Source organism: Heloderma suspectum, chromosome 9, assembly GCF_057233095.1.
Source record: "Heloderma suspectum isolate Gila_16-S chromosome 9, 16-S_ref, whole genome shotgun sequence".
Classification (NCBI taxonomy): Eukaryota; Metazoa; Chordata; class Lepidosauria; order Squamata; family Helodermatidae; genus Heloderma; species Heloderma suspectum.
The window spans coordinates 16,574,607-16,718,785 of NC_139466.1; the positions used below are offsets into that span (position 1 = coordinate 16,574,607).

Genomic DNA, 144,179 nt, shown 5'->3' on the forward strand with positions numbered 1-144,179 from the left:
AACTACAAAAATGATCTTCCTTCCGTTAGCTTTAAAGTATGTTTCTTTTTCAATTTCCACTTTGATGTCGTTTGCGCTCGGTAAAAATCGGTGGAACACAGCTTTACTTCACGGCAACGTTACCGCGTACTGAGCATTTCTAATACTGTAAACACTATAAGCACTATATAAATAATAAAAGAAAGCTGTAAGAGGCCAGCTGAATACCTTTTTTATTTATAACTTTTAAAAATTTTACATGATAACATAATGGATATTCTAAAACAAAGCATGCTTACCAAAAGATAGGAACTGCTAAAAATTATATATATATATATATATATATATATATATAGTAAAACTTGTGATAGTTCTGCTGTGTTGCGTAGTGAACTGCACTGCTCAGAGTGTGGGTTTTCAAACCTTGGCTTGTGCACAGTGGCTGGGAGATCAAAGTTTTGAGCAATGTCGTTCTCAGTGGACATCATACCTGCACCAGGCCCCGTAATCCTTTGGGTGGCCTTCCAAATCCGACTACTGGGGGATGGGGGCACCAAAGGTACTCCTTGCCTAGGACACTATTTATCCTAGGGCTGACCCTGGTCCACCCCCCGCCGTCACCATCCGCGCCACCCTCCACAAGTTAGACACAGACATCTGCGGCGGGGAGACTTCTCCACTTGAACAGGAGTCCCACACAATTTTAAATCCTGGTAAAATCAGGGTTCTAAATCATGCGGGGAACCATTGCGAATAGAAAAGGCTCCCCAAATCATGGAGGGTGATATCGACAGGTGTGTGTGTGTGTGTGTGTGTAGCTAGTCATCTTGTTCTTGCTTTTCCCTTTCATGCGTTGATTCTATACACAGCTGGAATGGCTGGATAAGGCTGTAGTTTAAATGAGTTGTTTTATGCTTTCAAACCCTAGGATTTCTGACTTTCAGTTTCAAAAATGCTGACTCCTCCTAGATGGGACAAGGGCAGAAGGCAGAGTCAGGGCAGAACCTGGTGGATTATGGTTGGCACCTGGCAGAATATGAACTTTACTAGCTTTGGGGCGTCAAAAAGGGCTCACCTGAACAGTTCTACTGGTCACACCAAAGAAATACTGGATGACTGACCATCCTATTGTGTGGTATTCACGCTAGGGATGTGCAAACTCACCCCTGTCCGGGTTCCCCGGATGCCTGCCCAGCCCCTGCTCACCTGTCCCCGGACCGTGCTTGAGTTCCTCCCATGCTCAGTGAGCAGCCCTCACTCACCCCAGCGGCTTTGTCGAGCTCCGCCATGGCCATTTAAAAATAAAATAAAATGGTGATTGCAAAATGCACATGTTTTTATATATGCGAAAATGCACATTTTTGCGAATGCCCATATTCTCAGGTGTGAGATGTGCATTTTTTGCAAAGGCGCACAGTGCACGCACGAAAATGTGCATACTCAAATATGTGCATTTGCAAAAATGTGCATTTTCGCATATGTGAATATGCGCATTTGCAAAAGTGCGCATCTTTGAATGTGCACAAATATGCACATTTTTGTGATTGCGATTTTATTTCTCAAAAAAATGGTGACCACAAAGGTCAATGAGGCTGCTGGAGTGAGAGCAGGCCATTCGCCAAGCAGGGGCAGGGGGCGAGCAGGGCCAGGGGGTGCAGGCAGGGGTGGGTCTGCTGGATTCCCAGATTGAATCAGGCACCCATGCCATCCCTAATTCAGGCAGAGTGAATTAACTGTGCACTGTCTCCTTAAATTCAGACCCCTCCCTCCCTCCCTCCCTCTCTCTTCCCCTAGACTAGGAAAAACCCTGCTGCAGGCCAGTGCTAGGGTCCCTGCGTGACGAGGTCACAAAAAAAGGCAAAGGTGGTTGTGGGCTGTACTAATAGAACCATAGTTCCAGGGCACAGTCTGAAGGCACATGAAGCAGCCACCTTGCTGAAGCTAAGCAGGTCTGGGTCTGGTCAGTGCTTGGAGGGGAGAACACCTGGGAACCACATGTAGCCACTTTGAGTTCCACAGTGGAAGAAAGGTGGGATATAAATGTAATAAATAAATTACAAATTAAAAAGTTTCCAAGTCACAGGGAGTAATTGTACCACTTTATTCTGCACTAGTCAAACCTCATCTGGAGTATGGTTTCCAGCCCTGGGAGTTGGATGTCTTGTTCTCTGCCGGCCCAGGGGCAGGACTAGATCTTAAGTTGCAGGAGGGTGGATTTTAGTTGAATATTAGGCAAAACATCTTGAGTAGTTTGCCAATGGAACCAATCGCCTAGAGGAATGGCAGGATGTTCCTAGCTGGATATCTTCAAGGAAGAAGGAAGCTCTAGATCTGGATTTCCTGCACTGAGTGGTGGGTTGGACTGGATGGCCTACAAGGACCTCTCCAATTCTTATGATTCTATGAAAAAGAACCATTTCACCGGTTTCTGAACCTAACCTAATTTTGTATCTTTTTCTTTTTTGTTCCTTTTCATTTATGGTTCTTACTTTCAGGGGATGGCAACTTGATACTATTGCCTATATCAGGGGTGGGCAACTTGAGGTCTCCAGATGTTCTTGGACTGCAGTGCCCATCCTCCTCCTTCACTATTGGCTATGCTGGCTAGGATTGATGGGAGTTGCAGTCCAGTGACATCTGGAGGGCCACAAGTTGCCCACTCCTGGTCTGTACTGAGCTCAGTTGCAAGGATGTTTAGTTTGGGGAGAGAGCTTCTGTCAGGCACATGGATCTATGGCTATTTTGGGCTCTATAGCTTGCAAGAGAGAGAGAGAGAGAGAGAGAGATGTAACAACCAGCTTCTCTGTGCTCCCTAGTGCTGAGCCTACACCCTTATAACCTTCTCCTCCTCTCCTGCTCTGACAGTGATATTTATATCTCCACCGCTCACATCCGTAGCTTAATATCCGGCCTTGTTGCTGATGTAGTCAAAGTGACATCTCCCTTATCCCCAGGTGAGCATCTCATTAATTAATCTTCACCATTCACCTTTCCCGTGGCGTTGCAGTCCATATAGAAATCCAGGCTGTTTCAGAGCACTGACAAATTCTAGTGCCAAGATCCCATCGCACATCCACTTGCTGTCACTTCTATAATGAGACATCAGAGCCTTTATAGAATGAGCAGGGCTAAACCTGCTGGCACTAACATGGAGAAAAGTGTGTGTGTGTGTGTGTGTGAGACACGGATGACACCAGGACTCTGACATTTCACATTACCTCCTAATGAGAAAATGCCTTGCAGTCTCTCATACACAGACTTACATACAAATAGCTAGTCCAGCTGCCTGCTCATCTCAGGCAGGGAGAAAACCAGGCAAGTACAAATGAAATCCATCTACTTTCAAAGGGTTTCCCCCACCCCCTTTCCCTCATCTTGAGCAGGGGTGGGCAGACCTCAGGCTTATCAGGTCTACCTTATTTATTTTTCTTATCTAGAATCCCAAGATCCACCAATCAGATCCAGGCGCAAAAGACAGATAACAGATTAGAATTCAAGAACCGGGTGTCTCTGAACATATGCAGTACCAGAACTGAATTGCGCTCACAGAACTTACACAGAAAGATTCACTCCTGTTTGCTCCAAGCGTTCTTCCTTTCAGTGGCCTAATTTAGGTGGAAAAAGTCATTTTGTTGTTGCTATTGTTAAACAAATTGGACTTGGATAGGACAACCCTTCAGACAGAGGATGCCTTAAATAGAGGAGGGCCATCTGGAAAGGAGGACACATGGCCACACTAGCCAGATTACTGGTCCCCCTTAAGTCTTCTGATTCTCAAGGAAGGGGTGAAGCTCAGGAGTGGCCACACTAGGGAGGAGTGATCTGGAGGAATAAAATGACTCAATTCTGCCCCAGAGGTTGGAACAAGCTGCTTGCTCAGAACACTCTAGCCTAAAGTCTTCCTTTCAGCTTTTCTTTTTTGGGGGTGCTCCACCTTTCACTCCCAGTGCTGGCAGATTCAGCATGGAACGCACAGCAAAGTGTCTCACCTGCCCCTGATTCCCTCTTCTTCCTCTCAAGTAAGGTATCCACTGGACAGCAATATTGTTGATACAAAACTCCCAGAGTCTTTCCCCTCACTCTTAAAGGAGAACCATGTAGATAATGTCAACCTCAAGCAGATTCAAAAAAGACAAAGAGATCATAGCCGAGTATGAAAGGGTAAAGCAGGCTACTCCACTACTGTGAAGGCTTGAAACAGCACTACTCTGAATGGGGGAAAGGCTACCTTTGTGAATGGGTAAAGCAGGCTACTCCACTATTGTGAATGAAAAAATAGCGGTACTGCGAAGTAGTGCTAAGGAAGCCTGTGTCCAGAAGTGCCCTACTGAGGGAAAAAAGGGGCAGCCCCAGCCCTTGACCAGGTCACAGCCAGGTCACAGCAGCAAGGCACATGAAGGATTTAATGAAGGGGACAGGGTACACTGTAGCAGAACTACGCAGGAACCACGTTTAAGGAAAACAATGCACTAAAATGGCTTTTCAAAGATGTGCCTTTTCCAGAGGGAAGCTGCGGGGTGGCTGCAGATTGGAGACAGCATCGTCTGTCACAAACAACCCCAATGTGCTCTCGCTGTTCACTAAATTCGCCATATAGATTGGCTTTAGGTCCTGCAACTCCAACTTCCCTTGCTCCATTGTATCCTGTGGACTTCTGCTTGAGGCGAGGTCAAAGCAGCATAGGATTCCTCCCTGCCATGCTGTGTTAAGTCCTCTCAGTTTCAAAACCTGTTGGCCATGTGGTACAGAGATGGGGTAAGCATACTATTCAAGAAACATAAGCCCCCAAATCCCTTGTGAACTAACTCCACAACTTCACAATTATTTGGAGATTACACACACACACACACACACTGGTCTTTTTTGTTGGTCTAATAAAACCACTGGTCTCAAAGGCAAGTAAAAATAAAATTCATAGATAGAATATACAATAAAGTGATTAAATTAGCATAAATAAAATAAATTAGCCTAGGTAGACTAATGAATGGAATCTGCATCAACATACGCCCAACACTGAAAAACCAGCAACGTTTCTAATTATTCAGGTATCTGAATTGCCACTCACTTTTTTTCTAATGTATGATCAAGAATTACTGATTCAACATTATATTGTCCCAATGGTGGTGGGAGTGGGGGTGTGGTGTGGTGGGAGTGGAGGTGTGGTGGGAGTGGAGGTGTGGTGTGGTGGGGATGGAAGCAGATGCACCTAAAACTTTGATTTGCTGTCATTTTGAATTACTGTATAACCTCTGCAAAAAGACATTCCTCATAAAGTAATTAAGAACAATAGATGCCGGGAATGATTTATGGTTTGGGAATAACTGCTGAAACTCGATGGATTTTTTTTTTTTATGGGGAGCGGAACAAACCAGACATAATACACGTGGGCTACATCAGTTCCTGACTGAGGGAAGAATCAATGATTTTAGCGTTTTTATAGTTAAGAAGCCAGTTATGTCACTGATGTCTATAAATCAATGTCATTGTCGCTGTGATGGTCCCATGAAACTAAAGTCACAGGATCAGCAAAATAAATACTGCCGAGTGAAGATAACTCAGATGGGTTGCTGCAGAGAGGCTGCTGAATACAGTTGAAAAAGAGTTAGCCTGTCTGGTCCAGTGTTCCATGGAAAATAATCCTTTTTGATCTGGAAGAGTTTACACCAGAGCCAGGTGTGAAATAGTGTCTGGGTGGGAGGCAGAGCCTAATTGAAAATGAGGGCTTCTTCACACGGAGCTTTTATCCTGCTATTGAGATTGGTTACTCACAGAAGTTTGAGGGTCCTTTAGATGATGTCATCAACCTCCAGGGTATCTCCCTCACTAAATGACGTTTATTCCATTTTTTAAAAGATTGGCGATAATGAGCTATCAAATTACAGTGCTTGAGTTCCACTTGAGTTCCCTCCATGAAAAGAGGAAACCGGCAATAAGAGGAGCTAGACCACAGCGCCATCTAGCGGCTGTATAATGAAACATATGGAAGACTCAGATAAGGGGGGAAAGGAAGCGCATGTAAAGGGCATCCGTCGTGATCCTGCATTTAAAACAGAAGCAGAAAGCCCTGTTTTAAATGTGGGATTTTAGGCTGGTGTAGAGATGCTCTAAGAGAGTTTTACCCTTAAAGGTGGCATAACCGCCCCCCACACTTTAAATATGTAAATAAAATAAAATAAAATAATAAATAAAATGGTGCCAGTGGAGGCTGGTGGTTTGAAATTCAGTGGGGCTGTGATTCCATTCTGGGCTTCAGTCAGAACCAGCCAGAACTCTAAAGGAGCTATCCAAGGTGCCGAACCCACTTTGGGGATTTGGGGGAAGCACTTGGGATAGCTCCTTTAGAGTTCAGACTGGTTCCAGCTGAAACCCGGAGTGGATTCACCCACCCACTGACATGGGAGCCACCAGCCTCCAATCTCCTTGCATAACCTCTGCTTACCAAGCTACATAATGAAGAGTGATTTGGAACATACTTGACCTGTGATTCATTTAGATGACAAACATCTTTGTTTCGGATAGAACCATCCATTCACTCTGGAGACATTCTGAATCCTGTACGTTGGTGGAAAAAAAGGTAAAGCTCAAGGCCTCTTTCAATGGAATATGACACACTTTGACAAAACCTTCTCCTACCTATTTTATTATGTGTCAGATAGGGCTGACTCTGGAATCTAATCGTAAGGAGATTGAACCAGACAAGAAAACAACACACGAGCCTCTCCCCAGCATGCAAAATATGATGCTGAAGAAGAAAAACCTATCTGTATACCAGCATGTGTCAATATAAGCAGAATTAGCAGATGGGTAATAAGCAGCAGGGCACTGATATTTTAGATTTTTCCATTCAGTGAGAAAAGCTTCAGGTCCTTACACTGTGTAAGCCAGTTGTGAACTGTGGCTTTGAGAATTTGAGTCAGTGGGTGCAATCCTGAGGGAACTTTCTCCTTTCCTGTGTGCCATGAGTAGGGATGCTGGAGAAATTCGAGACCAACTAAAATGAGCTCAGATGTCTAAGAATCTAACCTGCGGAATCTGCTGCTGAGCGACCCCCTCAGGCTGTGCAGAGTTCGTGGACTTTCGAATGATTTTTTTACTTTCCTGAAATTTACGCTTGTATATTTGTAGGGAAATACGTCAGTTTCTGCTGAGGAGACACTGAATGGAATGGGGGGAAATACGCTAAATGTTATGTACTAACGTAAATTATGTAAATACTTACATAATTATTTGCGTATTTTTGCATGATGAAAGAAAATTGCATTGCATCCGTCTGTGGGTGGACGACGGAACAAAAGGCACCTGATAATCCATGAAACACAGATGGAGCAGATTTTACACAGTCTGTACATCCCTAGCTATGAGACCCTCATGTTCATTTCAGTGGATTTGGTGTGAAGTCCAGGTTTCCCAGGTGGATTGTCCCAGGTGAAGTTCAGTAGATAGATCCTTGAATCTAGGGCTTGCAAAGTACCGTTTTGTGCTCCCCTCTTCCTTGAGTAGGAGAATGTACCAGGACGGCTTTACGGGGTCATTTTCACTAGGAAGATAGAGCGGTGGAAATGGTGATGATGTTTTTTAGCCTGCAAACATACAGGCAGAGCCGCTGGGAAGGAGCACACACAGGCAAGCCAGCATTAGCTGTAAACCAGCATCAGCTGTTAGAAATAGCTGGGATTACAGGGTGAGATACAGACCGAGCCTCAAAACCCAAATGCAATTTCTAAAGGATGCTTCCCAAACTGGTTATATTGACACTTCCTCTTTCTCAGAAAATCAAACCTGGAGTTGAGCTTCACCTCAGACAGGTCGCTGTGACGTCCCTCACTAAGGCTGAAGGCTTCATCCCTAATCCAGGTCACACCAAAATCTGTGAAAGAGATACATGCCTTGCATAGGCTATATACTGAGTCAACATTTGTTAGAGGTTGGTAGTGCTTTGCATAAAGGCCTTCCTTTAGCTGAGGCATTTGCTTTGACAGTGGACTGACCACCTCTGAGATTGAAAAAAGACAACACCAGAGGCGGACCTTAAGCACGTGTTCTTATTCTGTCATGACTCAGAACTGCTACTTGATGAAGATCTACAGTGATGAATGCCAAGTACTATTGGTAACTCTGTTTAGGGGGTTGTCAGAGCTTTTCTATCCTGCTTAAAATTTACTAAATATTGTTACCAGATATGACAAGTTATGAAAAAGGTCACAACACCAAGGCCAGAATAGAAAGTGGAGGTGCTTTTCAATTTATAGGTATTTTGCTACTGTCAATCCACTGTGGAACTCTTTAATACTGCAAATTGCTATAGATGTAGACCTAGGCTGTGTTTCCACCAACCATTTACTCCGAGCTGGCTGCGTGTTGAGGTCATTAGGGATACATGGCGTCGTGGCCATCCAGCACCCACCCTGGAGCTTATCAGGGAAAAAGTGGATTTCCTGAGACTGTTTATAGTCCAATTCTTTTCCTCAAGTTGGCTTCTCCCCAGTATAGTTGCCATGTGCCCCAACCCCCACATTGACCTTGGGTATGCTAGCCCTGCCCAGGGGTGTGCCTTTTACTGTGACCCTAGTGAAAGGGTGTTTCCTTTCCCCATCCCCGTGATTCCCAGCACAAACCACTTAGTGTCTACTCAGAAGTAACATTGTTCTCAATGAGGCTTCCCTCCCAAATGCCCACATTGGAAGTAATTCATTTTCCCCACCCAGTTACGGCGATCAAGTGCAGCAACAGGAGAGAAAGATTGGGGCTCATTAGGAGGCTTCTCCCTCACTTGGCACGTAGGAAGTCGTTACTTCTAATTTTCACCTTCATTAGGGAGGAAGGGGGGGGAGAGCCTGTCTTATTGGTCGAGCAGCCCCTGCCACTGAGATGATGTTCACTCCAACCCCCCCGAAGTATGTTAGGAGAAGTGACTTAAAATGGGATGATGTACACCCCCGTGGAGCCCTGCCCGGACCAAAAGCAGTTCCTAGAAAAATGTCAGGAAGCAACTCTTTCCATTGTCATGGAAACAGGGACCTAGTTTCCATAAGCAGAAGGTTAGGAAGCAAACCTGCTTCTCAGCGTCATCCTGCAGGTGCATTCAGCAGCTGGCCATGCGAGTCGCTCAGCTGTAGCATGGCCAAGTAGACTGTGTCACAGATACCACCACCACTGTGGCCATTTCCATCTTGGCAGCAGTTTTGTCAGGAAACAAAGCATCGGGGCAGTGCACGCCTTGTTTTGGCCACTGCACTTGATTGGCCACTTCCTTCCTGGGCCAGGAGACAGAGGGTCGGATCAAGACTTTCTCATGTCTGTTGACATCAGTGGGACTTAAGGGAGTCATGAGTAAGTGCTACTGAGTTAAGTGAGTCTCCTCTAAGCATGCCTGAGTCTGGATTCGGCCCAGAGTGATCAGATAAGGAGAACAACAGGACTCCTGTACTTCTGACAGATGTGAGGAGGATGGAATTTTGGCAAGCACAACTGCTCTCATCCTTGCATTTGCTGAAATCCTTTCTTGAACACTCCTACCTAGAGCAGGGGTGGGCAACTTCTGAGGGTCAGGGGGCTGCATTGCCCATGGAACCCACTTGAGGCCACACCCTACCTACCCCTGTCAAATTTGCTGTGGCAGAGGCAAGAATTGCTTCCAGGAGTGTGATTCTGTTTGTGCACTCCCCATGCAACTTGTGTCCCTGCAAAACTGTGGCAATTTTTCCCACTGCTGCAGCAAATTCTGTAACCACAGTAGGGGAACACAGGGTGGGCTGCATAAAAAGTGGCCATGGGGAAGGCATGTATTGTCCAACCTCATCTTACAGGAAGCCCGGTTGCCCATTGGATCAGGTTATCCTACAGTGAAAGGTCATCCTACAGCATGCATACACTGCATGCATGCCCAGAAGGCATTGCTCTGCCATTCATCATTCAGACCTGTCTCCACTTTGGTCTTGGTGACTCCTAACCATGCCTCCTTCACCACAATGTAATACACTTACTTTCAACATATACAGCAGATAGAAGGGGGTTGTCTCCCAGGAGGATGGATTAGAGACGTGACTGAAAGGTTGCCCGCACTCATAAAGCCCACTGACAGGTATCCCTTTCTTCTCATCCATGTGGGAACAAATGATACCACCAAGCGGAGCTACAAAGAAATCACGTCAGACTTTGAAGCTTTGGGAAGGAAACTCAAGAACATTGGGGCCCAGATAGTTTTCTCATCCATCCTTCCAGTACTTAGAAGAGGGCTAGAAAGGGAAAGAAAAATACTCCGGGTGAATGACTGGCTACGAAGGTGGTGCCGACGCAAGAGATTTGGATTCTGGGACCACGGGCGATACTTCCTGGAAGATGGGCTGTTGGACAGGTTGCACCTCACAAAGGATGGGAAGAATGTGTTTGGCCACAGCATGAAGAACTTCATCAAGAGGGCTTTAAACTGAATCCCACGGGGAAGGGAGATGTAAAGTTGGGGGTAAAAATGGACGAAGGCTCATGTACCGCAACGGAGAGAACAGCTCTGATAGCACCCAATGATAGTCTTCAGAAACATGTAGGAAGAAAGCCAGACTATGAAGCACATGGTCTTCATTGTCTATATACTAATGCCCAGAGTATGGGAAACAAACAGAATGAATGTGAATTCTTAATACAAGAGGGAAATTATGACTTGATAGGTATAACTGAGACTTGGTGGGATGACTCTCATGACTGGAATACAGCAATTGAAGGATATAACTTGTTCAAGAAGAACAGGAGGAACAGAAAGGGAGGTGGGATTGCACTATATGTGAAAAATACATATCTCTGCACAGAAATACAGGAGGATGAGCTTGGTAGCCCCATCGAGAGCATCTGGATCAAAATAAATGGAGCAAAGAATAAAAGGAACCCGGTGGTCGGAGTCTACTACCAGCCACCCAATCAAGGAGAAGACGAGGATGAAACTTTTGAAAAGCAAATAGCCAATGTTTCAAGGAAGCATGATGTAGTAGTAATGGGGGACTTCAATTTCCCTGATATTTGTTGGGAGACAAATTCTGCAAAACATGGCCCCTCCAGGAAATTCCTGACTTGTGTGGTGGATAACTTCCTCCTACAGAAAGTAGAGGAAGGAACTAGAGGATCATCTATCCCTGACTTGATCCTAACCAACAGAGATGACTTAGTGGATAAAGCAGCAGTTACAGGAACTCTGGAGGAAAGCGAGCATGTTGTACTTGAGTTCTTGGTTCTAAGGGAAGCAAAAGCTGAGTGTAGTCAAATGCGTACCCTGGATTTTAGGAAAGCTGATTTTAATAAACTCAGAACAATAATCAGTAAGGTCCCATGGCAAGCAACTCTAACGAGAAAAGGAGTCCAAGATGGGTGGGAACGTTTAAAAAAGGAAATTCTCAAGGCACAATTACAAACCATTCCAACAAGAAGAAAAGGTGGAAGACAACAGAAGAAGCCCATGTGGCTTCACAAAAAGCTTAGAGATGACCTGAAAACAAAAAAGGACACATATAGGAAGTGGAAAGAAGGCCAAGCTACAAAGGAAGAGTACAGGCAGGTAGCAAAGAATTGCAGGGAAGGTGTCAGGAAGGCTGAAGCTGAGAACGAGCTGAGGTTAGCGAGGGATGCTAAAAGCAACAAAAAGGCTTTCTTCAGCTACGTGCATAGTAAAAGGCAGAGGAAAGAAATGGTGGTTCAGCTATTAAATAAGGATGGCAAAATGATAACAGATGACAAAGAAAATGCAGAGGTGCTCAATGCCTACTTTGGCTCAGTCTTCTCCAAAAGAGGGTCTATGACCCCCCTGGGAAAGGTGAAGTACAGGCTGAAGGGGCAGGATTGCAGCTTGAGATTGATATGCATATGGTCAAGGAACACCTAATTCCTTTGAATGAGTTCAAATCTCCAGGGCCAGATGAGCTGTATCCTAGAGTAATAAAGGAACTGGCAGAAGAACTCTCAGAACCGCTGTCTATTCCCTTTGAGAAATCATGGAGGACAGGTGAAGTGCCAGATGACTGGAGGAGGGCTAATGTTGTCCCTATCTTCAAAAAGGGTAAAAAGGAGGAACCTGGGAACTACAGACCAGTCAGTCTGACATCAATCCCTGGGAAAAATCTGGAGCAGATGATAAAGCAATCCATCTGGAAGCAGCTTGAAAACAATGCAGTGATTACTCGAAACCATCATGGATTTGTCAAGAACAAGTCCTGCCAGACGAATCTAATCTCATTTTTTCATCAAGTCACCTCCCTTGTGGACCGTGGGAATGTTGTAGACATAATACACCTCAACTTCAGCAAAGCTTTCGACAAAGTGCCCCATGATCTCCTGATGAGCAAACTAGCTCAAAGTGGGCGAGATGAAACAATGATCCGGTGGATCCACAGCTGGCTACAGAATCGGACTCAAAGAGTGCTTCTCAATGGGATCTTCTCAAACTGAGGAGAGCTAATGAGTGGGGTATCGCAGGGCTCAGTCCTCGGCCCAGTGCTCTTCAACATTTGTATTAATGACTTGGAGGAGGAGGTGCAGGGAATGCTGATCAAATCTGCAGATGACACAAAATTGGGAGGGATAGCTAATACTTTGGAAGACAGAAACAAAATTCAAGGTGATCTTGATAGACTGGAGCGCTGGGCAGAAAACAACAGAATGACATTTAATAGGGATAAATGCCAAGTTCTGCACCTAGGAAAAAGAAACCAAATGCAAGATGGGGGATACGTGGCTCAACAACACTACAAGCGAGAAGGATCTTGGAATTGTTGTCGATCACAAGCTTAATATGAGCCAACAAGGTGATGTGGCTGCAAAAAAGGCCAATGCACTTTTGGGCTGCATTAATAGAAGCATAGCTTCCAAATCCCAGGAAGTACTAGTTTCCCTCTACTCAGCACTGGTTAGGCCTCATCTGGAGTACTGTGTCCAGTTCTGGGCACCACACTTTAAGAAGGATGCAGACAAACTGGAGTGGGTTCAGAGGAGGGCAACAAATGTGATCAGGGGACTGGAAACAAAGCCCTGTGAAGAGAGACTGAAGGAACTGGGCATGTTTAGCCTTGAGAAGAGAAGAGAAGACTGAGAGGAGATAGGATAGCGCTCTTCAAGTACTTGAAAGGTTGTCCCAGAGAGGAAGGCCAGGATCTCTTCTCGATCATCCCAGAGTGCAGGACACGGAATAATGGGCTCAAGTTCCAGGGAGCCAGATTTCGGCTGAACATCAGGAAAAACATCCTCACTGTTAGAGCAATATGACAATGGAACCAATTCTCTAGGGAAGTGGTGGGCTCTCCCACACTGGAGGCGTTCAAGACAAGGATGGACAGCCACCTGTCAGGGATGCTTTGACTTGGATTCCTGCATTGAGCAGGGGGTTGGACTTGATGGCCTTGTAGGCCCCTTCCAACCCTACTATTCTATGATTCTGTGACTACAGGTTGCCTCCTTGCTCAAGGACATAAAAATGCTCTGAGGCTTCACAGACCAATACTAGCTGCGAGGGATGTTGTTTTCCTAGTTACATCACCATGAACAGCAAATTATCTTGCTATTTTCTAGGGATGGTGGAGAATTCTGCCACGGACTCCAATGAAGCCAGATTCTAAAGAATCCGCCCCTCCCCTGGAGTCCGTGGCAGAATGGAACACTTACCTCTGCCTCCCTGTGGAATCCTCTTCGGCTAGACTAGTGAATTTTGTTCTAAAGTACCTTGTTCAAGAGCTCCTATGTGGCTGCCATTACAGAATTCTCAAAAACCCAGCATTCCAGGAGCTCTGGTTCAGAATATCAAACAAAAGGAAAAGCAACAGGCCTTCTCTAACAACCTCTTCAAGGTATGGGTGTCCTAATTCAATGGCTGACAGCACAGCCAAACAACCAAGACGATTTTCACAGCTCCCATTGGCTTCCCAAAATATTGCTGCTAGGAAACAACTTTCTCTATATATATCAATGAAAAAAAGAAGTCATTGCTCAAACTAAAGACAACATGGATACAGGAAAATTGGCTGAAAATATAGAAGTGTGCTGTATACAGCAGTCAACTCAAATATTCGGTTATAAATCAAACTATGCGAACACAATATCCCTACCTAACAGGCAAATGGAGTATGTGGATGTGTAACTCATTTATGAAAAATGTAATTGCTTGCCTGAGAGAGAGGCTGGTAGAGAATGTGTGATGGGTAGTGTGTAATTTTCAGAAAACTCAAAATAAAAGTAGGAAATGCTTGGGAGGTAAATTCCCCATCACCGTCATTTATCAGGTGCCTGGTACTTTTTCTTTCTTTCTTTCTTTCTCTCCTTTCTTTCTTTCTTTCTTTCTTTCTTTCGGAGAAAGGAATTTAAGCAGCAGCAGCTACAGACTTTCCTTGTGAATATGGGGAAAATAATACAATTCTGTCTCATTACATTTGTTCAAATGCTTTGCATCTTTCTAGCAAATGAATATCATTTTACAAAGAAAGACCTCACTCCATTCTTGGAATATAACAACAGTCAGGGAACTTCCATTTAACCTAGAAAATGGAAATTTGGTAAACAGGTAGTCCAGGACACCCTAATTACCAGATAGGATGTACAGATTGGGTAAAATCCACTCCGTCTGTGTTTTGTGTACTGTCAGGTGCCTTTTGTTCCATGGTCCACTCACAGACAGATGTGATTTTTTTTTGTTATGTGGGAAAATATGCTAATAGTTCCATAAGCGAGTTCACAACAATTTACATAATTTACCTTAGTACATAATGTTTAGCGTATTGCCCCCATTCCATTCAACTTTTCCCTGCATATATTTACCAGTATCAGGAGAAACATGAATATTTTCCCACAAATAAATCTGTGTAAATTTCAGGAGAGTAAAAAAAGAAAGAAAAAGATTCCAAAGTCCACAGACTCTGTGCAGCCTGAGGAGATCAGTCTACAGCGGATTCTGCAGTTTGGATTCTTAGAATTCCAAGCTCATTTTAGTCCATCTTGAATTTCTCCAGAATCCCTATTGTGAGGAAATCTGCATGTTCTACATTTCTGAAATTACATCATCATCATCATCATCATCATCATCATTTTAATATGCTCCCAATTCTCCTCCCCACTGTTATTTTTGTTTAACTTAACATCCAGCCTGAAGAAGAGTCCTACAAAGCTTGCTGAATATTTTGTAACCTTTTGGTTGGAAACAGTACTGGTTCCCACTGTCCCTGGGATCAATATCCCTGACAAGTATGGTGATTTGTCCCTCCCACCAGTTTTCCCTCCCTCTTGGCTATACACAAGGAACTCTGGGACTGGTAGTTCTTGAGGAATCATGTCAAGAAAGCACAAATCTCTCTGTCTCTCAAACTGCACATCCTAGCTTAACTGCACAAGCACACTCTTTTTGTACTAAAAAAGGGCCTGGGCCAGCAACTCACTGTCCAGAATGTTGCTTCTTGTGCTCTAGCATTGCTTCTCATTGGTGCCAGCAAATCTCACAAGAATTGGGCTATATGTATATATATACGGGAAAAAACATTTTCATAAAATACATTTCATAAAATACATTTTCATAAAATACATTTCTTCAAGCATAATCTACAATTTAGCCTCAATTTTCCCCCTCATTGTAATGGGGCTAGATCACTGGACCCCAGTAAAATGTCCTATGCTTGGTCCAATAAAATGTCTTGCCTGCAGGGTAATGGGTGGGGACGAATACTGCTTCAAAGCCCTTCTTGTGGACTTACTGTGTGTGTGTGTGTGGGGGGGGGGACTTGATGCAGTTGGCCTATTTCAAAAGTCCTTGGCTAACAATCAGGTAAGACCTCTGGCAAGAGCAATATATTCTTGCTGAGTGGAGAGGGAGAAAGAGAGAGAGAGAGAAGGGTGTGTCAGAAATAGAAAAGGTGTGGTAAAAAAGAGAAAAGGGGGTGTCAGAAAGAGAGAAAAGGGATGGCAAAACAAGAGAAAAGGGGGTGTCAGAAACAGAGAGAGAGAAAAGGGCTGGCAAAATGAGAAAAAGAGGGTGTCAGAAACAGGGAGAGAGAGAGAGAGAGAGAGAGAGGGAGGTAAAAAGAGAAATGGGAGTGTCAGAATAGATTGGCATCATCCATTTTTCACTCTGGCCATGTCCACCACTGGTTCACTGCTGCCCACCGGCTGTCACATTACATAATGCTGGCATGTAGCCCCCAACAGATCACCACTGAGAAAATGCAGCCCTCCACAGAAACAACGTTCCACAACCCTGATTTACTGGAAACATCTGGCTGCCTACTGGTGGAAGAAGGATGTTGAAATAGATGGATCTTTGGTCTGATCCAGCAGAGTGCTTCTTATGTTTTTGTGTGTGCAGCTAAGTTGTTCCCAATATACCTAAAAATGTAACATGTTGAATGTGATGAAATGGTACTTACAAACACATTCATCGCACAATCACCTTTTTAAAATGGCCTATTTTTAGTAGCCCTGTTCAGGCATTCACCGGAATGCCTGAGGGCGAAAACTATATAGAGCAAGAGTGTCGAACTGAATTCAAGGACCAAATTAAATTTTGGAGAAGCCCTCCAGTGCAACATTCCAGTGGTGAGGTGGGGCAAAAGGGGGTGGGCTCTAAAGCCAAAAATCCCAGCCTATTGTAGCTTAAAGCTCTCACTGCCAGTAACTCAGCCTTAGGAGAGGTGCTTCAACCTTTGGGGAACCTTGGACTGCTGGATAGGGACTCCAGGCAGGCTGGACCTGACTGCCAGGCCTCAGGTTTGGCACCCTGGCCCTGCCCCAAGTTTTGTTTGTGCCCAGCAGCCCTGACATTTCTGCATTGAGCAGCGGGGTGTGAAGAGAGCCAGTGTGGTGTAGTGGCAAGAGTGTTGGACTGGGAGTCAGGAGATCCGGGTTCTAGTCCCCACTCGGCCATGGAATCTCACTGGGTGACTTTGGGCCAGTCACAGGCTCTCAGTCCAACCTACCTCACAGGATTGTTGTTGTGAGGATAGGGTGGAGAGGAGGGGGATTATGTGCACCGCCTTGGGTTCCTTGGAGGAAGTAAGGCAGGACATAAATGTAATAAATAAATAAAATAAAATAAAATAAACTTGCATTCACTCTGAGCATCCCTGATCATGCGGAGAGAGCTACTCTGCCCTTTCAGTGTGGTACAGTCAGGGACTGGAGTGGGGAGGGGCTGTTTTAAGCATGCATTATTCTTACTGATCTTATGTAAATCACAATGGCAGTGTCATCAGCTGAAGAGCATATTTAAATGCTATAAATAAATACAGATAAAGAAACTAATCAGTGTGGGGTTTTTTCCTTCCTTGCTGCGGGATGTGTGAAATGACCCTCAAATGACAATGAAGTTGCAAGCTTTGGAATCCAACTGGCCCCCACACATTGATGCACAACACTGGACAGTTTAGCATTTTAGCAGCTGGAATTTTTTGGACCTCCTCCCACCCTCTGGCACCAAAATCAAACCACAGCCAACGACCTGTTTCTGTGACTCTTTTCCCTCCTGTTCTTTAACAAGCAAGTAAAGTGGAAAGTCTTCAAAAAGAAATGTGACATTTGCTCTGTTTGCATGATGATAAAGTGTCTCAACTGAATGCTTTCTTTTTCTGCCTCTCTCCCCACTGTATGTGTCTGTCTGTCTATCATCTATCTGTCTGTCTATCATCTGTCTGTCTGTCTGTCTGTCTGTCTATCGTCTGTCTGTCTATCTACCTACCTACCTATCTACCTACCTATCTACCTACCTATCTCTCCATCTATCATCTATCTATCTCTCCATCTATCATCTATCTCTCCCTCTCCCTCCCTCTCTCTCTCTCCATCTCTCCATCCCTCTCTCTCTCTCTCTATCTATCTATCTATCTATCTATCTATCTATCTATCCATCCCTCCCTCCCTCCCTCCCTCCCTCCCTCCCTCCCTCCCTCCCTCCCTCCCTCCCTCCAGGCTATATATTCTTTCACATTAGAGAGTATAGGAACTTCATTTCTAAGAAAAGCTCTTTATCTATGCTATTCTGAAGTACTTGTCATATCGTGGACATAAGGCGTCATAGCTGAAAAAGGGAAGTGTGCTGGATGCTATGGGGCACCCAGCGGAAGCAGCAACTTGCCAGATATAGAGCCAGACTACCAGGCCAGCATCAGGGGTAGGCATGGTTGGATATCCCAGCAGCAGCCCACAGACAAGGGCCCCTCTGGACTTGCTCCTCCTCTTCACCATTGCAACCTGCTTGTTCGCCTGTTCCTCACTCTGGACAAGAAAATGGAGGCAGTGAGATGAAAGAAGCGTAGATGCCGCCACCTACCTGCTCCCTGGCTCTCTGCCTGTCAAGCAAACAAGCGGCAGCAGCAATGAGAAAGAGGAGGAGGAGGAGTAAGAGCGGCTGGTGACCATGGCGGTGAGAAGAGGAGAGCCAGTGTGGTGTAGTGGCAAGAGTGTTGGACTAGGAGCTGGGAGATCCGGGTTCTAGTCCCCACTCGGCCATGGAAGCTCACTGGGTGACTTTGGGCCAGTCACAGACTCTCAGCCCAACCCACCTCACAGGGTTGTTGTTGTGAGGATAAAATGGAGAGGAGGTGGATAATGTAAGCCGCCTTGGGTTCCTTGCAAGAGGGAAAAAAAGGCGGGGTATAAATGCAATAAAAAAAAAATAAAAAAAAGAGGGGGCCCATGGAGGGCTTCTTGCCCACGGGCCCTCGGAAAACAGGACTACACGCATGGCTGCAGGCCCAGAACTGGGAATTCAGGTTGCTACTGAGCCTGGAAAGTGGTGGGTGCGATTTCAGTGGAGAAGCAATGGGGTGCTTAGCCCTCTCCCTGCATGCTGCTTTTACCCAGCAACCTCCTCCACTGGCTGCTCCCCCCACCCCCAGTTGGGCGTTCTAGATGTTAATTTGCCACATTGCCGAGCAAACCAACTAGGGGAGCAGGCTGCAAGTGAAAAGGGTTTAGCCACTCAACTCGCTGCTGGGCTCCACTTTCCACCCCCGGCCCCTGCCAGGAGGGCCCACTGCCACAGCCTCCAGTGGTGCTCTGGAGAGCCTTGCCAGCTGCTCCCCACTGCGGCATTTGCCACAAGGCCTTGTACTCCAAAACATAAAACCACCAGTTTGAACCCAAATAAAGGTGGCATTGGAGGGGAGCACTTTGCTCTGCAGCATGGAAACCTCCCAGTTAAAAATAACAACGGAAAAATATCTTGAGAAATGAAATTAAAATCAGGAGGGGCAGGAAGTCCGGTGTGTGCCAAGAGGCACACTGAAGTCTGTGGGCACCATGGTGGAGACCCCAGGTGCACTCAGTCCTTTCTGCCACACTTCCAGCACAATCCTATGCATGTTTATTCAGGAATAATTCCCACTGAGTTCAAACAGACCTACTCCCAAGTAAGTGTGCATAGGATTGCTGCCTTGGAACGTCTATCTATTTTTGCCTGCATGAGTTGTTCCCTCTGACTTGCCACTCCTGCACACTCCTTGGCTATGCTGATATCCATTGCAGCAGTGCAGAACAGCTGGAAGCAGATGACCTGGACCCACCAGGACAGTGTGGGATCTGGAAACCAAGCCCTATGATGAGCAGTTGAGCTGGGTATATTTATCTTGGAGAAGCGATTTTGAAGAGGAGATGTGGTAGTGGTCCTCTAATATCTGAAGAGCTGTCCCACCAAAGATGGGGCCAAATGTTGCTCCAGAGGGTAGAACTAGAACTAATGGATGGACAATTTGATGGAAGCAGATTATTATTATTATTATTATTATTATTATTAACATTTCTATACTGCCCAAAGCTCTTGGGGCGGTTTACAAAGATTAAAAACATTTAAAAATACAGTATACAGAGATTAAAAGCCATTTACATAAAGAAACACACGGACAATATTCACAAGAGAAAATATATCTAAAACAACTTCAAACAAGCAGTTTCAAGCAAACAACCATAACCATAAGACAATCCAGGATTGATTAAAACTTATGATATGCCGCCAAATGCCTGGGAGAAGAGAAAGGTCTTAACCTGGTGCCAAAAATATAACAATGTTGGCGTCAGGCAGGTCTCATCGAGATCATTCCATAATTAGGGGGGCACCACTGAGAAGGCCCTCTCCCTTGTTGCTGCTTTCTAAGCTTCCCTCAGAGTACGCAGCCAGGGGAGGACCTTAGATGCTGAGCAGAGTGTATGGGTAGGTTTTTGTTGGGAGAGGCGCTCCATCAGGTATTGTGGTCCCAAGCTGTCTAATGTTTTGGCTAAACATTAGGAGAAACACAGTGGGGTGTGTTGGATAGCTCCTTTAGAGTTCCTTGGATAGCTCCTTTAGGGTTCCTTGGAAAGCATAGCTCCTTTAGGGTTCCTTGGAAAGCATAGCTCCTTTAGGGTTCCTTGAATAGCTCCTTTAGGGTTCCTTGGGTAGCTCCTTTAGGGTTCCTTGGATAACTCCTTTAGAGTTCCTTGGATAGCTCCATTAGGGTTCCTTGGAAAGCATAGCTCCTTTAGGGTTCCTTGAATAGCTCCTTTAGGGTTCCTTGGGTAGCTCCTTTAGGGTTCCTTGGATAACTCCTTTAGAGTTCCTTGGATAGCTCCATTAGGGTTCCTTGGAAAGTATAGGTCCTTTAGGGTTCCTTGGATAGCTCCTTTAGAGTTCCTTGGATAGCTCCTTTAGAGTTCCTTGGATAGCTCCTTTAGAGTTCCTTGGATAGCATAGTGTCAGGAGCGCCCTAGCTGCCTCTTGATGATAGCCCCCAGCGGCTTCACATAGATGTTAAATAGCATCGGGGAGAGGATGGAACCCTGTGGCACCCCACAAGTAAGTGGCCATGGGTCCGAAACCTCCTCTCCCAGTGCTACCCTCTGGTACCTGCCGGAGAGGAATGAGCAGAATGCCTCCTTTCCACACCCTCCATTTGTCATCACTCCCTGCATCTGCACTGAGTGTCCAGCAAGCCCCCCCTCCAGCGCTCTCTCACTGCCAGGGTCACTATCTATCCCAGGAATGCTGGCAGGAGGAATCTCTGCCAGCTGCTGTGCTTGTGAGAGATGAGCGAGCTCCTCTCCCACGGATTGCTGCTCTTCCTCAGAATCAGAACTGCTCTGGGGCTCTATGGGCTCAGTTTTCACCCTGACACATAGCTCCTTTGGAGTTCCTTGGATAGCTCCTTTAGAGTTCCTTGGATAGCTCCTTTAGGGTTCCTTGGATAGCTCCTTTAGGGTTCCTTGGATAGCTCCTTTGGAGTTCATTGGATAGCATAGCTCCTTTAGAGTTCCTTGGATAGCTCCTTTAGAGTTCCTTGGATAGCATAGCTCCTTTGGAGTTCCTTGAATAACTCCTTTAGAGTTCCTTGGATAGCATAGCTCCTTTGGAGTTCTTTGGATAGCTCCTTCAGGGTTCCTTGGATCGCTTCTTTGGGGTTCCTTGGATAGCTCCTTTGGAGTTCATTGGATAGCATAGCTCCTTTAGAGTTCCTTGGATAGCTCCTTTAGAGTTCCTTGGATAGCTCCTTTGGAGTTCCTTGAATAACTTCTTTAGAGTTCCTTGGATAGCATAGCTCCTTTGGAGTTCTTTGGATAGCTCCTTCAGGGTTCCTTGGATCGCTTCTTTGGGGTTCCTTGGATCGTTCCTTTGGGGTTCCTTGGATCGCTCCTTTGGGGTTCCTTGGATAGCTCTTTTAGAGTTCTGACTGGTTCTGGCTGAAACCCAAGGTGGATTCACGCCCCCTGCAACATCAGAGCCACTAGCCTCCACTGGAGAAACATTCTTCTGGTAAGATGTGCTTGACAGATGTGCCTTGGGAAGTGGTGGACTCTCCTCCCCTTCGCTGGAGGCATTAGTGGCCATCTGCCAGTATTTGCATCCTGCACTGCAGATCGTGCATGGCACTCTTTGCTGATGCTGGTAGCTGTTGCAGGAGAGCAGATCGCCCCGAAACTTGTCTCTTGGAGCTTTCCACAGATGGGGTTGCCACCCTTTTCACTGGCCCTGCTCCTGTGCTGTTAAGAGCAGCCTTGATGCCAAGGAGACAGTGAAAACATCCTCTTCATTTATTCTCATGTCAGTAAAAGCTTCAGCCTGCTTGATTTCTAGCTCTGTTTGAGCAAACCACTCATACATTCTATCAAACATGAGCAGGGCAGTGCCGACTAGCCCTGCCCTGACATTCTGCACTCCGACTAGCCATGTCCCCTAACCTCTGTGTGTACAGTGCAAATGTTTGCAGAGAGACAGAGAGCAAGAGAGCGCCTTTGCTCATTCGGTTGTATGTGCAAAGGCTTCCACATGATCTGGAACCCCTGATTACAAAGGGTTCTGGATCATGTGGAAGCCTTCTTGCATACAGCTGTCTGTGCAAAGGCTCACCCCCTGCAGTTGTCTGTGCTGTATGTACAGAGGCCAGACTAATCAACGTCTGCCATGTTGGGGCAGGGATAGCTGGTGCAGCCCTGTCCCCTGCTCACGGGTTGGTAGAACGCATTAGTGGCTTATTTATTATATTTATATCCTGCCTTTCCTCCAAGAAGCCCAAGGCAGTGTACATCCTCCTCCTCCTCCTCTCCATTTTATCCTCACAACAACCCTGTGAAGCAGGTTAGGCTGAGAGTCAGTGACCGGCCCGAAGTCGCCCAGTGAGCCGGCTCTCCCAAATCCCAGTCCAGCACTCTAACCACTAAACCACTCTGGTCCTCCACTACTGATCTTCTTCTGTGATGTGCTGCTGCAGGGGAGAGCCAGTTGAACAGCCTTATCTGACAATGGTGCCCTTCAGATGTCTTGGACTACAACTCCCATAATCTAGTCCCATAAGTGGGGACTAGAACCTGGGTCTCCCCAGTCCCATGCTCTAACCACTACATCACACGGGCTCTCCTGAACACAGGGTTGCTTTTGTTTTTAAGTGGCAACCTGAATGCCACTGCCAGACGTGAGTGTACTCAAGTGATGGAGCAATTAGATCTCACTAGGGGTGCTGTGCAGACTTCACGAGGAAGCCCCCAAAGAGGCAGCCTCTTTAGGCAGAGCTCATTTTAAAAACATCGTTAATAATACCCAGATGACACACTTTTCATTGCTCCAGAAGGGTGCTGAGTTGGCAGAAAGCATGCTGAGCATGCTGCAAAACAGGAACATCTCCACACAACCTCATACTTAAGCCAGATTCAGGTAATATGCTGTTAGTGTCCCGCCAGGATCAATTTAAGTCTGTTAAGCTGTGGTTTCTCTGGTTTGTTGTTGTTGTTGCTGAATATATATATATATATATATATACACACACACACACACACACACACACACACAAACTGCTGAGCAAACACTTTTACAAGCACACACTGAAATGCACAGAAAACTGCAAGGAGTTGTGAATGTCAGAACGACTAGACCTCAAAAGATTATACAGTCTTGGGTGTCTTGCTTTCTTCTTTCCCTATTGTTTTTTTTTTTTACAAAACATTATAAACGTTGAATATGGAGGGGATGATGGTTACAAGCTGGCCATGAGCTCTAGCTCTGTGGGGGATCTGAGGGTAGGACTGGCTCAGAATGGCACTTATAGTTTTGAAGCCATTTCACTCACATCAAAACAGTTTATTTCAATTTGTCATTTTTTTTGGGCAAAACGGTGAAATAAATAAGAACGTCTTTTTAAAAAATGAAAGCCCAAAGTTGCTTTATTCGAAAGCAAAACTAAAGGCTTAAATGGCATCCCATGCTGCATTTAATTTTGCTGGGGAGAGGGAAGAGGAGAGGGGCATCAGAGGGAAGAGTTCAGTGGGGTGCTTATGCCCCCACCAACTGTCTTGTGCCCTGCAGATTCAGCTGCCCAAATGGTGGGTCCCGCTTATTCCATTGTGCAAGTGGAACCCACTGTTTGCACGCAACAGAGGTTTAGCACTTCCCAGAGGAAGCCCTGAAATGAGCAGAAGCACTCAATTCTTGATTGGGACAGGGCAGCGGAGTTCCCTTATGCGAGCTCCGCTAGCCTGGCCCATTCCAGAAATGAGTTCTAGATCTTCATTCTGCAAGTGGTGGGTACCACTTGCAGATGGGAATTGGTGGGGCGCAAGAGAGTCAGTGGGGGCATAAGCGTCCCATTAGATTCTGCGTACTGGTGAACAGTACAAATGTATGCATGACTAACCAGAGGCAAGCCCCATTGAGTTCAGCAAGACTTACTCCCATTCATGCCGATGAATGAGCAACGTGAATAAGTGAAACACTGTTTGGAGAGGGAGCCATTTTATGAAACTGTTTCTCCTCGAATTACCAGATCATTCATGAATTTTCACTCAAATCACTGTTTCTTGCCAGCAGTACAAGAATTCTGAATTAGAAAAGGCGAAAGATTTATACTCTGCATCTGTGACTCAGGGGAAGTGGAGGACATTTAACATTATTTGTTATGATGCCCTCTATATACCTCCGCTAGACAAAAAATCCTTGAATACATTCTCTACTCTTTATCCAATCACCCCTGCCCCCGCAATCAGATTTGTATTTTTGGGGGCTGCTATTAATGTATATATTACTGTTCTGGTTGCAAAATTTGCCCTGGCTGCAAGTAAGTTGAGAGTAAGGATGTTGGAGAATTCTGCCACAGACTCTAGTGAGGTCGGATTCTTTAGAATCCAGCCCCCTGGAGTTCATGGTGGAACGGGGCAATTCCCCCTGCCACCCCTCGTAATCCCCCTGGGATGGAGTCTACCCGGCAGTGGCAGCGGCTCTGGTGGCAGCTCCGCTATGTCGGCCGCCATTTGCATCCCTGCCAAGCCGTGATAGGCTACGTAAGTATCTATGTAGCCTATCATGGCTAATGCAGGGACGCCATTTGCGTCCCTGTCTTTTGCTGTGATAGGCTACATAAATATATACATAGCCTATCACGGCTAACACATGGATGCAAATGGCGTAGCAGCCGCCATTTGCATCCCTGCGGTAGCCGTGATTGGCTATGTATATATTTACGTAGCCTATCACGGAGAAAGGCAGGGAAGCAAATGGCGTAGTGGCTGCCATTTGCGTTTCTGCCTTTTACAGTGATGGGCTACGTAAATATATACATAGCCTATCATGGCTACCGCAGGGACGCAAATGGTGGCTGCTATGGCGGCCGCCATTTGCAGCCGCAGCCCAGCAGCGGATGGAGGTCGGGCTGTGGGTGGCCCTGGCCAGTGGCTCCGCAGAGTCACTGCGGAGCGGAGCTGGCAGGGGAGGATTCCGGGGGTGGTGGTGGAGCGCCTCCTCCCCCGGACAGATGGCCCCAGCAGAACAAGGTAAGTGTTTCGTACACCCCTAGTTAAGAGATAGGCATCAAACCACCCATAATTACATTCCAATGTGGGGCCCATATAAATTTCATTCTCCTTTATATGTGTCAGCCTAGTATCCCGTTGGGAGCTTTTGAGCCATGTCAATGTGATCTTGCATTTATATACTGTTTTTACTCTTGTATTTCTGTTTACCAGTTTTACTGTATTTATCTTACTATTTTTATGGTATTCCATTTTAGCTTATTGTCCTATCTGTATTTTATTCTATTTTAAATATATCAAATGGTGATGGCTTATCGCTTTTAGCAAAGATCACTCATTCATTCGTTCTGAATTAGAAAGGGCAAGTAGGGAACCCACAGAGACAGAGAAGGGACAGTCCGGAGAACATTGAAGATGCATTCTGGATTGTGCCCAGAATGATTTGTGCCTGGCTGTCTACTGAATTGGCTCAGGGCTTCACATATTCACACTGGCAGGGCGGTACACACTTAGGATTCCTGTTTGTGACTGGAAAAAAGATCACAGTCAGTGGGGGTTCTTGACTGCAAGGAAGAGCTGTAGGTGCATACAGCCCCTTCAGACTACTGCACAGCCCCTGGATGGGCACTGGGGCCAGTGAGCACATCAACACTGGGGGCAGGGCTAGCAGGCAGGGCCGCCCATCCCCCTATTACATTGGTGGGCTTCAACCGCACAGCCCTTGAGACTGTGACCAGAGCATAGGAACTGAGGAAGCTGCCTTATACTGAGTCAGACCTATGCTGATTCCATCTAGCCCAGTATTGTTGACAGTGACTGGCAGCAATGGCTGTCCAGGATTCCAGGCAGGATCCTTTCCTAGCCCTGCCTGGAGAAGCTGGGATTGAACCTGGGACCTTCCAGATGCAAAGCAGGGGCTCTACTTCTGAGCTAAGGCCGTTCTCCTCCCCTGGCTCATCGAGTAAATTTTAGCATGGGCTAAACAGGACCCAGGATGGGCTTACACATATTTCATCATCACCATCGCCATCGCCATCATCTTAAAAGTATTATTACATGTATATCACACCCTTTTTCCTCTTGCAAGGAACCCCAGGCGGCTTACATTATCCTCCTCCTCCTCTCCATTTTATCCTCACAACAACAACCTTGTGAGGTAGGTTAGGCTGAGAGTCTGTGACTGGCCCAAAGCCCCCCAGTGAGGTTCATGGCCGAGTGGGGACCAGAACCCGGGTCTCCTGAGTCCCAGTCCAATACTCTAACCACTACACCATACCGGCTGTCCTTAGGTCCTTATCACTAGCCTTATCATCATCATCATCATTATTGCTATTATTATTACATTTTTACCCTGTCTTATTTCCTCTTGCAAAGAACCCAAGGTGGCTTACATGGTCCTGCTCCAATCTGTCTAATCCTCACAACGACCCTGTGAAGTAGGTGAGGCTGTGACTGGCCCGAAGCCACCCAGCACGCTTCATGGCTGAGTGAGGGCTTGAACCCAGGTTTCTGGAGTCCCAGTCTGACACTCTAACCACTACAGCACACTGCCTCTCTCTCTGTAAGGGGAGGAGCTAAGGAGTACGGCATGCTTCTGTTCAGGGTCCCCGTCAGGCCGCCATGTCCTTTTCCAGGATACTTCATTCCACACCCCCGCCCCAGTTTTCCAACCCTCCCCCAATAGACTCAGCACTAGGGTGGTCCCTAATGTAAAAAAGATGGCATGCGTCTCCAAAAACGAGGGGCCAGCTGTGCTCCGATTTCAGCTCCGATTTTGGTGGGGCTGTGCATCCATTCTGGGTTTCTGTCAGAACCATCTAGGGCTCTAACAGGGCTTTCCAAGGTGCAGAACCATAGTCCCCAAATAGGTTCAGCACCTTGGATAGCTCCTCTAGAGTTCTGGCTGAAACCCAGAATGGATTCCCAGCCCCACTGAAATCAGAGCCATCAGCCTCCACTGGCTTGTGCTACCGGAGGTGTACAGCCACCCATTTGGAAATCGCGGGTGTCATTTCAATAGAAACACAACACACCTCACCTAATGGGGAAGACCACGACCAGGCGACCTGTGTGTGCCTGCTCAGTCTCCCGCCCAGGTGGTAACCAGGCTCACTGGGCAGCACTTCAGATAGAGGACACCTTCAAACAGAAGACTGCCCTCTGTAAATTAGGTCACATGGACCTTTTACGAAGCATTCTGTGACCAGTGAGCATGCCGAGTCCTCAGTGGGCTGTTTGGAGTGTGTGTGGAGGGGTTCCCCTCCTTCGGATCTCCCACCTCGTTGAACTTCTATACTTCTGCAAACTTTGGGGTTTCCACACGCTTGCTGATAGCTCCGTATTATGTGTGGATGGTGCCATTTGGCTCTATCAGGACCGGTACTCAGAGAATGAGTGTCCATCCTTATAGAGCCAGTGCCCCCACTGGAACTCATTTGCGTGGCTGAATTTTTTCACTGAAATTTGGCAGCGTGGCAGAAAAAAAATGGGCCAGTTTTCTTGCAAACAAGGACAAACCAGCCCTTTTCTCCTACCACGCTGCACAGTTTCAGTAGCAAATCTGGCAGTGGGGGTGGGGTAGTGGTGGCAGGGGGCCACAAAAAAGGCCACGGCAGCCACATGCAGGCCACAGACTGCGTGTTTCCCACCACCAATATAGAAATGGTCCTTCATTCTGATGATAAAAAGCAAAGCACTGCATTCAGGCTCATCGATGTGGTGAGAACAGGGATGTAGGGACTGCATAAAATCCATCCCGCCTTTCGTTCTGTCATCTGGGCACTGAGAGACTTGGATTTGTCTGTTCCCAAATTTGTGCAAATTTGCACCTGTGAAAATGCGCAGTTCCACCAAATGCACATTTTCATGCTTTTGCCTATGGGGCAAATGAGCATTTTTGGCTGGCTTTTTTATTTTGCGTATTGCTCAACAAGGAAATTTGTGCAAAATTCAGGAAAGTTAGAAAAAACGTTCCGCAAGTCCACAGAATCCGCCCGACAGGAGGGAGGTCAGTCTGCCGCGGAATCTATGGGTCAGATTCATGAACTCACTTGGTTCTGTTGTGGATTTCTCCGACTTCCCTAGGTGAGATCGGCACTCGAGCTCCTCCTTGACCCTGGATGATCCAGCCAGCCAGAGTTCCTGCAGAGGCTGCAAGATGCCTCTGTGTATACACGTTGCACCTGTTCAAACACTCCACTTGGAAGTGCTCTTCCCAAACCATCACAATAACAACAGGTGCTTGGATATTTATATTAATATGGTTGAATCTATTATTATATTTACCTGTAATTTGTATAAGATGCCCATAAAATAAATTATCTAGGCATCCTACAAATTAGGATGGGACTTTAAATCCATGCACTCTCTAGTGACTCCCAATCAACAGCACATTGGATACAGGTAGCATCATTATGCAGATTCTTTATATCAGGGGTGTGCAGCCTGTAGTCCTACGTCCTAGGAGCGCTGGCAGCTTTTGGCCTAATTCAAAAGCCCTCTGCAAGCAGTCAGTTCAGACCTCTAGCAAGGATGATCTGTCCCTCCCCCAGCAGCCTGCTGTGTGGGGAGGAATAAGAAGAGAAATGGGGGGAGAGAGAGAGAGAGAGAGATGAAATGAAATGAGGTGACCCCACCAGGGCCAGCTACAGGTTTTGGAGGGCCCATGGGCAAGACACCCCCAATAGGCATCCTTCTTCAGTGAGTCCACCTTCTCACTACCATTCTCACCAGCTGCCTCTCATCCTCCATCTCATCATTGCTTCCTAGCTCTCCGCCTGTCAAACAAGCAAGTGGAGGCAGAGAGCTTGAGAGGGAGAGAGCTAGGGAGCGAGTAGGCAGTGGTATCTACTGCTGCTCCTTCTCACTGTTGCCTGGGCCAGAGGGACAGGCAGGTGAACAAGAGAGTTACAATGATGAAAAGGAGGAGCAAGTCCAGGGGGCCCCTGCTGGGGTATGGGCCCTTGGCAGGGGCCCAACCATGCCTACCTTTGATGCTGGCCCTCAAGAGGCTCCACCCACTTTTAGCTTTGTCCCTGCCTACCACCAGCTTGCAGCCCTTGACACATTACCCTCAAGGGACTGTGGAAAAAAAAGGTTCACTAGCCTTGCTTTATAGTGTGTGTGTGTGAGAGCGAAAGGGAGATGAGCTGGATGGCATGAGAATATTTACACAGGCAGTTAGCCAGGAAACAGTGTTTTGTTTTCCCCAGAAATACTCCTTTAGGAAAGGCATCTCATCTGATGGTTTCAAGCTTCCCCTGCATCCCTTCATATAGTGGAGGTAAATACTACAACATTCTAGAAGGGGGGTGAGGGGAGGGGGTGGAGAGAGAGAGAGAGAGAGACTGACTTGATGCAAGACCTTACTACAGATTTTAAATGCTGTCTTCTTTCGTTAAGGGTAAAATTAGATGATGCTTGAGGACACCCGTTTCCAGTTATTTCACATTTTACAAAGGGGTTACGGGAAATGTGAAAGATTCTTAAGGAGAAATTGAACTGCTAGAGAATTGGGCTACAGAGGAACAAGCATTAAAGAGCCCCATAAAACCACCCACCCATTAAAAACTCTCTATCAAAGCTCACATCCCGTCCCTATCCATGTTGACTTGGAAAATAAACCTCTTTGATTCCATGTTTCCAAGAAAGAAGGCTTAAAGTTGTAGCCAGGCAGCCTGATCCTATAGTCAGGACTTCAAGGAAGTGCAACCTGGATTCCAGCGCTAACGTGAGAAGAGGCTTTACAAGCCAGGTGCATTCCAGTCCGCCTGGGGTGGGGTGTGGAATAAAGTATGAACCACTTTCTCTTTTATACGCAGCTGAAGTTGCAGGGTAAGATCCTTTAGGATGATAGGAGGGTAGGTTATATATTTGAGAGCAGAGCTCTACAGTGCTGTGTGTGTGAAAGAGAGAGAGAGAGACAGACAGAGCAGCAGTCGGGGAGTGTAATAGCAGATGCTTGCCTGCACTAAGCTGATTTACTTGTTTGAGATCTGACCTCATCATTTTGTCAGGATGGATTCCCACCTATATAGTTAGGAAGGTCTTAAGCGAAGTGTTCAAGATATACAGGGAAAGGAAGAGAAAGAGAAAGGAAAAGACGAATACCAGGACCTTTTTGGATGAAGAGACGACACTGAAAACACAGGAGACAGACAAACAGGGTCCATTTCCTTTCTAGAACAACCGGATTTTTGTTAGTATTTTTGTTGCTGTTGTTTCTCTCTCTCTCTCTCTCTCTCTCTCGTAATAACCCTGAACTTTCAAGGATGTCAGTATCTGGGAAGAAGGAATTTGATGTGAAACAGATCTTGAGGCTCCGCTGGAGGTGGTTCAGCCACCCATCGCAGACTTCCACAGGCACCGGAGGTTGCCTCCAGCAGGAAGGATATGAGCATAGAGGAACGCCGGTTCAGAACAGGCTGAAGAGCCACTCGCGGGACAGAAATGGGCTGAAGAAAAACAACAGCCCGATCCATCACAACGTCTTGGCGCCAGTGCCCGGCCCGACCCCGGTGCCCCACCGGCCGAGCCAAACTTGGCACGAGCAAAACCTCATCGAACATCTGCAAGCGACGGCGGAGGAGACACCAAAAGCTGGCACAGAGGAGAATTGTGACAAAGAAGATCCTGACAAGAGCACGCAGGATCTGCAGATGATCACAGAAGAGAACAGCAATGAGTCCATCGAGAGGTGGGTGCTTTAGATAGCAGTATTAAGCAAAACATTCTATTGCGTTCTGTTGCTGTTTTGTTACTGTTGCACCATCCGTGTGCATGGCACGTTAAGAAGTACAAGGGGACAGGTCCCTGCCCCATGGAGCTTACACAATCTAAAATTCGACAAGGGGGAAACAACAACAGAGAAAGAGGAGGGAAATGGAGGCAGAGGTAAAGAGGGGAAAATATGTATTTGCTTCAGTTCCACATACTTTGGCTTAATTACAGTAGGGTATGAGAATAAGGAATTGTACCAAAAGCTTCACAGAAAAGGTGGGTTTTGGCCCAAATGGCTCCTTTTTTTAAAAAAAAACCAAACAAACCTGTTCTTCTCACTCTTACTGTTATCTTGGAATTGCAGAAAGGAAAAAGGAATATACAGTCCAGGTCTTAGGAAGCATGTAAAAAACAAAACTGGGGCTTTTAACCCCAAATCAATAAATTTTCCTTCCGCTAAAATTAGCACGAACCATGCTGCACAAAATTTGGATATGTTTGGTGGCTGGCTTTTCCTATTTGTGTGATGCATCCCCCAAGGAATAAGGTCTTTCACGCTTCACCTGATTTTCTCCCCCTTTTCTCAGCATTTTCGGTGGCTCTGCGGAGCGTGTTAATTCATCCTCGCATAAATGATCCAGCTCTAAATTGTCCCTTCCCTGTGACTTCATCAATACATTCAAACTTTGATGAATGGAAAATGTTGGAGACACACACAACAGTGTGTGTGAGCACACATGCACACACACACACATGCATGCACGCACGCGCACACACACACACAGCTTTCGGTTTGTTGACATCCTTGCTGCTGCTGTTTATTTTCTCCTTGATACATATAATTAACCTTGAACCATGCAGGAAAGCAGCAGGAAGCTCCTCAAAGGTTTATTTGCAAATTGCATTAATCTCATGGGCTCAGTTTGCTGCAACAAGGACTCAAGACTGCAAGCCTATGCAGTCTTGTACACTTACTTGGGAGTAAGTCCCATTGAACTCATAGGATTAAACTCAGGCGATAAGTGTAGGATTAGTCTGCAAGCTTGCTATCCTAAACACACACATAGCTTGATCTTCTGGATGTTAACTCGGAAATACGCCCACCTCCCTGAATTCAATGCATGTCAATGTGGATAGAAATGCAGCCTTACTTGGAAGTAAATGCCAGTGAAAATAAATGGGACAACTTCTGAGTTCAGGATCTGGGTGCAGGCACCCTCTTGTGAGTTGAGTAAAGAAAAATGTAACTGATTTTATTTATTTTATTTATTACATTTCTATAACAACCAATAGCAAAAGATCTCTGATAGCAGTAATATCCTAATTTTGAAAACAAAACAAAACATGGATGGGGTAGAAGAGTTTGAATGATGGTTTCAGAAATAATGTTTAGAAATGCTCATAATTTCACTTGGCCCTTCATGTGCATGGACTCCCCCCCCCCCCCCTAAAATTATTATATATAAGCAAAGAACTTTAACCTGGGTTGGAAAATCTAGAACCTATTGGGGGAGGGAGACATACACACTGCATGTTAAACACAAGTGATTATATTTAATTTTGTCACACTGCAAATGTATTTGCTGCAATACAAATGATATATTAAATATTAACTCTCAGGCATTTTTCTGGTAGTAAAAATCTTATTAGACAACCAGCTTTTTCATTATGTCTATTGCTTGGGGTTGTGATATATGGCAGCTCTGATTCCTTAAAATCTGGGCAATTCAAACAGGAACCATAACAGATTATTGAAATCTATAGAGGGCTCATTCAGTGTTTTGTACCAGTGTAATTCTGTGCCAGCTTTGAAAAGCATACTGTGCCATACCTGGGAATTGAATTTCCCTTGTGAAATCTGACCATAGGTTTGTTTACTGCAAAGTACGTCTGATTGAGGTCAGTGGGGCTTACTCCCAAGTAAATGTCCATGAGAGTGCAACTTTAGCATGAAGCATGATCTGAAGAACAGTAGATGTGATAGAAGTCAATAGAGCCACCACTACGATGACACTGACATTGAGTGGCACTTGGCCATCCATTGAGGGTCTCCACACACCCACCAGCAGCTGCCAGGAAATGTGGAAAAGGGGAATGGAAACTCACCATGTGAAAGCAGCTCCATGAAACAAGTTCTTCTGAATGTTATGGGCTAGACGTGGGGCCTCAGACCTGGGTGCCAAATCTGGCCCATCTGTGGTCCCAACTGGTCACTCTGGGGTTCCCCAGGCTGTCCGCCTCCCCTACCCACTCCACTGCCAATTGTTTGGGAGTTTCCTGGCTTTGGTGTCATTTTTGCCCAATCTAGAAGATTGAAATGCCTCTCTTAAGGCTTAGTGACTGGCAGTAAGAGCTGAAGGCTCAAATATCCTAGTGCTTCTGGTATTTTGGTCCCACAGCTTTAATTCTGGCCTTATGCCTTTTGCTTTTGGTCCTGCCCACCACTGGAATGCAGCCCCCAAGTGCTTCTTGGAAGGAATGTGGCCCTCAGGCTTGTAAGAGGTTCAACACCCCCTGTTTTAAAGCCATCTAAGCCAATAGCCATAATTGCATCTTGTGGCTGGGAGTTCCATAAATGAATTGGGCATCACCTGAAGTAGTCCTGTGCTGTAGGTTAGACTGAGAGTTTGCAAACTCCATGGGTGAGCAGGTTGTTGATCCCCAGGCTCCCCCTAGCCCAAGTCTTACCGTCCACCTTGCTGTTATAACAAATAAATAATTTCCGAATTTGTGATCTCCGCAGTACATTAGGGCGGAGTGGGGTTGCAGATGGATGCAAAGAACCTCTAGACCTCAAATGAAATAGCTGTGGTTTGAGCGCAGAGTTTTCGAGGAACTGATGCAGTATCATTTTGCAGTGAAAATGCAGATGGTTTTGTTCTGATGTGTAGCTTCCCAAGCTTGTAAACAGGAGTCTTGGATATTAGCACAGTTTGCTCTTTTTCCTTTTCCCTCCCCATCCCTTTTTCCTTTTGTGTCATGTCTTTTTTTTTTTTTTTTAAGCATATAAGCCTGACTGTCAGTAGCTCTTCAGGGACTCCCTTTTACTAGAAATGCTAGGGATCAAACCCAGGACCTTCTGCATGCAAAGCATGTGGTCTGCCACTGAGGTATGATCCCTCCCCAGGCTGGGCAACAACACTGACAACTATAATGTGTGTTCCACCCAGAAAACACACTTGAGACAGAGAGAACCCCCCCACTCCAGTAACATCGTTTTTAAGTAGGGGCCTTCAACTTGGGATCAGAATGAAGAACCATTTTCAGTTGTTGGGCAGGAAAGAAACCCTACTGTCGAAATGCTTGTGCTCTCTCTCGCTGTGTGTGTGTGTGTGTGTGTGTGTGCACGCGCGCGTTTGTGTGTGTTTGAGTATATATGTGTGATTTAAAGAAGGTTGCTGTGTGGATTCTCATATTTACTTTAGAGGTAAAAAAGGCTGCACGTGAAAGCTTGATCACCCCATTTTCATGCAGGGATAGGTTTGTCCTAAAGGGTACATCCTGGCTTAATTGTCACTGTCCCCTTCCCAGGGAATTCTGGGAATTGTAAGAGGGAGCTAGGAATATCTAGCAGAGAATTCTCAGGGTCAAAACAGACTTTAAATCTGTATCTAGCAGCTGTGTCTAGCAGCAGAAAGTACTGTCTGTGACAACACAGTTGACATTTTAAATGCATTCAGAATAAGTACAAATGGTTTATAGGTTGCATTATATTGGATTGGTACTTTATTCTGTTTTACTGTTACATGATGGGTTAAAAGCTGTTATCTGTCCTAAGCCCCAAGGAAGGGCTGGACTAGAAAGTGAAAGGCATCCTCATGTTTAACATTCCAGAACCTAACAATTAAGGGCCGTTGTGACACTTTTCATCTGCTGTCTTCCTTTCCCAACCATGATGACACATGCCTACTATCTGTCATGAACTTTACTGAGTGACACATACAAGAATTGTGGACTCACCTAGTGGGAATATATAGTCTTGAGTCACAACTTCTTTCTGGCAAGGAGTCATGGCTGTCAGGATTGACTAGGTGCTGTGTTTTCCATGTCCTCTTAAATTACTATATTCTCATTACCATAAGACATTGTGTTCTAGCCAGTGGAAGCTGGTGGCTCCAGTTTCCAGAGGGGCAGTGGTTCCATTCTAGGTTTTAGTTAGAATCAGCCAGAACTCTAAAGGTGCTATCTAAGGTTCTGAACCCATTTTGCACCTTTAGAGCTCTGGATGGCTCTAACTAACACCCAGAATGGAATCGCTGCCCCTCTGAAACTGGAGCCACCAGCCTCCACTGGTTCTAGGCATTAAAAAGAAAGAAGGAAAGAAAGAAAGAATTGCCCACAGTATTTTTTTGTTTTAGTTTTTCTGTGACTTGAATCCAATGGTGCTGTAGTTCAACTGGAAGACAACTTCAACTATCTGATTTCTATCAGCCCCCTTTGCAACTGCAGTTTCCCCTTTAGGACTGACTACCCCCCTACAAGCCTGCCTGCACTTTCAGTAGTTGTCTCGGACCTCTGGAAGTGGATTCCATCAGGGGTTCATCAGGTCTTTACAAGTCTTCAGCTCTGAATTCCCACCTATTTTCACTTGCCTTTACATAGTCTGCAGGTTTTATTGGAATTAACTGTTTTTATAGCATTTTATGTAATGTTGACTGATTTTCTATTGTATTTGTTTTACATAGTTTTGCATTATATTTATCTTGTATGCTGTTCCACACTGTTCCAGAGAACCTCTTAGCCTTCAGGAGCAGCTATTATTATTATTATTATTATTATTATTATTATTATTATTATTACATATCCATAGCTGAAGCTCTCTGGGCAGTTTACAGGCACTATGGTGGGAAGGAGGTGGTGGCAAAACCTTATTGCATGAGTGAAACTCTGCTCATAAGTGCAACCCTGCCCGAGCAGACCAAATATTGATCTAGTCCAGTATCCCTTCCTATAGTGGGCAACGTATATTTTCATGAATCCCAGAAATATAGCCAGAAGGCAGCAGTCTGCATGTGCTGTGCCCCCCGCCATCAAGTGGTTTTTTCAGTGGTATTCTTCTCTGAACATAGAAACTCCATTCATAACTGTTGATAGACCTCACAGTTCTCTAGGATCCACGTGCATGTCAGGAAAGGTCCATCAAGATGATTCATATCCAAGAAATGTCTCGTTTCTCCACAAATGGTCAGCATGACCAATGCATTCTCATATCTAGTAGTGAACTCATTCTCCAGATGTGGACTCTTAAGTAATCAAAAGAGCAATACTCACATTAAAGACTGTGGTGTTACAAGGCTTGGGGAAATCTTAACCAACTACCCCTGCCCCCAGTAATATTGGGGAAAATCCTAAGGGAGTGGGGAGAGACTCCAAAACAGCCTATAGAGGACTGAGCATGCTCAGTGGGTATGGAATGTTGACTGGCTGTTGGGGCTGGATAGGAGATGGAATGGAGTCTATTAGAAAAGGGCATGGCAGATTAGCTGGAACCCTGAACAGATCACTCCATACTGCAACATTTTGTTCCAGGTCCATCCCATCCTCATCAGTGTTGTTGTGATTATTAATACTTCACAGAATAATAATTACAAAACAGGTTTCTGTCCTGAGGAGCTTACAATCTAAATTTAGACAGCAGGAGACCCCAAGATGGATTCACCACCTCTACTGTTTCTCTGAATCCACTCTGCAACTCATCAAGTGAATAAGGGTTGCTTCCAACAACAGTGCATGTGCTAAAGAAATTACAAACTCACGGTACCCTTAGCACATCTGGGAGAAAGGACCTAGCATCTAAACATGCATTTCCACCTTCAAATAGATAGTACAATCCATGTTACCATGAAAATATGCTGCTACTGATGTTGAAGCCTTTTCTCTGAGGCTTGAGACAAGGCTTCTAGGTAGATTGGAGAGCCGTGACCCTGGTAGAAAGGACCTATGTGATTAGCCCCACCCATGTAGGTCCTGAGTTCATATATGCTTAGTGCAATGCTGCAGGATCTCACCAGCAATTAGTGGCTCTGAGATCATTTCTGGTAAAAGCATGGATGATCCCAACCAGCTTTAATTTTGGGATAGAACCATAGAGTCCCTTTCAAGCCATTGTGAGACCTTTGGAAATTTGCTCTCTGCAGAGTTACACATTTAAATTTCAAGTCACATCTGCACTTTCTATGCAGATGACATTGAACTGGACCACTAACTAATAGCAGCGTAAGCTTATTTCAAGCTCACACAATCAACGTCACCCAAATAAGGTCAGGGTCGGCTAAACAGAAAATCATTAAGCTGCCTCCAAGTCTGCATACAATGGGCGGGAGATTGACAAGGTGAGAGGTACATGCCTTGCCTTCAAAAAAGTTGGACAGAGAGCCATAGAAGCTTTAGCTTCTCTTCCCCCACATCAGATCAATAGTTTATTATGATTACAGGAACAATACATACTAACAGAAAGGAGAAAAGCTACAACTGATGTCAAAACAAAAAAGGTTTTAATCAGGAAATATGAGGTCTGATAAATCATGTTCCTGTTGTTATAGTCTTTGACTTCTGTAGTATTATTGAAAATCTGGCCTTTTGTTTTCAATCAGATAAGTTCAGAGATGAGGAACAAAATACACGGGAAGAAGAAGTGAGAAGGAAGAGATAAGGCTTTGTGTGTCAACTAGACAAGGCGTCATATAAAGAATGAGTAAACAGCACTTGCTGTTTTGGGATAACAATAGTGTTATCAAATCACTACAGAAAGGCATCCCACATGCCATTAAATGTGTGAAAGATATTCCTTTGTATATAATTCCCTCACTCTGAGTATGCATTCACATGGATGTTGATGGGAGGTTGCAAGATTCAACAGTAATCACCTACACAATTAAATAGAGATTTAAGGGATAAATGTAAGACAATTTAAAGGCTTAAATGCAAACCCAGGAAATTTCTGCTGACAGTGGCTAGTACGTTAGCCTTAGCTCTGTGCTGCAACATGAAGCAGTGCAAGGAATTGAGGTCTGTAAGAAAAAAAATAGGTCTAATATAACATTTTTCTACACCCTCCCCTCCTTGTTTTGTTTTTCCTTTCTTTAGCTGTCAACTTCCTCCATCCATCATTCCTCCCCGCCCTGCCTAGGACTCTTGCAAGGAGCTGCTGTCTAGAAGGCAGCTGCCTTTGGGAAGATGACTAAGGGGGAGAAACCCTTTGAGGAGCATTACTTTTGTTTCCTTTCAACATTTTTGGGAGGATTGGTTTTTGCTTATTGGTAGGGAGAAAGTTATGTTTGGAACTTTGGCTTTTTGTTTTAATTATGTTATTGAGATGTTGCTGTCTTGAACTTTTATACATTTTGTTTTATTGTTTTGTATTTTGTACTTGTATCTGTATTAACCTTTGTGAGCTTTGTGATACTTGGGAGGGTCTTATTGTTAGAAAGGCAGAATAGAAATATACCATACTTTAATATAAAATAGCATAACATAATAATGTGTGTCTATCTCTGAGTTGGGCTTTTCACAATCATATTTGCTTGCGAGGGGCTATGATAGAGCTAGGGATGAGATTTCAAAGAGGTTACAGGATGTTGATATTCAAACAACAATGGCTGTTGCTGCTGAAAGTCGCTCTAACAAGATCTATAAAAGCATCATGACCACTCCGGGGAAGGCTCCCCCGTATTTGATTTCCATCACCTCACATGAATTGAGATGGCTCATGACTTGGTGTAGACTGAACTCACTCCAATTGATGGAGGTGAAGGCACGTTATAGGATCCATCATGGCATGAGTGCAGATTGCCCAGCTGGTTGCCCCAAGGTAGAGGACATGGTACACTTTTTAGCAGAATGCCCATTGTATAGCGATTTGAGGAAGCAATATCTTGAGCCCCTATTAGCTGTGCTTGAGGATACTTCTGGTGCAAGTATAACTCGATTATTATTAGCTGGAACAGATCATTATACATCATATAGGACTGCTAAGTTTGTCAGTCGAGCCCTGGAGAGGCGAAAGTCATTGACTGTTATAAAAAAACTAAATCCGTAAACATGGTAATAATATTCTGGCAGATACTGTTTTAGGATTTTAAAATGTTTTTAACTTGCTCTTGTTAGTTATTTTATTAATAATTTGTACTTTGGTCTCCCTTTTGGGTTGATGTGAGAATTCTATTTGTTTTGTGTGCGGATGGCCTGATTGGCTAAAAAGCAATAAACTGATGATAAATAATGTGTGAGATGTGACATGTGAGACACACTAAATTGCTGCTTCTTAACCCATGTCCAAACTCCTTTCTATCCTGTAATTCATTTCCTGCTAGTGCTGGGTTGACTGTCAAAAACTGTAAAGTTTGTTCTATTTTTTTTTGTGGGAGGCTGTCAGGGTTCCTTTTATGAAATGAAGAAATGAAACTTAACTGGGGAAATGAAACTGAAACCTAACTGAGGAAATGAAACCACTCCTCTCAGGGATACCTCCTCCCAACAAAAAGCCCCCCAGGTCTCTAAGCCTTTCCCCCCTTTGCTTCTGTAGGCATCAAACCTTCGCAAAGGCACTATGGGGTGAATAGGGAAGGTGAAATTGCCTCTCCTCTGTTACCTTTTGATGGGTGAACAGGGCATTTTTTTTGCCTCAGGCAAAGGTCAAGATGGAGCTTAACCTTCTGTGTATAGATACCAGCTGAACTGGCAATTGAATCTTACTTCAACATTGGTGATGGGATAGTATTCTCCCTGGCACCCAAGTCAGCAGGCTAGTTGGGGGGGGGGCAGGATGAGCCATATGGCATGCTGCATGCATAGCTTTGTCCTCCAGCAGAAGGGAACAGCCGGGGTATCAGGAGCAACAGCCAGGGGGCTGCCACCACTGCCTCCCCACACCTGCCTCCTGCGGCCACTTCTTTCTGCCTAATGAGAGCCACCCCTTTATGGATCACTGCCTTGTTGTGGCGAAGGGGCTTGCGTAACTCAGTGAAGCCATAAGCTATGCCGTGCAGGGCCACCCAAGACGGACAGGTCATGGCAGAGAGTTCTGACAAAATGTGGTCCACTAGAGAAGGAAATGGCAACCCACTCCAGTATTCTTGCCAAGAAAACCCCATGGAACATATCACAAGGCTAAAAGATATGACGCCGGAAGATGAGCCCCTCAGGTCGGAAGGTGTCCAATATACTACTGGGGAAGAGCAGAGGGTATTTCCAAGTAGCGCCAGAAAGAATGAAGCGGCTGGGCCAAAGCCGAAAGGACACTCAGCTGTGGATGTGTCTGGTGGTGAAAAGAAAATCCGATGCTGTAAAGAACAATATTGTTTAGGAACCTGGAATGTCAGATCAATGAATCAAGGTAAGCTGGAGGTGGTCAAACATGAGATGGCAAGATTGAACATCGACATCTTGGGAATCAGCGAACTAAAATGGACAGGCATGGGTGAATTTAATTCAGGTGACCATCATATCTACTACTGTGGGCAAGAATCCCTTAGAAGAAATGGAGTAGCACTCATAGTCAACAAAAGGGTGAGAAAAGCAGTACTGGCATACAATCTCAAAAACGATAGAATGATCTCAGTACGAATCCAAAGCAAACCATTCAACATCACAGTAATTCAAGTCTATGCCCCAACCACTGATGCCAAAGAAGCTGAGGTTGATCGATTCTATGAAGACCTACAACACCTTCTAGAACTAACACCAAAAAAAGATGTCCTCTTCATCATCGGGGATTGGAATGCTAAAGTAGGAAGTCAATAAATCACCGGGATAACAGGCAGGCATGGCCTTGGTGTACAAAATGAAGCAGGACAAAAGCTAATAGAGTTTTGCCAAGAAAACACGCTGATCATAGCAAACACTCTCTTCCAACAGCACAAGAGACGACTCTACACATGGACACCACCAGATGGTCAATATTGAAATCAGATTGATTATGTCCTTTGCAGCCAAAGATGGAGAAGCTCCATACAGTCAGTAAAAACAAGACCTGGAGCTGACTGTGGCTCAGATCATGAGCTGCTTCTTGCAAAATTTCGGCTGAAATTGAAGAATGTAGGGAAAACCACTAAACCATTCAGGTATGACCTAAATCATATCCCTTATGAATATACAGTGGAGGTGAGGAATAGATTTCAGGGATTAGACCTGATAGACAGAGTGCTTGAGGAACTATGGACGGAGGTCCGTAACATTGTTCAGGAGGCAGCAACGAAATCCATCCCAAAGAAAAAGAAATGCAAGAAAGCCAAGTGGCTGTCTGATGAGGCTTTACAAGTAGCTGAGGAAAGAAGGGAAGCGAAAAGCAAGGGAGAAAGGGGAAGATATACCCAACTGAATGCAGAGTTCCAGAGAATAGCAAGGAGCGACGAGAAGGCCTTCTTAAATGAACAATGCAAAGAAATCGAGGAAAACAACAGAATGGGAAAGACTAGAGATCTCTTCAAGAAAATTGGAGATCTCAAGGGAACGTTTTGGGCAAAGACGGGCATGATAAAGGACAAAGAAGGCAGGGACCTAACAGAAGCAGATGAGATTAAGAAGAGGTGGAAAGAATACACAGAAGAACTATACAGGAAAGATCTTAATGTCCCTGATAGCCATGATAGTGCGGTCACTGAACTTGAGCCGGACATCCTAGAAAGTGAAGTCAAGTGGGCCTTAGGAAGCATTAGTAACAACAAAGCTAGCGGAGATGACAGTATTCCAGCTGAGCTATTTAAAATCCTAAAAGATGATGCTGTGAAAGTGCTGCACTCAATATGCCAACAAATTTGGAACACTCAACAATGGCCGCAAGACTGGAAAAGGTCAGTTTACATTCCAGTTCCAAAGAAGGGCAATGCCAAAGTGTTCAAACTACTGCACAATTGCACTCATTTCACATGCCAGCAAGGTGATGCTCAAAATCCTACAAGCTAGGCTTCAGCAGTATGCGAACCGTGAACTACCGGAAGTACAAGCTGGGTTTAGAAGAGGCAGAGGAACTAGAGATCAAATCGCCAACATTCGCTGCATCATGGAGAAAGCAAGAGAATTCCAGAAAAATGTCTATTTCTGCTTCATTGACTACGCTAAAGCCTTTGATTGTGTGGATCACAACAAACTGTGGCAAATTCTTAAAGTGATGGGAGTACCAGACCACCTTACCTGTCTCCTGGGAAACCTGTACAAGGGACAACAAGCAACAGTAAGAACCAGACATGGAACAACTGAGTGGTTCAAAATTGGAAAAGGAGTACGACAAGGCTGCATATTGTCACCCTGCTTATTTAACTTATATGCAGAGTACATCATGAGAAATGCCAGGTTGGATGAATCAGAGGTCGGAATTAAGATTGCTGGGAGAATTATCAACAACCTCCGATATGCAGACGATACCACCCTAATGGCAGAAAGTGAAGAGGATCTCAAGAGCCTCTTGTTGAGGGTGAAAGAGGAGAGTGCAAAAGCTGGTTTGAAACTCAACATTAAGAAAACTAAGATCATGGCATCTGGCCCCATCACTTCCTGGCATATAGAAGGGGAAGAAATGGAAGCAGTGACAGATTTTATTTTCTTGGGCTCCAAGATCACCACAGACGGTGACTGTAGCCATGAAATTAAAAGACGCTTGCTCCTTGGGAGGAAAGCTATGGCAAACCTAGACAGCATAGTAAGAAGCAGAGACATAATCTTGCCGACAAAAGTCCGTCTAATCAAAGCTATGGTTTTCCCAGTAGTAGGGTATGGCTGTGAGAGCTGGACTATAAGGAAGGCTGAGTGCCGAAGAATTGATGCTTTCGAACTGTGGTGCTGGAGAAGACTCTTACGAGTTCCCTGGACTGCAAGGAGGTCAAATCAGTCAATCCTAAAGGAAATCAACCCTGAGTGCTCATTGGAAGGACAGATACTGAAGCTGAAGCTCAAATATTTTGGCCACCTAATGTGAAGAGAAAACTCTCTGGAAAAGACCCTGATGCTGGGAAAGACTGAAGGCAAAAGGAGAAGGGGACGGCAGAGGATGAGATGGCTAGATAGCATCACGGATGCAATGAATATGAACTTGAGCACGCTCCGGGAGAGAGCGCAGGACAGGAAGGCCTGGCGTGCTATGGTCCATGGGGTCATGAAGAGTCGGACACGACTGAATGACTGAACAACAACAAGAAATGAGAGCCAGTGTGGTGTAGTGGCTAAAGCGTTGGACTGGGAGCTGGGAGATCCAGGTTGTAGTACCCACTCGGCCATGGAAGCTCACTGGGTGACTTTGGGCCAGATACTGTCAGCCCAACTTACTTACCTCACAGGGGTTTTTGTTGTGAGGATAAAATGGAGAGGAGAAGGATTATGTACGCCACCTTGGGTTCTTATGGATAAAAAAAAGGCAGGATATAAATGTAATAAGTAAGTAAATAAATAGAGGTAGGGCCAGTCCTGTATGGGAACTCTACTAACCACTTCTACTGTAGCCTTTTTTGCTGCTTGAGGGTGCCATTTCATCTCCAAATGTCTCAGAATTACACTACTGTATGACACAGTCTTTTCCTGGGACATTGGGGGTAGGGGTGGGGTGGGGTGGGATTGCGGGTGATTTTGGTTCCACCCTATTTCCTATATCTTAGCTCTGCTCCTATAGAATCTTCACACATTGCAATGAATGCCCATGGAGCATTCTTGCCTCCTATATGCATTCAGTTTAACTTCTGAAAGAGCCCATGTCAGTACACACTGTTTGCACACAGGAGTCCTTACATTCCCTCTTCTACAGACATTCATCATAACATGGGAAAACTCCTGATGTCTTTCCATCATCCCTGCTTCTCTCCTCCACAATCTTGTCTCTTTCTTGCCTTCAGTCTTAAGTGTCACCACTTCCGTGACTGTTAATTTCCTTGACATCCCCAATATGCTCTGTGAATGTTTTCCCTAGCCAAACTGTCCTTTCATCTCCCTTTCAGAAGCTGCACAGTTTGGAAGTGTTCTGTGCTTTCAGTTTATCTTGCATGACATTACTGAAGCTCAGCCAATGGTTGTGTGGTCAGAAGGTACAGGCAACAGCCAATGGCCATGTTGGCTGTGGGTGATGGGAGTCATAGTCATAGTCTAACACATCTGGAGAGCATCAGGTTGGGGAAGGCTGGTTTAGTTTACAACAAGTATTAGATTAGCTAAAACCTACTTGGCACTGCCATGGGCAAAATGGCTCCAGGGAGGACCTTTTCAACTCTACAGGGCAAAGGAAACAACATATTCTTTATGTGAGCATTTTTCATACTGCGGCAGTTTGTTTCCTCTTTCTTTTGGTTCTCTTGTGCCTAATGCTAGACTTTTTGGGTTTAAAGCTTCTGCACTGCAAATCAGGTTTTCCATTTAATCACATTACACTCAGTAGGGGCATCGTTTCAAATGTAACTTAAATTATATATTATAGTTCCTCATTATAGACAGCAAAAATTGGCTGCGGCTGTTACCTAAGGGAGCAGCAAGTGTGGGCTGGCCACACAGGAGTGGCCTTTCAGTAAAGGTTATATGCAATTCTGTGAAAGGCAGAGGTATTACGAGAAGCCATTTTACAAGGCCATTATAGGCTTTCTATCCTGCCATTGATGCCAGAAACACACGAGAGATGAGTGCGTGTGTGTGCGTGTGTGTGTGTGTGTGGCTCCATCCAAATTCTTTGAAGCAATGGCCCCGTGGGGGACATGGCCCCCCAGCAGCTGCCCACAATTCTGGCAGGACATGAGAGCAGAGGTGTTGAACTGCTTTCAGTCCAAGGGCCAAATTCCACTTTGGAGAGGCCCTCTGGGGCTGCAGTGATTGACAGGGCTGGAGGCAAAAAGGCAGGGCCCAGAACACCAATAATACTAGAGCTGTGCACAATTGGCCTCTCAAAATTCTCCAGCCTAGTTGTGGGCAGATAAATTGGGGGGGCAATTTCACTGAATTTTTCCTAGGGGAAAAACTGCCCAGGGAGCTTCGGCTATTGGGCAGTATAGAAATAAATAAATAAATAAATAAATAAGGAGAAACTCTCCAACAGTTTCTCACAAGTACGGCTTACTATTGGCAGGGGTTGCAGTACAGCTTCTTTCTCCCCCCACCCCAAGGGTTTTTGGTTTATTGCACTGCTCCTGCAAGTGGCAACAGCATCAACTATATTGAGGCTTCCGCTTTTCTGAGGCAGAATTTTGAATTTCTTTTGGTTTTTGAGCTTACCGAATCACTGAGAGGTGACCGAGGGTGCTGTGCATGTTTTTCTCTCTCTGTTACACATCTTTCCATTGCTCTGCAGCTTCCCAGGCTGCCTGCCATTCCTGAACTGAAAAAGCCCCATGGGAGGAATTACCTCATGATGTCTTCCTCATGATAGTTTTACTTGAAGTGTGGGAAGCTGAGGAGGCTATAGGCTGCCATACAGACTATTGTACAGTGAAGGACAGGACAATCACACACACACTCCTCAGCCATCGCATAAGTAAAGGAAGGACAAGAACCCCAAACCCAACTCATGAGAATTTCTCTGAAATTTCTTCTTTGAATTTCTTTTTGAAAGCAATTTCTTTTCTGTCAAATTGAATGAGAACGGTTGAAATAATTTTTTTTGGCACAGCACTAAATAATACCAGCATTTGTAAGCTTAAAGCTTTTATTGCCAGTAACTTAAGGTATAGCTGAGGCTTGAATTCTCTTTTACCTTAGGCTGGATCTACACTTACTGCCTTTTTTCTGCTTCCAATGAGGTTTCACCGCCTGCCTTTCACACTACGCAGTACCCGCCTCGAATTGGAACCGGAATCTCCCACTTCCGTGCTCCTGCTTTCAATACCCTAATATCCCGGTATTTCTCCTTAATGTGCTCTGATTTTCCGCCTTCGCTACCCTATCCAGTCGTAGTCCCCTCCCCCGCCTGTCCATATACAGCAGTGTTTGTATTCCCCTCCTGTCCAATCACAGCTCTCGACGGCCCCATGTCTTCTTCCGGCTACTGATCTCATAGCTTCCTCAGCAGCCCCCATTTCCCCAGCAACAAGCAAAGGGCTGGATGTGCGTGCACTTGTCTGATCTTGGAAGCTAAGCGGGGTTGGCCCCAGTCAGTAGTTGGATGGGTGACCGCCTGGGAATCAGGCTTCCTGCACTGAGCAGCGGGTTCTGTCCCTTCAAATGAGATTAAGTTTTACCCCCTCCTATCCCCCGCTCTGGATGTTTGGTTTTTTTTTAAATTAAGGCATTATCCTCGCAGAGTCGGGGCTTCTCCGCAATGTTCTTTTTTCCCAATTCAGGCAGGATCTTCAAAGATTCAAAGTTGTGAAGATCTCATTTGAGTCTCATTTGAAGGGATAGAATAACCCCCTGCTCAATGCAGGAAGCCTGATTCCCAGGCGGTCACCCATCCAACTACAGACCGGGGCTGACCCCGCTTAGCATCCGAGATCAGACAAGCGTGCGCAGGAAAACAGCACAGCGCTCAAGTGTGAACTGAGCTCGCGCATTTGATGAAGCACTGCAACGGGGAAAATGGGTGAGTGTGAATAATCACGTTTTAATGCGAGAGCGTTTAACCCGACAGGACACCGAATTCATTGCGATGGTGGGTGCAATGTAGATTGGCCCTTAGTGTATAGTTCTGTGCATAGTTCTGATTCTAATGAAAACCAGTGCACTCCGGGAGAGTGTTAAACCTTTCCCCAACCATTTTCTTTCCAGAAATTCTCCCCCCCCGGTGTTGTTGTTGTTGTTGTTTTTAATTAAAGTCTCCATTTGCCCATGTGTACTAAACCTGGAACCAATCCTGTTGAGAAGCCTTCAACAGTGTGTAAAATGGAGGTTGTGGTGCTTGTGAATGATCCATGATATCAGAATAGGGGTGTTACAAGTGTATTTCTGTTTTTATTTGTTGGATTTATATCGCCTCCCTCTTCCAAGGAGGTCACAGAAGCATACATCGGTCTACTCACTTTTATCTTCACAATCAATCCAATTTATTGATCCAGTTGATGGATGTCACAACAACTCTGTGAGGTAAGAGAGGGAGAGAGTGACAGGCTGAAGGCCACCAAACTTTGTGGCTCAGTGGGATTTGAACCTGGTGTCTCCCCAGTTTTAGTCTACAGCTCTAACCACTATGCCACGCTGGCCCTGTTTATCTGTGAATGTTGCAGAGTATGCTATTGGTTTTGTAGTGTCAGAGATGGGATTTTTGTGCAGCTTCCCACATCCATGGACTCTCTTGCTTAAACAAGAAAGGTCCAATATAAGGAACAATGCTCTATTGATTTAGTTTAACAGTGTTCCTCTCTCTTTATCACAGGAAATAAAGATAATGGAATGATCCATTTTACTCTTTCCAATTATAGTTAGTAAATCTTTTAAAATGGCCATTGGCTTTTCAGAAAGTGTCTGCTGACAGTGTGTGAAAAGGCAATTCAACCCAGATGAGATGGGCCAAGTGTATTAAGGCAGCATTCTGATTGTTTTCATGAAGGGGTGGGGTATACGGCTATGGAATCAACAGGAAATTGCATCACAGTATGTGCATTTTTAGAAGAACATAAAAAACGATTGCTCAGTTTATACAAATGCAGCCTAAAAGCACTTTAGAGCTAATGGACAATTAAAGGCTATTTTATGGCTGAATCATTGACTTCCGAACTATTTATGAGGAGATCGGCTCAGGCCATTAGTGGAGTGTGTTTCATGTTTTAGAAAGTTGTCCATGCCGTGTGCCATTAAGCCAAACTGGGTGTGTGGGCACACATTACTGAGCGGCCCTGGGTCCTTAAACCATGAGGTTAATGTCTGCCTCTAAGGAATATGCAAAGTGCTACCTTTTCTGCAATGCAATGGTAAAATGTACATTGGCCAGAGCATATACGGTGGATTATTTTCTGCATTATCTCCCGCGTTAACAACTACCTGAGACCCAAATAGGGAGAGAAAGGCTCCAATGAACTTTTAAAGATCTTCACTTAGTATAAGGAAAAACGAAAGAGGATAGCTGAAATGCCCAATAGTTTAATAAGAAGCAGAGTGGTCACCCAACTGAAGAAATCTTAGGTTGCAATCCTATGCACACTTTCTTGGGAGTAAGCCTCATTGAACTCCATTGGGCTTACATCTAAGAAGACATGTGTAGGATTGCACCTAAGTCAACCAATCAGTCAAATCTGCATACAGTTGCACACTAATAAAACTATAGTTCTGCAGCAAAAGGCATGCTTTCTTTGTTTTTCGATGATGCACTTATATATTGCACCTTAGAAGAGGCATTCCCTGCTCTGGGAGAGAGAAGGGTGCAATTGTCACATGTGTAGTCATCCTTGTAATCAGTAAGTGATGGATGCTACTTTTAACACTGTGCTTGTGTAGGTAAAATTAGAGAGGCATTCTCTTCACTGTATGTGGGAAGAGGGATGCTTCTGCCAATTTTGCCACTGGCAATTTTGATGTCTTTGAATTAGGCTTTTAGGAAGGGTCTGAAGACTTACTTGTTTACCCTGGCCTTCTCCTGATTATTATTATTTTTTAATTGGATGGGTTATAGCTGCAATTGTGCTGAAGGTTTGGCATGTTTTTTTTGGGTGGAGGGACATTTGCTGCATTTCTGAATGCATCCATTTTTATCATACACATCTTATTGTTGTACACCACCTTGGGAGGGATCCTTCCCTGAAAGGAAACATAGACTTAAAAAAAATAAAATAAACAATGCTAAACTGACTCTCAATTAATGGAGGCCTGTTATTATTATTATTATTATTATTATTATTATTATTATTATTATAGCTAAAACCATCAGTCAGTTCAGCTAACCAATTACTTGATTAAATTTCAGCCCTAATATGGAGGAACTATTTCTATTTTAATGGGAGGAAGATTGCTGCGAGTGATTGTATATCTTGCTCTGTACATGACTCTTGTTATGCTGTTTTATTAGGACCATATTATAAACTGTTTTGAGGGCCATTATGGCAAAAGAACCCCCCCCCCAGAGTATTCCAGGAGTCATAGAGTTGGAAAAGGCCTTGAAGGCAATCTAGTCCAAACCCCTGCTCAGTTCAGGGAACCTAGAACCAGTGGAGAGTGGTGGAGGCTATGAAACACCTTGGATAACTCCTTGGGGTGCTTTTGACTGAAACCTGGGGTGGATTGACTGCCCACTGACATCGGAGACACCAGCCTCCACTGCCCAGACTAGAGCACCCCCAAAGCTGTCCAACCTCTGCTTGAGAAGAGAGGGCTCCCATCGAGGTATTTGATTCTATTGTTGAACTGCTGTTCCCATCAAGGTGTTTCTCCTAATGTTCAACCAAAATCCTTTTGAATTCACTCTTCCTCTAGAACCTCTTCAACTGTTTTCAGTCCAGAAAATATGGGCAACATCAGACCCCATTTTTAATTAGTTTTAGCTTATCAGTTGCTATGTATTCTCCACACTTCGGAGTTCTGAGATGTTCCAGGGACGTCATAACAGGGTTTTAGTAAGTTTCTTTGGGATGGGAGAGCACTGGAGACTGAAGGTACTTTTGCAACATTTGCTTCTCTCTCTCTGTCCCACAATGGTTTCTCTCTCTCCTACTTTCTCCTTCTCCTTGGCTTGAGGGGTATCACCTTAGCCCTATTCAGATAACTTCTGCAGAACTGCATAACCTGAGTTCTGAGATGTTCCAGGGGCATCATAATTGGGTTTAGTTTCCTTGGGATGAGAGGGCACTGGAGACTGAAGGTGTCTTTCCAACATTTGCTTCTCTCTCTCTTTTCCACAGCAGTTTCTCCCTCTCCTACTCTCGCCTTCTCCTCAGCTTGAGGGGTATCACCTTAGCCCTATTCAGATCTTTTATCAGGATTACGGGAGGGGCTGTAGCTCAGTGGTAGAGCACATGCTTTGGGTTCAGAAGGTCCTAGGTTCAATTCCTGGCATCTCCAAGTAGGGCAGGGAAAACTCCTGCCTGGACCAATAGTCCAACTCAATATAAGGCAGTTTCCTATGTTCCCAGGGGTTCTACTCATTTTCAAGAAAACACAGGTAGAAACTCCCTTCCAACCTCCCCACTCAACAGGGGGAGGGTGGGAATATTGGTGTGGTAGGTGTGGTCACATCCCTCTTATTACTGTACCCTTTTCAGGCATTATGCATGAACAGGGCCACACACAGAGATCTCGAGCTATCAGGGGATCATTCCTAACCATTAGCTCCCATTTATGAAACATCAGTCAATCAGCCTGGTACTTTAACCAGCAATCTGCTTAACATAGGAATGTTTGGACGGCTGCTGTAAGCACCATCTATTCCCTATATTCTCACTCCTCTGTCTCGATCTCTAAATGTGTTAGTCTTTTAAAGCACAGCAGGACTCTTCACTGATTTTGTTGCCACAGACTTAACATGGCTACCTCTGTGGACCCCCCCCCCCCAAGGTAAAATGATAGTCATGTCATTGGTATGACCCACCTTAATTTAGTGCAACACAGTTCTGGGTCATGATCCTGAAAGATAAACACTCCAGGACAAAAACAGTTTCTTGTGTGGCATTTTTTAAAAACAAAAACAAAAAACACATTATCATCTCACTCATCCTTGTAACATTCCAGAGGGAGAGGAAAATGACTCGCCAAAGGCTTGCTGGTAAATTTTGTGGCAAATCACAACCTCCCAGCTGTAAATCTGACAGACCTCCATACTGGTACTGAATATTCAGTCTTTCCATTTAGTCTCAAGTGTGTATCCATCTCCTGTTTTCCTTACACCAAAATTAAATCACACTATGGTATGGATTTCTGGCATCCTATATTAGCATTTGGGTGTTCCTCCCCCTGTTCCCCAGTGCTAAGAGCTGTCAACACCTATTAATTCCAATCAGAGCAGAAGCCTCACAGCATCTTTCAGAATCAGGCCCTACATGCTGACTGCAAGCTGGTGTGCGAATCGCTAACATGCATGAAATCCCAAGTGTCAGAACAGAACTATTCTGAGATCTTCCATATGGTTAGAAGTCGCTCCTTTGCAGTAAATTTTTGGCAGCTTTGCTCTTGGATTCCCAGGATCTGAAATGAATCTTTACATTTTGAATGGTCTTCCAGTATGCTGGAGCTTAACTTGACCTGAGGTTCAGGCTTAGCTCCTGAAGCTCCTTTCAGATGTCCTGGCTGGGACCTGTACAATAATCATCAAGAAGAGGCTGCTTTTGAGCATGTGGAGAGTATTTTTCTTTGGTTTGTACGCTCATCTAGATGAGGATTCACTCCACACCATGGTAGAGATCTCTCCTTGCAATTTCCTGATGAATGCTTATGTGTTGGTTTCTCACTTTCCACCCCCTGCTTCAGTTGACAACCCTCTCCTCTACCACCTCTACACACTTTTTCATTTTTTGACACCAAGTATAATCTTCTGCATCACCAGGATACGGTGTGAAAGGTATCATCGGGACAGCAACTTGCTTCCCTGATGATGCTGTTTCTACGGAAACGGCCATTTCTAATTATGGCGGGGCTTTCTGACAGCTTATGCAAAACAGCACATCTCGCTTCAGAGGACAGCATCATTCCATATTCGCTGCCTTCTGTTCACTGAACCTTCTCTAGCTCTCAAGCGCTTAGTTACTGGTGTCCATCACAACTGTCTTCTTCTTCTTCTTCTTCTTCTTCTTCTTCTTCTTCTTCTTCTTCTTCTTCTTCTTCTTCTTCTTTGGTAGAAATGTTTCACTAAGGGACATAAGAACATGAGAAGAGCCTTGCTGGATCAGACCAAAGATCTATCTACTCTAGCATTTTGTTCACGCAGTGGCCAACCAGCTGCCCACAGGAAACTCACAAGCAGGACATGAGTGCAACAGCACCCTCCCACCCATGTTCCCCAGTAACTGGTGTACTTCAGCTGCGCATGCTGCAAAACTGTATGCTAAAAGACACTAGACCAGAGTTGCGTTGGGGGCTATAGCTCAGTGGTAGAGCACATGCTTTGCATGTGGAAGGTCCCAAGTTCAATCCCTCGTGGCTTCTTCAGGTAGAGCTAGGGAAGAATTGTGCCTGAAATCCTGGAGAACCATTACTGCCAGTCAGTGTTGATAATACTGGACTAGATGAATGCACGGTCCGATACAGTATAAAGCAGCTCCCTATGTTCTTGTTTGGCTACCCACAGTTACAGGAGACTTCTACCTGAGCAGAGTGACCTGGGTGCTCAGTCATATGCCTATTCCCTCAGCGTGGGCTTATTTGGTGGCAGCAGCTGAGTCCGGAAAGCAACCTGCCACTTTCATTTTCCCAAAATGCTCCAGAACAGCACCATGTCAGGCATTCTGGGGCACTGTGGGGAAATCAAAATGGGCAGCTTCCCATCTGCTACTGCCAGAACCAATGCCAGCTCCAGGTTTTGGAGCGCTCTTGGGAAAGACACCCTCAATGGGCCCCTGGCTTCAGTGAGTCCACCTTTCACCACCATTGCCATGAGCTGCTATTGTTCCTCAGCCTCTTTCTCCTCACTGCTACTGCTTGCTTGCTTGACATGCAGAGAACCAGTGGGCAAGTGGGCCAGGGCATCTGCTGCTGCTCCTTCTCGCTGCCTCCATTGTCTGGGCCAGAGTGAGAGGCAGGGCAACAAGCAGGTTGCAATGATGAAAAAGAGGAGCAGCTCCAGGGGGCTGTTGTCAGTGGGCTCCTGCTGGGGTGTGGATCCTTGACACCGGCCTTGGCCAGAAGCCTGCGTCCAAAGGACTAGGTGGGTGGATGGACCAAACGACAGCACTGATGGACTCTGCCCGGGCCCTTGGGCTGTGGTGGTTGTCTTCTGAGGCTAGATGCTGCCACCCCCATTAGAACATTTTTAAGGGGAACAAATTTAAAACTGGAACCAAAGAAGAGCAATACAAACCCTCACAGAACCTTTCTTCAGCTTGGTGCCCTCCAGAGGTTTTGGATGACAATTCCCACAATTCCTGATCATGGGCCATGCTGGCTGGGGCTGATGGGAGTTGCAGTCTAAAACATCTGGAGGGCACCTGGTTGGGGAAGGCTGACTTACAGGAATGGTGAATTAGTTATAGGGGGCAACAGAAGACTGAGCAAGTCTTAATCAGTCTAAATCAATAGTTTAATTAACGTGTTTGTTGGATAATCTGTGAAGGCGCATTTTAATCAGTGGCACTGTGAGTTAAAGAACCATACACCTTCATTGAATTAAAAAAAATTGTTTTGGTTCTGGTGGGTTTTAGTAATAGGCAATGAAAAATAAAATGTTGAGGATGATATTTCCTTTTAACAATTGTTGGTAGCTTTTGCCCATGAGAAAGTGGATGGAGAAGAGTCCCCCCTCCTGCAATTTATGAATTTCATTAATAAATAGGTGTACTAACAGTGCAATCCTAACATGTTTACTCAGAAGTAAGTCCTATTGAGTTCAGTGGGGTAAATGGGCATAGGATTCCAGCAAAAAAACCCATCACAACATGGTCACCAATTTCCTTGGTAACTTCATCACAATATAACTAAAAGGGATCCTTCTGAACTGGAAAGGAAACAAGTGAGCTTGAAAAATTATTTTCCTAATGCAAACTTGTCATTATTCTAGTCCTTATCATGTCATCTGTTTGGAAAGTCATTTCACTACAATCATTCTTACCTTAATCAGATATTAAAACGTATAAGGAATTGCAAAATAAATAAGATTAATTGCAAAAGCAATTATGATAGCGCAGCTGGGTGAACAATAACTGAATCTAGCATAATTAGACTGGTGGCACATGACTACTACTGATAAATCAGGTCTACCGGCACCCACTCTTCTCTTCAGGATTTGTGCAGTGGGTCCCCTGTTATAATAATTCTTCCACATTTTGTAGCCTTTGGACTTGGACAACTAATCAAGCGATAATTGGCTATTTACCTGACAAGCCGAACAGATTATTAGTATTGCAGAGCAATGTACACACTTTAATTTATTATCACATATGTGAAGGCGCATCTTCTGGGACATTTGGGTGCATAATGAGAATATTATTTATTAGGTCAGAGTTGCCAAATGTTTTCAAACACTTCACAAGAGGTGTTACAGGCTATCTCAAACCAGGCCATCTCAGACTCTATATGAGAGAGAGAGAGAGAGAGAGAGAGAGAGAGAGAGAGAGAGAGAGACTGTTGAGGTTAAAGGAAACAATTTCTTAGCCTGCTATAAGCCCCCAATTCCTTCGCAGTCCCACTGTCTGCTCCCCTGATGCCTAGTGATTCTTGACTGCCACTAGGGCATGAAGGCAAAAATCTCTTCCCCCCTCTGTTGTTGCTTCCCGGTACTTGGCATTCAGTGTCATATAGCCTTGGGGGTTGCAAGAGCATGCTGTTGCTTTGTGGGGGACTGATAGTGCTTTAGGACTAGTACTGCTTCCCGCCTGCTCAGGCTATGTATTTCCATAAGAACAGATAAGAGATGAACAGCATCGGTCTCCAGTAATCTCTCCCCAAAAGGAGCATGATCTTGCAAAAGACCTTGGGAAAATGAGGAGCAGAAACAATATCAATAAAACACTGCTCTGCACATTTTGGCCAAGCAGCCATGGCACGACTAGTTCCTCGAATGAGAAATCCATTGCCCTGGAACAGAGTTCAAATTTGGGAGAAGTAGTGTGGGGTTGAAGCTAGCTGGGAAAGGTTGCTTATAGATTACCAGCTGGGAGAAGCAACATTGGTGGTAATGGTGGTGGTAATGGTGGCTTCAAGGTTGTGCAGTTGTTTTGTAGGTGGCTGACATTGGCTTGGGACTGCTCCTTATACAAGTGTGCTTCCTTCCTTTCTGCTCATTCTTTATATTTGTATATAAATATTTGTCCATGTTCTGCTAACCTCCTGGTTAGACTACTGCAATGCGTTATACATGGGGCTGCCCTTGGAGATGGCCCAGAAACTGCAGTTAGTACAGAACACAGCTGGGACCACCCACTGAAAATATCTCTTTCTTGTGTTAAAAAGAGTTCTGGTGGCTGCTGGCCATTTCTGAGCCCAATTTAAGGTACTGGTGCTTACCTATAGACCCCTGTACATACAACCCCTTAGGTACTCCATTTACCAAAAGCAGGGGTGGGCAACTTTTGGAGGTCAGGGATGCATTGCCCCCCCCCGCCAAATGTGTTGCTGAAAGTGCCTCAGTGGCAGCAAAAAAACACCAATTTTAGGAGGCATCCAGGAATACAATCCTGCTTCCAAACAAGTTGTGTGCTCCTTACACAGTTTGTTTTCAAGCAAAATTGCTGCTTTGTTGCCACTGCCATGGCAGCGAATTTGGCAAGAGTGGGGGCAGCGGGGGCTGCAATAAAAAGACCATGGGGGTGCATGCAGCCTGCGAGCCATATGTTGCCTACACCTGGCCTAAAGGAATGCTTACTCCTGTATGAATATGCCAATACTCTCCTTCTGCCTAGGGTTATAAAGATTGTATAAAATCTGTTCTGTCTGTATTTCCCAGATCGTCAGGTGCCTTTCATTCCATCGTCTGCCCATCAATGGAATTGGATTTGTTTCCAAACATGCGCAAATGTGCATTTGTGCAAATTTGCACATGTGAAAATGCGCAAATCCCCCCATGTGCATTTTCATGCTTTAGCCAATGAAGGAAACATACATTTTTTGGTCCCTTTTAAAAATTTTGCGTATTTTTCTATAATGAAATTTGCGCAAAACTTGGGAAAGTTAGACAACTGGTCCGAAAGTCCATGGAATCTGCCTGACAATGGAAAATTGATTCTGCTGTAGAATCCATGGGTTGGATTCATGAAAATCTGAACTCATTTGGTTCTGTTGTGGATTTGTCCAACATCCCTACTTCTGCCGATCAAATTAATGCTGATCAAATTTGCAGATGACACAAAATTGGGAGGGATAGCTAATACTTTGGAAGACAGAAACAAAATTCAAAGTGATCTGGATAGACTGGAGCGCTGGGCAGAAAACAACAGAATGACGTTTAATAGGGATAAATGCCAAGTTCTGCACCTAGGAAAAAGAAACCAAATGCACAGTTACAAGATGGGGGATACGTGGCTCAACCACACTACAAGCGAGAAGGATCTTGGAATTGTTGTCGATCACAAGCTGAAGATGAGCCAACAATGTGATGTGGCTGCAAAAAAGGCAAATGCTATTTTGGGCTGCATTCATAGAAGCATCGCTTCCAAATCCCGGGAAGTACTAGTTCCCCTCTACTCAGCACTGCTTAGGCCTCACCTGGAGTACTGTGTCCAGTTCTGGGCACCACACTTTAAGAAGGATGCAGACAAACTGGAGAGGGTTCAGAGGAGGGCAACAAAGATGATCAGGGAAACAAAGATGGAAACAAAGCCCTCTGAAGAAAGACTGAAAGAACTCTTCAAGTACTTGAAAGGTTGTCACAGAGAAGAAGGCCAGGATCTCTTCTTGATCATCCCAGAGTGCAGGACACGGAATAATGGGCTCAAGTTCCAGGAAGCCAGATTCCGGCTGAACATCAGGAAAAACTTCCTGACTGTAAGAGCAATACGACAATGGAACCAATTACCTGGGGAGGTGGTGGGCTCTCCCACACTGGAGGCCTTCAAGACGAGGCTGGACAGCCATTTGTCAGGGATGCTCTGACTTGGATTCCTGCATTGAGCAGGGGGTTGGACTCGATGGCCTTGTAGGCCCCTTCCAGCCCTACGATTCTATGATTCTATGCCTGTACTGCCCTCCGAGGGCCTGCCTTGTCAGAGGTAAAGTGGATGGAAAACAGCAACAGGGTTTTTTTTTGGTTGTGACATCCTATAACTGGAGCTTCCTTTGCAGGGAAGCTTGACTGGTGCCTACAGGGTTATCTTTTAGACCAGCCTTTCCCAATCTTGGATCCCCAGATGATCTTGGACTACATCTCCCGTCATCCTCAGCCAGCATGGCCAATGGACAGGGAGTTGTAGTCCAACACTTGGGGACCCAAGGTTGGGAACCACTGTTTTAGGAAGTAGGTGCAGACTTAAAAACATAAGCAAATCTCCCAGACCTTTTAAGTATTTTAAGTCAGGGATGGGCAGACATCAAGCTTGTTGTATCTACTTTGTTTCTTACTAGAAACCCAGCAACCAGAGTTTGGTACAACAGAAACGAAATTAAAGAATCCCAAGCCCAGGGATTTGTTTTGAATAGTGGAACTGAAGGGATCTCGCAGTCCTTCTGCACAAAACCCATGCCAAATCCCCCTCCCAATGTTCTTCATTTTAGCGGTATAATTCCGGGCAATAGGGGCATGTGTGACATTTTGTTCCTGCTATTGTTAAACAATTGGGAGTCAGAAATCCTTGCTGATTTACTTCATATCACCCAGAGATCTACCAGTAGATCTATATCTCCCTTCTGCTGACTTCTGTTGAAGTACTTTTGTGAAGGCTGTTTGATTTGTGATGATTGCTTATTTTATTTTAATTTATTTTAATATGTTGTACACCACTCTGGAGTAGCAATGTATGAGAAATTCATTTCAGTTTATTTTCAGGATTTACCCAGTTCGTACCTTCCAGACCGCACATGGGCTTGACTGCAAGCTGCAGTCAAAGACTACATTTCTGAGCTTGTAATATGATTCACAAGCCCCCCCAAAAGTGTTCAACAGTGTGCATACATTTGAAAAATGTGCATGAAAAAATGTGTACTTTTGAAAAATGTGCACAAAAATGCTTTAATCAATGGGAGAAGAATGCCTATATTTCAGAGATGTGCACATTTGGAAAAATGTGCATGGAAATGCAAAACAGCACAGCAGTCTCCAGCAGTGAACATTTTGCAAACGATTTCAACCAGGGATGCTTGAGAATTCCAATCTTTGTGAACTGCTATATAGAATGACCTGATTTGTGCATCTCAGGCTAATGTGCAGATTGGGACTTAGCTATCCACTGGATTTTATGCTTCTCTAAATGTTGGGACAGAGTTCTCAGCAGTTCTAACATTACCAAAGTATGCATTTTAAATACCTAACTTGAGAGTAAATGCACATTTAAAGAGTGGCAGTATCCCATACTGGTGACATGCCTCTGCTAGTTCTGTTGTGCCTGCGGGACTCAGTGCTAATGTAACATAGCACTTCCCAAAGCAACCCTGGAAATGAAAGGAAATGCTCATTTCTGCTCTTTCCGGAAATGTCAGGAACCACCAGCTTCCCGTTGCACTTGCAGTGAGTCCTGCTACCACATGGGCAGGAAAAGGTACTGCCCAGTATTTCTTTAGAGAAAATATGGATTTAAATACATATTAAAATAACAATTAAAATGGGATTATACAAAACATGGGCATGGACCAAAAACAAACAGATTCTCCCATCCCTATTTTTATCAGAGACACATGTTACTAATATAATGCAGGAAGCTTGTAAGAAATCAAACAATGGATGTTAATGCTTTATGACTGCATATAATAAATGGAGAATACTTTTTTAAACAGGTACAGATTGTAATGTTTCGTGTGTGTGTGTGTGTAACAGTAAAGAGGAGGATGTTATATCCTTGGGTCTTAGTGGCAGCTAAAGAAGGACCCATTGTAAAACAGCTTGTTCTCCCCCTTCTCTGTAGGTCACTTGGCATTCCTCCTGCTTCATAAATACAAACAAGTTTCCTGTTTTCTGAACCATATAAACATGCAACAAGAGAGCTGGAAGTGAGGAAAATGGGCTCATTTTAATCCCAAACTCATAAAAACAACACAGTGATGATAAATGAAAACGATTCACCAGACCTAACATCACACAAGTTTCCATTAATGTTACATGAGTTTCCCATTATACTGGAGACACATCAATATCCCCACAGAGGACATTTTCACAAGCATCAAAAATGTATTTGGGACTTCTTTTCTTCTTCCCAAAAGAGAGATGCAGTCAGTTCCTATCTAAAGCTCGTGATAAAATTCAGTGGGGGGCTGTATTTTAATGTCTGCACCCTTCTGTTTACTGTGCTTACTATGATCAGGGTAGTTAGTTGTCTTTCCAGATCAGCCCAAGCCCCAATCTAGCCCACACACTGTTCTGTCTTCAACAGTGGCCAGGTGCCAGACACCTCTGGAAAGCTCACAAATATGCCACAAGGGCAGTGACTATTTCTAGTTGCTCAATGTTGGTAAACTGATGGATTTTCAATTAATATTACTAACTGAAGAGGGAAGTGTAGTACACCAGCTTTCCCCAATCTGGTGCCCTCCAGTTGTTTTGGACTTCACCTCCCACCAGTCCTAGCCAGCATAGCGAATGGTCAGGAATGCTGGGCATTGTAGTACAAAACTTCTGAAGGGCACCAGGATGATTAAGGCTGTAGGAAACACTAGTGATTGTGACTGCAGAACCAGGGGTTGGGATTTGCTTCAGGTTAATTATAGAAGAATACTAGTATGTGATTGTGTGCATGTACTGCCAGAAAGAGCAGGGTTCTGCATGGTGTGGAGAATGTGAATAGGGAGACTTTTTTTCTCCCTCTCTCATAATACTAGAACTGGGGTCAACCTATGAAGCTGATTGATGGGAGATTCAGGACAGATAAAAGAAAGGACTTCTTTATATAATGCATAAACTATGGAATTCACTACCACAAGATGTAGTAATGGCATCCAATTTGGATGGCCTTAAAAGGGGATCGACAAATTCCTGGAGGAGAAGGCTATCAATGGCTACTAGTCTTGATGGCTATGTGCTACGTCCAGTACCAGAGGCAGTATGCCTATGTACACCAGTTGCTGGGGAATGTGGGTGGGAGGGTTCTGTTGCACTTGTGTCCTGCTTGTGGTTTCCTGGTTGACAGCTGGTTGGCCACAGTGTGAACAGAATGTGGGACTAGATGGACGCTTGGTGCAATCCAGCATGGCTCTTCTTATGTCCTCTTGTTCTCTGTCTCAATGCTCTTGGTTTTAGGGTTTTGCAATGCTGTCCTACTTTAAGAGGACAGCATTGCAAAACCCACAAAATTCTGATTTCAGTATGGAACTCTGCTTTTATTTATTTTATTTATTTCATTTCGATACTGCCCAATAGCTGAAGCTCTCTGAGTGGTTCACAAAACCTTCTCTCCTTTCTCTGTAGGACACTTGGCAATCCTCCTGTTTCATAAAAACAAGCTGTTGTCTTGCTTAAAGGCTCAGGCGGTGTGAATTGGGTAAACTGAGTTAAAAAAAAAGACTTGACAGAGCAAATTTCTCATCCATCACTAGTCAAGAACCCCTACTCTTGAGGTTGCCTCAAATTCTCTCTTGTGCTTTAAGTTTATTTTCATGATAGTCTAATGGACAAGAATAAAAGATATCTTGATGAAGACTGGTCTATCTATGCTTTCAAAAGTTAAATTAAATGTAATCATTATTATAAGTCTTATTTAATGGACCTTAGTGAGGAATGGACATTATTCACTCACTCAGTGTTTGGAGAATCCAGATAGTATCATTGTCAACCTATTCCCTTGTACTGTTTTTCCATGTTATTTTGTTTTTCAGATCTAATTTGTGCTGATTTTTTTTAAATCATAAAACACAGTTGCAGCACCAGCCTATCCAATGAGGACTGACAAAATGTTACTGAGGCTTTTCAGGACTACTGTCTCTTTACTTAGTAGCTTCCTCTTGCCCTTCTCTTTAAAGTGGCTAATTTGTTACTTCTTGTTCATTCACATGGCTTTGGCATTGCTTAAATCTCCCTATGTCTATTCTTGATACTTGTAGGGGAGCGGGCAGGGGTGGGGGTAAAACTAGGGATGTTGGAGAAATCTGCAACTGAATAAAATGAGTTCAGATTGCTATGAATCTGACCCATGGATTCCGTACAGCTTTTCCTAAGTCAAAAGGATTCTGTGGACTTGCACACTATTTTATTTTTTTACTTTCCAGAATTCTACACAAGTTGAGTTGTAGAAAAATACATAAAAAAATACTGGCTGAAAATGTTCATTTTCCCCATAGGCTAATGCATGAAAATGCGCATTTTCGGTGGTATTTGTGCATTTTTGCAAGTGTGAATTTGCGTAAATGTGAATTTTTGTAAATGCACATTTCAGCAAAATCAGGAAATTGGGAAAAATCCAATTCTGTTGATGAGCAGACAATAGAATGAAAGGTACCTGATAATCCAGGAAATACAGACGGAACTGATTTTACAAAATCCCTAGGTAAAACTGGTTTCCTCTTTGCTAGAGGAAACTGCTCTTTGATAACTAGAATGGAGGAGGATGTTCCTAGCATGGAAATGGGAACAGGAGAATACAAAGTGGGCCAGAAACAGATAAGCCTGTCACAATTTCTGGGTAAAGGAAGCTAATAATCATGCTGTAAAGTTCTGGTATTACAGAACAGAACATAGTGAGGTTGCTGTGCATGCAGCAGCTTCAAAAGAAACTCGCCAGATGGAACTGGATCTTCATTTCTACTCCATTTCTGAAACAATCACACCAACAGGATTAAAGAGGCCACCCCTAGGACATTTCTGTCCTCTGCAGTAATTCTGGCACTAGTACATTGTCATCTTCTGCCCGAAATGCAATGCCAGCAATTTGTAGTGCTATTTACCTAATAGTTCCAATTTTTGAGCTCCATCTCTCATATATATCTTCTAATGCAGCAGCCTAGTCAGTGTATCCATTTGAAATGTATGGGACATTCCCAGGCATATAATGAGTTTCCGTCAAATGCTTAGTTAGTGGCTGGCATGGCACTGAGGATAACTCATTTTGACTGAAAATAGGAAAGGGAGTGGAAGAGAGAGTCATGCATCCTCAATCAACTGGAGCAAATCCTTTAGGCTGTGTATGGTTGATGATTTCTGCACCACACTTTGGATTTATTTTATTTTATTTATTTCATTTCTATATTGCCCAATAGCCGAAGCTCTCTGGGCGGTTTACAAAAAATTTTTGACTTTCCCCTGAGCACTCCCATAGTGCTAGCCCTGATCTGGTATTGGCAACATGATGACTGTAGACACTTAATGGGGAGGCATGTTAGGAAAGTCACTTTGGTCCAGTCTTCTGAATTTCAGCCACTTCTAGCCTGGTGGAAATCAATGGGACAGTGAAATTGACTCAGCCAGTCCGAAGCAACTGCTGGTCTAGTCAATTTTGTATTATCCTTACTGGTTTCAACATGTTGCCCTCTGCATTGTTAAGCAGGCAATTTAATAAGATCCTGGCATCTGTGCAGGGCTGGAGCAACAGAGTCTGTTGTTCATGTACTCTTGTATTGTAATATGTACAGAGATTATGTAGAGAGAGGCTGATTCTCTTTCTGCTAAGAATTCACTTGGGATAATCTTCCAGAGATCTGGTATTGTTATGCCTAAGGTATGATTCTCCCTATATTTATTTATTTATTGCATTTATACCCCGCCTTTCTTCCTCTCGCAAGGAACCCAAGGCGGCTTACATTATCCTCCTCCTCTCCATTTTATCCTCACAACAACAACCCTGTGAGGTGGGTTGGGCTGAGAGTCTGTGACTGGCCCAAAGTCACCCAGTGAGCTTCCATGGCTGAGTGGGGACTAGAACCCAGATCTCCCAGCTCCTAGTCCAACACTCTTGCCACTACACCACACTGGCTCTCTCCTCCTCCAAGTCATTAATAGTTTTGATATTAGATATTACTAGATATCTATTAGATATTATTAGATATTACACTTGGGCAAACACGCTTGCTCTGGTCTCATGGCTTCCTGTATTCCCAGCTTGGTGAATTCTGGGTGAATGGATTTTATGGCTTTCTTATTTGTTTAATATTTTTTATCTCCAGTACACAATTTTGCATGTGTATATTATCTGTTAAATGTTAAAGACAAGGATGAAGTGTCATTTGTTAGAAAGCCCGGAGTATGAGTCAACATTAAAGTAAACAAAACAGATCCACCTCCTCCTCCTCCACCACACACACAGTAGTCCTAGGTGAATGTTATTAATTCGCTTTCCTTTCCCCAGACTCTCTGGTTGCATAGCAATTTCCACAGCCCAGGTATTAACATGTAAGTGACCTTGTTTCATCTCCAACAGGCTATCAATAAGCAACTGTTCCTCTCCTACGGGGGTGAACAACAACGGATCAGACGAATACTTCCATTCCACAAATCATGCAGAACAGACATTCCGCAAAATGGAGAATTATCTCCAGCAGAAACAACTCTGTGATGTCCTTCTCATTGCTGGAGACCACAAGATACCCGCTCACAGGTAAATGTTTTGACCTGTCATAGAATCTCCCTGCATTCCAGGAAACCCCTGCCTGGCTTTCCTTTGGATATCAGGGAACTAAGATGTTCCTCAACATTATGGTATGGGATGAATTACCCCTTCTGTTACATGGAGAAGCAGCAACTGTCATCAGTGGTGGCTGGTGCCCATTGAGACTGGTAGGGTGGAGGGCAGGGCAACTAATGGTAGGCAGAGCAACTAAGGGTAGTCACAGTCAACGGGTTGCAGTAGGTAGAGCCAAGGAGTCACAGTTATCCACAGCAGCAACCATTGTACAGAAAAGGGAAGCTGAGGCAGATTACTTTCTAGATAATGTCTGTAAAGCAGAGGATTCGGCAATGAGAGATCCACACAGCACAGAAGCACTCCTTTGGAGCCACATTATTCTTTTCCACCAACAACCTCCATTACATAGAGAGGAAAAACGAAGGCAAGTAATGTCAAGATCATTAGTGCAAAGCAAAGGGGGTGATCTCTGTTTTACACCCCCCCTGCACAATTTTACACTTCCTTTCTTACATCAAGCACATGGGGCCCAATCCAGATTGGTGGTGCCCCATCCGCACAAAACAATGAGCCGCCCTTGACTGTCATTGATGCCTTTATAACCTCAGGGATAGATTACTGCAGTCTCCTCTCTCAGGGCTGTGATAGCCTGAATAAGAACAATAACAACAACAATAACAACAGTAATAGTAACAACAGAAGTAGTATTAAATTCTGCAAATGGTGCTGCTGAATTCTGCAACCTGTATGAATTATGCAAATCTTCAAGATTTCTGTTACTTTGGATAATTTACAAAGGGCAAGGGAAGAGTAGGGACCTATATCCTCATCCTACAGTCTGATAACTGGAAATCTTACTTCACAATTCCTCCAGCTTCTGCAAGTCCACCAGGCATTGCCCAATGCCCACAAACTTTCAAACTTATGTTAATACCACAGATAGCATGTTATATTGAACAGAGTATGGAGCTAGGAATGGGGGGACAGCTTCAGATCCCTGCTCAGCCATGAAGCTTACTGGGTTAGTTTGGGGCAATAAATATCCAACCAAGTGTTGATCCTGACCTTTAGAGCCCTAAATGGTTTAGGACTATTCTACCTGAAGACACACCTTCCATATATTCCTGCCCAACTATTAAAATTGTCTTTGGAGGCTCTTTTCTGGATGCTGCCACCCACAAAGGCATGGTTACCAGGAAAAGAGCCTCCTCTGTAGTGGCCCCCAACTGTAGAATGTCCTTCCCAGGAAGATCCGCCTGGCATCTTCGTTGTATATATTTAGAATGCCAGGTTAAGACCTTCCTCTTCTGGCAACCATTTAATCTTTATTAGTAGTTTTGCTACTGGCTCTTTAATATTTTTAATGTTCTTCTTTGTGGCCTCTGTGCATCACAAACATGGGCTCTGTGCCTGTGTTGAACCTCTTTCAAGAAACTTCTAAAGTTGAGGAATGTTTTGGCAGGAACCCTCCTCCACCATCCACTGCGTATGTCCCACCAGGTTCCCACCATTTCCCTCAGTTCTTTTTCGACTGCCTAGCCGGCTGCTTCTATGGGAGCGTCCTCTGTAATTGGAGAATGTTGTCAGTGCTCTAACATTGTATTTTATTGTTGCTTTCAGTTTTCATGATTCTAGATCACCCCAAGGGCATCTGTCAGTTAGACAGCATGTACATCTAACAAACAAATACCTCACCCTAGGTACTTCACAGAGTTGTTGTAAGGAGAGAGAAAAAGGCACATTTTCTCTGCTTGGCAGGATAAAAATGTAATTAAACCAATACCATGAAATAGGCCACCATGTGGCAGAAATATTGGGGATGGACTACACTTGATTTCCAGGCCAGCCCAATGTATTTTGCTGCCTGTGGCAAAAGACAAGGTGCCCTCTCGCGTTCAGTGCACAAAAGCTGACTGGATTAGCAGTGGAATCTTTCTTCAACACTGGTTATGGGACAACATTCTCCACCACACTTGAAGGCAGCAGGGCAGAGGGCAGGTCGCTCGGCACACAGCTCACTCCTCCAACACCTTGCTGCTGCCTCTCAGCATTTGCTGCCTGAGGTGACCACTTCACTGTGCCTTATGGGGCTGGCCCTGCATGATGTGAGCCAAAAGGCCAAGCATCTGGTGACAGTAAAGTTGCTATTAAGAAAAGATCCTTTGTGGACTTTTGAGCCGTAATTTGTTATGGTTTTAATTGGGTAATTTTATCATTAATTGCCATGGCTGGTGGCTGATGCAAATCAATTTTATCTTTCTCTCTCTTGGGGATGTGAGTAGGATCCAAGAACCATTAGGCAACCCGCAGTAAGTAGGGTGTGCAAAACCATACCAGCTTTGCACTGACTACTAAAAAAATAGGAAGCTTTTGGATATCAAGCTGGTAAGAGGGATTTCATTTTGCCAGTGAAGCAAAACAGCTCTCTAGGAGAATATTAAATGGCTTAATCACTCTTTTCTCTTGGGTGCACAGATGCATAACATTCTAATCATAGGCCAAAGAAATGTTATTCTGTGTGCATGATGCATCATTTGAAACAAAACAATCCAGGCAAAAAAGCCACACACAATAAATAAGGTTTGAGGCTTCCATCGATATTAGGAGGTGATGTAGATGCTCACACAATTCCTCTCTTCCCCAGGTTGGTTCTGAGTGCTGTGTCTGACTATTTTGCTGCAATGTTTACCAATGATGTCCGGGAAGCGAAACAAGAGGAAATAAAAATGGAAGGCGTGGATCCCGATGCGCTGAAAGACCTGGTGCGCTACGCCTACACAGGTAAACTCCTAGTCAACTTCTTCATGCAGTTGGCACTGTTGGTTTCCATTTGGAGTGTGGCATCCACCACATTTGTGTAGTGGAGAGCTAAAGGCATAGATCTGAAGAAGATGAAATTTGGGGTCAAACTAGACATAATGCTGAGCACCTCACTAGCAGGTGTGTGTGTGTGTGTGTGTGTCTTTTAAAAGAACCTTTTCATAGCAGGGGTGTGGAATTTTCATTAGATAGAACACAAAAAGAGACTAGAATCTAACACATTTTGGACTGAAGAATTCCTTGATCGGGTGTTATCTACAGAGAACAAGAAATTTAAAATAAATTAAGTAAATAATTGACCTGGTGGTGTAAAAGAGATACCCACCATCTTTGGAAGCTGGCTTAGCCTAGATTCTGTTCCTAGAATCTGGGATTGTAAGGGCGCAATCCTCTCTAGTTGGGGGGATGCCTCCGAACCCAAAGGCGACTGCATATCCAAAGCAAGGCAGGAGAAGCATGGGGGTGGGATAGTTCCCTCCATGCCTCTCCTGCCCTGCTTTTTTTGCTAGACAGCCGATTTCAGGGGGCCTGAGCAGGAGAAGAGGCTGCTGAATGACACATAGGATGTGTGAACAGTGTGATACATGCAGATCTGCTCTCCCTGCCTTGGAACGCCCCCAGACCTGCCCCCTTTCAGCTGCTCCATGCTCCTCTTCCAAGCGTGGAGGACGGGGTTTCTCCATGCTGCCTCTGAGGCAGTGTGGACATAGGGGGAGGTCAGTTTTCCAGGAACCGATCTCGGACCGTGGGCTCCGAGGTCAGTTCCCAGAAAACAGCATATCCTATGGCCGTCTAGCTGCTGGCTAGCGGCCATAGGATTGCTCCTCTGGTATTTATTTTAATATAATTAGGTTTATAGTAGTAATTTATAATTTTGTTTTTTTTTGGTTGTCCTTTCCTTTTGAACCACTGTTCATATTTTTCAAAGTATTTAAAATGATGGTTTGACCATTTTACATTTTAGATTTTTTATTCATTTAATCTTCATGTAACTTTTTTTGTTTACCAAGTGGATTTTAAATTGGTTATTCTCTGCAGATTACCCCTGATGAAGGAGCTCTTCATCCTGAAACATGTTCTCTTCATTCTGGGTTCAACAGTTTTTTCGTTTTGTTTTGTAATTGGCACCTTTGAGAACATGTTCTCTTTCCCCATTCTGTCTGTTTTGGTGCTTCCCTTCTGTTCTTTGTTTTGAATTTTCAATGGAAGCATGGCATGCAGGGAGGGGCATTTAACCCTTTCCTCCCCTGCTGTGATTCAGACAAGTACTCCCCTCAAGCTGCTATTAGTATGGGGGAGTGGTGGTGGTGGGGGAAATCCTATAGATGCCAACAACGTTTCCTCTGAGTTGTGCCCCCCCTCAAATAATAGATTTATTTGCATATATCTTGTTTTAAAAAATTAAATCACACAGGTGTCTTGGAACTAAAAGAAGATACTATTGAGAGCTTGCTGGCTGCAGCTTGTCTCCTTCAGCTTTCGCAAGTCATCGAAGTCTGCTGCAACTTTCTCATGAAGCAGCTTCATCCTTCCAACTGCTTAGGGATCCGGTCCTTCGGAGATGCTCAGGGGTGCACAGAACTTTTGCAAGTGGCACATGTGTACACCATGGTGAGGATAAGAAAGCAAGCTCTTTGGAATTAACTGCTAGAAAGCTAGACTAGAGAACACATGAGATCTGCAACAAAATGTTGCAGTTCAGAGTGTTCTTCCATGCCCTTCTCTAAGAAACTCCATTCCATTCCCCATCCTATCCAGTTTTCCCTCCCTCCCCACCCCCAATAGCCTGTATTCTGTGACCACTGAGCACGCTCAGTCTTCATTGAGCTGTTCTGAGGTTCAACCTCCACTTTGTTTTTAAAACAAGATGTTTTGTACTTCTGTAAACCTTGGGGTTCCCCAATGCCTTCTGATGCCTCCTTCTTGCACGTGCGGTGTGAGTGATGCTGTTTTGGCTACATACACAATGACACTGATGCCTGTACATCTGAAATAGAGGGAATGATGCACAAGGGGGTTGATTTGTGGAAGGCAATGATGAGAGGAAACAACAGTAGATCTGGTGGGGCAGAAAAGTTTGGTAGATTCTGATTAGCATTGACATCTTTAATTTACACAGAGGTAAATGCTTAAGGTTCTTTAACTTGGACTGGACACCCCTTCAAATAGAGGATACCTTCAAATAGAGGATGGCCCTCTGTAAAGTAGGACTCATGGCCACCCTTCGCTGAAGTGGAAGAATGGACCATACCATTTCAATATGCAGGGAAGGGATGGGGAAAGATCACATTTTTGAATGCTTTGCACTGTGTGTGTACTTAAATAAAAATGCCTCCCTATGTTAAAATGCCCCCTCCAAAATCTCTTCAATAAAAACACTTACCAGTGCATGGAATGGGCTAGAATTTTCAGTGTTTTTATTTGCAGGGAGGTTTTCTTTACATGGGGAAGTGATTAAAAAGCAACAACAACCCTCTCCCAACCTGCTACTTGATATGGTAAAGCCCCCTCTGCCCCCTTCATCTGCTGTGTGTATGGCCCCTGGGCATTATCACTGCTGCTGCTTCTTCCCTTGCTATTGATGGAAGGAACAAGGTCCCATCTGCCTGACTCCATTTAATGTGAAGAGTTTTTAATCTGCAACTAAGCTAATCCATTAGTCACACCAATCAAAGGCATGCATGCTTTCCACTCTTCCTTGTCATCTTTTCAAAGGGCAAAGGCATGGATCCCCCCCACCCCATTTCAAGATGATAGAACAAGCAACAGATAGACTCCCCTTTCAAACATCAATAAAAAGACTGCAGTCAAAAGAAAGGAGACACAAGTTTGTGTTGGCTGGATTTTGATAATTTCGTGGCAAGGAAATGGCAGCCGTATTCCCGGAAGGGCAGCAGAATTGGGTGGGATGAGGGCCTGGAACAGTAGAATATAAGGAGAAGACCCCCTCCCCCGAGATATTCTGAGGATCAGCAGAGAGCATTGCTTTGGATACTAATCCACTGCTGACTCAAAGCAGGGGAAAGAATAATCGGACTGTCAGAAGAGAGAAGAGAGAGCTTGCTGTGAAACTAAATCGATGTATAAATATTTCAGAAGACAAGGTTTACCGGAGCCATGCTTGCTTCTTCAAATGCATAAAGAAAGAACAATTACTGGGCCCTGAAAGGGAAATGATGAGTGGCTGGGAATGAGTTCAAACTAAGATGCTGTTTGAGCCAGAAGATGATTAAAAGCTCTCTTGTGAAGCTAAAGAAGAGAATGTTCATGTTATCAAAGCCTACCAAGATTGGTACACCCAGACCGCACATCCCTTCATTGACTTGTTATAACTCTGTGTTGGGTTTTAAGCTGCACAAAGCCCTGGTTGTAGACTGCGTTGTAGACCCATAGAATGTGGTTGTAGGGCCCCTCTTCTTGAAGGGCTATGGAGCCCTTACACCTTCACTTATACAGAACCAGGGAAGTGTTTGGACATTTGTATCTGAGGGCCAAAAGAGATATGTGATGTGGGAGATCTGATCCACAGATCCCTATTTCTTCCCCCAGTTCTCCCCTCCCACTAGGAACATAAGAGCTACCCTGAGGTAGACCTTTGGCCTGATGGATCAGGCCAAAAGTCTACCTCAGGGGTGAAGAACCTCAGGCTCAAGGGCCAAATGGAGTACCTAGGGTCCTAATTTGCCGCTCTGGAGTTCACCAGATAGCCATGCCCCTTCCCCTACCCCACCCCTTTCCCCTGACCACTAATCATTGTGTGGTTTCCCGGCTTTAGTGCATCCCTCCCCATTCTAAAAGCTTGACATTATTATTAATGTAGAAGGAGCTGAAATTGTCAATTTCAGCTTCTTCTACATTATTATTTATTTGGTTTATATCCCACCCTTCCTCACAAGGTGTGTAGGGAATCTAACAAACCATATAAAACAGCACAATGCCTCTCTTAAGGCTTAGTTACTGGCAGTAAAAGCCTTAAGGTGACATACATGCTGGTAAGTTTGATTTTTTTAGCCCTGCTCCTTTTGCTTTTGCTCCCACCCACCTCTGGCAAGCAGCTCCCTAGAACTTCTCAGAAATGAAACCTTGCCTTCAGGCTGAAAGGGGTTCACACGCCTGGCTTAACCTGCAGATTCTCTTCCCTGCAAATACCTCCCTGGCAGTTTTATCCCCCCCTCCCCCCCGATCTGGGTTCTGCAGCCAGAAGTAAGTCCAGGTTGGTGGAATTTACAGGACAGAATCAGCAGATGCAGGGAAGCATAAGCGTTCCTTCCTCCTGCCTGTCAATGCCCCATCCCTGGTTACTGCCTTTGCCCCTCATTCCCCATGGTGGTCTGAGCAAACGTGGGATTGGAATCACACATTTGCCAATGTAGCATCTCGTTTGGCCCTCTGTTGCAAGTGGAAACGCTGTCCTTGAATCTCTGAAACTGTCTGCCAGCTCAGATATGAACTCGCCTCAAAAGAACCAGTGAGAAGAGCTTCCTTTTCTTTTACCTTTGTTATATAGATGTGGACTATTAACAGTTTCCTGCCTGGAAATCTTGCTTCCACAGATAAAATCATTTCCTATAAACAGCTTGTGCTATTTTTGACAGTAGCAGCAACGCTCCTATCTTCCTATTTTCTTAGCATCACAAAGAGCAGGAAGAACCGGGGCCACCATCTCCTTTGTCACTCCCAAGAAACGTAGCATTCTTTCCTTTCATTTTTGTTTTAAATAGCCATTCAGAATGCAGAGATATTTAAGAAAACAGTGTAATGTGGAAGGTTGACTGTTGTTAGCAAGTAACTGGGCGATCCAGTTAACACACAAATAGCTAGCTATGTCTTTTTGCAAAATTACATTGCCTTTTTTCCCCCCTTTTGGCTAGAGTGGCAACCCAGTTAAAGAAATGCTAATGGATTAATTACATTAGTGTTAATCGGTTAATCTATTGATTCAATTTAGAATATATTTACATATAAGTAAAAACAATATTTCTGAAGCAAAAAGCATATTCTTTTTATTTTTAAATTATGAATATGTGTCATCATAGCGGACATTACCTTAGAAGAAGTATTTCCACCTTTTTAGCTGATCCAAAGTATTTTTAATTGATTCACATACCCAGATAACCAATTAAACATTGCTGTCCCACTTTTTCCTAGAAATGCTGCCGATAGAAATTCGTTCTATCTTTCTTTTTTTGAGGTGCATCAAATTCTTCTTCCATCTTGGACTAAAATCAGAGCTTGAGAAGTATTCCTGATTTATCCCCTGCTCAGGCTTGTAGCCAGCCTAAAGTTTGGGGGGGGGCTAAAAAAGTTGGGGGGCAGTTCATCTGGTTTGCAGGCCTTTTAAAAACAACATTGTAAATTTAGGGGAGTTAGATAAAGTTTAGGGGGGCAGCCCCCCATCCCATCCACTCAGTGCTCCTACTTGTACATATAAATGACCATCACTACTTTTTACCTTTATTTCAGCTTAGATAATTGAATGTGTGATGTAGAAGACCCTACCTCAACCTGGATCACAATTCCCATCATCTCTGACCACCAGCCACACTGGCTGGGGCTGATGGATGTTATAGTTCAAAACATCTGGAGGGCATCAGGTTGGGGATTGCTGATATAGAATATTTAGAGGACATTCAGTCATTTGGATGTACAGTCCTTTGGGTGTACAATGAATCTTTAGCAGTCACAGGGCATATGATCAGGTTGTGGTGCCACTATAACCCACACATGCTTCTCCCATTCACATGTCTGGCAACCAAGGAGCATTTGATGCTGCGCACTTAGTTCCCACTGAGCGCGGGGCAGAGATGTTGTCACAAATGAACTGAAGGTACTCTAGACCAGGAGTAGGCAGGAGGTAGATCTCTAGATGTTTTGGACTTTAACACACAGAAGCCCCTGCCAATGGTCAGGAATTCTGAGAGGTGAAGTCCAAAACATCTGGAGATCTACTTTCTGCCCATACCTGCTCTAGAAAACATCTAATAACCAGCACTGGCCGGAAGTGTAGGCAAGGACTGCTAATTCTATCTTCTTTTATTGATTATTTGTAAGCCACTCCAGGAACCTCTTTGATGGAGGAGTGGGATAAAAATGCAATGAATGAATGAATGTATGTATGTTTACATGCTATCCTTCAGGGAGGCATCTCTTCCATCCCAGTAGGATTTCAAGGAAAGCAATTTTAAAGTTATTTATTTACATGAAGAAAAAATATTTTTGTCTAAATCCTGAAACTTCCTGTACCGACAAGATGTTTAAGATTAGCTGGGTGATCATTTGCTACACTAGGGGTCCCCAACCTTTTTGGACCTGTAGGCACATTTGGGAATTTGAGACCATACTGTGAGCACCATCAAAAAATGCATAATCAGTGGGTCACCACGTCGACTTGTCGCGTCTGTGGATCTTTGGCTGCATCTTCTTCAGCAAAAACTTTTGTGTTGTTTCTATTGGACACCACAATTCTTTTATAGGGGATTTTCTAATTCAGCTAATCTAATTCAGGCAGTGCAATGCAGCTAATGCTCCTTTTAAACATATGTTTTGGCAATGTCCAGTAGCTGCTTCTTTTTGGGAGGAGGTTGTTACACAGAAATATTTTGTACTGGAAAAGTATTTAATATTCACCAACGTACACAACCTTTTAAATTATTTACCTGCTTCATGGAAGTTAACCAGTGGTCACAGTAAATGGATTCTCCATGCCCTTTTGACAATGAAAAGCCTAATATTACAACATTGGAATGATAAACAACACCTCTTATAATGCAATGGATGGAGGACCTTACAAACCTTTCAACATTTGAAAGGGGGGCATATAGACATCACCGTCAAATAGATACTTATTTGGATATTTTGTCACTTTTGTTGCAGCCCATGTATAATTGCTAGGAAGTTGTATGCATTTCATACAAATCCATGTATGCAAAAATGGGGAAAATGTAAAATACATAAATATTTTCAGGTGCCCACGGGCAGCGCGTTAGGGACCACCCGCAGGTGCCACGTTGGGGACCCCTGTGCTACATCATCACAACATCACAAACAATTCCTCAGAGATTCACCAGAACTCTATCCTAAGCATATCTCAGAAGCCAGCTTGGAATTTGGAAGCTCGAGTTAAAAGCAAATAAGGTGTATGCAGATATGGCCTATAGAACAATATCTTATCTGCTCTGAGCTTCTAGAATCAAGCTGGATAAAGAGCAATATATGAGAATGAATGAATAAAATGCAAATGTGCTGTTAAGTTATTGTGATTCCCCTCCTTAGGAGCACTTCACTGAAGTCATAAAAAATCAGGAATTTCTCTTGCTGCCTGCTGGTGAAATTGCCAAACTCCTGTCCAGTGATGACATCAATGTTCCGGATGAAGAATCCATCTTCAAGGCTTTAATGATGTGGGTTCGGCATGACCTGCAGAACAGGCAGAGGGAGCTCGGGATGCTTCTCTCTTACATCAGATTGCCCCTGCTCTCCCCACAGGTGGGTCACCACATGCACCATTGGGAAGTGATGCATTGTGGCTATGGGGATGCAAGGGAGGTCTGGGAAAGGTTTTGTTAAAGATGTGGGCCTTGAGAAAGGGCTTGAAGGCATAGAGATGAGGAAAGCATGTATCCCAGCTGTAAATTCTGGTATTCAGTGGAAAGACACCATCGGCCATGGTTCTTGGAGGGAGCAATCCTATGGCCACTAGACAGTGGCTAGACAGCCATAGGATATCTGGTTCTCTGGGAAATGAGAATGACCTCCCCCCACTTCTGCACTGCCTTGGAGGCAGCGTGGAACAACGCTGTCCTTCACGCTTGCAAGAGGAGTGCGGAGCGGCTGAAAAGGGGCGTTCCGGGGGTGTTCCGGGGCAGGGAGGGCAGACAGCAGCCTCCTTCCCTGCTCTGCCCTCCTGTGGCTAGACAGCCACAATCAGCTGTCTAGTCGAATATGCAGGGCAGGAGAAGTGCAGAGGGAACAATCCCCTCCGTGCTTCTCCTGCCCTGCTTTGGATAGGCTGTCGCCCCCGAGTTCAGAGGCAGCTGCCTATCTGAATAGGATTGTGCCCTAAGAATGAACAGAGGGCTGTCACTCTTTCCCTGCATCTCTACAGTAAGAGCCCTATATACGTGTCACTGGCAATTAGTTCAACGTAATGCAGGATCCCCTTCATGGATCACTGCCTTGTTGTGGCGAAGGGGCTTGTGTAACTCAGTGAAGCCATAAGCTATGCCGTGCAGGGCCACCCAAGACGGACAGGTCATGGCAGAGAGTTCTGACAAAATGTGGTCCACTGGAGAAGGAAATGGCAACCCACTCCAGTATTCTTGCCAAGAAAACCCCATGGAACATATCACAAGGCTAAAAGATATGACGCCGGAAGATGAGCCCCTCAGGTCGGAAGGTGTCCAATATACTACTGGGGAAGAGCAGAGGGTATTTCCAAGTAGCGCCAGAAAGAATGAAGCGGCTGGGCCAAAGCCGAAAGGACACTCAGCTGTGGATGTGTCTGGTGGTGAAAAGAAAATCCGATGCTGTAAAGAACAATATTGTTTAGGAACCTGGAATGTCAGATCAATGAATCAAGGTAAGCTGGAGGTGGTCAAACATGAGATGGCAAGATTGAACATCGACATCTTGGGAATCGGCAAACTAAAATGGACAGGCATGGGTGAATTTAATTCAGGTGACCATCATATCTACTACTGTGGGCAAGAATCCCTTAGAAGAAATGGAGTAGCACTCATAGTCAACAAAAGGGTGGGAAAAGCAGTACTGGCGTACAATCTTAAAAATGATAGAATGATCTCAGTACGAATCCAAGGCAAACCATTCAACATCACAGTAATTCAAGTCTATGCCCCAACCACTGATGCCGAAGAAGCTGAGGTTGATCGGTTCTATGAAGACCTCCAACACCTTCTAGAACTAACACCAAAAAAAGATGTCCTCTTCATCATAGGGGATTGGAATGCTAAAGTAGGAAGTCAAGAAATCACCAGGATAACAGGCAGGCATGGCCTTGGTGTACAAAATGAAGCAGGACAAAAGCTAATAGAGTTTTGCCAAGAGAACACACTGATCATAGCAAACACTCTTTTCCAACAGCACAAGAGACGACTCTACACATGGACGTCACCAGATGGTCAATATTGAAATCAGATTGATTATGTCCTTTGCAGCCAAAGATGGAGAAGCTCCATACAGTCAGTAAAAACAAGACCTGGAGCTGACTGTGGCTCAGATCATGAGCTGCTTCTTGCAAAATTTCGGCTGAAATTGAAGAACGTAGGGAAAACCACTAAACCATTCAGGTATGACCTAAATCATATCCCTTATGAATATACAGTGGAGGTGAGGAATAGATTTCAGGGATTAGACCTGATAGACAGAGTGCCTGAGGAACTATGGACGGAGGTCCGTAACATTGTTCAGGAGGCAGCAACGAAATCCATCCCAAAGAAAAAGAAATGCAAGAAAGCCAAGTGGCTGTCTGATGAGGCTTTACAAGTAGCTGAGGAAAGAAGGGAAGCGAACAGCAAGGGAGAAAGGGGAAGATATATCCAACTGAATGCAGAGTTCCAGAGAATAGCAAGGAGAGACAAGAAGGCCTTCTTAAATGAACAATGCAAGGAAATCGAGGAAAACAACAGAATGGGAAAGACTAGAGATCTCTTCAAGAAAATTGGAGATCTCAAGGGAACGTTTTGTGCAAAGACGGGCATGATAAAGGACAAAGAAGGCAGGGACCTCACAGAAGCAGATGAGATTAAGAAGAGGTGGAAAGAATACACAGAAGAACTATACAGGAAAGATCTTAATGTCCTTGATAGCCATGATAGTAATGTCCTTGATAGCCATGATAGTGCGGTCACTGAACTTGAGCCGGACATCCTCGAGAGTGAAGTCAAGTGGGCCTTAGGAAGCATTAGTAACAACAATGCTAGTGGAGATGACAGTATTCCAGCTGAGCTATTTAAAATCCCAAAAGATGATGCTGTTAAAGTGCTGCATTCAATATGCCAACAAATTTGGAACACTCAGCAATGGCCGCAAGACTGGAAAAGGTCAGTTTACATTCCAATTCCAAAGAAGGGCAACGCCAAAGAGTGTTCAAACTACCGCACAATTGCGCTCATTTCACATGCCAGCAAGGTGATGCTCAAAATCCTACAAGCTAGGCTTCAGCAGTATGCGAACCGAGAACTACCGGAAGTACAAGCTGGGTTTCGAAGAGGCAGAGGAACTAGAGATCAAATCGCCAACATTCGCTGGATCATGGAGAAAGCAAGAGAATTCCAGAAAAATATCTATTTCTGCTTCATTGACTACGCTAAAGCCTTTGATTGTGTGGATCACAACAAACTGTGGCAAATTCTTAAAGTGATGGGAGTACCAGACCACCTTACCTGTCTCCTGAGAAACCTGTACGAGGGTCAAGAAGCAACAGTAAGAACCAGACATGGAACAACTGAGTGGTTCAAAATTGGAAAAGGAGTACGACAAGGCTGCATATTGTCACCCTGCTTATTTAACTTATATGCAGAGTACATCATGAGAAATGCCGGGTTGGATGAATCAGAGGTCGGAATTAAGATTGCCGGGAGAATTATCAACAACCTCCGATATGCAGACGATACCACCCTAATGGCAGAAAGTGAAGAGGATCTCAAGAGCCTCTTGTTGAGGGTGAAAGAGGAGAGTGCAAAAGCTGGTTTGAAACTCAACATTAAAAAAACTAAGATCATGGCATCTGGCCCCATCACTTCCTGGCATATAGAAGGGGAAGAAATGGAAGCAGTGACAGATTTTACTTTCTTGGGCTCCAAGATCACCGCAGACGGTGACTGTAGCCATGAAATTAAAAGACGCTTGCTCCTTGGGAGGAAAGCTATGGCAAACCTAGACAGCATAGTAAGAAGCAGAGACATCACCTTGCCGACAAAGGTCCATCTAATCAAAGCTATGGTTTTCCCAGTATTAAGGTATGGCTGTGAGAGCTGGACTATAAGGAAGGCTGAGCGCCGAAGAATTGATGCTTTCGAACTGTGGTGCTGGAGAAGACTCTTACGAATCCCCTGGACTGCAAGGAGGTCAAATCAGTCAATCCTAAAGGAAATCAACCCTGAGTGCTCATTGGAAGGACAGATACTGAAGCTGAAGCTCCAATATTTTGGCCACCTAATGCGAAGAGAAAACTCTCTGGAAAAGACCCTGATGCTGGGAAAGACTGAAGGCAAAAGGAGAAGGGGACGGCAGAGGATGAGATGGCTAGATAGCATCACCGATGCAATGAATATTAACCTGAGCACACTCTGGGAGAGTGCGCAGGACAGGAAGGCCTGGCGTGCTATGGTCCATGGGGTCACGAAGAGTCGGACACGACTGAACAACAACAATGCAGGAAGGGCCAAAAACAACTACAACATGGCTGTAAGCCTTTGCTGAAGAGGATAGGATTGCCAACTCATGAGGTATAAAATGGGAGAGATTATAGAATCCCTTTCTCTCTATATAGAGGCGTGTGTGTGTGTGTGTGTGTGTGTGTGTGTGTGAGAGAGAGAGAGAGAGAGAGAGAGAGAGAGGTAACTCATTAGCTATTCTACTCACAATACTTCCTCCATCCAGTCATTACCAGAGTGCCATGGGATCACACCTTGGGGAAGTAACTGGGTCCCATTCAGATGGAGATAAGTTTTGAAGCAAGGGTAAGAAGGTTGAAGCTGATATGGAGTGTGATAGGGAATCACTGGCCCAGTTTGTATAATCACTGTGGCAGTGGCCGTTTTGAATATTCAAGCTGCAGTGGGCTTGAAAACAGCCCATGGGTTGTCGGTGGTTCGTCAACCCACCAAGAACCCATCTCATTGGGTCTGGACATCACAAGAAGCCATGGCAACTGCCCACCATGGCCTGAATATTCAAAATGGCCGTTGGATGTACCACAACCTACCATGGCTTAAATAAGCCATGGTGGGCTTCAGTGATCATGTGAACTGGTCCAGTGTACAGATTCATGGATTTCCTATGGAGGAGGCCAGACAGCAGGCTCCAGAACCACCAGCATAGTTGGGCATCTACTGAATCTCACAGGTCCCATTGCTGACTTGCCAAGTAGAGCCCCTCCCCCCCTAAATTGCAGCAGGATACCACCATTTTCTTCGGCTGTGTGTGCAAGCTCTAATGCACACATTGTCTACACAATTTCAATCATGGCTGCTGACCGCTCACCCTTTTGTCCCTCTCTCAACCAAGTCTTGGTGTTGCGGAAGAGGAAAGGGAGGAGGAGAAGCAGTTGCAGCAGTGAGGAGAGGCTCAGATGGCTGGCTCAGGGTTCCACTGATACTGTGATGTCCAGCACCCCATAAAAACTGAGCAGACTTATATAGAAATAACCCTCCGAATGTGTTAGTATGAACAGAAAGACTTCTTTCTGTGTCTCAGCTATTAGCAGATCTGGAAAACAGCCCCATGTTTACCGATGACCTTGAATGCCAGAAACTTCTCATGGAAGCGATGAAGTACCACCTGCTACCAGAAAGGAGATCTATGATGCAGAGTCCTCGTACTAAGCCCAGGAAGTCCACTGTTGGCTCTCTTTATGCTGTGGGGGGCATGGATGCCACCAAAGGTAAGTCCACTATCTGACAAAGTGGTCTCAGGTATACAAAAGCTTAGTATACACAGTAAATTAGTCAGTCTATAAAGTGGGACTCTTAGGGCCCAAACAGATATTACTGTAAATCTGTGTCTAGAAGCTGCATCTTTCCCCCCTTCATTTTTACTCTAGAGTAGGGGCAGCCCCCCCCAGTGATCCAGATTGGGACTCCAGTGTAGGGGGCTTTTAAGATCTGGATCAGGACCCCTGCACAGTACTTACTCCACAGTAAAAATAATTTAAAATGACGTAGCTGCTAGAAACAGCTTGAAAGTAATGAATGTCTCTTTTGGTGCTTAGATAAACTCATCCTTTCATCAAATGTTTTAATTTTCTTTTCTTTTTTTAAGTAGTGTTTTTTGTTGGTCAAAAAAGTGAAGCAGAGAGATGAGAAAGGGAGGCTAGCATGAGTTATAAATAGTGACACTGTGGCTGTTAGAATATGGGGCGAAGGGAAGGTCAGCAGAAATGGAACTCGGCACAGCTGTTTCGGGGATTTAGTTATGAGGTGGTTTCTCCTGCCACCCATTTCTTTATCTGGATGACATGTTATTTGCACCTCATTTTTGTTCTACCCTGTTGCTCTTGTGTTTTACACAACTGCTAGAACGTTTGTAGCATGAATTCCTACAACAATAGAAATTAGGCATGTGGAAGTAATTTGTTCGGTTCACATTTTAATGTGAATTTATTGAATTTTGCACTTTTAAACCAACACACAAGCTGAAATTCAGTTATCCTCTGAAATTTGCACTTCTCCAAATTTTGCAATAACAAAATTCTCCAATCAAAAAATGTGTACACAAATGCATATCTTAGGGAAACGTGCATATGACAATCCATATATTAGTTAAAATATCATATAGCAATACATACATTCAGAAAAATGCTTGCAAAAATGTGTATATTAGGGAAAATCGCATAGAACTGGATGTATTTGAATAAACGCACACAAAAATGCATTCATATTTTCATGCAAACCTTTAATACTAAAATCTTAAAGTAGAGGACTGGAAAAATTCTCAACATTTGGGGTGAACCAAATTTAAGATTGGAAAAATGAGAAACAAAGAGAAACCAAAACTGACAGATCCAACCATCCCTGGGAACATCAATAAAACATTGAGAAATATAATTCTGTAGCACTGAGACCAGTAGTGCTTCCACACCAAGTGTGTGCTCTGGAATGGCCCCTCTTTGCTCACTTTTTACGAGGCATGTACATCACACTGAGCTTTTCTAGATGAGGCTGATATTGTGCGCTTGTCGTTCCTCACTCATGGTTGTTTATGGGTGCTTTAGATATATCATTGTCACTGTCCAATTTCTCTTCTGTTTTTTAAAACAATTTTGCAGGTGTTTTCGAAGCAGGGGAAATCCAGTATTTTTTGCCAAAGTGAAGCAAATCAGTAGTCCTCGTATAGTTGCATTATTCTGCTATACCACACTGCCACCTAGAGGTTATGGAGTGGAAAGTATGGAAAGGCAGGAAAGGAAAACAACTTCATGTAGAGCTGTGATCTTAATTCTGCAACAAAACTGGAAGTAGAAACAGTAGGTTCAACAGGCTTGTTTAGAAAAGCTCAGTGTCATCAAGTCATTGTTTTCTTATGTTTTCCCTGTGGTTCTTCCTTCCCTGTTGAGAACTTACAAAATTCCAACTTTTTTCTGGGGTGGGGAGAATGGAACAATAGCATAATCTCTACAGGCATAGATCACCTCAGTGTTACTCTTCCGTCATTTTGAGGAGGTGTGGTTTTGACATTTGCAGTGACATTTCCGCTGGTTAGCATGCCATGCAACAAGCTTTGTTGGGTGTGGAAGGCAGGGAAAAGGAGCAGGACAAAGTTCTCAGGGACATTTTGCAACCCAGTCCCAAACTCTGCTAGACTGTACCAACAGTAAACATATTTGGTAAGTGGAGCACATCACTTGAGATTGTTTGCCTTCACGAGACAACACTGTGCCCTGGGCAGAGTTAAAAATTTGCCCCACTTTTATTTTGTGAGCAGAAACTATCTGCCACTTCTACAATATAATGATTTTTTTTTTTTTAACAGCAGAGAATATGCTTATATTTTTTCCTCCTGCAGAAACTTTAACCTCACACCTACAGTGTACAACACCCCACCCCCGGCCAGGAAAAGCAATTATTCAAAGAGGTAGTAGCATTACTTGCTACTGCAGAAATCTTGAGTGAGAATGGATCTTTGAACTAATTTCATATGCAGCATCTTGCTACCGTGTTACATTTTGTTATACGGAATGAATATTAATGTCATTCAGATGTAGTTGCTCATGTCATTACTAAGTCAAGAAACACAGCACTTTACATCCTCAAGATTAAGAAAAAAAATGTTTTGGATTGCACTAAATTTCTTGCAGAATCATAACAGACACACAAGAGATCGAAGTTGAAGCCTGATCCTTCGTGCCTGGCCTGAAAAATGAAACAGACAGCAGTGGAATGAATTGGAATTCCACAGATAGAATTAGCAAGACTCTAGTTTACTTTTAACATTCCTGTTCTCCAGATGTTGTTTTCACACCAGCCCCTTTCTCTAGACTTGCTGTTCTTTGCCCACTCACTCACTCACTCACTTTTTTTTTTTTTTTAATATTCTGGTTGTAGTAGTTTGTGGTAGAGAACTTCTGCTTTTCATTTTCTCAAGTGTATTGAGACTTCAAAGCACCGATCAGAATTCATAATGGGGGAAAGTGAAAGAATTAAGAATAACAAGTTTCAACTCCTTGGCAAGACTGGCTACCAAGATCGTAAGATCGGCTTCCAAGATCATAAGACAACAGGATTCACTGAGGGCCAAATTTACACAAATGTTTCAAATTTCCTCCATAATTCCTGGGGACTAGGAAGTCAGTTGAAATTGTAACTTGCAAAATATTATTTATTATTCTATTTACAATATGTATATACTGCTCCATGTCAAAGATTTTTGGAGTGGTGAACAGCAAGATAAAAGAATAAAATCCCATAATTAAAACAATTAAAAAATTAAAACACACACACAACAGATTCTGAACATAATAAACTGTGGCTGGTCACTCAGGGAAAGTCTCTCGGAATAACAACATCTTCAGGGGGTGTCAAAAGCAACACAGTGTTGGCGCCTTACCTGTCCTTCAAAGGCAGGGAGTTCCACAGGAAGGGGGCCACTACGCTGAAGGCTGTTCTCCTGGTGGACTCTAGTTGGGCCATAGTTCCATGTGGAACCACCAGGAGCAAGCCTTCGGATGACCTCAGTGACCAGTCAGGTTGGTAAAGAAGAAGGTGCTCTCTCAGGTATCCTGGTCCCAAATTATTTTGGGCTTTGTACACTTGTATTAATACCTTGAACCTGGCCCGGTAGCAAATAGGCAGCCAGTGCAGTTCCCCCAGCAAAGGATTTGCACCCTGAAAAGGGGCAGCTCCCATCAACAGCTGATTGATGGCGCAATCTGCACCAGCTCCAGCTTCCAGACCAGCCTCACGGGCAGCCCCACGTAGAGTGCATTGCAGTAATCCAGTCTTGAGGTTACTATGAACTGAACAGTCGAATGCCAACGTGAGAACTAACATGCTGGGTCAGAACCTAATGCCCAGCTGTGACCAGCTAAGATGCCTCATGGAGGTCTAGGAACAGGGGCCATGATGAAGCTGCCCATCTCTTTTTGTTTTCTCCCAGTGTATGTTAACCACAAGCAACCTGCTCTGAACACGGACAGTGCTGCCTTCAGGTTTGGGGTGGTGGTGGTGGTGGTGGTGGTGGTGGTGCTTGGGCAAGATGTTCTCAGTGGGGCCCCGACCTCCTCCTCACTACCCATTCACTTTCTCCCTCTGGACTCAGTTTGTATCACTGCCCAGAGGACGAGCACAAGGCAAATCACACCGCCCACTGCTTGCATGCTTGGAGAGGGCAGGTGAACAAGCAGCGGCAGCACGGAAGAAGAGAAGCAGGCTCAGGAGGCTCCAAGGGCTGGCAATGGGCCCGCTGTAGGGGATGTGGGCCTTGGCAGGTGCCCAAGAATGCCTACCTCTGACACTGGACCTAAGCATGGATGTACATACACCTTTCATTTAATTTGCTCTTTAACATCTACATTAGGAGTGGGCCATGTGCGGCCCCTTTCACCACCACCACCCATTGCCCACCCCCCAAATTGTGAAAGCAATTTTAAAAGGCATCCAGAGTGGCCATTTTGACCCATTTTGACCCTTTTAGTGCTCCATAGCTTCTACAGAGCAGTAACTGGGTCAAACATAGCTTACAAGCAAGTTATTTTGACCCTTTGGTTCTCTGTAGCCACTCTGGACACCATTTTTAATTTTCAATTTAATTTAATTTTTACTTTTAGTTTTGGGGAGAGTGAGGTGCAGCCCACAGGGGGAACTGGGGGGCAGAAATAGCCCCCAGACCCCCCAAAGTTGCCCATACCTAGTCTTCATGAAGCCACTGGGAGAGGACATTTGGGGGATTGGGGTTAGGTCTCTATGCTGATGATATCCTACTTTACCATTCTTTTTCACCTGATGCCAACAAGGCTGTGGAGTTCCTGAACCACTGCCTCGATACCATAATGGATTGGATATGGGCTAACAAGCTGAGGCTCAAACCTGACAAGACAGAGGTCTTGATGGTCAGTAGACAGTCTGATCCCGGATTGAGTGTGAAACTTGTTCTGGGTGGGGTTGCACACCTCTGGAGGATCAGGTATGCAGCGTGGGTGTGCTGCTGGACCTGACTTTGCTCCTGGATCCTCAGCCAGGAGTGCCTTTGCCCAGCTTTGGCTGCCATGCCAGTGGATTCCCTTCCTGGAGAAGATGGATATGGCCAGAGTGACAAAGGCCTTCATCACTGTAGTCACATTGCATTTGGACTACTGCAACATACTCTATGTGGGTCTGCCCTTAAGAATGTTCACGAACTGCCATGGGTGCCAGATACTGCAGCCAGATTGCTTTCTGGTGTGTGCTTCATACCGTATTACACCAGACTTACATCAGTTGCAAAAAACCACAAACACTTTGGGCCCACGATATCTGCAAAACTGCCTTCTCCTGTAAGAAGCTGCCTATAGTTTACAATCTTTGTCTGAGGCCTTGCTTTATGCCCTGCCACTGAAAGGGTGTAGACTCTCCTCTTCCTTCATGGATTGTGTCTCTGTCTCTGTCTCTGTCTCTGTCTGTCTGTCTGTCTCTCTCTCTCTCTCTCACACACACACACACACACACACACACACACATGCTGTTTAGATGGAGAGGTGTCACCTTTTCCAAACTCTGATGGGTATCTCATTGAAAAACACAGAGAGATCTCCAGGTATCAGGAGACTATATCCAGGCTATTAATTCCTACTGATTAAACTTCAGCTGACCATCCTGGATTAATAACCAGCAATCTGCCTAATGGTGAGATGGTTGGCTGGTAGTGTCAATAATATTTTATTCATAAACCCTGAAGAAAGGGAACCACAAAATAAATTCTGCTGGTTTGCCAGAAGGAAATGTGAGAATGTCACAGAACGGTTCACAGTTGCTTTCTGCCTACCTTGTTTATTGGCTAGGGGCTAAATAGAGCTCTTCTAGAGGCAACTACAGCCCACAAATGATTCATAGAAGTGACTCATAGGAGTCACAAGTTTTTAAAAAGTGCAAATTTTTGAGACATCGGTAACTAAGCACCTAATGCTAGAAAGGAAAATGTTATTAAAAGTATTCATACACAATGCAGAAATGAAAGGATTGAGACTGCTTTGCTCAGGTCAGCCAAGCTAGAAATGTAGAATATTTTAGAGCCCAGATGGGCAAAAAGGGCTCCTGAGCAAGACAGAAGAGCACATTTCAGATGCTACATGCACACAGGAATGCTTGAGAAATTTGATCTTTGAGAATTCCAAGATGAACTGAACAGCATATCAGAATTCTCTGCATGATTCTTGGGCTACTACATGGATTGGAACTTGGTTATTCACTGGCTTTTGTACTTCCTGAATGTTCTGATGAAGTTCTTTGGCCCCCCCAAATGTATTAAAAGACTATTCCTAGCTACAGGATACAACTAAGTTCAGGGCATTCTCCACTCCATAAGATCAATCTTTTCCCCAACTATAAGCATGTCGTTCATTTTTCATAATCTTGTTATTGGCTACTAGCAAACATCACTCCATAACTTCTAAGCTTTTGACTGAAGTAGGGGTGAGCAGAAAGTAGATCTCCAGTTGTTTTGGCCTTCAACACCCAGCATTCCTGGACATTGGCTGTACTGACAGGGGCTTCTGGGAGTTGAAGCCCCAAACATCTGCAGATCTAACTTCTGCCCACTCCTGGTCTAAACAACCAAACTGTACAGTTTTGCACTGAGTTCAGATCTCCTAGTCCCTTCAACTCCAGATGGCCAGGAATGCTAGGATCTGTAATCCAAAACATGTGCAGGACACTAGGTTGGGGAAGACCATTGCAAGCAGAAATGGGAAAACAAAGAGACAGACACAAGTGCTTGGAGGCAAATTGGGCCACATTTATTGATCAATCTGCAAAGGGGAAAACGAAACCAGGACTGGCAACTAATCTGTGCCAGCCACTAGCTATGCACCATAATGGGCGACAACATTCAAAGTTGCATCTCACCACCTTCCAGGGCTACCCCTGTCACCCCCTCCTGGGCCGGGTGGGTGAGGTAAGTTGGCCTCAGAGGCGACTCTTATCTCCCCGCTGCGTCACAAAACCCAGAGCGGGAGGCCTCAGGCATCACCTGTCACCAAACAGTGCCTCTGAATGCTCACCATCCCTGTTCTCATCCGCATTGCCTGTCCACAGCAGCTCTGTGACCGAATAAACTTAACCATCGGATAGTCAAATTCACCTGAAGGACACACCCACCCCATTTACAGTGTGAAGTGGGCAAAAAGATGCACAGCCCGGGCCAATCAGACTGTGAGCCAAAAATTCCTATTTGGCCCTCCAAAGGGTGACCAGCCAAAACCTACACTGCTTAAGGGAGGATGGGAGGGAGCCACATGTCTGAGAGGTGTAAAGGAGGAGCCTGGAGAGCTGAAAGCACCTCTCTGTCCCCTCCCACCCTTGGTGGCACCACCAGAGACTGCCAATGGTGGTCACCCACATCTCCTCTCCCCCCCTGTGGCCAGGCAAGCCAGACATGGGGTAGGGCATTTCTGAAAACAAGGGAAGCCTGCTTCAAAACTATTGTTTTACTCAGGTGCAAATTAATTGCCAAATCAATGAACACTCATTCAACTGGCTGGGCAACAGCCTTGGAAATTTGAGGCTCCACCCTTAGGTGCACCATCAGATGTGCCGTTTATATTTTCAACAGGCACCACCACAATTGAGAAATATGACTTGAGAACAAACAGCTGGATACAAATTGGAACCATGAATGGGCGGCGGCTGCAGTTCGGTGTTGCTGTGATCGACAACAAGCTGTACATCGTGGGAGGAAGAGATGGCCTGAAAACGTCCAACACCGTCGAATGTTTCAACCCAGTAACCAAAGCCTGGACTGTGATGCCTCCGATGTCCACCCACAGGCATGGCTTAGGTAAGGTTGACAGAGTATCTGCAAAATGAGCCTCTGCTTAATCTGGCAGCGGACAGTTCATGCACCATAAGCATATGCTGGCAACGCAGTGGTTCTCCAGGGATTTCTAATTGTGGGCTGGTTCATACATAGGAGAGGAAGGATCAAAACAGCCCAGGAATGGGGTGGGTGGGGGATGAGAAATGAAAAAAGACAGCTGCACAAGCGAATGGATTCCCAATGCATCTTGAGATATTGGGCAGCACCCAGCGAGGGCGCTCCGCCTCTGCTGGTTCTGTTGCATTCACAGGAGCAACTGCTCATGCAACAACTGCTCATGCAACGGGGCTTTCCTGCTGCTAAAAATAACCCCGGAAATCACCAGAAAAACTCCGGTGACCTGCCCCATTGCGAAAACAAGCATTTCCTCTCATTTCTGGTTCTTTTTAGAAGCGAGGAAGCCCCACTGCAGGAGTGGTCACTCCCATGAGCGCATGGGTGCAATTGGATACTAGCCATTCTCTTCAGTAAGGGACATTTCTTCCATTGCTTCTTGAGAAAGCAGTGCTTGGGACTGCTCCTCTTCCTGCTCACCTAAGTGAATGAGCCACCGTAGAATAAATATCACAGGAAGAACTCCCATGGCTCAAACCCAATGCATTCGGTCCAGAGCTTGGGCAAGCTGAAGTCTTGTGCAAAAGGGCTTTTGAGCCCCCTCCTCCTCACCGCAGCACCTGGGGTCCTCCAAAGAGTGACGCTTTTCAGGGTTTCGTTATTACATTCCTGTTATGGTTATATGCCTTATTTTGTTGATTGATTAAATGATTGATTGATTTGATTTGTACTCTGTCTTTCTACCAAGAAAAATGGAACTCAGGGATCAGCTGTGCATCCATTGGGTGACCAGGCAGCCTACAAATATAATAAGCAAATGTATGTTAATGTTTCAAAAGCCAATATTGTTGATTGATCTTTTGCTTGCCTCCCACGCTCCCTTTTCCTCCCAAGGTGTAGCAATGCTTGAAGGGCCAATGTACGCTGTGGGAGGCCATGATGGATGGAGTTACTTAAACACAGTCGAACGATGGGACCCCCAGGCCCGGCAGTGGAATTACGTAGCAAGCATGGCAACTCCTAGGAGCACTGTGGGTGTTGCATCACTGAATAGCAAGTATGTATGACCACTCCCACCTCTCCCTCTCTCATACACCCACATGCATTCACCCCCCCCCCAAGGCTGCATTTCTTGCTACTAGGGTAACAGCACATTTCAAACAATCGTGCCCATGGGCTAAGATATTCCGAAGAGGCCCTTCTCCACATACCATCAGTGGGAGACATACACTATGCGTTTTCAGAGGAGAGGCCCTTCGCTGCCTTCCCAAAAGTGATATAATTTAGCATCAGCTTTGGATTCTTTTCAGTGCCAAGTTAAACTGTTTCTTTTTGGCCAAGCATTTTAACATTTTACTATTTTAGGATTTTACATGTTATAATTTGATTTATTTTAACTGAATTGATCGTTGTTGTTTTTGTTTGGTTTGCTGGTTGAAGAGTTGACCTTTTAATTTGTCTTCTAATGTGTAATGTTTGCTTTTGATGTTGTGTACCCTGCCCTGGGATCCCTTGTGGATGAAGGGTGGTTTATAAGTATTTGGAAACAAACAATCCCCCCCCCTGCCCCCCAGCTTGAAGACATTTTTTTTCTTCTTAAGATAATTTGTAAGAAAAAGCTATAGTCATGGTTTTCAGAAGTATAAAGAAGGTCTGAAGACTCTCACTGAGGGTGCTTCCAGATGAAGGGGTCCTAGCCTGAACGGTCAGGAGACGCTGACTGGGTTTGCACAACACACCAATCCACACTCAGTGGTTGAGTGTAGGTTGTTATTGAGCCATGGGTTAGCATGTTGTCTGAACCAAGGACATTTTATGCAGGGTGGCTTGTTAACTGTCCTCAACAACCCAACAACAAACCATGGATTCTCAAGGTGGCTTCTTTGAGAAAAATAAGGCACACTGCATGGTTAACCAGCCACCCTGTGGAAAATGTCCTGCGTTCAGACTACATGCTAGCCCATGGTTCAGCAAACAACTCACAGCTTAACAACAACCCACACTCAACCACTGAGTGTGGGTTACTGTTTTATGTGAACAGCCCCATCGTGCAGCTATTCTGTCTTTTTTCCCTAATGAATTTTCTACTGTAAGAAAAAAGACAGCAGGAATAGTGGGAAAACATGGGAAGGTTATGAATGGAAGACATTGTAATCTAGACACTATCCCGGTCCACCCCCCTGCTAAAATTCAGTGAATGAGATAGGGTCATATTGTGGTAAAATAATTCGTTGGAAGCACTCTGAGAATGGTGGAGACTTTTAAGTAGCTTCCCATTTTCTTCACTTAAAATGTGTGGTATTAGACTAGGGGTGTTGCAGAAATCCATATGTGGGGTGGAAGTTCACTGGGTTTCCCTAGGCTCAGCCCTATGGACTTTGTTTCAGTCTCCTCTGTGGTGCCCAACTCAATACGCAGCAAGTTGAGCCAGTTCACGGATTTTCCAGGAATTTTGCACATGGGGGGGCGGTTCTGCAACTCATGTAAATTTCTGGGCAACTTGCGCAAATTATGGCCAAATTTGCATACTTTGCACAAATTCAACCATAATTTGCACAAATTGCAGAACCTTCCTCAGAAAGTGCGCAAAAAAGTTCGTGGAGTTGGGGAACAGCCTGCAGCTCAGCTCACAGATGCAAATAGAGCCATGCATGCTGCAGAACTCCATCGAGCCAAAATAGATTTCCTAGTGACAGTCATCCCTATGTCAGACGAGATGCCGATGTAACGAGCTTGTCCTCCTGTGGTTTATTGCTGTAGGTTGTATGCTGTCGGCGGCCGAGATGGCAGCTCCTGCCTGAAATCCATGGAGTGTTTTGACCCCCACACGAACAAATGGAGCACATGTGCTTCTATGTCAAAGCGACGAGGAGGAGTCGGTGTTGCAACCTATAATGGGTTTCTATACGCGGTGGGAGGCCACGACGCTCCTGCTTCTAATCACTGTTCTCGACTTTCTGATTGTGTAGAAAGGTATGGGCATAAAGGTGTTAAATTCTTGCAGTCTTTGATGTGCACCTTTTAGGTTTCAACAGTCCACTGGGCTTTACAGCAACTATATAAGAAGTGCTTTGCTTTTGCTTGGACATTTGCTTGATGTCCTTGAAATAGAAAGGGAATAAGAAATGGCTGATTGGCATGCTGCATGGATATTCACATTACACAGCACCTCTGTTATTTTAGTTGATAGAATGTGACTGCCAGCAAGCAAGACAGGATTAGATCGTGAGTCTTGACAGCCCTCCAGTGGCTAAAGAAGGCATGATCAGATGGCCAGATTTTCTCTCGCTCCTCTGTGCAGAAATGAATCAAAACTTCCTGAAGGAACTTTTTCAGCCTAAGTTCGCAAGGCCTGGGTGGGTTTCCCCAAATGGCACTACTCCTACTCACTTGTTTTGCTGCCATCACCATCTCTTTGACCACTCTCTGTTTCTGCTGGGTGTCATCCCGCAACCCCGCCACCAAAGTTCCATCGATTCCTTCTTCCCCAGGCAGGAAATGTTGCTTCCTTTTTCTGCTCTCACTTTGATGTCGTCCTCAAACCAGAACAGAGTGAGGAGCAATCCTTCCTGCCTTCACTCTGATTTGGCTTCAAGGAAATGCTATCAGAGTGAGGGCAGGAGGAGGATGCAACACTATGTCTGGGGAGGATGCACCTAAGGAATGTTGTGGAAAAAGTGGCATGTAACACCTGCTGTGAAAGTGAATGCTGCTGGCAGTAAGTGGAGTGAAAAATTCACATTTGTTCACATTCACAGCCTGTAAATGGAGTGTCTAAGTTGAAAGGAAGCATTTCAGTTGAGCTGTATTTTCTAATAACTGCCATACAGTTCTATAAAAAAAGATCATCATACTAAGGATTTACCAAAGGAAGTATACTTTTTTTTTAATTTGCTTTAAAAAATAATATGTGTGTGTGTGTGTATATGTGTGTGTGTGTGTGTGTGTGTGTGTGTGTATATATATATATATATATATATATATATAATCATTTATATTTTTATACTGCCCCAAGGCTCTCTGAGCAGTTCACAACAATTAAAACCATAAAATACAACACAATAAAACATAATATAAGACTTTAAATGTAGCATGCAAAACCAAAGTTAACCCCAACAGCAGTTACAACCCAGGGAATTTTAGTTGTGGTTTTAGGGATGGGTAGCCTGCCTGATAGGCGGGAGCGAGGGGGCATGTGTCCACCTGATGGAGGCAGTGGGGGGAGTGTTGGGGGCCAGAAGATACCGAGGCTGGGCGGCAGACGCTGGCGGAGCGCTAGGGGCAGGCCATGCCAGGTAAGGGGAACAAGGGAGAGATGTGTAGTATCTGTCCCCTGCTCCGGGCCTGTCCAGAGCCAAAGGATGGCTGGGGGAGGCATGACCCCATCTTCTGGCCTTCGTTTGCTGCTCTGAAATGCCAGGTCTGTTATCCAGAAAACCTCCCTCATCCATGACATGATCCTGGATGAGGGTGCAGACCTGGCATGTATTACGGAGACCTGGCTGGCCAAGGCTGCTACTCCAACCCTTGCAGCCATGTGTCCAGCTGGATTTTCGTATGCACAGCAGCCGAGGGCTGGGGATTGGGGAGGGGGAGTGGCTGTTATCTACTGAGAGTCCTTGGTCTTCACCAGACCCCCTCTCCGGGAGACCAAGGTTGCTGAGTGCATGTACTGGAGGTTGGGCCCAAAGGGCAGTCTGGGGATTCTGCTTGTGTACCGTCCACCCCGCTGCATGACTGACTCCCTGGCCGAGGTGCTTGAGGTGGTCTCTGATGTGTGTGTACAGTCCCCTAACTTACTGGTGTTGGGGGACTTCAACGTACATTCGGAGGCCATCCTCACAGGAGCACCTCGGGACTTCATGGAGACCATGGCCTCCTGGGAGCTGCACCATATTCTAACTGGGCCCACCCATGTAGCTGGTCATGCACTAGACCTTGTGTTTGTTTCTGGAGAAGTGGGGAGTGATCTGGAAGTCGGGGATATATCCACCACCCCCTTGTCATGGTCAGATCACTATCTGGTGACGTTGGACTTCTCGGTTCCACAACCCCTCCGCAGGGGTGGAGGACCCATTAAAATGGTCCGCCCCAGGCATCTTATGGATCCAAATGGATTCCTGAACGCGCTTGGGGATTCTCTGGGGCATGCCAACGGCCGCTCGGTCGAGACCGTGGTGGGTGGCTGGAATGCCGCAATCACTGGGGCATTAGATCAGGTGGCTCCGAAACGCCCTCTCCCCCTGAACAGGGCTCGGACTGCACCATGGTTCAATCCGCGGTTACGAGCTCTGAAACAGGAGGTGAGACGGCTAGAGCGCCGGTGGCGGAAGTCTCGCTCCAAAGACGATCAGACACGGGCTAGAGCTGTATCTTCAGCCTATCACGTGGTGCTGAAGGCAGCAAAAAAGGAATATTATGCTGCCTCCATCACGTCTGCAGAGTGCTATCCCAGGAGGCTGTTCCAAGTGGTCCGGAGCCTGGTCGGTCCTGTGGCTCCGGAACCACTGGAGCATTCTAAGGCCTCCTGTGAGGCCTTGGCAAGGCACTTTGCAGATAAAATTGATCAGATTAGGTGTGTTACTCTGCACACTGTGGATACAGTTAGTGAGCAAGAGGCGGCCTGTGGCAAACCGGTTTTGTGGGATCGGTTCCAGCTTCTTCCTCCTGATGAAGTGGACAAGGTGCTTTCATCGGTACGGCCGACCACCTGCTTACTTGATCCTTGCCCATCTTGGCTCATTATGAGCTGCAGAGAGAGACTGGGTGAGGGGATCAAGGCGGTGGTGAATGCCTCCCTTGAGGAGGGAGTGATGCTATCAGCCCTCAAGGAGGCAGTGATAAGACCGCTCTTAAAGAAGCCCTCCTTGGATCCTCAAGTTTTGAACAACTTTCGCCCAGTCTCAAATCTGCCATTTTTGGGCAAGGTGATTGAGCGGGTGGTGGCGGTGCAGTTGAAGGCACACTTGGAAGAAACTGATTATCTAGACCCATTTCAGTCGGGCTTCAGGCCTGGGCATGGGACAGAAATGGCCTTGGTCGCCTTGGTAGATGATATGAGGAGGGCTCTGGATAGGGGTGAATGCTCCTTCCTTGTTCTCCTCGACCTCTCAGCGGCTTTCGATACCGTTGACCACGGTATCCTCCTGGACCGCCTGGAGGGGTTGGGCATTGGGGACACCGTATTGCGGTGGTTCCGGTCCTTTCTCTCTGGCAGGTACCAGAGGGTAGCACTGGGAGAGGAGGTTTTGGACCCGTGGCCACTTACTTGTGGGGTGCCACAGGGTTCCATCCTCTCCCCGATACTATTTAACATCTATGTGAAGCCGCTGGGGGCTATCATCAGGAGGTTTGGGGTGCAGTGTCATCAATATGCGGATGACACGCAGCTCTACCTCTTGTTTAAATCTTCACCAAGGTTGGCCGTAGAATCCCTGTCCAAATGTCTGGTGACGGTGAGTGGCTGGATGGGGAGGAATAGGCTGAAGCTGAATCCTGACAAGACCGAGGTACTTTTGGTGGGAGACAAGAGGAGGCTGGGGGATGTTGACCTGGTGTTGAATGGGGTACGGCTACCCTTGAAAGACCAGGTCTGCAGCCTGGGGGTCATTTTGGACTCCCAGCTGTCCATGGAGGCTCAGGTGTCAGCTGTGAGCCGGACAGCGCTGTATCAACTCCATCTGATGCGGCAGCTGCGCCCCTTCCTTCCTGACCATCTGCTCCCATCGGTAATACATGCCCTGGTCTCCTCTCGTTTAGACTACTGTAATGCGCTCTACATGGGGTTACCCTTCAAGACGGTTCGGAAACTGCAGCTGGTACAGAACGCGGCTGCTCGCCTGATTAAAGGCAGCTGCCGGCGAGATCACATCACTCCAGTGCTGAAGAAGTTGCACTGGTTACCAGTTGTTTTCCGGGCCAAATTCAAGGTGTTGGTTTTGACCTTTAAAACCCTATATGATTCCGGCCTAGGGATGGCGGAGAATTTCTCCCCGAAACTTCGGGGGGCCGAGCGCCAATGTGTTCGGCCCCCCGAACAAGTTTCGGGGAGAAATTCTCCACACACCCCCGCCCCCCGCACCCCCCCGGGACGGGACTTACCTTTGGCGAATGTCCCTCCCGGCGGCGGGTCCGGCCGGCGGTTCGGCGGGTGTTCGTCCGGGGCGGGAGCGGCAGCTGGTCTTTTGACCGGCTGCCGCCGCCGCCATTCCAATCAAAGAAAAAAAAACAAAAACGCCCCCGTGATAGGCTACGTGACGATTAACGTAGCCTTTCACGGCTAGATCTGCAAAGTCAGCCGTGATAGGCTACGTAAATCGTCACGTAGCCTATCACGGGTGACTTAAAAAAAAAAAGCGCGTACGGATAATGGCGGCCCCCATAGGGGGCCATATATTAACGTAGCCTATCACGGCTGACTTTGCAGATCTAGCCGTGATAGGCTATGTTAATCGTCACGTAGCCTATCACGGGGGCATGTTTTTGTTTTTTTTTTAAAAAAAACTTTTGAGTTCGCGGCCGGGCGAGGCGAGGCGCCTCCTCCCCGGCCTGAATTTCGGCCGGGCGAGGCGGGAAGCCTCCCCCCCGGCCTGAATTTTGGCTGGGCGAGGCGGGAAGCCTCCCCCCCCTGGCCTGAACTTTGGGGGGAGCAGCGAAGCGCCTCCCCCCCTCCGCGAAAAGCTTCGAGGACAGGTAAGTGACTTTCGTCCACCCCTATTCCGTCCCAGCCTATCTTAAGGAGCGCCTCCAGCAGCACCAGACAGGCCGCTTAACAAGATCAGCCTTGGATGGCCTTCTCTCTGTCCCATCAGCCAGGACAGCTAGACTGGGGACGAGGGAGAGGGCCTTTTCTGTGGTGGCCCCCACTCTGTGGAACTCCCTCCCTAGGGAACTCCGTCATGCCCCCTCTTTAATGAGCTTCCGTCATGCATTAAAAACTTTGTTGTTCAGGCAGGAATTTGGGGTGGGTTAGGGTATTTTAGAAAATGTTTTTATTGTAGAAATGTATTGTTTTAAACTGTTTTTATTGTATGTTGTACATCGCCCAGAGTGGCTGGGTGACCAGCCAGATGGGCGATTAATAAATTTAATAATAAATAAATAAACAAAAAAATAAAAAAAGGGAAAGCCTGGGTGAAAAGGTGTGTTTTTAGGAGGCATTTGAAAGTTCCTACATTTTCTGTCTCCCAAACTGTATGGGGAAGGGTTTTCCAGAAGGTGGGTGCTGCTACAGAGAAGGCCCACCATTGGGGTTCTTCATGGCGACATTCCTTTCATTTTGGAATGACCAGCAAGGCCTCCTCTGATGATCGTAGATGTCACCTGGGTATATATAAGGGAAGGCGGTCTGTTAGGTATCCTGGTCCCAAGTTGTTCAACTTTGTCTGGAAAATATTCTAGGTATGATCCGAAAACAGATGCTTGGACTACTGTAGCACCTTTGAGCGTTCCTCGTGATGCTGTGGGGATCTGTCCTCTTGGAGACAGGTTATATGCAGTTGGTGGCTATGATGGACACACCTACCGGGACACAGTGGAATCTTACGATGCACAAAACAATGAATGGACAGAGGTAATTTCCCCCTGCTTATCTCCCTGCTCTCAGTACCCAGTATTTTCCTACCTGTCGTCTTTACTTTTCCAACTCTACCATACTCAGCTGCTCAAAGGTGTCTTGTTCTCTTCAGTGATTCCAATTTTTCTTAGGGGTGGGGGAGAAATCTGTCCAGTTCACATTTTAATGAAAATTTACTTAAATTTCCACATTCTAATGACTATGCGAACCAAAACTCAATTATCCTTTGAATTTCATGCTTCTCCAAATTTTGCAACGGAGTTCTCCAACTAAAAAAAATGCATACAAGAATGAGTACATTGGGAAAAATAACATTAAAAATGCATCGTATTAGGAAAATTGCTTGCAAAATTGTGTATATTATGTAAACGTGCATACAAAAAATGCATGTATTGGGAGAAATGTGCACAGAAATTGTGTAAGCATTTTCTTCTGAATTAACAAAATTCTCAAAGTTTGGGATGAACCAGACTTAAGACGTTTGAGACGAACTGGATTTAAGAATTAAAAATGAGAAACTGAGAGAAAGTGAAACTGACAGATCTGGCCATCTCTGTACTTTCTCCCTTGTTGCCCCTTGTGCCCGTACCTCTCTCCCGGAACTCCTGTGTGACACGTAGCCCAGTGGTAGAACACCTGCTTTGCATGCAGAAGTCCCAGGTTCGAGCCCCGGCATCTTCAGGTAGGGCTGGAAAAATTCCTGCCTGAAACCCTGGAGAGCCGTTGCTGCCAGTCAACGTTGACAGTACTGGGCTAGAGGGGCCCAGGGTCTGACTCTGTATAAGGCAGCTTCCTATGTTCCTCTCTCTTTCTCTTCCTTCCAAATCCCCCTCAAACCCATCTTGTCTGTAAAGCCTTTGACTCAAGTTCTTTCAGTCCTTTCCCTGAACAGAAACAAAAGCTTTGCTGTGTGTAACTACATCTCAGATGTTCTTCGCCTTTGATCTTGCCCCACTTAGGGATGGATGGACTTGCTTGCAGAATCCCTGCTGCCACCTGCCCCCATGAGCTGGGCTGCATGAGCTCTGGAGTGCTCGGCAAGCAGTCCGAGAACATCCTGTTCCCAGTCCTCAATGTGAGCTGCCATTTTTACACAAGATGGTGGCTTGCATGGGTGCTCCCATTGCTGCCGCTGCCACTGTGGCGGGGGGGTGGGGAGGAGTGGATATATGCTCCCTTCTCCCCCCCCCCCCCGCTACAGCAGTGGTGGTGGCAAGGGACAGCTTGGTCATTTTACATAAGCGTAAGAGACTTGTGTAATATGACCAGCCTGTCCCTTGCCACTGCCACCACTGTAGTGGGGCGGTGGGGGGGAGAAGAGGATAGGTGCTTCCTTCTTCCCTCTGCCCCCACTTGTTACAGAGGCGGCAGCAAGAGATAGACTGGTCATTTTATGTAAGTCTCGTACACTTACATAAAATGACCAGCCTGTCCCTTGTTGCTTATGCTGCCTTAGAGGGTGGGGGGAGAACCTCTCCTCCCCCCTGCTACAGCGGTGGCAGCAAGGGACAGGCTGGTCCTTTTATATAAGTGTACGAGAGTTATGTAAAATGAACAGCCTTTCCCCTTGCAATTGCCGCTGTAGCAAGGGTGGGAGGTGCACCCTCCTTTCCCTCTCAGCAGCAGGAGGCTTGCTGAGGAACCGGGTGCCTGGGCGCTTGCCCAACTCAGCATGTGTGAGTTGGGCAAGAGCTGGGGTCCACGAACTGGCATCTGGGGGGGCCAAAGTGGTGATTTCTCACTGGGCTTTGAGCTCTAACCAGATGCCCGTGCCTTCCCTGGCCTCACTCGTCTTCCACTCCCACTTGGTCAACATTTACACTGTAAGCTTCTCAGGCAGCGATCTGCCTTCTTGTTTATGTTACTCAATAAGGCACAATTAATGGAAAAACAGTATTAAGATCTAACACTCCATGGTGTTTGTGGTGAGTCCAAGAGACATTGATACAATGTGGCTCCTTGACCATGCCAAGTGGCTGGATTAAGTCTAGATGCACTGGAGGAGGGTCCATCCAGGCTTAATTGGAGGCATGCTATGAGCAGGAGGGGCAGCATCCACTTTATCAGCAGCAAGAGAACACCAAGGAGGGGAGACAGGGGGAGTTCTTGTAGGGCAGAGAGAGATTGCAAGTGAGGGGACATAAGCAGTGAAAACACCAAAGAGGAAGACAGGCTCTGGGAACAGGTAGTTGGGTTTTAGGAGGAAGGGAAGATGAGCTTGGGCTCCTAACTCCAAGAACAGAGTCCAAGAGTGGTTCCTGTCGGGAAGTCCCTGCTACCTTCTGAAATCCTCAAGTAGGCAGAATCAACACACAGACAAAAGAGCTCTTTCCCAAGACTTTATTTCCATTCAACCTAATGACGCTTACAGATGCTAATTGCCTGAGACTAAGTGGAAAACTCAAAGGAACAGACTACCAGGGGATTCTAAGCATTAGGAAGTCAGTTGGTCTCTGTTTGGAGAAAAAGCGTGGCAATTCTCTGAACTTAAGGAGTAGGAGGGGAGAGTCCCCCCCTTTCCTGTGGGGCATTTGGGCGCAGCTGTTGTCGTCATGCCAAGCGGGCTGAGCGCCTCCTCTCGGCGCCCGCAACCTCTCGCTTGTCTCTGCGCCTGTGCCTCACATCTAGAAGCTCAAGTTGTCCCTCCCTCTCCATGCCAGGGTCACTGTCGCTCCCAGGAATGTGAGTGTGTGTGGGGGGGCTCTCCCTCCAAGGAGAGAGCCTCTGAAAAACAAGCAGGTTCCTCTCCCATGGATTGTATCCCTTCCTCAGAATCAGAGCTGCTTTGGGACTCTATGGGCTCAGATCCAACCCTGACATCTCCAATCTAGGGATATCTGTCACTGGGAAATCTGGTTCTTTTTTGGCTTGATGGAGTTCTGCAGTGTGTATGACTCACTTTGTATCTGTGAGCAGAGCTGCAAGCTGTTCCCTGAACTCTGGGAACTGTGTTGCACTTTTGTTGTTGTTGTTTAGGAAAGTTCCACAATTTGTGCAAATTTCTGAGCAATTTGTGCAAATGATGGCCAAATTCATGCAAAATTACTTAAAAATTCATGTAAATTGCTTAGAAGTTTGTGCAAATTGCAGAGCTTTCCCCTCAAAATGTGCAAAATTCCCAGAAAGTCCTTGAACTGGCCCTACTCACTGCAGATTGAGTCAGGCACCCATAGCAGGAAGTGAAATGAAGTCTAGGGGCTGAGCCTAGGAAAACTAATCAATTCCCCCCCCCCATGGATTTCTCTGACATCCCTATCCCTGTCCAATGATGAATGAGGTGTCTGAGAATGTCCGAAGGGGTTGGCATCTTGCGAAGAGCCCCACAGTATCCTTTAGAAAAGGCTCATTGAACAAAAACAAAAAAGAATCTGTTTAGAAGAATCTGCTCTTTTAAAATGTTTAAATGTCTTAATTATAGGGTTTTATTCTTTTAACTTGTTGTTCACCACTCTGAAATCTTTGATGTGAAGCTGTATATAAACATTGTAAATAAATAAATAAATAAAATAAATAAAAAGTTGGATGCCAAATGAGTATTTTTGGGAAAGGTGATCTACAGTTAGGGTGCCATCACCATGAAGGCCGTGTCTCTACCTGCCAGGCTCCAAAAGACAAGAGCACCCAGAGCCAGGCCTTAATGATCCCAATGTATGGGCTTGTTCATACAAGTGGTCCTTCAGATATCTCACGCATTGCCCAGTTGTGATGCTTATTCTTCAGCTAGACAGTATGCACGTTCACTGGTCAATGTGTGATATCCTCAGACTATACCAGGCATTCCTGTTTATGCTTCTAATTTGTGTACATTCTTCAGTCAGCCTAGCATGAGCCCCACCATATATTAGTAGTCACAAGTTTTTCATGATAAAGTTTTCTTTTAAATGCGCCTTGTGTGAGATAAGATCTGGGATTTACCACACTGTGGACACTAACAGGTTCATTATTTCACCAACACTAGCAAGTTATTATTTAGAGGGAAAGTACGTTGATCAATGTGCTTGCCATCTAAATAGTATTTTAACAGTTTTGATAATAACAGCTAGAAGGAAATCCAGTATTCACTGGGTGGTACAAAAGGCAAGGGATGGGGGAAGAAACAGAAAAGTCTGAAATTTAGACCAGATGTTATGGCCATGGGGGATGCAGTTTCGATCCAGTCTCAAAATGGAGATTTGCAGACTGAATGAACCAGTCACTGGTAGGGGTTGCCAGTATTGGATTACACCTACTAATGCATTCTGGGAGAGAGAAGCGATGCTTGCTCTCTATTTCTGAAAACATAAAGACTGGCAATAACTCAGATCTGCCTCTCGCTTCAGATGAAACACACAGGTTCTTGAGCTGGCATAAGGCAGAAGAACAGAGACACATGACAGTCTTCATATGAGCAAAGCTGGAGATTAATTTTAGGTGGTGCACTAGTTAAAAATAGTCAATTGCAGCCCAGCTGTATTACCTAGCAGCTGGAGGGAATGGGACCCTCAGTGCAAAGGTTCTCTTCAGGTGGTGGGAAACCTTCTTCCTCCGGTGGTAACTTCTGCCATGAGTGGCTGAATATGGTATTTTCCAAAGCACAAACAACAGCAACAAAAAACAACTAAGGGCACAATCCTATGCATGTTTAGACAGAGAAAAGGCCAGCAAAGCTGGCTGGGGAATGCTGTGAGTTGTAGGCCTTTTCTCTGTTGAAACATGCATAGGATTGTGCCCTAAGATAGAAGAAGTTAACTAAGCATCTTCTGTTTTCTAGGAAGTTCCAGTCAACATAGGGAGAGCTGGAGCCTGTGTTGTCGTTGTAAAGCTGCCATGACAGATGTTTTCAGGTGTGAAACAACACATGCACACAGCTCCACAAAGCGGCATGGCTGAAGAGGAGGACATGTATCCTTGGAAGCTATTCACACGGCTTTCATTGCAGAAGGAGAAACGAAAAGGATGAGCCACTGTGTAGCCAGAGCATGAAAACAGAATTTCTCTGCATTCCAAAGACAAGCTCAGCAGATATTCACTCATTGTGGTGACGTTAACCTCTTTTCATAAGGAAGAGCTGGGTAGACACGGTGCTTAAGCGAAGGAAAGAGGGAGCAAAATTCTAAACTGAGGATAGCCCCAATTTTGTGTCAAGAACATCCAGTCGCGCAGCTCAAAAGGAATGGTGTCCCTTTGCATATAACTGCTTTCGTGCTCCTACCTCTTGATTTGGCAAGTAGGACAAGGAGCCATGTTGTACCCTGAAGATTCACCCACTCACCACTGGAAAGCTTGCTTGCTTCCTCCCCATGTTCTATAGCACAGCTGGCATCAGTACTTGGCATCCTTGGGCAGCTGCCAGGGACCCAACACCCTGTTAGGGGTCATTGTTGTTGCCTCCCCTGGGCCCGCCTTCATTTTATTTTTCTGGGCTAGCACTCCAAGTAGCATCATGCAGCTGGAACTAGCTATCCTTTTGATTTCTCACCATGTCCCTGACCTTGTGTGATTCTGGGGCACTGCAGAAAATTAAAAGAGTGTCTAAACCCAGCTGCTCAGCACTGCTCAGAGCACTGCCACCACAGCTAGGTAAGCCCACCTGAAGTCACTAACACAGGAGGAAGTCCACCTAGGTATGTGCAAATCAGCAAAGCGCCAGCTCACAGAGGTTCTCCACATTCCACCTTGAAGCTTCTTCCAACACACATCCGTATCAGATTGCGAGCTCTATTTTTTCCTTTTCGCACAAAAAATAGTGCGCATGTTAAGCACATTTTTTTGAGTGTACACATCATACACATATTTTTTTAAATGTATGCATTTTCTCCCATTGATTAAAATGTGTTTGTGTGGAGTTTTTGTGTGTGAAAAGTACACATTTTTCATGCACATTTTTGAATGTCTTTTCTTTCTGTGAATCATGTTGCAAGATCAAAAATGTAGAAACTTCAACCACATGCATTTGGGTCCATATTCAATTTTGGGAGGTGCAAACTAAGTAAATTCTGGTAAACCAAACCACCCTGAAACAAATTTTTCATACATTCCTTCACCAGAGGACATGGTGCTCAGGACCCTGCTCCAAGTTTGTTCCTGAAGCATGCTTCTTTGCCCAGAGCCCTGTCCTGTCCGACTTGGCTCAAGGCACCCAAAGGTGCTGAGACCAGCAAGGCATATACAAGAAAGGAGGGTCAATGCAAGACCCCCATCAGGGCAAGTCTAGTCACAACCAGTCAGGTCCATTCAAGTCCCTTGGTGTCGGGTCAGATCAAATCAGTTTTGATGTGCTCAATGGCAAGCAAGGTCGGACCAGGCAAGCTCCAAGTTAGCTGAGACTCAGTCAAGGTAAGCTGTTGACTCAGCAACAGTCAACGGCTTTTTGAAGACTGATAAAGGCCAGCAGCTCAAGACTTGCAGTTAGCTCCACCCCCTCAGAGAAGCAGTTTGTTTCTTAAAGGGCAACTGCCTGATTTGTAGCTGCTGGCTCCTACGGGCTGGGGGTGGTGAAGCTTGTAATGAGGAGGTGTCCTCTGCATCTGAGGAGTCAGGTAGAGAGGCAGTCCTCTAGTCTGGAGAGCCCTGGCATAGCAGGAGTTAATGGAAGGAGTCTCCTCTGCCTCGGAGTCCTCTTTGGAGCCAGAGGATGGATCAAGGCTGGGGAACATGACAGGCCTCTTCAAACCTGGATCCAACCCTGATATATCTCCAGATATATTTGTGTGTGTACGGAAGTGAACTCCTGAAGGCCAGCAAGCACAATTAAAACCTTTGGCTGGTTTTACCTATGGGAAGGGGGCAAGAGAGCCTAGGACACAGAGATAAAGTATTCTGTAGGTTAGAGAAACAGGGAGCAATTCAAATACAATGCTACACTGGCATTTCTGGAATTGCTCAATAGAAAAAGAGTGTAAGTCCTAATTCACATGGCAGTGCCCTTCAACCTTTCTAGACTGTGCCAACATGGAACCCACTTTAGTTGTTTAAAACATATTATGATATTTTTTATCTTTACCTTACACAGATTTGTCCTCCTTTCTCCATTTCACTCTCCCCCCTCCATCAACTACCATGGTGCCATTGGTGCAGCCTACCTTAGGGCATGTGGACTGCTTGCAATCCACCAGTCCAAGCGCAATCACTTACGGCACGACAGCAGACTCCTCCTACTGTGCAGTGCAGAGGCTTTAGCTCCAAATGGAAACAAAGTGGCATGATATGGCACAAGGCTTCACTCCTTACTCCATGTTGGATGGGCCACCCCTGCACAGCTTACTGTCCCCCCACCTCCACTGGATCAACGTTGGCCTCTGCACAAGAGATGCACATTAAGAGAGCAATCCTAGGGTCCCTGGGGGGTGTCCCAGGGATCATCAGATTTTTCGGATCCCCCTCCCAAAGCCATAGACACTGTTACAACTTCAGGGGGTGGAACTCCAACATCTGCCATTTCACCTTCTTTCAAACAAAAGGGAAACAACAGACCCTGTCTTCAAGGAGAGGCATAGGCAGATAGAACCTCAAAATGATGGTTCAGGGGATGGAGGCAGTGATTTACTGCATCCCAGGAGCAGATGACCTACATGGAGGTCATCTAGAATGTACTACATATGACCTACATATAAGTAAGAGATGGAGCTGACCTACATATATGTCAGAGCTGGTGCACAGGCACCAGTCTGCAGTCATTCAGGAGCCACAGAAGAGTAAGTCAGAACTGAAGGACTAATTGGGAGGCAGGAACAAGAAGCAAGCCAGAAGTTGGGACCAAAGGATGATACAGGTTCACACCAGAGCTCAGGAAGACATTGTTGCTCAAGCATCAAGCCCTCTTATGCTCCTTCCTGCCCAGCAGAGGCATTGCTGGGGCTGAGCCCATGGGGTGCCAGCCCCAAATCCATTTACCAGGCCCTCCAATCTTTTCCCCAGAGCCCTGAGTGTCCATTGGTGTCCATTCAATTCCTCAGCTTAATTGCCATGCAGTCACAGAGGGCAATTTTCAAGGGGTGTGTGTGTGTGTGTGTGTGTGTGTGTGTGTGTGAAAACTGGGTTAACCCAGCCTAGATGCTGTTCCCCCCTCCATCTCCCTGCATGGCAATTAAGCTTAAAAAACACCCCCCCTCCATTGGTGCTAATAGAAGCTTTTTCCCTAAGCGTAATTGGCTATATGTGTGTGCGAAAGCATTCATACCCCCCCAACCACCCACCCACTCTTTTTTTGTGCATTTGTTCACAGCTGTTCACAGAGATTGCAAATTAATTGTAAATGAAAAGGAACTACTGATTTTGAAAGATCTGGGGTTGGGGTGCAAATTAATTAAAGCATTTTTTTAATATGGTGTGATTTGAATGGGTAATTATCAGCTGGTTTTGCCTTCTGTGACATGTAAATAAGCCTTGTAATTATTTCAGAATGTGCCTAGATAGATATACATTAGTGTATGTACATGTTATGCAGATTTCTGCCCTATGGGCCTGGCCTCTCAATCTTTTAAGTGCTCATCAATACCCCTGCTATCCAGGATGATCCAACAGACTGTCTGGGGTGGTGGAGTCAGTCCAGGGGATAAGGACACCAAGGGCACAATCCTATGCATGCTTAAAGAGAAAAATGTCCTACAACTCCCAGCATTCCCCAGCCAGCAGGAATGCTGGGAGATGTAGATAGGGATGTACGAAAGTCACTTACCTTTTCGAAGGGTGACATTTGCAGTTGGGGGGAGGTGCTCCGTCCTTCCCCCCAAAATTCTCTCCAGCTGGCTCTGCTCTGCAGAGATTCTGCAGAGCCGCCGGCCGGGGCCGCCCGCACCCGGACATCCAGCCGCTGGGCAGCCTGCAGGGACGCAAATGGCGGCTGCCGCCGCCGCTGCCATTTGCGTCTCTGTATTTTGCCGTGATAGGCTACGTAAATATTTACGTAGTCTATCACGGCAAAAAACCCACAAAAAACAGCGAACGCAAATGGCGGTGGCTACGGCGGCCACCATTTGCGTTCCCTTTTTTTTCTTTTGCCCTGATATGTTATGTAAATATTTACGTAGCCTATTACAGCAAAAAAAAAAGGAACACAAATGGTGGCCACTATGCCATTTGCGCCCCTCTTTTGCTGTGATAGGCTACGTAAATATTTACGTAATCTATCACGGCAAAACCCTCACAAAAAACAGCGAACGCAAATGGCGGCGGCTACGGCGGCCACCATTTGCGTTCCCTTTTTTTTTCTTTTGCCCTGATAGGTTATGTAAATATTTACGTAGCCTATTATGGCAAAAAAAAAGGAACACAAATGGTGGCCACTATGCCATTTGCGCCCCTCTTTTGTCGTAATAGGCTATGTAAATATTTACATAGCCTATCACATGGCAAAAAAAAGGGAACGCAAATGGCGGCAGCCGTAGCTGCCGCCATTTGCGTTCCCTTAGTTTTGCCGTGATAGGCTACCTAAATACTTACGTAGCTTATCACGGCTTCTGCAGGGACGCAAATGGTGTCCCTGCATTAGCTGTGATAGGCTATGTAAGTATTTACGTAGCCTATCACGGCTATATGGAAGAAGCGAATGGTGGCCGCAGACGTGGCCGCCATTCTCAATGCAGCACAGACAGCAGGTAGATGCTCCATTCCGGGCCCATTTCGCGGGGTGGGGGGGTGGGGGGCTTCGTTCTGCCACAGATTTCGGGGGGCTGAATGCACTGGCATTCGGCCTCACCGAAATCCATGGCGGAATTCTCTGATATCCCTAGATCTAGGACATCTTTTTTTCTGTCTAAACATGCTTAGGATTGCACCGTAAGCTGCCAATGCAGAGGTAGTAAGATGCAGTTCGGTGGCTCACCACAAATGGCACCATAACACAAACCTAAAAGACTCCTAGTTCCAGCCTGACAAAATAAAAGTACTGATCTACATTGCAGTTACTACAGAGCAGAGTTACTGCAGCCTAGTTTTGGTGGGGAAGGGAGTTTTGCAGTCAAACACCCCATCTATCAGTACTTGATCTTTCAGTGCTGCAGCAGTAGCCGCAGACCTGCCTTCTGTCTATTTCGGGTTCTAGGAACACAGTCATGTCCTCTCCATAAGGAAATACCGCTGGAATGAGAATGTTAAGGTTGCAGTCCTGATCCTGCTTACTAGGGAGTAAGTCTCCCCTCAGCTCAAGGAACCTAACTTCTGAATAAACATGCATTGGATAGCGCTGAATAGGACACTTAGCATCTTGCAACGAATGCACTGAGAGGGAGGAGCCAGTTTGTGCCCGCTTGCCCTACCGGGAATGCAGCCCATATAGGCAAATCAGGAACCTGTGTAAGAGTGTGTAATGTGTGCGTTTTAGGTTCCAATCAAAGGACGTTGCACATCCCTTCTGTCTTACTCTCCTTAACGGATTTTCCAGGGTAAGAGAAAAGATGGAAGAAGCAGAGGGAAAACATGGGAGGGTTATAAATGGAAGATGTCAGGTTGGATCCAGATTTAAACTGGATCAACTGCACTAGCAGAAAGGGGTGTCCCCCACCCCTCCTTCCCATGACAGCCCCCAGCCTTCTGAAAATGCTACACAGAGGTCCTTAGGTCTATTTTCTGAGGTTGTGTTGGGGGTGTGGTCCTCAAGAGTCCAGGGTCTAGGCCACCCCAGCCTATGTTCCTGAGAGTCCTTAGGTCTATTTTCTGAGGTTGTGTTGGGGGTGTGCTCCTCAAGAGTCCAGGGTCTAGGCCACCCCAGCCTATGTTCCTGAGAGTCCTTAGGTCTATTTTCTGAGGTTGTGTTGGGGGTGTGCTCCTCAGGAGTCCAGGGTCTAGGCCACCCAAGCCTCATTTCTTTTTCTTTTTAAAAGTTTCTAATGGGGATGCCACATAAAAGTTGCGCTTTGACAAAACCACACTGCTGCCATTATCATATCAGCAACCATGTGTTGAATGATTCCCGGAATGGTCTTTGCTTTGCAAATCTATCTGTTAGAACCATTGGAACCAATCTGAGTCTCTCTGGAATAATCACTGTGGGTTAAGACCCTGACACTGGTACGGCTTTAATGTAATCATGTTTGCAGAATGAAACATACGCAGTGAAAATATGTATATCATATTGATATGAAAAGTCTGTGACCTCAGCTGTGGTTTTACATAAAACTTTGTGGTCCATTCACAGAAATATACTGTACAGCCAGGACAGGTGTGCTGCAGGTATTATTGAAATAAGTGTGTTTAGGGTTTCCCTTGAAATGATGCCAAATACTAAAGCAATTCAATGCTATGGAAAGGAAAACCAGGAGGACATGGAGCTGTTATCCCGCTCTGGGTACAGTGGTGTTGAGAGGGAAGGTCCCATAGCTGAATGGATGACTGCATGCGGAAGGCCCTGGGTTCGATTCCTGCTATCTTCAAGGATCTCAGGTAGCAAGTGCTGGGAAATACCTCTGCTTGGGATCTTGAAGATCTGCTGCCAGCCTCAGTAGCCAAAGCAAAGGTCAATGGACAAATAGTCCAACTCAGTATAAGGAATGTTCATGGCTGATTGGTTTCAGTCAGCTACTAGTCCTCTTGGAGGAATACTATTAGAACTGGGGGTGGGGCAAGACTACACCCCATAAAGCCTGCAAGCCCTGCTCTCACTGATGCCATTTTTCCCTTGCCTTTTTTGCTTCCAGGCTGGTAACTAAGGGGCCAGGGGAGCTCTTCAGGTGGGCTGGATTTGCTTCAGGGTCTTCTAGTTGCTGACTCCTATAGGAGTGTTACAATACTGCCAGCAGTTTGATTTTCACCCTTATGATGAAGATTACATTTAAAAAATGACCTCCCCCTTCAGGGAAAAAAACAACAGGACATGCAAATCTATTGACTTGGATTTCTGCACTGAGCAGGGGATTGGACTCAATGGTCTTATAGACCCCTTCCAACCCTACTATTCTATTCTATTTCCTTTCATATGCCATTCTATAAACTCTCTCTCTCTCTCACTCTGTATGCACACATGCGCAAAATAATATTTTTCATTTCTGATGATTTCACATATTGCCATCATATAAACAAGGGAATGTTAAACTGTATATAAGAAGCTTTAACCTGTTTTTAAAATATGGGGTGGGGGGAGATTTGGGCTGTATAAGTCTTGATGCATACAGTTTTGCAAGATGGTTTTTGTTTCCCTTTTAAGAAAATCTCTGTGTGACTCAGAAAAAAGTAGCTGTCAGAAAATGGACATTGATTTCTGAACCCTACCAGTGTGCTGTTTTCGGAATGGCCTTTATACTATTATACCGTTTGAAGGAATTAGATATGAAAAATGTGAGTTGTGAGATCTTATGATGTGAGTTGTCTTTTTCATAACATCTGATGCTGCTGCTATTCAAGAAATGAGAGGGGGGGGGGAATGCATTCCAGCTATCCAAAGTGCTTTTTTCAAAATTTAAAGAGACAGGCAACCTTAGCATAGATCTCCATCATCTTGTGTAGTTTGATCCTGAGATAGTGGAGGACAGCAGTTCTTAAACTCCCCCTGTGGACCACTTGAAAATGGCTACAAGTCTCGGCTAATCACTTAATAAACTTTCTTTCTCTTTATTGGTGATACCAATTTAGAAAAGCTCACACATTTTGCTTCTGCATTAAATATGAAGAAAAAAGAATTTTTGTCTCTCTTTAGTGCCAGCACCATTGACAAAACCATTGCCATATTGCGAATACCTTTCATTCCAGAAGGCCGTACAGAGGGAGATGAGAGGGAAAGCAACCCTGCTTAAAGACTACTTCATTTCCCCCCCTCTTCTCTTCCCATCCTCTTTTTCTTGTGTGTTGCGCCATTTTAGATTGTAAGCCTGTGGGGAAGGGGCTGTTTTGTTTAACTAATTGTTTGTAAGCCGACCTTTTGGCTGAGGAGCAGGATAAACATGCTTTAATTAATAAATGAAGAATAAATTAATGAAACATGGGGCCTAGGACAGGAGAATTTTAACTGGGACATTTTAGAGGGAAAATTAAAAGATTGCATCCCTACACTCCATTAGTGTTAAATGTACACTGAGTATGTTCAGTCATCATTGTCCTGTTTTGGGGCATCCTCTCTATTTTGGATCTTTTCTTTATTTTTGGTTTCTTGGGAGCAGGGTGGGCCCAATCCCAGCTATATTAAAATCTTTGATTTGTCCATCGGGTTGGATGGGCAGCTCGTGTGTGTGCGCGTGTGTGCGTGTGTGTGTGTGATGTTGTTGTTGTTTATTCGTTCAGTCGCTTCCGACTCTTCATGACTTCATGGACCAGCCCACGCCAGAGCTTCCTGTTGGCTGTCACCAACCCCAGCTCCCCCAAGGTTGAGTCCATCACCTCCAGAATATCATCCATCCATCTTGCCCTTGGTCGGCCCCTCTTCCTTTTGCCTTCCACTTTCCCTAGCATTGTGATGTGGCTGTGGCTTTTGTGTAAGCATGAGCAAGGGAAAAATTTATATTAGCAGGAAGGACTGTAGATTGTTCATGTTCTTGCATGTGTCCCATTTAACACCTCCACAGGTTGCTTGGATTTTTAGTTGCATGGATACATTCTTGGCCAATTATCGGCTACAGCAGGCCCACACATGTTGTGACTGACCTGGCCAAATGCCGCTCTCCAGGGACTCAATAAAACTCCAGGCTCAGATGGCAAAAACAGCTGGCAGCTGTATCAAAATACAAATTATATCTGGTCAGTCACATTGCTTTACACGGCAGGTGGGAAATGGCACTTTTAAATGGTTCCCCCAGATAGAAACAAGAAAAAGCCTAGGGGTGTTGACTTACGAAAGAAAATGCACTCGATTAAGGAGATGTGTTTGACATGATTAATGAAACAGCTGCTTACATTTGCATTGATTTGCAGCTGAGGAAAACAATAGTTCTGATGAAAAAAAAAAGAGAGCATCTTTTCAGCTTTCAGGTGATGTTTCAAGCTCTTACTGACAATAACTAAGCCTTAGGAGAATCATTTCAACCTTTAGAATGGGGAAGACATTGCACAAAAGCCAGGCAACCACCAAATAATATGCAGTCGGGAGGAATAATGGAATTTGGAAACTACCTGGTGACATGGGGAAGGGTGGGCCAAATTTGGCCTCTGGGCCTGATGTTCAACATTCTAGAAGTTCAACACTCCCCTTTCACTCACACATGCACATCAGGGAATGCCCCTTTTAAGATGGCACTTGACATCTGTAGTTTTTAGAAGTACTTGCATTGAAAAGAGGACCAGTCCCAGGTTTTGGGAGGCCCCTGGCGAACTGTTCTCTGATGCCCCCCCCATCCTAAATCACGGTCCCCTTCCTATGTAGGTGGGAGCAGCAGTGCTCTGATAAGTGCTTGGCAGCTGTGAGCCACCATTTAAATTCCCCACAATGCCTCTGAAGTACATCTGGGGCATTCTGGGAAATGTAAATGGCAGATCCCAGATCCAGCACTGACCAGATTTGTGGCAGGGGGATTAGAGGGAGGTCCAGTGGTGTTGGAGGACTAGCAGCTTCCTTGCCTTGTGGTGACACTGGGCCTGATTAAAATATTTCCTTCAGCACTACAACCCTATGCATGTGCACAAAGAAGTAAGTCCCACTATCTTCAATGGTGCTAATGCCATAGGAAGTGTGTTTCGTATTGCAGCTGTGCAGTGTAATCCTATACATACCTACCTGGGAGTAATGAATTCAATGGGGCTTACTTTTTAGTAGACATGCATAGGATTGTACAGATATTCTGCTTTCTGATTTATCAGGAGCATAATTTTAGTCAATCAAAAAAATAAGAATAATTTATCAATCTACCTGATCAATCACTTAAGGGTTACAGCCCTAAATAACATCAATACATCAGGGAGAAGCGTTCTAACCCAACCTGGGAGAGGGACAACGATGATGACAAGTCCTATCATCCTCAACTGCTGCATCTGCTAGCTGCATCTGTGATGATGGAAATTGTAGTTCAACACATCTGAAGGGTGCCAGATTGGGGAAGGCTGTTCTAGCTAGAACAGTAAAAAGAAAAAGAAAAAGGGAGGATATTCAAACATGGAATCTGTCCCCAACTACAATATGAAGTACAGCTAAAATGGCTCCACAGAATTCTGCTCTTTACTTAGCTCAGCTTTAAATCACTTTTTGTTCAGAAGTGTTCTGGTTTTAAGATACAGAACAACTAATTGGAGGGGAATCCAGATTTCATTGTACTACCATAAATACAATTAGTGGGCTGAATTACTGAACAACATTAATAATGCATCAAGCAAACATTTATATTAGTATTTGTTCTGTTTGAGTAAATAACAAAGAGCTAGTCCTTATTTAAACTCAGTAAAGTTATTTGATTGCTGGGGATGGCTTGGCACCAATAGGGTGAAAATATTCTAAGAATGCAGATGTTGTGACAATACACGCTGCTTGTGGATATAAGGGTGAGAAAACACTGATCTCCTGATTTCTTAATGTGGAAGACAACACTAATACAGGATGAATTTTTGTATGGCCATCAGAATCTTCTTCTGACATTTTTGGAATTTCTACTAATTAATTCTGCATCTGCTGAATCTTGGTAGTAGCACTACAATATTTATTTAGGCCTTTCTAGCCTGCCTTTCAACAGCAAGCTGAGTGTTACTCATCTCAATGGCTAGTGGCTTTTTGGCTATTGGTTGCCTTCTCCCCACTGCCCTTTTCTGAGACTCACCCCATACAAATAAGGGCTTTTGAGCCTGCTTTACCTTCTGCCCTTGTTCCTATCTGGATAAACTCTGTGAACCATCCCGTGGACAGATGCATAGCTTGGAATGCTGATGGAGACTTTGCTGTGCATGTAAATAATGATAACTACATTAAAGATGGTGAGAAATTCAGCTGGTTTTGTATGTTCAAACCAATATGTGAACTGACACTCATCTTTCAAAATCTGCACTTTTTAAAACTTTGCAATGAAGTTCGCTCATCAAGCAATGTCTAAAAATGCACATATTAGGGCAAAGTCCACACAAAAAAAGTGTATATTAGGGAAAATAATGTTAAAATGCATTATATTAGGGAAATTGCTTACCAAAATGTGTATATTCAGCCAAATTGCGTACAAAAATGCATGTATTAGGAGAAATGCTCATAAAAATGTGAATGAATTTTCATGGAAACCTTTAAAAACATTCTCAAAGTTTGGGACAAACTGAATTTAAGATTGGGGAAATTCTCAAAGTTCAGAATGAATGTAAGACTGCAAAACTGAAATTGACAGATTTGTTCATCCCCATGCTAGGATCTTTAAGTGTAAAGAATTAGACATTATTGTTCTGTTATTTTTACTACAACCCCCCCGCCCACTTCTGTATTTCCTTTTTTATTTTGAAGTTTAAAGTAAATATATTTGGAGTTATACTTTGATTGATTGATTGATTTGATTTATTAACTGCCCATCTGGCTGGCTACCCGGCCACTCTAGGCAGCGTACAATACTAATAACACATTTACATAATCAACTGAACAACAGTTCTGTCTTGCTCATGCACCTAACCTACTGTTCATGCTCTGATGGTTAAGGAGGCAACAAGTAACCGCTTGCATGGCACAGAGTGGGAAGCTTTCTAGAAGTGGTCATGTCCCACATGGCTCCTTAGCTCTGGAACTCCCACCCAGCCTCAGTCAGGGAGAAATTAGAGTTGGTGGCAATGTGTTCATAAGTAAAATAACAATAGGGGCTTCCCAACCTATTCTCTCCAGAGAGGAGGAATGTGGGAGCATGCACCAGATTGTTACAGTATTTTAAACTGGATATCACATTTTTTTCATTATTTTTAATGAGTGTAAACCCCCTGGAATCAATTTTGATGAAGAGCAGTATGTAAATATTATTTACAGTTGCTTCCAACAGAACAAACAAAAGACAATGACTGTCAGGGTGGACGCTGAGCCCATAGAATCCCAGAGTAGTTCTGATGCTGAGGAAGAGCAGTCGCTCCTGGGAGAGGAGCGCACTCCTCTTTCCCAGGACCAACAGCTGACGGAGATTCCTCCCACCCACATTCCTAGTTTAGTTAGCAGTCCAGGGAGTGACTGAGCAGAGATAGCAGATTTAGTGGATGCGTGACACAGATGCAGAGAGTGGCGCGAGATGGAGGGCACCGAGAGGAGCGTAGCACTCAATCGGCTGTGCCCCGGGGATCCAAGGGAAAAGGGGAGGGATTCTCCCTAGTCCTTAAATACAGGGGTCTGCCAGTAATTGCCTTTCAAATGGGGACCAACTGTTCCAACTTAGGGCATAGGGATGCTGCTGCTCAGATCTAGTTGCTACCTGTAGAGTTGTTAAGTTGTAAAAAAAGAATAAAGCTTTGAAAAGAATCCCTTTGTCTGTGTCTGGACTTGGCTACTGGATTAGACTGAGAGAGCCCTCCAAGGAGCCCTTGACAATGACATGCTTGACAAAAGGGAAAATTTCTGGATCTATAGACTGAGAACCCTTAGTCCCAATGGTCTTAATCCGGAGGACAATTTGTAGGCATTTTACCACTCATACCTCTGGTTTGTTTACTCCTAAGGAACTTTTGTCTCCAGGCATTCCAAACTGCCAATTCTGATATCCATTTAACAGCACAGCTACTGATGAGGGTGGAAGCTGAAACGTTTAGCTTAAGTATATGTATATATATTGTAGGGATGTCCAAGAATTCCGCCACGGACCCCAATGTGGCCGGATTCCAAGAATCCGGCCCCATTGGGACCCATGGCGGAACGGAGCACTCACCTCTGGCTCCCCTCAGAATCCATCCAGGCCGGCTCCCTCTCTGTGGTGATCCTGCGGAGCTGGCCGCTGGCTCCGCAATGCTGGTGATACAACTGGCTGCCACTGCCATGCTGTATCGCTATGTTAAGTATCCGGACGCAAATGGTGTATTGGGCGCTATTTGCTGCCGTAAAGCTGGTGGATTAGCCTAAATACAGCCATTTACAGCTGCATTTAGGCTAATCCACCAGCTTTATGGCTGCAAATGGCACCCAATATGCCATTTGCATCCGGATACTTAACATAGCGATACGGCATGGCAATGGCAGCTGGCCGTATCACCAGCATTGCGGAGCCAGCGGCCGGCTCCACAGGATCATCGCAGAACAGAGCCAGCCTGGACAGACTCTGGGGGGAGGGATGGATTGCCTCCCCCCCCACGGATGCCCCCCCGGACCCGGAGGTAAGGCATCCGCCCACTCCTAATATATTGCCAGCTCCAGCTCCAGGCTGAACAAATGATGAAAACATCCAAAGCTACGGCCAATGAAGATGACTAAGGGAGCAATCTTATGGCCCCTAGACAGAGTCCGGGGGGCTATAGGATCATCCAGGTTCCTGGATCTGAGGTCAGAGTCAGCGCTCCAACCTTGGAGCCACGAATCCAAGCTCCCCTCCCACTCACTGCTGGTGTAGGGAGAAGTATGCTGGTTGCCTCCCCAGCTCTCAAAAGCGACCTCAGAGAAGAGGGAAAGGGTGTGTGCTACTAGGCGGGGAGGGGAGGGGACTGGGAAGACTGGCTTATGCTGGATCCCTAGGCCTCCCCAGAGTCCTTCCCTCCTGCTCCGCAGAGCCCCAGCTAGACGGATGACAAAGCCCATCTAGCCAAAATGCAGAGTGGGAGGAGTATGGAGGTGAAGATTGCCTCTGCTGCTGCTCCCACTCTGACTGGATGGCTGTAAGCTTCTGAGTTAAGAGGCTTATGGCCATTGCAACAGGATTGCACCCATGAGAATTATAATCTTTTGCTTCTATTCTGTCAAGTGTGAGGAAGCTCTTTCAGCCCAAGAGCTCCTGGGGGCTGCATTCCAGTGGTTGGTAGGGGAGAACGCAACAGTGGGGGCAAAGGCAAAAGGGATGGGGACCAAAAATGCAAAGAAGACCAGTATATTGTTTCCATTTACTGTAATCGAGATAAAGAATCTTGTTGCATCGTTAACTCTGGGCAAGGCCCCAGGAGAAAACATGATGCCCCCAGAAATATACAAGTATTTGCCTGACTGGTGGGCTCCAATATTAGCAAAAGTGTTGACTCAGATTAACAGTACAGGTATATTCCCAGTCGGTTGGAAACAAAGTATTGTCCCAATATACAAGAAGGTTGATAAGCAGGATCCTAATAATTATCAACCAGTAACTCTTTTGGACATTGACTCTCAGTGATACTAAGAACATAAGAACATAAGAAGAGCCCTGCTGGATCAGACCAAGGGTCCATCTAGTCCAGCATTCTGTTCACACAGAGGCCAACCAGCTGTCGACCGGGAACCCACAAGCAGGACAGGAGTGCAACAGCACCCTCCTAATAATAATATATTGTAAAATGTTATTAAACAAGGTGGGGGATTGGGGGTCTTCTAATGATATTCTCTATTTGGAACAGGCCGGTTTTCGGAAAGGCCAAACTACTGATCATTGCCTGACTCTTTTTTGTTTGTTTGTTTAGCCCAGCAAGGCAACACAGGACCTACTTAACATTTTCACTTTGCCTTAGTCAACTAGGGATGTTAAAGAATTCTGCTGTGGACTCAAATGAGGCTGGATTCTTTGGAATCCGGCCTCCGGAATCCACAGCGGAAGGGATCACTTACCTCCACTCCAGGAGGATTTCAGGAGGAACGGCACACCAGCTCCGGAGCGCTGGTGATACAGTAATGGCGGCCGCCATTACTGTTTCGCTGGGAGACACACAGCTGCAAATGGTGTAGTGGATGCCACTGGTGGCCGTCAAGTGCTTACTTTAACCTAAATGCAGCTGTAAATGGCTGCATTTAAGTTAAACTAAGGGCTTTACGGCTGCCAGTGGCGTCCACTACACCATTTGTTGCTGTGTTTTTCCCCGCGATACGGTAATGGCAATTGCCATATCGCCAGCGGTGTGGAGCTGGTGTGTGGCTCCGTGGAATCGTCCTGGAGCACAGCTGCTCCAGAGGATTCTGGGGGGAGAAATAGATTGCCTCTCCTCCAGCGGAAAACAAAACAGAACGGAAGGTAAGTGATCCATCCATCCCTATTGTCAACTTAGCTGCAGCCTTTGACTCAATTGGTAAAGAGCAGATGTGGCATAAACTGGCCAGAACTAATATTGATAAACATCTCTTGTTTTTAATTAGGGAACTCTATTCCAGTACAACTGCCAGAGTAAGAGTGGGGATCTCTGGTTCATTAATTGAACCCATCCCCACCAACAGAGGGGTTAAACATGGGTGTCTTTTGGCTCCACTGCCTTTTAATTTATATTTGAATGATATTGTAGTTTAAAGTTCTTAGTGCCAGTAACTAAGCCTTTGGAGAGGCATTTCAACCTTTTGGAATGGGGAAAAACACACACAAAAGCCAGGAAACCACAGAAAGTTTGGTGTTTGGGGGAAAGAGGTGGGATTAGGGGAAGAGGAAGTGGGAAATTTGGTGAACACCAGAGGGCCAAATTGGGACCCGAGAAAGGCCGGATTTGGCCCCTGTGCCTGAGTTTCCCCAGCCCTGTGTTACATATTCTACAGACATCAATGTTGAGTATTTAATCATTGAGGATATTTCTTGCAATAAAAGCTTTGCTCAGAAGATGGTGCTGTACGATCATCTTTAAAAGAAACACAACTTTGAATAGAATATTTTATAGCTGTCATTTGACTAGCTGTATCTAAAGCAAATAATCCATCTTCTCTTGCAACTTTCTCTGGACTTCATTTCTCTTCCTACTATGAACCATCTGCCTGTACGTAGCAGCTCATTTTCTTTTGGCACATGGATGCTCACATTTCACCACAGTTCCTGGGCACTTTGCTGTGGCTTCTGCAGGCTCTGATTTTTTTTTTCTCAGTGTGTTTGTGTAGCCATTGTCAATTCCAAGCATGGTTCTCTCACAATGCATCCAGCGTTCTCCAGCTGGTGTTTGAGTTTGGTGGCTTCTATTCACTAGGCTGGCTTGTTGGATTAAAGAAACGTGGCCACAGTGTAAACAGAATACCAAACAGACTGGGCTGTGTGATTAGAATCAAAACTGACTTGACGCTGATTTCATTTAATCATCTTTCCTTGCAAACATCTATTTAGAGCCATCAGGGGACTAAACACTGCAGATAATAGGAGCATAGCAGGATGCAAGGGAAGTGGAGGCAACAAGTTGGGCCACACTTTCTGAGCTTGGCAATAACTATACTATGAAGTCCTCTTTTTCTCTGTCTTCATATATATATATATATATATATATATATATACATACATACATATACATATATACACACACACACACACAGATGATGACAAAAATGCTTGTACCTGATTCATAAACATAAACATGCACAAAGTCATATCCGTCCTTGTATCGCTGTAACTGATATGGCTTCTCCAAAATATCGTTGTTTGTAGTAATGTCACTGAATTTCATAATCAGTTGGCTCGTTGGTTGGAACTCATCCATTTGTAATGCTCACCCTCATAGCGAGCCTGGATCAATGTATTATGAATTTGGTATTAAGTTTGGAGTTGGTTGCAAGCATGTGCAGTAAAGTTGTACACAGATTCCACCCCTTTTCAGTTGTTCTACCACCTAGACACCCCCCCCCCCCAAATCTTACTTGAAGCAGGCTCATTAGCTCCTTTCCTCATTGCTGCAGCTCTGGCTCTGAGGAGGAGGAGGTCCACCTTCATACCGGTGATGGGAGTAAACATCACATGACATCGTCACACAGGCTGTCAGGATTGATTCTGAGCGTATGGAGATAGTGAGCAGTTCAGATTCAGAAGGGGAACAGCCAGAACCAGGGGAGGCATCTTCCTGAGTGAGTTCAAATATGGAGAGGTGTGCTTCTCAGGAGGCTAGCACCCAGATGGCTGGGCCTGAAGCCCCCCCCCATGAGAATCCAGGAGGAGGAGGAGCAGGAGGGTGTGGGGCTTGACCTGAGGGATGCTACACTGTGGCACAGTGGCACAGAGTGAAGAGGGAAAAGCTCAGACTGTCGACCTGGTTGGCGATGCGTGAGGGTCGACATAGGGGAGCATCACTGGATGGGAGGGGTTTCCCTCCCTAAGTTATTCTAGCCAGCAAGTCCCTGTTCAAACTGCTAGCAACATTGTAGGTCCTATTTGGATTCCCTGCTGTTATTCCTTTGGAGCCTGAGAGTCTTCGGGGATTTGCATCTGCAATGAAGCTGTTGATAGTGAATTGAAGGTGTGAGACTGAAGCCTCCCTTCTTGTGTGTGTGCATGAGGAAAGTGAGGGCCAAGGGAATGTGACACAGGCAGGCCGCATGAAAACCACCAATCAGAAAGGGATTGGTTACTATACTACCTCCAGTAATCAGAGGCAGTATGACTGTGTACACCAGTTGCTGGGGAACATGGGCAGGAGGGTGCTGTTGCACTCATGTCCTGCTTATGGGTCTCCCATCAACAGCTGGTTGGCCTCTGCATGAACAGAATGCTAGACTAGATGGACCCTTGGTCTGATCTAGCATGGCTCTTCTTATGTTCTTATGACCACATAACATGGTGACGCATGACGTCACGCTGCACTATGTGATTGCAAACTACAACTACCAAGGTGCACCTTGATATATCACATGTGCAAAAACTCATGTACACAGAATGAGATTTCATATTAAAGGAGAACTCTTGTCTGAGCTCACATAGACAAATGTGTTACTTTCCAAGAAAATAATGAATTCACTTGGGGTAAGATCGCCCGTCACTAGTTGTTTGGTGAGGTGCAGAGGCGGAGAAGTGCAGAGATGAAGAGCCCTGCTGGAGCCAATCAGAGGAACGTAGGAAGCTGCCTTATACTGACTGGGTTTGCATGTCATGCTAAGCTACAATGGGTTGTTATTGTGGGTGCTCACAGAGTGGCTTAGTGTGATGTCTGAAGCCGGAATGATTTTCCGATCATGGGTAGTTTTCTGCAAACAAACCACCATGAGAACCCATGGCTTGTAGTAGGGTTGTTTAGGGTGGTTTGGTGTGATATCTGAACCCAGCAGGATGGTCAGGAACGGCTAGAGAGCCAGCCAGCAAGAGTGGCAAAAAGCCCTGCCATTCCTCGTGATCTCAGCAGTGCTGCCACCATTCTCCCTCATCCCTTCTCAGCCTCTCAGGATGGTTTTGTTGTTGTTTTTGGAATCATGAAGAAAGGACAACAGAGAGTGTCTTGAATGTGTTCACAAATTGTTCCATATTGGACTTTGGCCAGAGAGACATGAAATTGCATGAGAAAGGGAAAAAGAGGGACGCAACCTATCCCTAAAGAGCATAAAACCAACAGCTCAAGATTTCCCAGGACTGTCTTTTCACAGCACCAGGGAAAACATTTTACCTTAAAATCAACAAACCATTCTAGCAGTTTTTATTTTACTCAGGAGTAGGTCTTCTGTAAAGATACTTGGTTTGAATTGCCCATTCAAGACTGAGCCAGCCCCAAATACTTTGCATTACAAGTGGGAGAGCTTGCAACAATATATTGTTGCTGGGAAAATCCATTTCTCCCCCAGCTATGGTGAGGATTGCAGCTAAGCTTCAGAGGGAACAGGGAAGCATGAAGGGGGTGGCAGATGACGTCATCATGCCTGCTAATCCAAAGTCCCTCCACTTTGACCCTACAAGTGTTGGCTCTACTATACCACTGGTCTTTCCCGGACATATCTGGAAATGCCGGGGATTGATCCTGAAACCATTTGCATACCAAGCATTTGCTCTACCACTGAGCTACGACCCTTCCAAAAGGTCCATCAAGTGCACCTTCCTGTTTCCCACAGTGGTCAACCTGATGTGTCTGAGTTGCCCATGAGGAGGTCATCCTTTCACTCACCATCTCACACTGGAGCTCCCTTGCAATTGGTATCTCACAGCATATTGCCTCTGAACATAATAGCCTTCATGACTAATAGGCACTGGCAGACTTATCCTCCATAAATCTGTCTAATTCCCCTTTTAAGAGGATCTAAACTAATGGCCATCATTATATATTATGGCAGCAAACTCCATGTATTGATTAAACGTGTGAAGAAGCATTTTCTTTGGCTTGCCCTGCCCATCCATTTCATTGGAAGACCATGAGTTACCTAGTTACCTCACACCATGCATGATCCCATAAACTTTTATCATATTGCCTTCCATTGCCTTTTGCTAAAGGAAACAGCTAAGGCTGCAATCCTAGGCCAGGATCCAGCGGGGGCCTGCCATATGCGGCCAGCCCCACCTGTCCTGGTATGCGGGCCCCTACCACTGGCAGCTGTGGTGTGGCGCTTCTGGAAGCAAGCCCCAAAATGAGCATTTCCACTCATTTTGGGGCTTGCCTCTAGAAGTGCTATATCGTGGCTGCCAGGATAGCGGCCACACATGCACCAGGACTGGTGGTGCTAGCTGCATGCAGAAGGCCCACATTGGATCCTGCCCCTACACTCACTTACCTAGGAGTAAGCACCATTGAACCCAATGGGACTTACTTCTGAGTAGCCATTCATAGGGTTGCACTGCAAATCTTCTCCCACCCCTTTAACCTTAACTTTAAAGCCGTCGTCATAGATGTTCCCGACCCCAAGCTCACCCATGCTAAAAAAAATTGGGTTGTCCCTTTACTGCACCTTTCTCCATCTCTTTAGTATCCCTTTTGAAATAAGATCAGCAGAATGGTACACACACACGCTTTATTCTAAGTGTGGGAATACTATAGATTGGTATATGGGCATCTTTGTTAGAGTTCACAGGTGCCACCCTCATGGAACTATAATTTCCACAGATTGTTACACCCATTTAAGTGAACTAATGTTTATCCTTTAATGATTGTTACATCCCATTTAATAGAACATTTTTAAAAATTTACACCCATGTTACACCCATGGAAAAATTATGACACAATAGAACAGTAGAGTTGGAAGGATTTTTGTACACCGTCTAGTCCACCTCCCCCATACTTGATGCAGGAAATCCAAAGTTAGAGCATCTCCAACAGACAGCTGTCTAGACTCTACTTGAAGACCTCTTGCAGAGGGAGAGCCCACCACTCCTTGGTAATTGGTTCCATTGTCAAACTGTGCTTACTGTCAATATGTTTCTCCTAAAGCTCAACCAAAACTCATCCTCCTGGAACTTAAGGTTTAAGTCTGAAGTGCGGGCGATGACTCCTATTGCTTATGACATGCACATTCCAATTTTTCCTTTATTCAAATCAGTCTACTAGAGGATCTCAGGTGGGACTCCTATCCAGGCACTGACTAAACAGACACTTGCTTAGCATTAGCAGAGTTAACAGCATCATCTCCCCTGCAGGCCATGGTCAGACCTTGTGAGCAACTAAGGTAGCCAGAGGAGATGCAGGAAAATTACATTCATCTGCTGCCCTTCCTCCAGGGAACTCACAGTTGCGTACATGGAGAGCTGTCCAACGTTATGCTCAGAAGAGTCTTGAAAAGTTGATTAGATTGAGAGATGTTGACTTGCTCAAGGGAACCTTCAGAGCTTCATAGCTTAGCACGGGCTTGAACTTGGACTAAGTCCAATTTTCCTGGTGAAATGGAACAATCCAGGGTCTACACCCAAGTCCGAAGCAGCCTTGAGTGCCATTTTTGGTAGAAAGGCAGGGTACAAATCAATCAATCTATCAATCAAAACATCAAGGATACTATTGGGATACTAGGGCTACATTTCCATTGCACTTGCTTGGGAGTACGTTCTATTGGACTCCGTGGACTTGCTTCTCTGAAAACATGCATAGGATTGGGCTGTAAATAGGGATGGGTGAAAAAGTGATATTCGAGCTCAGCAAAATTCTCCAAACATGAACTCACTGCTTGTCTCTCCTTGATTTGTGCTCGTGGTTGTAATCCCTGTTTGTTTTGCATGAACAGGAAAACTGCACAAAATGAAGAGCAATGAAACAAGAAAGTTGTGTGAACAGTTCCCAAATTTGCACAAACTGTCCAACTCTCACAAATCTTCCCCATAGACTAAACCATGGATGACTTAAAATGTGCACATTTTGAGAAAATTGCGCATTTTGGGGAAGTTGTGCATTTTGAGAAATTTGCACATTTTTCAAGTACACATTGTGCAAATGTGAAGGCAAGTTTGGGAATTTGCAAACATTGTCAGAGAAAATGTGATCCTGTTTGAGTTCATGTCTGGGGTTGTAAATGGGGCATTTTTGAGTGATTTGTGAACTGAACTGAAATTTTCATACATCCCTAACTATAAAGTGCATTGCAAAATGCTTTAGCTTTATCAATGAAACTTAAGGATGCACATGCCTCTATGAATTACATCTCAACTTGAATATTGGCTCATTATGTCCAGAAAAAAGCTGGGCTATTGCAAGAAGTTTCTCTTCACCTAGTTGACCTTGACCCAACTTGGTGGTCTCCAGATATGTCAGACTACAACTTCCACAATCCCCAGCCAGCATGCCCACTTGCACTACCACCAGCCTTACTTCAGAGGAACAGGTCAATACATCCCTGCACATCTGCTCCTCTGCTGTGCCATAACCAATTAAGTGCATTGATCTACAAGGACCTCTGGGGGAAAGCAGAGATGTTCAGCTTGTTTTTGAGTACACTTTACCATTCATTAAACATGACATTAAAATCCAATGGTCTCATTACTAGGATATAATTGGATTTATTCACAATGAAGTCTGAGGACTGTAGTCATAATGAAGTCTGGTTCCACCACCCCTCCCTCTAAAAGATTCTGGACCATTTCAAGAAGGGGTGGGAATGGGAAGTCTTAAGGTCAAAGCTGGGAGCCGAGGAAAGAAGTGATTTGCGGGTCCAAAAACTCACCCCTGTAAAGGTGGGAAGACCTTATTTGTGTCCTCTTGTCTCCCAAAGAGAGAAATGCAATTCTCAGAAATGAAATTTATTCATTGAGTTTGCAATTCAGCACACTGCTCGGTATACCGATACACCTCTGTTTTCTGATGTGCTGAGCTGGGTTCTGCATTGGGCAGCTATCAGAGCCCCTCTCTATGTGCCATACAGACCTCTTGCATGGTAGAGTAAGAGGACTCTGTTAATTCATTTTAGAGATCATGACAGGAATATGCAAGTGTGTGGTCTCTATGATGTAAAAGATACAAGCAGCCAATGCTACGCCTGGCTACCATGCTTTTAGCAGCTGCTTGGCATGCCTTTCTCTGCATGCTACTGCCCAAAAGGTGTCAGGGGTGACCACCAGGGAAAGACCCTTCTCTGTAGTGGCTCCCATCTGTGGAATGCACTTCTCCCAGGGAGATTCTCTTGGTACCTTCACTGTAGACATTTAGATGCCAGGTTAAGACCTTCCTCTGCTCCAGCAGGCATTTATCTTTAATCTGTTGCTCTGGTTATTAACTTTGCTCCTGGTTATTTAATATTTTTAATGTTTAATATTGTAATATTTTGATATTTTCATTAGTTTTGGTTGTTATCTTATTGTCGTTTCAGTTTTTTTTAATGACTGTAAACTGCTCCAAGGGCATCTGCCAGGTGAGTGGTAAATAAATGTAATAAATAAGCATAGAAGTTGAGTTGAACAGGTTCAGTCTTCCCTTTCCTGCTGCTTCATTCAGGAAAGGAAGCTGACAACATTAGTAACCTTTAAACCAAGGGTGGGCAACTTGCCCCCCCATGGGACACATGCATCCCCCGCTACCTTCTCCACACTGCCAAGTTTCGCATCATTGAAATTTGTGTGCATGTGTGACAATAATTTCACTTTTAGTGCTATGGAGTGCTAACTGGGCCAAATTCATTTGTAGCTTCTACGGAGTGGCAAAAGGGTCAAATCTAGCATGCAAACAAGCTAAAGCTGACCCTTTTATTGCTACTGAGAACTATGCAGCAGTTTGCTGCTGAAGTGTGTGCGTGTGTGTTTCCAGGGAGAGAAAATGCCCCCGTCCTTACCGCAATTGGCCATCTCTGCTTTCAAGTTTCATGTTCCATAAACACAGACATTTGTGAAGGAGCACACTCCTCAGATACTGCAACACACCACAGTGTTGTTTATCTGAAAAGAGCAAGACAAGTTTTAACACCAGTAGCAGTTGCAACCCATGATTAAATCAGAGGCCTTTTGTTTCTGCCGAAGAAGCAAAGACAACATGAAAATATTTAGATCTTTTCCATATTTTTCCTAATGATGTTTTTGCTCATTAAAATCACAACCCTGGTTTATGCCATGATATACAACTCTAATTAGCAGGATTACAGCATTAGTGCCAAAGAGATTCCATATTGCTTGCTAATCCTATTAACATTCTGTCAAATATAAGTTAAATGTCTTCTATTTACAATCATGTTTACTCCAATTAAGAAAGATTACTAGATGGATATGCCTGGGCGGGAGAGAAATCATGATAAATTGGGGTGGAATCAGAAATTACATACAATCCATGGAAATTAGATACGATCTGATAGATACGATAGATACAATATGATACAATACAAGACAATATGTAGATATGATACGTATCTATCATATCGACACGTATCGATATCATATTAGATACAATATGATATGTGGAAATTAGATATGATATATGTAAACAGCATTGAAACCAGCAGCCCCACATCTTCTCCTGTATCCCCCAGTGGGTTGGATCCAGCCTTCATCTTACTTAGAATTTAAGTAAGGCCCATTTAAATCAATGGGGATTTAAGTTACTCTAAATATGACCAAGTCTAGATTCAACCCATTGTCCAATAATATCAAACAGGGGCGGAAAACTGCAGGCTCATGGACCAAATACAGCCCTCTGAGGGTCATATCTGGCCCTCCAGGATTCTCCAGATGGTCATGCCCCCTTTTCCTGGCCACATCCCCTTTCCCATTGATTACCGATTATTTGGTGGTTTTCCAGCTTTTGAATGCTTTCCCCCCATTCTAAAAGATTGAAATGCCTCTCCTAAGGCCCATTTACTGGCAGTAAGAGCTTTCAGCTAAGATATGCTGGTGTTTTTGCCCCACCCCTTTTGCCTTTCACCCTGCCCACCACTGGAATGCCGCCCCCGAGAGTTTCTTTGGAATTGGATTTGGCCCTTGGGCTGAAAGAGGTTATAAAACATGTGACAGTGTCATCCCCCTCCATGTTTCTCTGCCCCAGTCTGCTTTATTGGCTCTTGCCAATGCACCTAAGTCATTGTGTGAAGAGGATGCCTCATAATTAGTCACATGTGTATGTAGGTCCAATACGTATTTATTTATTTATTTACAATATTTATATATACTGCTCTACATTAAAGATTTTGGAGTGGTGAACAGCAAGATAAAAGAATAAAACCCCATAATTACAACAATTAAAACATTTTAGAAGAACAGATTCTGAACTTGATAAACTGCAGCTGGTCACTCAGGGAAGGCCTCTCGAAATAACAATGTCTTCAGGAGGCGCTGAAAGCAACACAACGTTGGTGCCTGCCTGACCTCCAAAGGCAGGGAATTCTACAGGAAGGGGGCCAACACACTGAAGGCTCTTTTCCTGGTGGACTCCAACCAGGCCATAGGTCCATGTGGAACCACCAGGAGCAAGCCCTCTGATGACCTCAGTGACCAGGCAGGTTAGTAAAGAAGAAAGCTCTTTCTCAGGTGTCCTGGTACCAAGTTGTTTAGGGCTTTGAACACTAGTACTAATACCTTGAACCTAGCTCAGTAGCAAATAGGCAGCCAGTGCAGTTCTCTCAGCAAAGGAGTTACATGCTGACAACAGCCAAGCTGCTGCATTCTTCACTAGCCCCAGCTTCTGGACCAGCCTCAAGGGCAGCCCCACATAGAGCGTGTTGCGGTAATCCAGTCTTCAGGTTACTAATGCCTGTAATACTGTGGCCAAGCTATCCCTGTCATATGAACTCTTACGTATGAACTCTTCCCCCCGCCAAGTCAAGAACTGTGCAGTTGCACATATGGACATTTCTCCAGGCAGGTTCAAGATGAAAGACCTTTGCTATGAAAAGAAGCTCCTCAGCCAAGGAAATGGAAATGTATGGATCAGTCCCTATATATCAACACTGGGGGAATAATTTTTGGCTCTCAGACTGAAGAATGATAGTGTTGGTATGAAGGTAACATGGCCTCCTCAAGGTCTATTTTGCTTCAGCTGCCCCACCTCTCCAGCACAGGAATCTACTTCAGTCATTGAAACATGAGTCATTACATAGGCAACTACAGCTTAAGCTGATCTGTGTTTAAGGCTACATGATTTCTTTTCAGCTAAGCTTAATTCTGAATTTCTTAGGCTTTCCCCCCCTTCATTTTTCGCTTTGAAGAAGACTACAATTTCCCTGTGATACACTGAGCTTTAAATTACTGTTGCGACCTCTCACCCTTAACTTAATCTCAACATAGCTTTTGTCTTTTGGATAAATGGAAATTTGTGTTAATCTTTTATTAGATATACTTACTTTGAATTATAATTGGATGACCTCTGAAGATAATCATCAATTTTTGATCCCGGCCCAGATGAAAATAGAAGAATGTGAATCATTAATTATGCAGCCCTTTGAAGAAATGGTAGTGGTTGTGGTGTGAAATATATCACGTTCCCCACGATGGAAGATTTTTTAATGCTATAATCTGCAAGTCTGCTGTGGGGAAGCAAAAGGGCCCAGATGGTAAGAGAAATGTCCTCTTCAGGGCATTTCTGAGGAAGTGGCTATACAATTTCGAATGGTTCAATCTGAAAGTTAAACAGACAGTTTTTAATTTACAAGTTTAGCATTTCACAACAATCCTAAGCATCATGTGCAAAACCACTGATTTCAGGTGGATTTGTTTCCAAATAATATGCTTCGAAACAGTGCAGTAGTTCCAACAGCCCAACAGCAGAGGTGTGTAGAGAGTGTTATTATATAGTTTATTCACTAGGTGGCAATGGACTTAATTGCATCTGGGTGAACTCTGCAGTGGGCAGGACCACTGTCAAAAGTAGGCATGGACCATGGTCAGGCACATTCTGAGGGCCCACACCGCAGCAGGGGACTATTTTATTTATTTATTTATTTATTTATTTCATTTCTATACCGCCCAATAGCCGAAGCTCTCTGGGCGGTTCACAAAAACTAAAACCAAACAACACACAATAAAACAATTTAAAATATATAGAACATTAAAACCACAATATAACAATACAACCACAATAAAACCTAGCAGCAGTACAGGAGTTTAAAATACAGATTTAAAACAGCAAAGATAAAAATTTAGACAGCTAAAATGCCTGGGAAAATAAAAAGGTCTTCACCTGGCGCCGAAAGGAGTACAATGTAGGTGCCAGGCGAACCTCACTAGGGAGCTCATTCCAGAGCCGGGGTGCCACAACAGAAAAAGCCCTCCTCCTAGTAGCCACCCGCCTCACTTCCTTTGGCAGGGGCTCACGGAGAAGGGCCGCTGATGATGATCTTAAGGTCCGGGCAGGCACATATGGGAGGAGGCGATCCTTCAGGTAACCTGGCCCCAAGCCGTTAAGGGCTTTGAATGTTAACACCAGCACTTTGAATCGGGCCCGGAAATGGACTGGCAGCCAGTGCAGCTGGAAGAGTACTGGCGTAATATGAGCTCGCAGGCCAGTCCCTGTTAACAATCTTGCTGCCCTATTTTGGACCAGCTGAAGTTTCCGGACCGTTTTCAAAGGCAGCCCCACGTATAACGCATTGCAGTAATCCAGACGAGAAGTTATCAGAGCATGGATAACTGTAGCTAGGCTATCTCTGTCCAGATAAGGGTGTAGTTGGTATACCAGCCTAAGCTGATAAAAAGTGCTCTGTGCCACTGAGTTCACCTGTGCCTCAAGTGACAGTTCTGGATCCAAGAGCACCCCCAAACTATGAACCTGATCCTTTAGGGGGAGTGCAACCCCCTCCAGAACAGGTTGAATATCACCTAGCCGGGCAGACGAACCACCCACTAACAGTACCTCCGTCTTGTCTGGATTGAGTTTCAGTTAATTAGCCCTCATCCAGTCCATTACCGTGCCCAGGCACTGGTTCAGAACAGCCACTGCCTCACCTGGTTTTGATGAGAAAGAGAGGTAGAGCTGGGTGTCATCCGCATATTGATGGCACCTCAGCCCACACCTCCGGATAACCTCCCCCAGCGGTTTCATGTAGATGTTAAACAGCATGGGGGATAAAATAGAGCCCTGTGGAACCCCATGGCACAATTGCCATGGCACAGAGCAATAATCCCCCAGCACCACCTTCTGGAATCGGCCATCCAAGTAGGAGCGGAACCACTGTAGTGCAGTGCCTCCAACTCCCAACCCAGACAACCTATCCAGAAGGATACCATGGTTGATGGTATCGAAAGCCGCTGAGAGGTCCAGGAGAATCAAGAGGGTCGCACTCCCCCTGTCCCTCTCCCGGCAGAGGTCATCCCACAGGGCGACCAAGGCAGTTTCTGTTCCAAAACCAGGCCTGAAGCCCGATTGAAATGGATCTAGATAATCCGTTTCATTCAAGAGTGCCTGGAGCTGTCCTACAACCACCCGCTCAAGCACCTTGCCCAGGAAGGGGATGTTGGCCACTGGCCTATAATTGTTAACATCCTCTGGGTCCAGGTTAGGCTTTTTCAGGAGTGGTCTAATTACTGCCTCTTTTAAAGCAGCAGGCACCACTCCCTCTCTCAAGGAGGAATTTACAGCCTCCTGGACCCAGCTGGACAACCCCTCCTTGTTTGATTTAATAAGCCATGAAGGGCAAGGGTCAAGCACACTAGTGGTCGATCGGACTTGGCCAAACACCTTGTCTGCATCCTCAGGCCTCAGTAACTGAAACTTACCCAATAAAACTGGACCAGACGGTGCTCTGAATGCCTCTACCAATGGAACTGCATTAATGGTGGTGTCCAATTCATGATGAATCTGAGCGACTTTATCCTCAAAGTGCTGCACAAACTTGTCACAGCGTGCTACCGAGGGTTCCACTGTCTCTCTCCCTGGCCCAGAATGTAACAGGCCGCAAACCACTCGGAAAAGCTCCGCTGGACGACACTGAGAAGATGCAATGCTGGTGGAAAAGAACTGCCTCTTTGCCACCCTCACCGCCACAGAGTAGGCTCGATAGTGGGCTCTTACCTGTGTTCGGTCAGACTCAGCACAAGTTTTCCTCCACCTGCGTTCTAGCTGTCTCCCCTCTTGCTTCATTGCGCTCAGCTCAGGTGTATACCAAGGAGCTGGCTGGGCTCTGCTCAGAGGGAGAGGGCGCTTGGGCGCGATCGTGTCAACCGCCCGAGTCATCTCTGCATTCCACAGAGCGACCTGGGCTTCGACAGGAGCACCAGCCATACCAGCAGGAAAATCCCCCAGAGCCCTCTGGAATCCATCGGAATCCATTAATCTCCGGGGGTGGACCATTTTAATAGGTCCCCCACCCTTGCAGAGGGGAAAGGCCGCCAGAAGTCTAAACCTCAGCAGGAAGTGATCTGACCATGACAAAGGGATAGATGTTAAGTCCTCCACTTTCAGATCACCATCCACCTGCCCAGTCGAGAAAACCAGATCAAGCGTGTGTCCTTTTGTATGCGTTGGGCCGATGACATGTTGGGACAGCCCCATGGTTGTCATGGCGGCCATGAAGTCCTGAGCCGCCCCGGATACAGCGGCCTCGGCATGGAAGTTGAGATCCCCCAGGACCATCATCCTGGGGGTCCTCAACACCAAGTCCGAGACCACCTCCGTCAGCTCAGGCAGGGAGTCTGATGGGCAGCGGGGTGGGCGGTACACCAACAGAATCCCTAATCTGTCCCGGGTACTCAACACAAGGTGCAGACACTCAAGATCTGCACTCGAATGAGCAGGAAGCCTGGAGAGGGAGATTGAATTCCTATAGACCACAGCAACCCCCCCACCCCGACCCTCAAGTTGGTGTTGGTGCTGCACCGAGTACCCAGGAAGGCACAGCTGGGAGAGAGTGACCCCTCCCAGTTCCCCCACCCAGGTCTCAGTAATACATGCCAGGTCAGCCCCCTCATCCACAATCAAATCATGGATGAGGGAGGTCTTATTTTGGGCCGACCTGGCATTCAGCAGCAGCACCACCAGACCCGAGGGCAGACTGGTAAGGCTGCCAGGAACCATCAGGTTGGGGGAAGAACCAGAAGAGGGGACAGCTGTAAGGTGTCTAGCCCCTCTTCTCCTCAGCTGGCCTGTTAATCCCCCAACGCCATACCTCCCCCTGCTCGTGACCACAGTTATGGTGGCACCTCCCCCACCCCCTGAGTTGCCCAATAGTCCTCCCAGGCACATATTAAAATATTAAGATATAAAATACACAACAGTTTAAAAGAATATAAAAGAGATAAAAGAGAACAGCAGCTAAGAAGGAGCAGATAGTCCACGTTTGCCCCTTCCCCTTGTCTTTAAAGCTGCTGCCCTCTGCTGCTGCTGCTATTTGCTGCTGGTGTTGTGGCTGCTGGTGTCTCTGGAGAGGCAGGTGGGTAGATCTTCAGGTCCTACGCGACTCCAAGTGCGACGCTAAGTGCGCACTTAGCGTCACACTTGGCGCGACGCTGAGGCGCTGCCTCTGGCAGCCCCGCCTTAAGTACCTGTGGGCGGGGGCAGAAGCAGGCTCAGGCTCAGGATCCACCTGGTGCAGCTGCTGGCTGGTCCTCCTTCCCCAGGCTCCTTCAGACTACTGAAAAGAGCCCCCTAGATTTGCTCTTCCTCTTCACCATTGCAATCTGCTTGTTAGTGATCTCCCACTCTGGCCAAGACAACAGTGGTGGTGAGAAGGAGGAGCGATAGATGCCAAGCAAGCAAGCAAGTTGTAGCCATGATGAGAAAGAGGATGAAGAGTAATAGCAGCTGGTGACAATGGTGGTGAAAAGGTGGACTGTTGAGGGAGGTGGACCATTAAGGGCCGTCTAGAACATGGAGATGATGCTGGCAGTACAGATGGGTGAATCTGTCAAGCTTGATCTTGTCAAGGTTCTTGTTTTCCTGTTGCCAAGCTTGTTTCATCCTAGAAATTCCTATGTATTTTTGTGCATATTTTCCACACATATGCCATTTTGTATTTTTGCACCCTTTGACTAAAGCATGTTTGTGCACCTTTTAGAAATGCACACATTTTTCTTTGTGCATGTTGTCGAACACAGTTGTTCTGTTTTGTGATATGCATCACACACTTGGAAACATATGGATTTCTGATGCAAATTGTGTTCAGGTCTGTGTTTCGTTCTAGGAGGTGCAAACTTGCATTAAAATGCAAACCCAATGAATTTCTCACCCACCTTTAATTAGGAGTTTCCAGTTGCTGTTCTGTTCTTGTTTAAGAGACGTAATAAAGTTCTTCTCTAGCTTGCTGACTGGTGATATGGTTGTCTAGCATCCAGACTAACCCCATTTTGAGCTCAAAGGAGGCTGGAGCCAACCAGAAGTTTGCATTTCAAGCTCCCCCATTTGTCATGATGCTGTAAGACTCGGAATGGGAGTTGAAATGCGCTTGAGGAATCTAGCAGAATTCTGAGCTGAGTCCAGCATTACACAGGCAGAAGTATTTCTAGTGCAGTGATTGAACCTGAGATCTTCTCCATGCATAGAATGTCTACTACTGAGCTTCAGGTGAGTCTACCTGTGTAGAAAACTATCATAAGTTTGTAGCTGCTTGTCTCTGTTAGGGCTGGCTCGAAACAACAATGATAATTTTGAAGCTATTTCACTCACATCGAAATTGTCTGTTTCATTTTGTCGCTTTCTTGGCAAACTGGCAAAATAACGATGTCTTGCAAAAACAAGAAGTCCAATAATCTTGAACTAGTTTATTCACTCCTTCCATTGTTGGCATCTGTTGGCAAATGGCCACCTTGGACAACAGATGAAATTAGGTAACTAATAGTGCCAATGAAAAACAATACAGCCCTAGGGGAAAATGTTATTTCACCCAACTTATTAAATGCCTTTAACTGAATGGTGGTCACTAGTATTGTCTTTGCTCTTGACTTATATTGATGGTTCAAGAAAAGTTCCAAGTGAATGGAAGGAGGCAATACTGGTCCCTATATGTAAAAAAAAAAAAAGTAGATGGGAAAATCTAGCTAATTATAGATCTATTAGTTTACTTGATGTTGTTGGGAAAATCTATGCTATATACATCTTCTAACTAAGTTAGAGGACCAGGTAGCAACTAATAATATACAGGTGTAGGAGAGCATGTGGGTTTTCTAGTTGCTAGATCTACAATTGATCATTGCAGTCTTTTATACCATCTGATACAAAAATAGACTGTAAATCACACTCAAGTGCTGTATGTAGGCTTTATTGATCTTAGGTCTGCATCTGATACTATGTATATGAACAAAGCAACTTTGGGGGAAAAAAACTTGAGGAGTTGTAAATAGATAAATGTCTCTTATATTGTATGCAGAATCTTTATACTAACACCTCATTTAAAGTTAGGGTTGGTGTCCATGGGGAACTTTCTGGTTCTCTATAATTCCATAAAACATATAAGATTCTATAAAAACCACAAAGGGTGTCAGCCAAGATTGCATCCTAGCATCACTGCTTTTCAATTTATATATAAATGATGCAGTTTTATATTTGCCCAGCTCTTAATATTTCCCACCCAAAATAGGTGATAAAAATATTTCTACTCTCCTGTATGCAATGACACAATATTGAATGCAGATTAGTTTATGTCACCTACTTCAGTCCTTTGGTAAATATTGTAAACATGAAGGTTTGCAACCTAACTATTAAAACACCACAGTGGGTTTTTTTTTTTTTTGAAAAGACCTTGTAAATATCTTTGGACATTAGATGGGATGGAAATCGAGCAAGTAGGAAATTGAGCAAGTAGGGATTTTAGGTACCTGAGAGTGGTGTTTTCACCAACAGGAACCTGGAGACAACTTGTAGAATTCACAAAGGAGAAAGTGGCAAGAAGCGCTTTAAGGCACAATCCTATGCATGTTTGGACAGAAAAAAGTCAGGTAGAGGAGCAGCTAACAAGAAGGCAATGGCATCGACTGCTCGTCCTTCTCATCATCAGTTTGCCTGGGACAGAATGAGAGACAGATGAACAAGTGGGTTGAAATGGCAAAGAGGACGAGCATGTTCAGGGAACTCTTGTCAGCAGGCCTCTGATGGTGTGTGGGCCCTCAGCAAGTGCCCTATGATGCTTATCCTTAACATTGGCCCTGGTAGGTGGGATAGGGGGGGCACCATCTTGTCCTTTGCATCAGGTGGCAAAATGTCTTGGGCCAGCTCTGCTATAAGCACTATTTTAGCTACCAGTTGAGTACACATCAGCAGCATACACACGCGCACACACACACACAGCCCCAGCAACAAGCAATGGTTTGACAGGAAAAACAGAAAAGAGCAAACCCATATCTTTGTACCCAGCCCCAAGATCGGGGTGAACAAAAGGAGAATGGGGAGGAACTTGCGTAGCAAAAACAAATGAGCTGTGGCAAACGCACTTGGGATGATAAATCACCCAGCCAGTAACATCTCATTTCATGCATGCCAAATTTTACTCTCCTTACAGTGAATCCTGGTAAGGATTCAATTTTCCAATTACCACTCCAGCATTCTTTAAACTGATGATCAAATCAAATTCTCTCTCATAACTTTATTTAAATCTTTCCTCCTCCACTGAGCTATAAAAGCGTTTTCTTCAAGAAAAGAAAATGTACTGAGGCAACGGTTTGCTGCATGCTAACTAACCTGTGTATATGTATGAAACTGGGAGTAGGGTTTTTGTCCCCCTGTTGTTAGGCAACCTGACTATGTTTTGCCCTTTCAAATGTAAATATTAAACTAGCTTGTGTAGGAGTCTAATTCTGCTGTGAGGACTGGTATGGCATGCTTCTACTAGCATCAGATCAGAATCAGAGCAGGAAAGGGGCTTTAGCTCAGTGGCAGAGCACATGCTTTGCATGCAAAAGGCCCCAGGTTCAATCCCTGTCATCTCCAGGCAGAATGTGATAAAAATCCTCCCTGAAACCCTGGAGAGCCTCTGCAGGCCAGTGTAGACAATACTGAGCAAGATGGACCAATGGTCTGACATGGAATGAGGTGGCTTCCCACATTCATTAGCTCAATGATAGAATACAAGCTTTGCGTGCAGAAGGATCCAGCTTCAATCTCTGGCATCACCCAGTTGGGTTGGGAAAGACTGGAGAGCTGCTGCCAGTCAGTTGTCATGCCTGACTAGGGATGTCAGAGAAATCTGCGACAGAACGAAATGAGTTTGGATTTTCATGATTTTCCTGGCTTCTCCATCGGACTGGCTCTCCTCCCCCGCCCTGTCGGGCAGATTCCGTGGAGTTGTGAATTTTCCCTAATGCTCCCAAATGCTGTGCAAATTTCATCGTAGAAAAATATGCAAAATAAAAAAACCCAGCCCCAAATGCACATTTCCCCCATAGGCTAAAGCATGAAAAGGCACATTTGGGGGGCATTTTTGCATGTGTGCTAATGTGCATATGCTCAAATTTGGAAACAACAAAAAAAATCTGATTCTGTCAATGAGCAGACAATGGAATGCAAGATGCCTGACAATCTGCAAAACACAGACAAAACAGGCTTTGCCTAATCTGTACATCCCTATGCCTGACCCAGAGGATGACTCTTCGGAAGAGGATTCAGAGACCAAAGAGTCCAACAACCGTTTGGATCCTTTTAATACTTCCGATACCCCAGGCACCTCTGGAGAAGCTACATTGGGGTTTCCTGTACTGATAGACTCCAAGGAACCACTGGATGGGCCCCCTGAGGGCTGCACCTTCCCAGTAGAGTCTGAGGAGGCCGAACATCTACCTGGCCCTAGAGCATGCCAGTGCCAGAAGGTGGAGGCACACCTCAAGTGTGCGCTTCAAGAACAACAACAACTAAGCTCCACAAGAGTAATGGACTCCTCCAGAAGCCTCTAATGTGCCACAACTGTGTCCTGGATGGGTCTCTGGAAGCTCCAGCCTCCAATGGGGACTTACTAGTTGCTGAAACAACAATGACCTTCTACCGGCTCCGGTGTCTTGAACCCTTGCTTCCCTGTTCTTGCTTCGTGACTGATCCTCTGTGCTACTGACCTTTGGACTCCTGCTAGTCTCTGCTCTTTGGACTGCATCTGGGTTGGACTGTTTACCTGTGTTTTGACCCTGGCGATGCCTCAGACACTGCTGTTGGACTTCTCCTTCCCTGAGTAGTAACTCTGCTCTTGGCCTTTGCCTGGCTTCTCTTGCTTTGAACTGCCCTCTTGCTGGACTAATAAAAACTGTGCTTGATCTTTTGTCTGTCTGCGGACTTGCTATTTGGAGTCATCCCATAGTCGGTTTCAGGGCTTAGCCTGACTCAACCATACCAGGACATCAGTGAAGATAATACTGAGCTAGATGGACCAATTGTATAACTTGATAAAGGCAGCTTCCTATGTTCACATAGAATGGGCTTAAATTGACATCACTCTCAACCTCCAGAAGGACAATTAGGCACCGCTCCCCAGGTCCTTCCATCCCCCATTGAGCTACATGATCCAAACCAATGTCATCTCCTGTCCTGACCTTATCTTTGCAGTGTGAGAGTCTCTGCAGTACATCTTCTTACACCATGAAGGTAGCATCAGAATGTATTGCTCCTGTGGGAGGCATTCATATGCACAGATGAACATATGAAGCTCTCTTCTAGGGATAATCAAATCAGATTATCTCTTGTAACTTTTTTAACATCTTTCTACCTCTGTTGAACAATGAAAACATGATGTAGCTTGCAGTGTGCATGCCTTTCTATGCATATGAATGTGGAGGAAGTCTATGATGCACATACCAAACTTCCTTAATAGTAGTAGTCCATCTAGCCCAATATTGTCCTTTGTAGTAGTCCATCTAGCCCAGTATTGTCTGCCAGGGCTGGTAGTGGCTCCTCAAGGTTGTTCCCAGACCTGAGAACTGGAGAAGCTTGGGATTGAACCTGGGGCTTCATGCACACAAAATATGTGTTTCTCCATTCAATTATGGCCTTTCCTCTCTTTGATGTGGTTTCTTCCCATGCACTAATTTCAGAAGCTCTGACATGAGAAAGAGCTGCATTGTGGACTCATCTCATGTGGCTCAGGGCTTCCAACATTACCTAATGGCATGGGGAAAAGCCACGCCACCATGGCTCCCATGCTACAAAGGAAGCTTAGATAGTTCTGTCAAGGTCTTGGAATCAAATTTGCACTGCAACTGTGTATGCTTGAGTCTCACAGGTCCAAAAGAAACATTACTTTAAATCCGTATCCAGCAGCTACAACTTTTTATTTTTACTCTAGACTAAATGCAGGGGGCCTGATATGGCTAATCTAAGTCCCATTCATTTCAGTGGGTCTACTCCAAATAGGACTAAGATTGGGTACTACCCCTGGAGATGATTATTTTAATAAAGAAAGAGAAAGAGAGTGTGTTATAGTAGTGGTCTTAAGTCAATATCACCACCAGATCACATTCTCTCAATCTTCCCTACATTCTCACATGCACCATCCATCCACCCCCTTCACACACATTTCATTCTCTCTGTCATCCACTTTCTCTCCCCACTCTCTTTCTCTCTCTTTCCCCCTTTCTCTTTCCCCTGTCTTGGTTTTCCCTGTGTCTCTCTCTCAGTCAGCCACCTCACTTTTGCCTCTCCTCCATCAAGAGGTGGAGATGCCTCTGGCTCACTGCCTCATCAGATGCCTCTGGCTCACAGAGATCCAGCTGCTGCTGCTGCTGTGAGAAGAAGAGAGAGGCTGGGAGACAGAAAGGCACATGTGTGAGCTCAGGGGCCTGACACAGAAAGCGACTCTATGCCACACTCAGTATTTCTGGAAGTGGCCAGTAAGGGCACACAGCCTCACACTGTGATGGCCCCCAAACCAGCATGATAAGCACATGTCCAGTAGGATCCCTATCACACACACACACACACACACACACACACCATTTATATCCCACTTTTTTTCCTCTTACAAGGAACCCAAGAAGGCTTACATGATCCTCCTCCTTTTATCCTCACAACAACCCTGCTAGGTAGATTAGGCTGAATGTTGGTAACTGGCCAAAGCCACCCAGTGAACTTCCGTGGCCGAGTGGGGACTAGAACCTGGATCCTCTGACTCCCAGTCCAACACTCTAGCCACTACACCACACCATATATAATGGACTAGGGCCCACATGTTACTGGTCTTCACATGATACCACCCCTGTGCCCCAGATTTTGTAGAAGGGGAAGTCATAGCCACTCATTCCTCTCATACTAAGGTGAAACATCGTAATTAGAGACAAGGCTAACTTAAGTCCCATTGAATTCAATAGGTTTACTCAATGTATGACTAAGTGTAGATCTATTATATTACCATTATATTCTATTGGTAAGATTTTCATCCTCAACCAGAGCCACATAACAAAATTCACAGTCTTGACTGCAGGGAAGAGACACATATTTACATCATCTCCAGCTTTGACATTCACACACACACACTCTGGAAATGTACAGAAGTATGGAATACTCTACTATTCCCAGTTCGGAGTGAGCTAGAATTTTTTATAGGATGTCTCCTCCCTTCTTCTCTTCTTGACCTCAAATTCTGATGCTTTTCCATTCCAACTTACCCTTCAGGTCTGCCCTTTTCATCTTATGGCACAGACACAATATTATTATTGCGCCCTTAAGAGGGTTTACTGAAGCATTCAAAAGCGTCTTTTATGTAGATTCCACACTCCTTTCCCATTTGCGCCAGACACAGACATAATTACAACTTAATATGCTGTCTCTTAAAAAAGAAAAAAGAAAAAAGAAAAAAGAAGGTCTGCAACCATTTCCAAGTTTGACCAATATTATTTAGGGGGAAAAGGAGGCAAATATAGTATTTTAAAGTGTAAGCAAATGGAAACATAATTCAAGGCTGACAAAGAGTTATGCTACTCAGAGGAAACCAAAATGCACTCATTTGCATTTCTGCACTCAGCAACAGGGGCTATGAGGTGTCGCTTATGTTCCATGTGTGACCTTTTTAGTTTTTAGGTAATGTGCCTCAATTAATTGTCTGTGGCATCATAAAGAACCTTTTTCGCTGCAGCATGACTCTGAAAAGCCATAAAATTCTTGCCGTACAGCTGAAGTATGAAATGCACAGCTGACCTTAGCACTTAGCAATAGCTCACCGAAGCTAATGCGGACTTTCTATTGGCATAAATTATAGTGTGAAACCCAAACCTGACTAGACTCAGCTAAAGCTTCCCTAGTAGACACAGCCAGTTTTGGTAAAGTCATAGAAATAGATCGCACTCCCAAATTTGTATTTCAGTCCATCTGCTGTGCTACGTCCCAGGAATTCATTAAGAATATCATTTTTAATGAAACTAGAATGAGTTACTCTTTTACCAATGTGGTCAAAAGTTCCAATTTCAGCATGCAACAATTCACTTGCTGGATCAAATCAAGGATCCATCTAGTCTGTTTCGAACAGCAGTGGGCCGGATGCCTCTGTTCACCCACAAATGGCATGAATTAGATGGTCTTCCCCTGCCGCTTGTTTCTAGTACCTAGTATTCAAAGTGAAACTGCCCATGCAGGGCCAGTGTTAAGGGTAGGCATGGTGGGGCACCTGCTGAGGGCCCACACCCCAGAAGGGGCCCACTGAAACAAGTTCCCTGGAGTTGCTCTTCCTCTTCACCATCTCAACCTGCTCGTTCACCTGCCTCTTGCTCTGGCCCAGAGAATGGTGGTTCTAAGAAGGAGAAGCAGCAGGAGAAGCAGAAGATGCCACTGCCTGTCAAGCAAGCAAGTGGTAGCAACGATGAGAGAAAGGAGAAGGAGCAATAGAGCTGGTGACAATGGCAGTGAGAAGGTAGACTCACTGAGGGAGGAGGCCCGTTGAGTGTCTCTTGCCAAATGGCCCTCAAACTCCTGGAGCCAGCACCGTGCCTGCGTATGTAAAGATCCCATGTAGCTGTTATGGCTACATACAGTAAACAGCAGGGATGAGGAATCTGTCAATTTTGGTTGTTCTAAATGTCTTATTTTTCAGATCTTCATTCTGCTTCATCCCATTTTCCACATCAGTTTGAGAATCTTTTTTTTTAAATTCTCATTAAACTTTATGCATTTCTGGGCACATTTCGCCCACTGAACACTTTTTTTTTTGGTATACTGTGTTGCATAATTTACACATTTTGCCAACATGGTGCATTTTGAACTAGGGCTGTGCACCACTTCGGCCTGAGGCCCGAACCCTGAGTCGAAGCAGGCTGCTTCAGGTCACTCTGTGCCCCTTCCGAGGTGAAGCGGAGGGGGTATGAAGTGACCCAGAGTGGGTCGGGGGCTGATGGAAGCACTTGGTGCTCTTTGGAACTTCAGCCCCTGGCCCAGCCTCCCCAGCACCTCCTGGTCCTTACCTGAGCCTCCTTCTTCGCTGCCACCTTCTCTGTCTCCGCCTTTGCTGCCGCTGCACTGCTACTGCCTTCACCGCTGCCACCGCTGTCTTCGCTGCTGCCGCCACCTTGTCCGCTGCTCTCCTGAGGTCTGGACATGTGGTGACTCATCTTCTTCCAGGGAGTCACCATTATTAAAATGGCAACCTCCTGGAAGTTCCAGGAAGTTGCAATTTTAAAAACAGCGACTCCCTGAAAGAAGAGTCGCCGTGCATCCAGGCCTCAGGAACTGGCGGGGGCAGCAGCAGGGGGTGATGGCAGACAAGGCAGCAGCAGCGGAGGTGGTGAAGGTGGCAAAGGCAGTGGTGGCACAGCAATGGTGGTGTGGCGAAGAAGGCGGCACATTGACAGAGAAGGTGATGGCTGCGGCAGCAGCAGAGGCGGCGGCGGCGCAGGTAAGGAGCTGGGAGGTTGCGTGGGGGCATCGGGGGCCCCCCAAAGTGGGGTTTGTCATCCAAACCCCGCTTTGGTTTCAGGGCCAAGGCGGGTTGCCCGCCCCACCTGAATCCGCCTGAGCTGAACCGGGCCTGCCTCAGAAGGTCCCTGCACAACCCTCTTTTGAACATTATTTTCACTCATATACATTTGTTTTTGCATGCACTTTCCTCTGATGTATGCATTTTTGCATACATTTTTAAATGCAGAACTCCATCACACATTGCAGATATATATTTTTTAATTTAGTTATTTATTGAACTGTTTTACTGCTCATTAGCCCCTGTTCATGGGGCGGTGTATAATATTTTTTAAAAACATAGCGTTCGGAGAAGTACACATTTGAAAGAATAATGGAATTTCAGTTTGCATCTAAGTTCAGAGTTTCCCTTAAAATGTGAACTGAATGAATTTCTCCTGATCCCTCAGTAGAAAGAATATCCTCCATCGATATGTCAAATCCTTCCTTTTTAAATTATATTTTATTGTATGTTTTCCCAAAGAAACAACAGAGTTAAACCAAACAAAGTGAAAACAGACATCCCAAGAAGTCCAGAAAATACAGTACACACACAAACCAAACTGAGCATTGTCATGACTTGTCATTGTCATGACTTGTCATTGTCATGACATCTGTCATAATACAGATCTTCATAGAATTAACAGTCACAAAGCTCACTGAGTAATCAAATACTTTCCAAAAGATTTGAGTTCACTTGAAAAATGCTGCCCTTGAGAATGATTGTTTATATTACTAAGAATTATAAAACTTCTATCAATAAAATAGTCCAACTGTGTTCATCCATCAGACACCCAAACTTGTTCAGTCAATGAACTTGTTCAGTCAGTGTTTAGTCATCAGGACTAAATCCCATACTCTTGTTTGAAAGCAAACATGCGTTATAACTTTTCCATTTAAGAGCAATTTCTAAATGTGTGGTCAACAACAAAACAGTCATTTAGTCCTTGTGAGGGAAGTCACTAAGATACCCATCCAACATTCTAAATAAGAATAACTCAGGGCCAAACTAAATGTTCTCCTAATCATGCATGGTGGAGCTATGCATGATTGCATCCTCTACTCTCATGTAAGCGAGCATGGCTCCAATTTGGATCAGGGCTATGGCACTTCAGGAGAGTTAAACCTTAACTCCATTTATCCCCCTGCCCTGAATTCCACACCCAGACACTGGGTAGGGGGAAGAGAAAAAAGTCTCCATTGACTCCAATGGAGACTGTTTTTCTTTTTACACCCTTGCAAAGGGGAGGGGATTTCAGGAAAAATGGGTGGAGGGAAATTCCCCCCCCCCCGTCCAAAAGTGCCATGGTCCTGAACTGAATTAAAGGGTTACATGAAAGTAGGGAAAACAATCACGCATAGCTACACTCTGCATGAGTAGGAGCACGTTTAGTGTGACCTTAGGATCTGGAATCAAATCTCCTAATCTTTTCTCAAATCAATCTGCAATAGTGACCCTTACCACATCTTGCAGTAGTGACTTCATAAGATAATTGTGCGCAGAGATGCCGGCAGAGCTCACAAGTCCAGAGCTGGGCGTGGATATGAGCGCTGGGCGCTCATGAAGCTCCCTTCAAAGGAAGAGGCAAGTGTTACAAGTCCCCAATATTCTTCTCCGGCTTGGATTGAAATCCAAACCAGAGAAGAATCCCTGGAGTGGCATTGATTGAGTTTCCCATGCCAGGAAATGGGTGGGGGAATAGTGACCCTCTCACTTGCTGTGAGGTCATCCCAGGGCAGCTGAGCCACTCACGGAGAAACGAACAACCAATGAACAGGCATGCTCCCCAGCCAGAGTACAGGGGACAGAAATGGAGAATGATGACATTCATCAGTAACTATTCCTTTGGGAGGAGGGATTTTTGCCCTCTTGGGCGGGGGGAACGTTTGGAAGAAACATACTTCTGCATAACTCAGGATTCATTGGAGTATGCAGCAACCTCTGCATCACCTGTCAGTTTAACTCAATGGTGTAGTGGTAAATTTGACAGTCAATTTTAAATCATGACCGTCCCTATAGTCAAACCCCCAAGGTGGGTCCAAAATTTGAGGTAGCTGTGTTGAGCCCTTTCAACAAACCAGTTCTAGCAGTTTTATCTCCACCTGGAGCAGGTTTTTCTGTTACATAAATGGCTCTTAATTGCCCATTCAAGACCAAACCACCATTACAACAAGGAACAATATTGTGTTGTTGGGAAAATGCATTTCCTCCCAGCTACTGTGAGGATTGCAGCTAAGCTCAGAGGGAGCAGGGAGGTCTGAGGGAGGTGGTGGATAATGTCAGCATCCCTGCTAATAAATTCTAATAAACAAATGCTAATAAACAAATGACTGTGTACAACTATCCTCTCCTATACACTTAGGGAATCCAGTCAGCCTATGAAAGATTAATCTAATACTCTCCCACTAAGCATCTCTGGTAATATATAAACCACTTTCCTTCCTTAGTGCTGCATGTGACATTGGAAAATGTTCATCTAATAGAAGAATCAATGCGGGCAAGTATATGGCGTGTAAAATTGAGGAGAAAGATCTTTACTTTTTCCTCTGTATTTATTGTCGCCAAATATCCTCAGAATGGAGGTGGGTTGACAAAGCGTTCAAGTGGAGTCTTCCATCCATCTGTGGCTGGTTTTCATTTAACAGTATAATTTCATGTCAAGAGAATTTATGCCTGGTTCTGACATGCATTATATGATATGTTTAAGGTGTATTAAAAATGTTTTTGATCATCCAGCTTCCAAGAGCCACCCATTTATTCAGCTTCCACCATCCAGAATATGACCTTCACGTCTTCCATAGCGAACGTTAAAACTGTCTTTTGCTTGAGAGCTGTTCACTGCTTTTCCATTGCCCCTTAATTAAGGAAATCTTGTCGCTTGACCAGAAATGACTATTCAGACATTTAATGAAAAGCAATGGGACAATTCTCCTTGTGCACCTCTGTGCTGGTTTACATGAATATACAGCTGGACAATTCCCTGCTCGTAGCAAACGTCTTCAAGGGCACATCGACATTTCACATGGTAAACTGGTTCACGTTTGACAGCAACCAAGACAAATTTATCTGAATACTCATGTGGCAGACTGTTCTAAGGATAATTTTATATTTTACAGCCTGTGCACTGTATCTATTTCTTTTGTGATGGAGCAATGGTTAAGACAACAAACTGGTTGATGTTGAAATTGGTTTCTCGCACGTGAATACATCTAAAATCTTCAGCTTCATTTTTGGGAAAAAGAACTTGCTTTGAAAGCCCAGAGAATTATTGAGTAGAAGGGTATTGTGTGTGTGTGTGTGTGTGTATGTAAACTTTGTGTATCCAACTTCAGTAAAGAGAACTTCGTATATCCAGCGTCATTCATAAGTTGCTTAGGGCTTGATTCAACACAGTTCACAAACCATTTTATATGGAGCACTTACTCTCAAGACCATTTCATCTTGTTTAACTTAACAGAGTGGCAATCTGATTGTCTCCCACTCGGTAGCTGTTTTGATGCAAGCAAGGCCCATGAACAGCATTCTTTTCTAGGCAAGCTGGGCAGAGTAGAACTGTGTGCAAATGGCCTCTCAAAATTCTCCACCCTATTTGTGGGCAGAGAAATGGGGGGGGGCATTTCACAGAAATTCTCCAGGTGGAGGAGGAATTCTCAACCATTTCTCACAGGTAGGGCTCTCTGTCAGCAGGGATTGTAGCACAAATTCTTTCTTTTTTCCCTAAGGGTTTTTGTGCTGCCACTGCAAGTGGTAACGGCAGCAACTGTCTTGGCAGGAGGGCCCCCATTTCAGATCCTTCACAGTGCAGGGATGAGGGGGTCAGTGTTGGGTCCAGCTCCAGGGAAGAGGTGGCGCTAGTGCTGTGCCAAAATCTGTCCTCCAATTTCCTGAAAGTTTTCTTCCTTCCATTGTCCTGCCTCATTTTCAGGGTGTTCGATAATTTATGTTTGTAGTGTTTTTTGCTGACCAAATCATTGTGAGGCATCCAAGGGACACCTTCTTTCCCACCCTTTTTTAAACCTTTCCCCCACCTGTTTTTTCTTCTTGGGGGGTGGGATGTTAAAAAGACCTGCGATTGAGACTTTTTATTCTTTTTTAAACTCTCCATTGTGTGTGTGTGCGTGTGTGCGCGTGTGTGTGTGTGATTTTGGGAAAAATGTGTGGCGTGTTAGCTACCCTACATATGATTAGGAGACTGTTTAGTTGGATTTTAAATCATAATTTTACAACAGACTTCCCAACCTGGTGCCCTCAAGATGTGCTGTATTGCAATCGGACTCGGGGGTTGGACTCAGTGGTCTTATAGGCCCCTTCCAACCCTACTATTCTATGATTCTATGAATTCCCACTTGGCACAGCCAATTAAGACCATTCAGTCCAGGAGTGGAAGTTACCTACCTGCACCACTGTTTGCTTGCTCTCGACCATGACAATTTGAATCGTGCCATCACCTTGCCATCTGACAACCAACAGCAGGCCCCTTCTGAGGCCTGACAGGGGGCAGGTATATTCTTGAGGGGGCCAGGCCCTCACAGTCTGGGGCAGTGGCCCTGCCAACACCTGTGCCATTTGTAGCACCCATGGAACAGGTCGAGCACCTATTGGGGGAAGAAGACACTGGCGTGTGGCTTGCTTAAGCACCCAAGAGGCCTCTGCTGCTAAATGCATTTATGCGATAGATTTGAAGGGGTGGACTGGGGGGAAAGGAAACAATGAAGTTTAGAACTTGACATTCAGTTCCAGTATCAAGCAAAGCGATGCGCGGAGAAAGGGTAGAGAGAAAATTAATTGGCTGTGGCCGTTACCACTGTGCATGCCTAGGAGTCCCCTGAAGCTATTGCAGTAGTAGCTGTTATGGGAGACTGCAACAGTGATGAGAGGCCTGGGCAGAGCTATTATTATGGAAACCACTAAGGCAGAGAGTAGAACACAGAAGCCAGAGGGGCTAATAGGCTACCGGTGCATACCTTATATTCTCATTTGTGATTCTGGCAATAAAGAGATTAGAGCATATAATAAAAGAGCTCGGTTTCTTTTAATGAGCCACTGACTTCAGTTCAACGGACTTTGGGGAGCTTCAGCTGATGCAGCTGAAACAGATGCAAAGGCTCGTGAAAGGACGCTGCATCCCCAGCATTCTGCTTTGCTCATCTCCTGTCTTTTAAAAAAACTGGTTTGCAACATTGCCAGTCACACATACCAGTGACTAAAAGGCGAATGCTATAGACACGTTGAATTCAGGGAGGACACAAAACAGTCAGGAGTTGCAAACCATTTAGAGGATGGGCCAAAACTCACAAACCCATCTCAACCCATCTGAGAGCTGGGCAGAAAGAAATGAATAATAAAAAAAACCAGGACCAATGTTCAAAGGGCCAGAGATATGGGAATCAAATCACTGAGATCATCTTTCAAATAGCAAGAAAAAGGATAAGGCTTGAACCCTGAACGATGCTAAGGAACACCTTTGAAGGCAAACAAGCTGCCGTGCAGTTTCAGTTCTAGAATTTAGTTCTAGAATTCCATGCTGGTTCAGTTCTAGAAATAAATCTGTTTTTTAAATCTCTGCCTTGCTGCTAGTTTTTATGCCGGTTGTACTATTATATTGTCATTTTAAGCTTTCATATTTTATAATGTTTTATGTTGTGCTTTGAGGTTCTGA

General features: G+C 45.1%; 1 protein-coding gene across 1 annotated transcript; it reads left to right on the forward strand.

Moving 5' to 3' along the window:
• Positions 1–30,109: 30,109 nt before the first annotated feature.
• Positions 30,110–100,584, forward strand: KLHL4 (kelch like family member 4). The gene is made up of 11 exons (XM_084813807.1): positions 30,110–30,886; positions 62,865–63,041; positions 65,713–65,849; positions 67,303–67,499; positions 73,161–73,373; positions 78,324–78,510; positions 85,869–86,093; positions 87,081–87,243; positions 88,947–89,159; positions 94,587–94,758; positions 99,512–100,584. Exons 1-11 carry the CDS (start codon positions 30,462–30,464, stop codon positions 99,569–99,571), a joined length of 2,169 nt encoding a protein of 722 aa, XP_084669933.1. The 5' UTR covers positions 30,110–30,461; the 3' UTR covers positions 99,572–100,584.
• Positions 100,585–144,179: the final 43,595 nt, after the last annotated feature.

Coding starts and splice junctions, on each gene's coding strand:
- KLHL4 (XM_084813807.1), top strand. CDS start 30,462: ATGTCAGTATCTGGGAAGAAGGAATTTGATGTGAAACAGATCTTGAGG. Junction 30,887..62,864: donor AGCAATGAGTCCATCGAGAG/GTGGGTGCTTTA, acceptor CATCTCCAACAG/GCTATCAATAAGCAACTGTT. Junction 73,374..78,323: donor TGCCCCTGCTCTCCCCACAG/GTGGGTCACCAC, acceptor TCTGTGTCTCAG/CTATTAGCAGATCTGGAAAA.